Source organism: Diorhabda carinulata, chromosome 6, assembly GCF_026250575.1.
Source record: "Diorhabda carinulata isolate Delta chromosome 6, icDioCari1.1, whole genome shotgun sequence".
Taxonomy (NCBI): Eukaryota; Metazoa; Arthropoda; class Insecta; order Coleoptera; family Chrysomelidae; genus Diorhabda; species Diorhabda carinulata.
In genome coordinates this window covers 14,080,443-14,224,621 of record NC_079465.1, presented here as the reverse complement: position 1 = coordinate 14,224,621, position 144,179 = coordinate 14,080,443, and the positions used below count along the sequence as shown (strand labels likewise).

General features: G+C 32.4%; 1 protein-coding gene across 3 annotated transcripts; it reads left to right on the top strand.

The window, feature by feature from the left end:
- Positions 1–24,641: 24,641 nt before the first annotated feature.
- LOC130895327 (43 kDa receptor-associated protein of the synapse homolog) lies at positions 24,642–111,462 on the top strand. 3 transcript variants are annotated; one of them, XM_057802556.1, is made up of 11 exons: positions 24,642–24,944; positions 37,075–37,303; positions 60,980–61,131; positions 65,381–65,503; positions 71,907–72,090; positions 86,523–86,650; positions 87,888–87,960; positions 92,264–92,362; positions 95,943–96,134; positions 101,919–102,118; positions 107,006–111,462. In XM_057802556.1, the coding sequence occupies exons 1-11, from the start codon at positions 24,904–24,906 to the stop codon at positions 107,190–107,192; spliced, it is 1,608 nt and encodes a 535-aa protein (XP_057658539.1). In that variant the 5' UTR covers positions 24,642–24,903; the 3' UTR covers positions 107,193–111,462. The 3 variants fall into 3 exon arrangements, with proteins under 3 accessions (XP_057658539.1, XP_057658538.1, XP_057658540.1); XM_057802555.1 differs by having other exon boundaries at positions 37,075–37,307; positions 60,984–61,131; XM_057802557.1 differs by lacking the exon at positions 65,381–65,503 and having other exon boundaries at positions 37,075–37,307; positions 60,984–61,131.
- Positions 111,463–144,179: the final 32,717 nt, after the last annotated feature.

The following is a 144,179-nucleotide window of genomic DNA, read 5'->3' as shown; positions in this document are numbered from 1 at the left end:
TTCTTATATATTTGAGTGAATTTGCAACTAACTTGGTAAGCAATCGTCGATTCACTTCCATTGAAGCCCAAGGATGTCGATTGTCACTTTGTGTTGATTGACAATTTTCAAAGTCTATCTTCCTAATTTGAAGTCGAATCTCATCAATTCTTATATATTTGAGTGAGTTTGGAACTGACTTTGTCAGATATCGTCGATTTACATCCATTGAAGCCGATTCAGGTCGATTGTTACTTTGTGTTGATTGAAAATTTTCAAAGTCTATCTTCCTAATTTGTGTTGATTGACAATATTCGAAGTCTATCTTCCTAATTTGAAGTCGAATCTCATCAACTCTCATATATTTGAGTTAGTTCGCAACTAACTTTGTCAGATATCGTCGATTTACGTCCATTGAAGCCGACTGAGGTCGATTGTCACTTTGTTTTGATTGAAAATTTCCAAAGTTTATCTTCCTAATTTGAAGTCGAATCTCATCATTTCTCATATATTTTAGTAAGTTTGCATCTATCTTGTTCAGATATCGTCGATTTACAACCATTGAAGCCAGTTTAGGTCGATTGTCACTTTGTGTTGATTGATAATATTCGAAGTCTATCTTCCTAACTTGTAGTCGAATCTCATGAATTCTTATATATTTGAGTGAGTTTGCAACTAACTTGGTAAGCAATAGTCGATTCACTTCCATTGAAGCCCAAGGAGGTCGATTGTCACTTTGTGTTGATTGACAATATTCGAAGTCTATCTTCCTAATTTGAAGTCGAATCTCATCAACTCTCATATATTTGAGTTAGTTCGCAACTAACTTTGTCAGCAATCGTCGATTTACTTCCATTAAAGCCCATGGAGGTCGATTGTCACTTTGTTTTGATTGAAAATTTCCAAAGTTTATCTTCCTAATTTGAAGTCGAATCTCATCATTTCTCATATATTTTAGTGAGTTTGCATCTATCTTGGTCAGATATCGTCGATTTACAACCATTGAAGCCAGTTTAGGTCGATTGTCACTTTGTGTTGATTGATAATATTCGAAGTCTATCTTCCTAACTTGTAGTCGAATCTCATGAATTTTTATATATTTGAGTGAGTTTGCAACTAACTTGGTAAGCAATCGTCGATTCACTTCCATTGAAGCCCAAGGAGGTCGATTGTCACTTTGTGTTGATTGAAAATTTTCAAAGTCTATCTTCCTAATTTGTAGTCGAATCTCATCATTTCTCATATATTTTAGTTAGTTTGCATCTATCTTGGTCAGATATCGTCGATTTACGTCCATTGAAACCGACTGAGGTCGATTGTCACTTTGTGTTGATTAATAATATTCGAAGTCTATCTTCCTAATTTGTAGTCGAATCTTTTCAATTTTCAGATATTTGAGTGGTTTTGGAACTAACTTTGTCAGATATCGTCGATTTACTTCCATTGAAGCCAATTTAGGTCGATTGTCACTTTGTGTTGATTGAAAATTTTCAAAGTCTATCTACCTAATTTGAAGTCGAATCTCATCATTTCTCATATATTTGAGTAAGTTTGCAACTAACTTGGTAAGCAATCGTCGATTCACTTCCATTGAAGCCCAAGGATATCGATTGTCACTTTGTGTTGATTGATAATTTTCAAAGTCTATCTTTGCAACTAACTTTGTCAGCAATCGTCAATTTACTTCCATTGAAGCCGATTGAGGTCGATTGTCACTTCGTTTTGATTGAAAATTTTCTTTCAAAGTCTATCTTCCTAATTTGAAGTCGTATCTCATCAATTCTTATATATTTGAGTGAGTTTGGAACTGACTTTGTCAGATATCGTCGATTTACATCCATTGAAGCCGATTCAGGTCGATTGTTACTTTGTGTTGATTGAAAATTTTCAAAGTCTATCTTCATATTTTGTAGTCGAATATTTTCAATTCTCATATATTTGAGCGAGTTTGGAACTAAATTTATCAGATACCGTCGAGTTACTTCCATTGACGCCAATTGAGGTCGATTATTACTTTGTGTTGATTGAAAATTCTCAAAGTCTATCTTCCTAATTTGTAGTCGAATCTTTTCAATTCTCATATATTTGAGTGAGTTTGCAAATAACTTTGTCAGATATCGTCGATTTACATCCATTGAAGCCGATTGAGGTCGATTGTCACTTTGTGTTCATTGAAAATTTTCAAAGTCTATCTTCCTAATTTGAATTCGAATCTTATCAATTCTTATATATTTGATTAGATTTGAATCTAACTTGTTCAGATATTGTCGATTACATCCATTGAAGCCCACTGAGGTCGATTGTCACTTTGTGTTGATTGACAATTTTCAAAGTCTATCTTCATAATTTGAAGTTGAATCTCATCATTTCTCATATATTTTAGTGAGTTTGCATCTATCTTGGTCCGATATCGTCGATTTACAACCATTGAAGCCAGTTTAGATCGATTGTCACTTTGTGTTGATTGACAATATTCGAAGTCTATCATCCTAATTTGAAGTCGAATCTCATCAACTCTCATATATTTGAGTTAGTTCGGAAGTAACTTTGTCAGATATCGTCGATTTACTTCCATTGAAGCCGACTGAGGTCGATTGTCACTTTGTATTGATTGAAAATTTTCTTTCAAAGTCTATCTTCCTAATTTGAAGTCGAATCTCATTAATTCTCATACATTTGCAACTAACTTTGTCAGCAATCGTCGATTTACTTCCATTAAAGCCCATGGAGGTCGATTGTCACTTTGTTTTGATTGAAAATTTCCAAAGTTTATCTTCCTAATTTGAAGTCGAATCTCATCATTTCTCATATATTTTAGTGAGTTTGCATCTATCTTGTTCAGATATCGTCGATTTACTTCCATTGAAGCCAATTGAGGTCGATTGTCACTTTGTGTTGATTGAAAATTTTCAAAGTCAATCTTCCTAATTTGTAGTGCAATCTGATCAATTCTCATATATTTGAGTGAGTTTGCAAATAACTTTGTCAGATATTGTCGATTAACATCCATTGAAGCCCACTGAGGTCGATTGTCACTTTGTGTTGATTGACAATTTTCAAAGTCTATCTTCCTAATTTGAAGTCGAATCTCATCAATTCTTATATATTTGAGTGAGTTTGGAACTGACTTTGTCAGATATCGTCGATTTACATCCATTGAAGCCGATTCAGGTCGATTGTTACTTTGTGTTGATTGAAAATTTTCAAAGTCTATCTTCCTAATTTGTAGTCCAATCCTTTCGATTCTCATATATTTGAGTGAGTTTGGAACTAACTTTGTCAGATATCGTCGATTTACTTCCAGTGAAGCCAATTGAGGTCGATTGTCACTTTGTGTTGTTTGAAAATTTTTGAAGTCTATCTTCATATTTTGTAGTCGAATATTTTCAATTCTCATATATTTGAGCGAGTTTGGAACTAAATTTATCAGATACCGTCGATTTACTTCCATTGACGCCAATTGAGGTCGATTATTACTTTGTGTTGATTGAAAATTCTCAAAGTCTATCTTCCTAATTTGTAGTCGAATCTTTTCAATTCTCATATATTTGAGTGAGTTTGGAACTAGCTTTGTCAGATATCGTCGATTTACTTCCATTGAAGCCAATTGAGGTCGATTGTCACTTTGTGTTGATTGAAAATTTTCAAAGTCAATCTTCCTAATTTGTAGTGCAATCTGATCAATTCTCATATATTTGAGTGAGTTTGCAAATAACTTTGTCAGATATCGTCGATTTACATCCATTGAAGCCGATTGAGGTCGATTGTCACTTTGTGTTCATTGAAAATTTTCAAAGTCTATCTTCCTAATTTGAATTCGAATCTTATTAATTCTTATATATTTGATTAGATTTGAATCTAACTTGTTCAGATATTGTCGATTACATCCATTGAAGCCCACTGAGGTCGATTGTCACTTTGTGTTGATTGACAATTTTCAAAGTCTATCTTCATAATTTGAAGTTGAATCTCATCATTTCTCATATATTTTAGTGAGTTTGCATCTATCTTGGTCAGATATCGTCGATTTACAACCATTGAAGCCAGTTTAGATCGATTGTCACTTTGTGTTGATTGACAATATTCGAAGTCTATCTTCCTAATTTGAAGTCGAATCTCATCAACTCTCATATATTTGAGTTAGTTCGCAAGTAACTTTGTCAGATATCGTCGATTTACTCCCATTGAAGCCGACTGAGGTCGATTGTCACTTTGTATTGATTGAAAATTTTCTTCCAAAGTCTATCTTCCTAATTTGAAGTCGAATCTCATTAATTCTCATACATTTGCAACTAACTTTGTCAGCAATCGTCGATTTACTTCCATTAAAGCCCATGGAGGTCGATTGTCACTTTGTTTTGATTGAAAATTTCCAAAGTTTATCTTCCTAATTTGAAGTCGAATCTCATCATTTCTCATATATTTTAGTGAGTTTGCATCTATCTTGTTCAGATATCGTCGATTTACAACCATTGAAGCCAGTTTAGGTCGATTGTCACTTTGTGTTGATTGATAATATTCGAAGTCTATCTTCCTAACTTGTAGTCGAATCTCATGAATTCTTATATATTTGAGTGAATTTGCAACTAACTTGGTAAGCAATCGTCGATTCACTTCCATTGAAGCCCAAGGAGGTCGATTGTCATTTTGTGTTGATTGACAATATTCGAAGTCTATCTTCCTAATTTGAAGTCGAATCTCATCAACTCTCATATATTTGAGTTAGTTCGCAACTAACTTTGTCAGATATCGTCGATTTATGTCCATCGAAGCCGACTGAGGTCGATTGTCACTTTGTTTTGATTGAAAATTTCCAAAGTTTATCTTCCTAATTTGAAGTCGAATCTCATCATTTATCATATATTTTAGTAAGTTTGCATCTATCTTGTTCAGATATCGTCGATTCACTTCCATTGAAGCCCAAGGAGGTCGATTGTCACTTTGTGTTGATTGACAATATTCGAAGTCTATCTTCCTAATTTGAAGTCGAATCTCATCAACTCTCATATATTTGAGTTAGTTCGCAACTAACTTTGTCAGCAATCGTCGATTTACTTCCATTAAAGCCCATGGAGGTCGATTGTCACTTTGTTTTGATTGAAAATTTCCAAAGTTTATCTTCCTAATTTGAAGTCGAATCTCATCATTTCTCATATATTTCAGTGAGTTTGCATCTATCTTGGTCAGATATCGTCGATTTACAACCATTGAAGCCAGTTTAGGTCGATTGTCACTTTGTGTTGATTGATAATATTCGAAGTCTATCTTCCTAACTTGTAGTCGAATCTCATGAATTTTTATATATTTGAGTGAGTTTGCAACTAACTTGGTAAGCAATCGTCGATTCACTTCCATTGAAGCCCAAGGAGGTCGATTGTCACTTTGTGTTGATTGAAAATTTTCAAAGTCTATCTTCCTAATTTGTAGTCGAATCTCATCATTTCTCATATATTTTAGTGAGTTTGCATCTATCTTGGTCAGATATCGTCGATTTACGTCCATTGAAACCGACTGAGGTCGATTGTCACTTTGTGTTGATTGATAATATTCGAAGTCTATCTTCCTAATTTGTAGTCGAATCTTTTCAATTTTCAGATATTTGAGTGGTTTTGGAACTAACTTTGTCAGATATCGTCGATTTACTTCCATTGAAGCCAATTTAGGTCGATTGTCACTTTGTGTTGATTGAAAATTTTCAAAGTCTATCTACCTAATTTGAAGTCGAATCTCATCATTTCTCATATATTTGAGTAAGTTTGCAACTAACTTGGTAAGCAATCGTCGATTCACTTCCATTGAAGCCCAAGGATATCGATTGTCACTTTGTGTTGATTGATAATTTTCAAAGTCTATCTTTGCAACTAACTTTGTCAGCAATCGTCAATTTACTTCCATTGAAGCCGATTGAGGTCGATTGTCACTTCGTTTTGATTGAAAATTTTCTTTCAAAGTCTATCTTCCTAATTTGAAGTCGTATCTCATCAATTCTTATATATTTGAGTGAGTTTGGAACTGACTTTGTCAGATATCGTCGATTTACATCCATTGAAGCCGATTCAGGTCGATTGTTACTTTGTGTTGATTGAAAATTTTCAAAGTCTATCTTCCTAATTTGTAGTCCAATCCTTTCGATTCTCATATATTTGAGTGAGTTTGGAACTAACTTTGTCAGATATCGTCGATTTACTTCCAGTGAAGCCAATTGAGGTCGATTGTCACTTTGTGTTGTTTGAAAATTTTTGAAGTCTATCTTCATATTTTGTAGTCGAATATTTTCAATTCTCATATATTTGAGCGAGTTTGGAACTAAATTTATCAGATACCGTCGATTTACTTCCATTGACGCCAATTGAGGTCGATTATTACTTTGTGTTGATTGAAAATTCTCAAAGTCTATCTTCCTAATTTGTAGTCGAATCTTTTCAATTCTCATATATTTGAGTGAGTTTGGAACTAGCTTTGTCAGATATCGTCGATTTACTTCCATTGAAGCCAATTGAGGTCGATTGTCACTTTGTGTTGATTGAAAATTTTCAAAGTCAATCTTCCTAATTTGTAGTGCAATCTGATCAATTCTCATATATTTGAGTGAGTTTGCAAATAACTTTGTCAGATATCGTCGATTTACATCCATTGAAGCCGATTGAGGTCGATTGTCACTTTGTGTTCATTGAAAATTTTCAAAGTCTATCTTCCTAATTTGAATTCGAATCTTATTAATTCTTATATATTTGATTAGATTTGAATCTAACTTGTTCAGATATTGTCGATTACATCCATTGAAGCCCACTGAGGTCGATTGTCACTTTGTGTTGATTGACAATTTTCAAAGTCTATCTTCATAATTTGAAGTTGAATCTCATCATTTCTCATATATTTTAGTGAGTTTGCATCTATCTTGGTCAGATATCGTCGATTTACAACCATTGAAGCCAGTTTAGATCGATTGTCACTTTGTGTTGATTGACAATATTCGAAGTCTATCTTCCTAATTTGAAGTCGAATCTCATCAACTCTCATATATTTGAGTTAGTTCGCAAGTAACTTTGTCAGATATCGTCGATTTACTCCCATTGAAGCCGACTGAGGTCGATTGTCACTTTGTATTGATTGAAAATTTTCTTCCAAAGTCTATCTTCCTAATTTGAAGTCGAATCTCATTAATTCTCATACATTTGCAACTAACTTTGTCAGCAATCGTCGATTTACTTCCATTAAAGCCCATGGAGGTCGATTGTCACTTTGTTTTGATTGAAAATTTCCAAAGTTTATCTTCCTAATTTGAAGTCGAATCTCATCATTTCTCATATATTTTAGTGAGTTTGCATCTATCTTGTTCAGATATCGTCGATTTACAACCATTGAAGCCAGTTTAGGTCGATTGTCACTTTGTGTTGATTGATAATATTCGAAGTCTATCTTCCTAACTTGTAGTCGAATCTCATGAATTCTTATATATTTGAGTGAATTTGCAACTAACTTGGTAAGCAATCGTCGATTCACTTCCATTGAAGCCCAAGGAGGTCGATTGTCATTTTGTGTTGATTGACAATATTCGAAGTCTATCTTCCTAATTTGAAGTCGAATCTCATCAACTCTCATATATTTGAGTTAGTTCGCAACTAACTTTGTCAGATATCGTCGATTTATGTCCATCGAAGCCGACTGAGGTCGATTGTCACTTTGTTTTGATTGAAAATTTCCAAAGTTTATCTTCCTAATTTGAAGTCGAATCTCATCATTTATCATATATTTTAGTAAGTTTGCATCTATCTTGTTCAGATATCGTCGATTCACTTCCATTGAAGCCCAAGGAGGTCGATTGTCACTTTGTGTTGATTGACAATATTCGAAGTCTATCTTCCTAATTTGAAGTCGAATCTCATCAACTCTCATATATTTGAGTTAGTTCGCAACTAACTTTGTCAGCAATCGTCGATTTACTTCCATTAAAGCCCATGGAGGTCGATTGTCACTTTGTTTTGATTGAAAATTTCCAAAGTTTATCTTCCTAATTTGAAGTCGAATCTCATCATTTCTCATATATTTTAGTGAGTTTGCATCTATCTTGGTCAGATATCGTCGATTTACAACCATTGAAGCCAGTTTAGGTCGATTGTCACTTTGTGTTGATTGATAATATTCGAAGTCTATCTTCCTAACTTGTAGTCGAATCTCATGAATTTTTATATATTTGAGTGAGTTTGCAACTAACTTGGTAAGCAATCGTCGATTCACTTCCATTGAAGCCCAAGGAGGTCGATTGTCACTTTGTGTTGATTGAAAATTTTCAAAGTCTATCTTCCTAATTTGTAGTCGAATCTCATCATTTCTCATATATTTTAGTGAGTTTGCATCTATCTTGGTCAGATATCGTCGATTTACGTCCATTGAAACCGACTGAGGTCGATTGTCACTTTGTGTTGATTGATAATATTCGAAGTCTATCTTCCTAATTTGTAGTCGAATCTTTTCAATTTTCAGATATTTGAGTGGTTTTGGAACTAACTTTGTCAGATATCGTCGATTTACTTCCATTGAAGCCAATTTAGGTCGATTGTCACTTTGTGTTGATTGAAAATTTTCAAAGTCTATCTACCTAATTTGAAGTCGAATCTCATCATTTCTCATATATTTGAGTAAGTTTGCAACTAACTTGGTAAGCAATCGTCGATTCACTTCCATTGAAGCCCAAGGATATCGATTGTCACTTTGTGTTGATTGATAATTTTCAAAGTCTATCTTTGCAACTAACTTTGTCAGCAATCGTCAATTTACTTCCATTGAAGCCGATTGAGGTCGATTGTCACTTCGTTTTGATTGAAAATTTTCTTTCAAAGTCTATCTTCCTAATTTGAAGTCGTATCTCATCAATTCTTATATATTTGAGTGAGTTTGGAACTGACTTTGTCAGATATCGTCGATTTACATCCATTGAAGCCGATTCAGGTCGATTGTTACTTTGTGTTGATTGAAAATTTTCAAAGTCTATCTTCATATTTTGTAGTCGAATATTTTCAATTCTCATATATTTGAGCGAGTTTGGAACTAAATTTATCAGATACCGTCGATTTACTTCCATTGACGCCAATTGAGGTCGATTATTACTTTGTGTTGATTGAAAATTCTCAAAGTCTATCTTCCTAATTTGTAGTCGAATCTTTTCAATTCTCATATATTTGAGTGAGTTTGCAAATAACTTTGTCAGATATCGTCGATTTACATCCATTGAAGCCGATTGAGGTCGATTGTCACTTTGTGTTCATTGAAAATTTTCAAAGTCTATCTTCCTAATTTGAATTCGAATCTTATCAATTCTTATATATTTGATTAGATTTGAATCTAACTTGTTCAGATATTGTCGATTACATCCATTGAAGCCCACTGAGGTCGATTGTCACTTTGTGTTGATTGACAATTTTCAAAGTCTATCTTCATAATTTGAAGTTGAATCTCATCATTTCTCATATATTTTAGTGAGTTTGCATCTATCTTGGTCAGATATCGTCGATTTACAACCATTGAAGCCAGTTTAGATCGATTGTCACTTTGTGTTGATTGACAATATTCGAAGTCTATCTTCCTAATTTGAAGTCGAATCTCATCAACTCTCATATATTTGAGTTAGTTCGGAAGTAACTCTGTCAGATATCGTCGATTTACTTCCATTGAAGCCGACTGAGGTCGATTGTCACTTTGTATTGATTGAAAATTTTCTTTCAAAGTCTATCTTCCTAATTTGAAGTCGAATCTCATTAATTCTCATACATTTGCAACTAACTTTGTCAGCAATCGTCGATTTACTTCCATTAAAGCCCATGGAGGTCGATTGTCACTTTGTTTTGATTGAAAATTTCCAAAGTTTATCTTCCTAATTTGAAGTCGAATCCCATCATTTCTCATATATTTTAGTGAGTTTGCATCTATCTTGTTCAGATATCGTCGATTTACAACCATTGAAGCCAGTTTAGGTCGATTGTCACTTTGTGTTGATTGATAATATTCGAAGTCTATCTTCCTAACTTGTAGTCGAATCTCATGAATTCTTATATATTTGAGTGAATTTGCAACTAACTTGGTAAGCAATCGTCGATTCACTTCCATTGAAGCCCAAGGAGGTCGATTGTCACTTTGTGTTGATTGATAATATTCGAAGTCTATCTTCCTAACTTGTAGTCGAATCTCATGAATTCTTATATATTTGAGTGAATTTGCAACTAACTTGGTAAGCAATCGTCGATTCACTTCCATTGAGGACCATGAAGGTCGATTGTCACTTTGTGTTGATTGATAATATTCGAAGTCTATCTTCCTAATTTGTAGTCGAATCTTTTCAATTTTCAGATATTTGAGTGGTTTTGGAACTAACTTTGTCAGATATCGTCGATTTACTTCCATTGAAGCCAATTTAGGTCGATTGTCACTTTGTGTTGATTGAAAATTTTCAAAGTCTATCTACCTAATTTGAAGTCGAATCTCATCATTTCTCATATATTTGAGTAAGTTTGCAACTTACTTGGTAAGCAATCGTCGATTCACTTCCATTGAAGCCCAAGGATATCGATTGTCACTTTGTGTTGATTGATAATTTTCAAAGTCTATCTTTGCAACTAACTTTGTCAGCAATCGTCAATTTACTTCCATTGAAGCCGATTGAGGTCGATTGTCACTTCGTTTTGATTGAAAATTTTCTTTCAAAGTCTATCTTCCTAATTTGAAGTCGTATCTCATCAATTCTTATATATTTGAGTGAGTTTGGAACTGACTTTGTCAGATATCGTCGATTTACATCCATTGAAGCCGATTCAGGTCGATTGTTACTTTGTGTTGATTGAAAATTTTCAAAGTCTATCTTCATATTTTGTAGTCGAATATTTTCAATTCTCATATATTTGAGCGAGTTTGGAACTAAATTTATCAGATACCGTCGATTTACTTCCATTGACGCCAATTGAGGTCGATTATTACTTTGTGTTGATTGAAAATTCTCAAAGTCTATCTTCCTAATTTGTAGTCGAATCTTTTCAATTCTCATATATTTGAGTGAGTTTGCAAATAACTTTGTCAGATATCGTCGATTTACATCCATTGAAGCCGATTGAGGTCGATTGCCACTTTGTGTTCATTGAAAATTTTCAAAGTCTATCTTCCTAATTTGAATTCGAATCTTATCAATTCTTATATATTTGATTAGATTTGAATCTAACTTGTTCAGATATTGTCGATTACATCCATTGAAGCCCACTGAGGTCGATTGTCACTTTGTGTTGATTGACAATTTTCAAAGTCTATCTTCATAATTTGAAGTTGAATCTCATCATTTCTCATATATTTTAGTGAGTTTGCATCTATCTTGGTCAGATATCGTCGATTTACAACCATTGAAGCCAGTTTAGGTCGATTATCACTTTGTGTTGATTGATAATATTCGGAGTCTATCTTCCTAAATTGTAGTCGAATCTCATGAATTCTTATATATTTGAGTGAGTTTGCAACTTACTTGGTAAGCAATCGTCGATTCACTTCCATTGAAGCCCAAGGAGGTCGATTGTCACTTTGTGTTGATTGATAATTTTCAAAGTCTATCTTCCTAATTTGTAGTCAAATCTCATCAATTCTCATATATTTGAGTGAGTTTGGAACTATTTTGGTCAGCAATCGTCGATTTACTTCCATTTAAGACAATTAAGGTCGATTGTCACTTTGTGTTGATTGATAATATTCAAAGTCTATCTTCCTAATTTGAAGTCGAATATCATCAATTCTTATATATTTGAGTGAGTTCGCAACTTACTTGGTCAGCAATCGTCGATTTACTTCCATTGAAGCCCATTGAGGTCGATTGTCACTTTGTATGGATTGAAAATTTTCTTTCAAAGTCTATCTTCCTAATTTGAAGTCGAATCTCATCAATTCTCATATATTTGCAACTAACTTTGTCAGATATCGTCGATTTACTTCCATTGAAGCCCATTGAGGTCGATTGTCACTTTGTGTTGATTGATGATTTTCAAAGTCTATCTTCCTAATTTGTAGTCGAATCTCATCAATTCTTATATATTTGATTGAGTTTGGAACTAATTTGGTCAGCAATCGTCGATTCACTTCCATTGAGGACCATGAAGGTCGATTGTCACTTTGTGTTGATTGAAAATTTTCAAAGATTATTTTCCTAATAATTTGAAGTCGAATTTTAACATTTCTCATATATTTGAGTGAGTTTGCTACTAACTTTGTCAGATATTGTCGATTAACATCCATTGAAGCCCATTGAGGTCGATTGTCACTTGGTGTTGATTGAAAATTTTCAAAGTCTATCTTCCTAATTTGAAGTCGAATCTGATCAATTCTTTATATTTGAGTGAGTTTGCATCTATCTTGGTCAGATATTGTCGATTTACAACCATTGAAGCCAGTTTAGGTCGATTGTCACTTTGTGTTGTTTGAAAATTTTCAAAGTCTATTTCCTAATTTGAATTCGAATCTCATCAATTCTCATCTATTCGATTGTTTTTGCATCTAACTTGGTTAGATATCGTCGATTACATCCATTGAAGCTCACTGAGGTAGATTGTCACTTTGTGTTGATTGAAAATTTTCAAAGTTTATCTTCCTGATTTGAAGTCGAATCTCATCAATTTTCATATATTTGAGTGAGTTTGCAACTATATTGGTCAGCAATCGTCGATTTACTTCCATTGAAGACAATTAAGGTCGATTGTCACTTTGTGTTGATTGATAATATTCAAAGTCTATCTTCCTAATTTGAAGTCGAATATCATCAATTCTTATATATTTGAGTGAGTTCGCAACTTACTTGGTCAGCAATCGTCGATTTACTTTCATTGAAGCCCATTGAGGTCGATTGTCACTTTGTATTGATTGAAAATTTTCTTTCAAAGTCTATCTTTCTAATTTGAAGTCGAATCTCATCAATTCTCATATATTTGCAACTGACTTTGTCAGATATCGTCGATTTACTTCCATTGAAGCCCATTGAGGTCGATTGTCACTTTGTGTTGATTGATGATTTTCAAAGTCCATCTTCCTAATTTGTAGTCGAATCTCATCTATTATTACATATTTGATTGAGTTTGGAACTAATTTGGTCAGCAATCGTCGATTCACTTCCATTGATGACCATGAAGGTCGATTGTCACTTTGTGTTGATTGATAATATTCAAAGTCTATCTTCCTAATTTGAAGTCGAATATGATCAATTCTTATATATTTGAGTGAGTTTGCAACTAAATTGGTCAGCAATCGTCGATTTACTTCCATTGAAGCCCATTGAGGTCGATTGTCACTTTGTTTTGATTGAAAATTTCCAAAGTTTATCTTCCTAATTTGAAGTCGCATCTCATCATTCGTCATCTATTTTAGTGAGTTTGCATCTATCTTGGTCAGATATCGTCGATTTACAACCATTGAAGCCAGTTTAGGTCGATTGTCACTTTGTGTTGATTGAAAATTTCCAAAGTTTATCTTCCTAATTTGAAGTCGCATCTCATCATTCGTCATCTATTTTAGTGAGTTTGCATCTATCTTGGTCAGCAATCGTCGATTTACTTCCATTGAAGCCCATTGAGGTCGATTGTCACTTTGTTTTGATTGAAAATTTTCAAAGTCTATCTTCCTAATAATTTGAAGTCGAATCTCATCAATTCTCATATATTTGCAACTAACTTTGTCAGATATCGTCGATTTACTTCCATTTAAGCCCATTGAGGTCGATTGTCACTTTGTGTTGATTGATGATTTTCAAAGTCTATCTTCCTAATTTGTAGTCGAATCTCATCAATTCTTATATATTTGATTGAGTTTGGAACTAATTTGGTTAGCAATCGTCGATTCACTTCCATTGAGGACCATGAAGGTCGATTGTCACTTTGTGTTGATTGATAATATTCAAAGTCTATCTTCCTAATTTGAAGTCGAATATCATCAATTCTTATATATTTGAGTGAGTTTGCAACTAAATTGGTCAGCAATCGTCGATTTACTTCCATTGAAGCCCATTGAGGTCGATTGTCACTTTGTTTTGATTGAAAATTTTCAAAGACTATCTTCCTAATAATTTGAAATCGAATTTTAACATTTCTCATATATTTGAGTGAGTTTGCTACTAACTTTGTCAGATATTGTCGATTAACATCCATTGAAGCCCATTGAGGTCGATTGTCACTTGGTGTTGATTGAAAATTTTCAAAGTCTATCTTCCTAATTTGAAGTCGAATCTGATCAATTCTTATATATTTGAGTGAGTTTGCATCTATCTTGGTCAGATATTGTCGATTTACAACCATTGAAGCCAGTTTAGGTCGATTGTCACTTTGTGTTGTTTGAAAATTTTCAAAGTCTATTTCCTAATTTGAATTCGAATCTCATCAATTCTCATCTATTCGATTGTTTTTGCATCTAACTTGGTTAGATATCGTCGATTACATCCATTGAAGCTCACTGAGGTAGATTGTCACTTTGTGTTGATTGAAAAATTTCAAAGTCTATCTTCCCAATTTGAAGTCGAATCTCATCAATTCTCATAAATTTGGGTGAGTTCGCAACTAACTTTCTCACATATCGTCGATTTATTTCCATTGAAGCCCATTGAGGTCGATTGTCACTTTGTGTTGATTGAAAATTTTCAAAGTCTATCTTCCTAATAATTTGAAGTCGAATCTCATCAATTCTCATATATTTGCAACTAACTTTGTCAGATATCGTCGATTTACTTCCATTTAAGCCCATTGAGGTCGATTGTCACTTTGTGTTGATTGATGATTTTCAAAGTCTATCTTCCTAATTTGTAGTCGAATCTCATCAATTCTTATATATTTGATTGAGTTTGGAACTAATTTGGTTAGCAAGCGTCGATTCACTTCCATTGAGGACCATGAAGGTCGATTGTCACTTTGTGTTGATTGATAATATTCAAAGTCTATCTTCCTAATTTGAAGTCGAATATCATCAATTCTTATATATTTGAGTGAGTTTGCAACTAAATTGGTCAGCAATCGTCGATTTACTTCCATTGAAGCCCATTGAGGTCGATTGTCACTTTGTTTTGATTGAAAATTTTCAAAGTCTATCTTCCTAATAATTTGAAGTCGAATCTCATCAATTCTCATATATTTGCAACTAACTTTGTCAGATATCGTCGATTTACTTCCATTTAAGCCCATTGAGGTCGATTGTCACTTTGTGTTGATTGATGATTTTCAAAGTCTATCTTCCTAATTTGTAGTCGAATCTCATCAATTCTTATATATTTGATTGAGTTTGGAACTAATTTGGTTAGCAATCGTCGATTCACTTCCATTGAGGACCATGAAGGTCGATTGTCACTTTGTGTTGATTGATAATATTCAAAGTCTATCTTCCTAATTTGAAGTCGAATATCATCAATTCTTATATATTTGAGTGAGTTCGCAACTTACTTGGTCAGCAATCGTCGATTTACTTCCATTGAAGCCCATTGAGGTCGATTGTCACTTTGTTTTGATTGAAAATTTTCAAAGTCTATCTTCCTAATAATTTGAAGTCGAATCTCATCAATTCTCATATATTTGCAACTAACTTTGTCAGATATCGTCGATTTACTTCCATTTAAGCCCATTGAGGTCGATTGTCACTTTGTGTTGATTGATGATTTTCAAAGTCTATCTTCCTAATTTGTAGTCGAATCTCATCAATTCTTATATATTTGATTGAGTTTGGAACTAATTTGGTTAGCAATCGTCGATTCACTTCCATTGAGGACCATGAAGGTCGATTGTCACTTTGTGTTGATTGATAATATTCAAAGTCTATCTTCCTAATTTGAAGTCGAATATCATCAATTCTTATATATTTGAGTGAGTTTGCAACTAAATTGGTCAGCAATCGTCGATTTACTTCCATTGAAGCCCATTGAGGTCGATTGTCACTTTGTTTTGATTGAAAATTTTCAAAGACTATCTTCCTAATAATTTGAAGTCGAATTTTAACATTTCTCATATATTTGAGTGAGTTTGCATCTATCTTGGTCAGATATTGTCGATTTACAACCATTGAAGCCAGTTTAGGTCGATTGTCACTTTGTGTTGTTTGAAAATTTTCAAAGTCTATTTCCTAATTTGAATTCGAATCTCATCAATTCTCATCTATTCGATTGTTTTTGCATCTAACTTGGTTAGATATCGTCGATTACATCCATTGAAGCTCACTGAAGTAGATTGTCACTTTGTGTTGATTGAAAAATTTCAAAGTCTATCTTCCCAATTTGAAGTCGAATCTCATCAATTCTCATAAATTTGGGTGAGTTCGCAACTAACTTTCTCACATATCGTCGATTTATTTCCATTGAAGCCCATTGAGGTCGATTGTCACTTTGTGTTGATTGATGATTTTCAAAGTCCATCTTCCTAATTTGTAGTCGAATCTCATCAATTCTTATATATTTGATTGAGTTTGGAACTAATTTGGTCAGCAATCGTCGATTCACTTCCATTGAGGACCTTGAAGGTCGATTGTCACTTTGTGTTGATTGATAATATTCAAAGTCTATCTTCCTAATTTGAAGTCGAATATCATCAATTCTTATATATTTGAGTGAGTTTGGGACTAACTTTGTCAAATATCGTCGATTTACTTCCATTGAAGCCCATTGAGGTCGATTGTCACTTTGTTTTGATTGAAAATTTTCAAAGTCTATCTTCCTTATAATTTGAAGTCGAATCTCATCAATTCTCATATATTTGCAACTAACTTTGTCAGATATCGTCGATTTACTTCCATTGAAGCCCATTGAGGTCGATTGTCACTTTGTGTTGATTGATGATTTTCAAAGTCCATCTTCCTAATTTGTAGTCGAATCTCATCAATTCTTATATATTTGATTGAGTTTGGAACTAATTTGGTCAGCAATCGTCGATTCACTTCCATTGAGGACCATGAAGGTCGATTGTCACTTTGTGTTGATTGATAATATTCAAAGTCTATCTTCCTAATTTGAAGTCGAACATCATCAGTTCTTATATATTTGAGTGAGTTTGCCATTAAATTGGTCAGCAATCGTCGATTTACTTCCATTGAAGCCCATTGAGGTCGATTGTCACTTTGTTTTGATTGAAAATTTTCAAAGTCCATCTTCCTAATTTGAAGTCGAATCTGATCAATTCTTATATATTTGAGTGAGTTTGCATCTGTCTTGGTCAGATATTGTTGATTTACAACCATTGAAGCCAGTTTAGGTCGATTGTCACTTTGTGTTGTTTGAAAATTTTCAGTCTATTTCCTAATTTGAATTCGATTCTCATCAATTCTCATCTATTCGATTGTTTTTGCATCTAACTTGATTAGATATCGTCGATTACATCCATTGAAGCTCACTGAGGTAGATTGTCACTTTGTGTTGATTGAAAAATTTCAAAGTCTATCTTCCCAATTTGAAGTCGAATCTCATCAATTCTCATAAATTTGGGTGAGTTCGCAACTAACTTTCTCACATATCGTCGATTTATTACCATTGAAGCCCATTGAGGTCGATTACCACTTTGTGTTGATTGAAAATTTTAAAGTTTATCTTCCTAATTTGTAGTCGAATCTCATCAATTCTCATATATTTGAGTGAGTTTGGAACTAAATTGGTCAGCAATCGTCGATTTACTTCCATTGAAGACAATTAAGGTCGATTGTCACTTTGTGTTGATTGATAATATTCAAAGTCTATCTTCCTAATTTGAAGTCGAATATCATCAATTCTTATATATGGGTGATTCCGTTCTAACTGTGATATTCAATGTCCTGTATTGTTTTTTTGTACTAGTCATTAATTAATAATCAATTAATAAAAATTTTGTGTTAATTGAATAATTCTTAAGATATTTAAACATTATTTTTATACAATATAACTTGCCACTTAAAGAAAACTTATACTACATCACTTGAATGTCAGTACCGTGTCATGTCCATTCCTAGAATTTACCGATAAATTATTAATTTTTTTTGTCGTAACATATGATTTAAACTAATTACCTTATAAATTCTAATGTTTATGATCAAACTGAGGAAAATTGATGCACTTGTTGTTTAATATCTTAAGTTACCATGTCAGTACCGTGTCATGTCCATTCCTAGAATTTACCGATAAATTATTAATTTTTTTTGTCGTAACAAATGATTTAAACTAATTACCTTATAAATTCTAATGTTTATGATCAAACTGAGGAAAATTGATGCACTTGTTGTTTAATATCTTAAGTTACCATGTCAGTACCGTGGATAAATGAGTCAGTACCGTTGAACTCAAAATCCGACATTTGTGTCTTGCTCGTGATACTTTGAAGTTGTAGTAAATTCCTCTTAGAGTTTTATTTTAACAGTAAAATAGATGAATAATATGCATAAAAAAGTTAGAAAAGTTAAATTTTAAAATCTTGAAATTTTGAATACAAAAAATCACAGTTAGAACGGAATCACCCATATTTGAGTGAGTTTGCATCTAACTTTGTCAGACATCGTCTATTACATCCATTGAAGCCCATCGAGGTCGATTGTCACTTTGTGTTATTTGATAATTTTCAAAGTCTATCTTCCTAATTTGAAGTCGAAAGTAGAATGTATTCACCATCATTTTTTCTTACTTCTCTCATATCAGAGATATTTAAAGCAATATTTTTGACAGGGCTTCCCATGGATGTCTTTCTCTTGCGATGTAGTCCATCCAGCTAGTATATTTTTTGAAAAATAGGCCACTAATTTTCGTCTATTGCCTAATCTTTCTTAGGCGAGGATTATCCTCCTGATCTTCTTTGATCCTGGTGGGTGACCATTTTTCGTGGATAGTGATACTACAGCTTACTCAGATTTCGCCTTGATGCAATGGAATTTATTACAATTATTAGTTTTTTTGTTTGAAATTTCGATCATTCGTAAGTTCTCTTTGTTAGTTGTTTTAGCTACATCAACTTTTGATTGAGATATAATTGGAAATTATATGTTCGATCCTAATTTTAAACTAAATTTTTAATTATCTTTGGTTTTAATAACAGAATTGATCTTTTCGTTATTGAGTTTATTCTTTTGATTATTTTCCTTTGATGGAATAATTTGTAAATATATTGTTGTTTTCCAGAAAAATTAATTTTTCAATTGTTATATGTATGTTAGCTACTCTTACCCAATTGTATATTCTCAACCACACTGAAAATGATCTAGTGTGCTTGAAAAAAACTTTTATTTCGCTATTCAGGTGAACGGTGATCTATTGAATAATATCATTAAGAATCCACTGTCAAATTATATTTTCATAAAAACTGCATTGATTGGAAAGGTTTTTTCTGTTTTTAAACGAAATTTCAGGAGACCTAACGTCAACGTAATTTATTAACAAAAACATTTGTCAATAAAAACACAAAATTATTAAATAAATGAAATTTGTGATATTGTTTTTGTTTTATTTTTCATAGAAACTTCCTCTTATGAATTGAATTTTTCACTTGTTTGTTTAACTTCCATCTTTTGATGAAAAATAAGGTGAATTTGGAATGGAATTAGACTTCAAAATACGTTTTTATATATAGATATGTAATCCCAGAACCGTGTTAAAATACAAAGTGAGTTCTATGTATGGAACGGAAACGGCTCGTACGATTTTTATAAATTTTTGTGCGCAAGGTCTTGTGATACGGCTAGTATTATGATGGTATCTACATTGTTGTCAGATCTTTCCTTTCATTTTCCGAGAAAATAATGAACTTTGTTATTTATTCCAGCCCATACATTCAGTTTTTTGGGATATCGGGTGTGGAATTCGCGCATCCAACGAGGATTGTTACATGACTAGTATCTACATTTATGCCGATTCACGTTTCCATTAATACAAAAAGTGGCCTAATCGCTAAACATAACATTACTTAAAAAATTTGAATCATTTCAATAGTAACATTTTTCCATCATTAGGTCTGCAAACTCTTCATGTCTATTAAAATCGTCTGACAACTCTTGAACCAATTTTCATTAGGGATATTTGCGGAATATCAAGTTCCCTGGTTATTTGTCTAGTACTTAAGTGTGCATCGTCTTCTAACAGGACACAAGCAGTTTTTCTCTGTTGGGATTTGGATAAATCTTTCACTAAACCAGTTTCGTTAAACTTCTTCACTAATTTACTGACAGTAGATCTTGTAGCTATAACTAACGAAATTATGGCATTTTGGTATATGGAACATTAAAAGCAAAATTACAAAAAAATAACAAAGTTCATTATTTTTTCCGAAAAAAAAAGATCTAATAACAAATTAGATACCACAATAATACTGGCCGTATCACAATATTTTTGTACACAAAAATTTATAAAAATCGTACAAGCCGTTTCCGAGATAATTAAGCCGTTCTATACATAAAATTTACCTTGTATATTATAATGATATACTTTTGAGGTATCAGAATCTTGAAATAATCATGTCAATCTTTTTCCAATTAAGTATTTACAAGGGTTGTCTGAGAAATTTCCAACCTAACAAGATACTTTTTTTCCCTAATCATTTCTATTTATCAACATAGTTTCCCTTCAAGTTTATACATCCATCGATGCTGTAATCTTCTCAACCCTTCCAAATAATAGTTGCCATCTTTTTTAATAATGATGATGACCAGATTATTCGCTCGAAATCGATAATATTAGATATATAAATAGTGGGGAGCGTAGAATATAGATCCGTTTTGTTACAATCAATATAAGGGAATGGAAACAGAAGAAACTAGCAAAACGGCATAGACTGTTTCAATTTGGATAGAGGTCACAGTATCGTTTTCTTCAGCAATTGTTAAATAGCTATTCATGAATTCATCATGGCTGTTGAAAGGGATTAAGAGAAGCAAGATAGATCTTATTAAAAGAGGGTATCCAACTCAAGTTTCCGAAGGGAAACATGACATAATGATGTTTTCTGGGATCAAACGCAAAAAGCAAATAGTAATGAACAGAAATCAAGTTGTGTAGAAATAAAAAAAGATGAAATCCACGTTAGTGGGATCTGTCAAAAACATGATTATTTATAAAAGTTCCACATGTTCGTTCGATTTCCCTTTCCAGTCCCGAATTTCCCTTTCCATTAGATCTTCTCCGCATACCGTCTCCTTTTGAGTCTTTCTTTCTTCTTGTTCCCGCCATATTCATATCCGTCCTTTTCTTTACCGTTCTTGATTCTGGCATTCTTTCTTAGTGTCCCAGCCACCCTAGTCTTCTAGATCTTCAAGTTTTGCTAATTTTTTGTTGATTATATGGGTTCTCTACTTCCTGGTTTTCTCTTCTTATCCATACGTCCCTCTCCTTTTCTTCTCTTAATATCCTCCTATGTAATTTTCTTTTTCTTATATCTCACTTATTTTCCTCATTTTTTTCAATATCCACGTTCCGCTTACATAAAGTACAGTTGATCTGATGATGATATGGTATAGATATAGCTTGGTTTTTTGGAATATATTTGTGGAGATTAATAGCCTGTCTATTTTCTTCCTCGATTTATCGCCATCGGCGTTGTTGTTTTCTCGTTGATTTCTCTCTGGTTCATGCGTTTTGGGATGCGAATTTTGGTTTATTCGTAGTTGTTTTCCTGCCATTTCCATGAAATTCCTGCACGTTTTTTCTAATCCTTTTTATGTATTGATTAAGATTAATCATCTGTATAAGCTAGCAACTGTGTTGTTTTTGTTTTTAGTGTTCCCGTGGTGTTTATTTCGCTTCTTCCATCCATTTCAGTATTATTTTGAACAACGTAATAGTCCGACACCTAAATGAAACATTTTTTTCATGAACGTAGAAAAAAATATTGTATGCAACTCGTTGCATAAATAACCATTAATGTTGTTGTTTTTTACCTTTCTTAAATATGTTTTTATATGATGAAATTTATGGTTAATATAAAATTCTATGATAATTAAAATATTCTTGTGAGTAATGTTTGCTTATTTAAACCTTACTCATACAAACCAGATAGGGATAATATCTGTAATGCTGCGTACAGCAATCCTAACCTAATAAGGAAAAGTAAGATGTAAGACCTGGTAACAAATGGTCGGCAGAAGTATATGTTAGGCAATCCTTGACAGAAACTATTCAAGGAAACCTGATGAGGAATATATAAGGCAATCCTGACCAGGACCATGTAAAGTGATCCTGATCAGATCCATATTAGGTAATCATGATCAGGACCATATAATGATAAGGACCTTATGAGATAATCCTAATAAGGACCAAGTAAAGTAGTTCGTGATCAGAACCATATTAGGTTCATCCGATCAGAGCACTATAAGGTAATCCTGGCCAGGACCATGTGAAGTAATCCTGACCAGAACCCTAAAAGAGGAGATTCTCATCAGGACCATATAGGGAAATTCTAATCAGGATTACATTCCTCCTGATGAGAACCATATAAGGTGAACCTGATCAGGATCTCAGTGGCCATATGCGTTACATCCTCATCAAGGTCTTTATCAACTTATTCTGACCTATTCCTTATCAGGCTGCGAAATTACCAAAGGGGATATAGATAAAGTTGTGTGACGTTTTCTGTTGAATTTTTAATTTTTTTGGGGTATTTTCGAGTGATCTTTCAGTTCGAAATCCGTATTGGTATTCTCCTAGAAGGATTTCTCCATATTCTTCTATTTTCCGATCTAGATATTTTATCAATATTTTCTATAATACGTCCAAACGAGCAGTAATTCGTAATTCCTTTTTTTGTATATTGGCACCATATCCCACAGTATCCTATGCGTCTGGTATTATATCATTTCCATATAATTTAAATCAATTGGTGGATTTTGTTGAAGCGTCATCTCCACATTTTAAAAGGTTTATTTTTTAAAAATACTCTACTAAAAACACGTGTTTTTACCGCAATGCAAGAACAAGGAATTCGATTTGGCTTTAAGTCCTAAATGCTCTCCTACACAGGACATGCTTCGCATTTATGTTATTCATTGTATAAGCTCCCAGTGTATAGAAATAAGTTTGATGATTGTTTAAATTTTTTTTCTAGATTACATGTTCTCGAATCTCACTTATGAGTAATATTAGTATCGGTTGTCACACAAACCCGAAATAAAGAGAAATGAGAAAAGTGTTTTTTGCTCTTTGGGTCCGTCTAAACTGAATGAACTGCAAAGTATGAAACCTGTAGTTCACATACACTGTGAAAGAATGTAGCGAGTGCTTTTAGGTAATTCAAGAAACAAATTAATCAATGTTAGTTCTGTAAATTGAATCATTAACTTGTAATCTTAGGTATTGAATAATATGTGAAATAATTTACTGTATAGTAAGAGCCATTGATATTGTATGAACAAATAGTTTTTCAGAACCCAAACCAGATTAATTGGAAATACGTTACGGTGATTACTTACTCGTTTATTCTAGGTAAAAGGTAAAAAGATGTTATATTTGGGTACATATACTTTAAGGCTCTATGTAAATCCCGATAAGAAATATTTTATATTGAAGTAATCTAGTTTTATTCTTCTCTAACTGTATGATTTATTTATTCTTGTCCTACTTCACTTCTCACCATTTTTTGAATACTTACGAATTAATTTTCTTCATATTTTTATCAAACTTTATTGTATTGGTTGTACCTACCATTCTTTTGCATTGTTTTATTTTCATTTATTACCTTCAATGATTCATCTATTTGGATTCTTCCACATCTTTCAACTCTTCTTCAATTTCTGTAAATTTTAATTTCACCTCTAGTTTTTTTTACATATCGTCACTCATTTTTCCCTTTGCATACCTAATCTTCCGGTGACTCGGGAAAGAAAAGCAACGACGAAGCGGACTCACTCGCCAGAATGGAATCAGCGATCACACCGATCGGTCCAGAACCCATCCTTGGTGTAGCCAAAAGCGTTGCCATCGCGTCTCTGAACGGTCTATTCGCAGGGCGGACTCGGCAGAGGCTTTTATTATATTATATGGTATTACAATATATTATATTATAATATATGGCAGCTAGCTTATGATCGTCTTCGTAGTGGGATTGTGGCAAAATTAAACACACACAAAGTGTACTGATTCTAGTTTATACAAATATATAAATTCCAATGAAGCTTGTTACCGTAATAAGAACAAAGATTTCTATTTTTATAAAAATAAAAATTGGGCATTAAAATTTACAGTTTACTATTTTTTATATTGAACTAATTTCGTATTCCCCGCCACTTGAGTATATTATTATTGCTTTTTTCTTAAAGTCTGCTCAATTAATGAGGTTTTTCGGTGCGGTCATGCTAAATTCTACTGAACTTTTTTTAAGAAGGTATTCACATCTTTCTGCTTCGTTGTCCTGCCATTGCATGTATTTTTAAATAAACTATAATTCTATTGGTTTTCAAAGAAACATAACGTCACGCCATATTTCTGGAATTTGGTATGAAACATTATCACATCATCACTAATAACTAGTATTTTTAGATAATACACAAAATAATTGACACTAAATCAATACGACAAATTTCTCGGATGAAAACCCTTCAAAGGATCAAATTGGAATTTCATTTGGCCTTTTGTTAGGACCTGTCTAAGCAATTTCATTTCTTAAGCCGGCCCTAGACATCCTATCGTATATAACTCGAACCTGCACGAAAGTTTCCGACCCTCTGCGGAATTTTGCTTCCAATTTGGTCCAGATTCTAAACTAGGGGAGGCTGGTAACGCGAGAAAGGGGTGTGTTTCATGTTGTTGTATTAAATAATTTTAAAGAAAAACAACGGTTTTGGACAAATTTGACTCGTGCGATGATTCAATAATTTTAATTAATGTGTGAACTCATAACGACTGTTAGGTGGAAAAAATAAATTATTGCAATGAATCTCTCCATAACTCGATTAATTTTTTCAACTAAACATTTTTTAAGGACTTGTTGCTGAAATATAATTTTAAAAATGTCTTGGGAATCTCTCAACTCACATCATGATTATCTAAGGTAAATTACTATGATAATTACACTGTGTGTCATCAGTTCATTAATAATATAGTATATTTGACGTGAATATTTGACATAATTAATCAGCAAAAACTGAATCGCATTTTGCAGAAAGCTTGCCTATAATTTATTTTTTTGTTTGGAATAAAAAAAATTTGAAAAGTCTTTTGTTACTAACATTATTGATGAATTGTGTGAATAATACAAAATTTTTGTACTGCATATTGTTTTGTAAGTGAAAATTATTATATTTTTATTAGAATGTTATCTTATCTTGACGTTTCTCTTCTGACTGGAAGTATTATCAAAAGACTTAAATAATAAAAATGAATAAAAATAAATAGAAAATATGATATAAATTCGATAAAATATGAAATAAAATGTCATAATGTGACAGAGAAGACTGAATATTAGATATCAGTTTACCTGTCCTAGATTCTTAATAATATATAAGTGAAAATTGAATTGATTAAATTATAATAAATTTTTCTCAAGTATTTTATGTCTTGTTCACCATTAATTGTTTTTCATTGTTAATTTTTGTTAATAATTTTTTAAAGATTGATGAAAAATTGACGTTTTGACTTAATTTCAGTACTTCATCAAAATATATTGAAACTGACAAATCGCGTATTTATATTAATCAATAGATCATCTACATCATGAACATCAAAGAAGATAAAATCAAAATAGAAATTTGCTCTAATAAGAAAAATCAATTTTTCCTTATTCTTTACATCTCAAATTGTAGCAGTACTTAATCAATCAAATTATTTGTAGTTTTATTAGAATTTACACAATAGAGCTATAAATTTCACTTAAATTTTTAGGTCTTTTTTACCATTTATTGCTTTTTCGTTCTTACGAATGTGAACCATTTCTAAAAATTCTCTTTTTCGTGTATTAGAATTTTTGAATCTTTATAATTGAATTTATGTTTTTTTGATATTTCATGTTTTGTTAATGCAGTTTTATTTTTATTATCGTGATGATGACCTTTTATTCTGTTTTCTAAATACTGAGATGTCTGTCTTATGTAGACTGCGCTGCTTTGTTTTTTTTTGGTGTTTTAGATTTTAATTTAGTGAAATATTTGGATAACGTAATATGTCCTTAATAACTTATACTAATATCATATTTATTAAAATAATTTGATAATAGTTGGAAGTCCTTGTACATATGGTAAGGAAAAATGTTTTATGTCTTGATGTTTTCGTTTTTAATTTATTGTAGTATTTGTTTATCCTTTTTTTGAATATGTTATTTATTATTTTTTCCGAATAATTATTTTTTTTTCAATGCAGTTTTTGCTTTTTAAATAGCTAAGCATCTAAATTCAGGATCTGATAGTTGGATAGATCTATCAGCCAAAATTATTATCACTGATCTTTTTTGTGACATAGATTATCTTCATTTAAAGTCTCTATCATTAAACATTTCGTTAAAAAGCACATAATATTGACGATTTGACTAATGTTAGTCTTTATCAAATTATAGTTATAGTTTCTAAAAATTTTCTTATTCGTATCTTCGATTCTTTTACAAGAATTTTTATATCTTTATAATTGAATTTGTGTTTTATTGATATTTCATCGTTCTTTAAGTTTCATCTTTTTCTCGTAATGATGAGCTTTTATTCTATTTTCTAAATATTGAGATGTCTGTCCTATGTAGACAGCGTCACAATCATTACAAATTATTTGATATATGATATTATTTCTTTTGTTTTTAGGTGTTCAAGCTTTTATTTTGGTGAAATATTTTGATAATTTATTATGTTCTCTATGACTATACTCATATCATATCTAACAAAAGAATTAAATAGTTGTTGTGAAACTTCTTGTACATATGGCGAGGAAAAATGTTTTATATTTTGATGTTTATTCTCTGTTTTTTTTCTTGATTGATTCCAGTATCTGTTTATTCTATTCTTGAATTTTTACCAGATGATTATTTTTTTTAATAAAGTTTTTGATTTTTGAATAGCTTCTAGCATCTTAATTCAGGATCTGATCGATCAGCCAAACTTATCTTTTTAGTGACATAAGATGACGTTAATTGAAGTTCAAATATCTTAACGAAAAGTTAGTTTTGTATACTGTTCTTATATTATTGTAAATGTTATATGAAGTGACATCAAGAGAGTTAAATTTATTGTTTTGTTCGATTTAGATTGTGAATTGAAGTGTTTGATGATAAGAGTTGCATTTTTGATTTATATTCCCAATTTCATTTTCTGGTGCAGCAGTAATGCAATCGTCTACACAACGGAAAAAGAATGGGATATCAATATTAAGTTTGCTTAAGACAATTTCCTCAAGATCATCCATTACTAATTACGAATGGAAGTACTCGAAACGTCAATATTATATGCTTTTAAACGAAATTTTGATTGATAAAGACCTAAAATCTAGATGATTTTCCAACATAGAGGAAGAAAAAGGGAAACTGGGCAGGCGAAGGAAATATTTCAATGAACTGCTGAACCATGAAACAGGAGGGAACGAAAAGACGGGTTTGAAAAAAAGGAGACAGTGAATGAACTAGACTTGGTAGAGGAAACACCATCGAAAGCAGAAGTAGCAGTAATTAATAATATGAAGAATGGCAAAAGAGCCAGTAGGAATGAGATTCCAATAGATGTTATAAAGTATGGTGGTGAACACTGGAAGGAGGTGATCATTTACCCAGTATATAAGAAGGAAGACAGAATGTAAATCTATATATATATATATATATATATATATATATACATAGTCATTATGTTTCCTTAGTACTCTTATAAATCCACGAAGATAAATATTCTTATCTATTTATACAACGATAGATATATACATGTTAGGAATTATGAACCTACCTATCCTTACTGTTTTCAGGATAAAATTTCTTTTGACTCATTCATATATAATTAATAATGAAAGCACTAAGTAATTGATGCTATTCCCCATCTCCTGTAATTGTAGTTGGAACAACCATACACAATAATCTCTGGATTGAATTTCATCACAATCATCAATTTCAATGAAATTGCTGATCGGTTTTTAATTATATCATGCCCATCAATATTTGAATACTCAAGACGTAATTCCTGATAATATTCTTCTTTCATTTTTGCTGACTTCCATATCAATTCTATAAATGATATGTTCTTCCTACTGTGGAGCAATATCTAAAATTGTGATGAATCCAAATGAATAGTTAGTATGTATAATACAAAAGCAGCCTTTTGATAGTTTCATTTTTGATAGGAGATTTCTTGGCAGTTCGCACATAGAGAATTAATAGTAAAAGAGATTTGGCACGCTGTGAACTCCATGTATTATCTTCAACACATGAATTATGTCAAAAACGAATACAAAAATATTTCTTAAATATGTTGTATTTACTTTGTTGCCAACTAAAGAATATCTCGAATATTTCCATTCCTAATGATATATTAAACTTTTTAGCTTTAGGTCCAAAATTTAGTATTTTACCTATTATTACCATCATATTAAAAAGAATCAAAAAATTCATTCGATCATTAATAATGAAATCCAAAAGTTTCTAAAAAACAACCCTAATCTTAATACAATCAAATAAGAGTAACATAACTGTCATAGAAAAATCCCACTCTCTTATTCTCTCTAAAGGTATAATTTTAAACAGTAGTTCCTATATTGAACTCACATCTGACCCCACTTCTTCTATCCAAAGAAAAGGCAACGAATTCATTAAATGACTATTTACTAGCAAACAAATTGATGAGTCTAGTAAGAAAATACTTACAAGCTTTAATGGTAATTCACATAAATTTTACACCCTCCCAAAGGTCCATAAACGCACCTTATCCATGAGACCGATTGAAGCCTCCATTGGAACACCAACGGAACAAATTGCACAATTTGTAACAAATTTTTGAACTAAAGCATATGATTTAAATAATGATTATTTTGTAAACGATTCGTTTGATATTTCTAATCAATTTAATAACATGAAACTTCCAGAAAACCATTTGTTGGCTAGGCTAGATGCCGCTTCACTGTACATTAACGTATATTTAGAAGCTTGCCTAAGATTTATTGAAACATATGGGAACATATCAGTATCTTTTGCACTATAAATAAGAATTAATTTTTAAAATTAATATCATTTCTTTTTAATAACACATATTATTCTTTTGATAATGAATTTTATAAGCAAACTTTTGGTACACCAAGGGGTACCTCGATGTCACCTATTTTGGCATCCTATGTCATGGGCGATGTGCTAGACATAGTTATCCCTGTATTTTCCTTCAAATCCTTTTTCATTAAAAAATATGTTAATGACATTAACGTCCTTATATATTGAATTACATCCCCTCATTTTAAATTTTGAATCCCATGAATTTCAAGAATTAGTAGAATTTAAAGCCACCGCAAATCTCAATTAATTATTTCCCAGACAACTAATATATAAGTATTCGAAAGCTCGGAAAATATATTGAACTTAGTCTACTTTGGTGTTTCATTGCCACGTCACTAAATTATGTATATAAGAAGTATGCTGGACAAACTAAGAGGTCTGTTAATGTCCGGTATGAAGAACATTTAGCTAATTCAAAATATGGGTAAACAGAAAAATGGCTCAGCATGGATATAAATGCTAATGAGTTTTAGTTCACCCTCAGTCTTTGAAGACGATACTATTAAGCCGGTACTACACAATACGTCCAACGCTTAGGTCATCATTCGCATTCCAACGTACGGCTGAACAATGGATGGAAGGCTGGATGCAATGCTTAAACTACAAGATGTATTCAAAGTTTGCGCCAGCATTTACCTCTCAATGTTGGCTAAATATTAGACGGAGGCTGGACGCAGAGCTCCAAACAGCGTGTGAAAATATATGGTGTGTGCGAGTTGCTGATATTAGTGTCAAGTTTCCATGAACTCGATAGTTCACCAGATTATTTCTGAATTTTGTTGTCGTTTGCTGACAATAGTAAAATTTCCAATAACAACAGAAGCGAGAAATGGATATGCGACAATCGTAGTTGAGGCGACTATAATTTCTAGGTGAATTGATATATATATATATATATATATATATATATATATATATATATATATATATATATATATATATATTCCTTCCATTCGCCATGTAAATTTGCTCAAACATACCTCAGGATCTGAAAAAAGAACAATCAGGAAAAAAAAAAAGATTTCGAATTTATTATGTCAAAAATTGGATCAAAAATAGGTAAAAAAACCCACAAGAGGAAAGCAGTCCCACCGGTTAGCAGTCACTCTTAGATTCTTAGTTAGTGATGATTCCTTCACTAGCCTTGCATGTTTGTTAGGCCATCATGAATATGCTGAAAGATGGAATACAATTAGGAAAGAATACTTGAATAATATTCTATTTATTTTACAAAATAGAAATAAACAGAAAAACAAAAGGAGTATGCTGCAAATATACATATAATTATCTAAACAATTGCAAATTAGTACTATTTTGATGTGTTTCCTCATTAAAAATTTCCTGGGTCGGGGATCCAGAGATTGAATAAAACTCAAGAAGATTGTTTATCAATTGAAAACACAAAGCGAAGGAAAAACGTTGTACCCTTGCATCTAATTCCTAGGGCTCAAATTATCAATTTCTTTTTGGAGAAGCAAACAAGCCCAGGGATATAATTTGCGCACTTTTTCGGCCAGTACCTGCCCATAGAATGAAAGTCACTGGCTTTTCCCAAGTGTTTGGTTAGTACTTGGTTATCAGCATTCTGATAAGCTGCCCGCTTCCTCCTTTAACTTGGATTGTGTGGTACTAAGAATGCATTCCTGTTCTTGTCAGTGTACAATGTACATTATTAACTCATTCTTCAATAAAGTAATGCAGGATAATTGACTATACAATAGACTACAAAAGTCGAGAATTTTCATTTTTTACCTGTGGTTTTTCAGCTGAGGAAATGATTTCTGATAAATCATATAAACCAAAGATGATCAGCATATCCACATCTAAAGATTAACGTAAAGGCATGATAATACAGGGTGGGTCACAAAGTTTTGCGAATTTAAAAAAATTATAATAAAAAAAACTAAATATAATCCACATAAAATGTTTTATTTTATTTGAAATATACATCTGGAAAATTCATTTCTTAAAATGAATATCATCCAGGTATGCACCATCGCACTGCAAACATTCCTTGAATCTAGAGAGTGGCTGGGTTATTGGAGTAGATTCTACTTTTCAGGTATCCCCACATAAAAAAATCGACGATATATCAGTTTCCCAGCAAACATCTAGCTTACGATCGCCAGAGAGGCATTAGAAGTATATGTCGCGCCATCTTGTTGAATTCGTGTCGTACGATTATAGGCTTCAAATTGTTGCAGTTAAGGAAAAAAAATCCCTTAACATGGCTAAGTATCGTTCATAATTTATAGTGACAGATTGCCCCGTTGATTTTTAAAGAAATAGAATCCGATAATTCCGTGCGCTGATATGGCCTTCCAAACAGTTACTTTCGGTGAATGCAGAGGCTTTTGATGTTTTGCACGTGGGTTCTATGCAGCCCAGTAACGGCAATTTTGTCTATTGACATGCCCATTTAAGTGAAAATGGCTTCATCGGAGAACAGAATATTGTTGAAACTCTGAAAGCGCTCCACATTATTACAACAAAAGCTCGTCTTAACATTAAGTTGAATTTTATACAGGTGTTATTTCAGTTCTTTCGACAAAATGCGACGCAAAGATGTTCTAGATCGGCTGATCGCTTGCGAGTCGATAGACCAGTATTACGTTGAACTGAAGCTATAACTTGTTGAATTGTGTCTTCTTATTGAGATTCAAACCAGTAGCTTCGAACTTTCCTAAACCCACATCGAAACAATCGCAAAACAATAGCGCACGAATCGTTATTTTTATAATAATGTTTAATGCAGAATGCACGTTGCGCTCCAGTGAGGTGGTCCATCGCGACCAAGTGGCTCGAAATGACGTGATGCCACCCACAGTTTATATCTGCCATATCAATATCATAATTCGAATAGTTTTCGAGATATATGATGAATAAAATCCTCGTTGGACTCCCAGTATATTATGTATATATATCGTAATACTTTTATCTTCACTAAACAAGTTACGTTTACATTTACTGTCATGATTAATTGATAGATCTTAGACTAATTACAAATATTTGTATCAAAATTAGAAATAATGTCTAATTTTATATGAACTCAATTAAAAATATCAATTATAGGTAACAGGTGCTTTAATAATTTATTTTTTCAAAAAATAAGGGTTGATTAATATGCTTTCTCTACTCAATATTATATTAAAATTTGAATGAAAATTTGACCGCACTTCAACTAAGAACTTTTACATTGTTAATTGAAGAATGATAAGTAATTCGAAAGGTTCTACAACGAGAATGATAATTGGAGGCTGAAGATCAAGAGAGGGGAAGTAAGAATTTATACGATGGCAGTATATCGAGAACCACTAGTTTAGACAGTTTCATTATTCACTGTCTCAGTGAAGAGTTAATATTTGAATATAAGTGATATTTCCGAAAAACACCTCGATGTTTTTATATCATGAGTTTCAAACATGGAAAAATTTGTTGTTTACGGTGAGTTTGCTGTGACTGGTGGTACCTAATTGAGATAAATCAGCGTTTTAGCTGATGTACTTTGTTAAAACCCAAAAGATCGGAGATTATTATCAAGAGATTCAGAGCAGCTATAAGAGAACAGTAACCTGTGGATAAGAATCTAATAAAAACATATGAACAACAACTTAACTCCATCAAAAGGAAAATGAAGGGAAGAATATATGGACCAAAGCGAAAGTAGGGTGACGAACAATATATAATCCTCATGAACGCTGAAATATGATGAATTATAAATGAAGAAACTATCACCAGATTAATAAAATCGCAGCGAATGCGACGGCTACGTGACATAAAAAAAAATGAAAAATAATAGTGAATTTCAAAAGTAACAGAATGAAAGCCGTTAGGAAGCCGACTCAGAGGAAAACCAAAAAGTCAATGGGAAAATCATGTGACATATGATTTGTACAAAATGGGAGTTCGTGGATTGTGGAATAATACCCAGGACAGGAAAAAATTGAAAAATTTAGAAAATGCCAAAACATATAATTAACCTAAGTTAAAAAAAGAAAAATGAATAGAAAGTGAATTGACTCACCACAAGAAACAAATCCCAGAGCTGTTGATTGAGGGGTTACTATTCCTATTACAATGTACAGCCGATTAAATCGCTTAAACCAAAAATGTAATCCGGAATATATGTCAATTTCATTGAAATTTCATTTAAATTCATGGGCTATTTCATAAAACTGCTAATAGCGAAAAAATTAAATATAATCTCAATTGCAAAATATTTAATTTTCCATGTAAAAATTTTAGCTAGTTCACCATGTTATATAGTTTTTATTGATAAATGTGGTTTCTTTAAACCAAACATACAATCTATTCAGCTCAGTCACTCTACTCGTGTTTTGATCTCTAGATAAGTGTCTATATTTCTTCAGTCATTGCAGAATCTATTTTGGTTGGGACACCTGTTGTACCTAAACTATTCAATACATCTCAAAAATGTTTTGAGAACACTACAAAAAAATAGGGCGTATAATGTGCTGGTTATTATGCCTAAACCTTGTGCTTTCTTTCTTGTTTTTGGTAAATGTGTTCCATTAAAAGTTCTTGTTATACTACAATGACAGTTACTTTCGAGAAGATGTCTTTTATGGAAGTCTATCATGGAAAAAGGATGTGCGCTTCCCATTAATATTGTAGATAGGTATAAAGTACGTGGGAGAAGTTATGAAACAGAAATCGAGCTTTGGTTGGCTAACAGAAAAGTATGAGTAATAGATTCGGTTCCAAGTAAGGATTTTAGTCCTACCAAACACAATCTACGATTGTTGCATTCATCGTAATGCGAGCAACGGAATATTCTCTCTCTTACGTAATTGTACGTACTTTAATATAATGTGTGACTCCAGAGAGATTCCAGTGTTATCACAGCCATCGTATTTGCATTGTAACTTCATTCTGTTTCCCAAAACCAAATCGTCTTTAGAGGGACGAATTTTAAATCTCTTTTGAACTTCCAGAGTTGTTACAATACCTTGAGTTACAATCATCTCCAACATATCTACATCCTCCTACCTTCCACCCTAATAATCGCAAACTGTTATTGTAAAAAGATCTTATGGGAATTCTGGTAACGATATTTTTAAAAATTATCGTCATATCTTATTAAAATTTTAACAAATTACATATTTGCACTTTCCTTGTAAATAACAAACGAAAAAATAGTCGTAGTAGAGGATATACTTTTATAATATATGGTTGTACGATAATATGAATATTTCGATATCTAAAAAGCCGAAAGTGCAATTACGAGCACCTCATTTTCTTTCCCATATTCTTGCCTCCCATTATTCCATTTAAAATAATTTATTTGTAAGCGAATTCAAAAACTTATCATGATCTGGATATTTATACTCTAAATCTGCAATGGATCCTTATTTTTCGTACATTTGGTTTTTCACTTATTATAGGTTAAGCAACAATAACAATAAATCAACTATTCAAAGTGGAATATATTGGATATTTTCAACACATATAACTTTAACTACCAAATTTCTATCAAACTGCATAAGGTATCGTGTAAATCTTAATAAACTTCCTACTTTAATTGAGTGCAATGGTCTATAACTACGAAGATTAAAAAATTCTTAGCCTACTATAGAACCAAACAAAGTTTCAATGTCAAAATATTTCATTACTCAACATATTCTCCTCTTAATTGGATACATTTATTACAGCGAACGTCTCTACCACAGCTTTTATTACTTCCTCGTTGGAAGAAAATTGTCGAACTTTTAAACTTTTTTTCAGTTGAGCAGAGAGATGATAATCGGACGGAGTCAAATCTGATGGATAAGGGGGGTGTTCTAGTAATTCACACCCTAAATCACGAATTTTTTGAATGGTAACATGAAATTTGAATGCAGGGGGGCGTTGTCCTGCAAAAAAAACACCTTTGGATAGCTTTCCGCGTCTTTTCTCTTTAATTTTTTCCCGTAGAGTGGTCAGTAGTAATAGTAATAGTAATCTCCAGTTATTATTCTACCCTTATTCAAAAAATCAATCATGGTTACTCCATGGCAATCCCAAAAAACTGAAGCAAGAACTTTTCCAGCAGATTTTTGGACACGAATCTTCTAGGTCTTGGAGAACTAGAGTGTCGCCATTCCATCGATTGTTGCTTTGTTTCTGGATCCTAGTCTCATCCATAGTAACAATTCGATTTAAGAAGTCTACATCGTTCTCAAATCCAGCACAGATCGAACGCGATGCTTCTACCCTTGCACGCTTTTGGTCAACATTCAAACATTTGGGGATCCATTTTGCAGCAATTTTTCTCATGTCCAAATTGACGTGAACTATATGATGAACGCGTTCGTATGAAATATTCAATGCTTCAGATATCTGTTTTAGCCCAATTCGACATGTCATGAACTGTATCGATATTTTCGGGGACTGACACAGAAACTGGCCTTCCCGATCGGTCATCATCTTCAGTGGAAAATTTACCTCTTTTGAAGCTTGCAGCTCAATTTTTCACGGTCGCATACGAAGGACATTGATCACCAAGGGTACTAAGCATATCTTCGTAAATCTGCTTACCTCTTAATCCTTTTAAATAGAGGTACTTGATGATGGCTCGATACTCCACTTTTTCGATTTTCACAATTTCGGTGGACATCTTTTTTCTTTTAATTTATTGCGTGATTCTGGTTTACTTTTTTGACGTCAAACTTTACACTGACATTTCTAATAAGTTATTGTTCGTTGCTATGGTAACGCAATCAATACATCCTCGTACATTCAAGTCACCGTTCTTAGGAAAAATGGGGCTTCAACATAATATTTTTAGTCGGATACTACAATTAAATTTTATTGTCTACGAAATAAACAACATAAATGTCGTTTAATATTGAAAAACTAGACTTATCGTTAGTAAAAATGATATACCTGACACAAGAAGATATCATTAAACAGTAGAAAGATATAGTTCTCAAAATAGAGACAATAAGATCCAAAACAATGAGGATCTTGTGTTGGAACATAATATTGAATATCAAACCAAAATAATAGGGAAGAAAAACTCAATAATTATATCTAAGTTTGTAGTGGAAAATATAAGAACAAAAGAGCTGGATCAGAAGGTGGCCTACTTGTGTGCCCGAAATATTGAGAAAACAAAAATAAAATTGAATCAGCCAAAAGTTTCTCTAAGTTAACCAGATCATATTTTCCGTAAAGCATTTAGGATGAGGAGCAGAAGCGCAATAAAGTAAGTGGGGTAATAATACTGGAACCTGTCTTCTATGGGGCCCAAAAGATATAGTATAAATCACGAAAAAATTTATATATAAACTCGCTATATCTACTGGATAATGAAAGAAGCATGGATTAAATAAAGGTGAAATACATCTATATCAGAAAATACATTAAACCTCCAAATATTACAGACCCGCTTTCACGTGTGTTGTGAACCTCAAGCAAGCTTTTTCCTGAGTACGACTAAAAAACGTTCTGATACCGAATTGATCATCTAGCTATAAGAACATTTGAAGATCTGAGCTCCGTGAAGAATAAAAACATGTTAATAAATCCTCATCTATTATAGGTAATCAGGCTGTGGAGACTATCCTCATTGCTGAGAATTAGGATGATCTGGAAAGAATACTTCACAAGTGAAGAATTTAGTATTTATTCTGAATATATCTATATAGAAAAAATTATGTCTAAAGTACAGAAGAGTCGTAAATTGACTCAGTGAGTCTGGTGGTTGGCCTCAAGTATCTCAGCAGAAACATAACCGAAAAACTGAATAGCAGGGTATATGAATTATAAGTAAACTGTAGGAATGTGTGTGATATCACTCATGATATATATTGTAGAAACAAAAGCATCAACAAAAGTTACAGCCGTATACTATTATTCATCTGAATTCTTGAATGAAGTTTGCCTTTTAATAAAATTTTTGAAATATTTTCTTCCAAAAATAGTTGACTGAAGTAGAATGTAACTTATTTTTTTATTTCAGTAACTTCAATATTGGGCACCAGCTTTCGGCTACTAGACTTCTTTCGTCTCCAGATGGCTCTCGTCATCCCCTCGATGGCCTTGAACAAGTATGGCCTTGGACCAATTCTTACTCCAGTCTTCATAGAGATAATTACACAGAAGTAAGAACCCCGCGTCCACCAAGATTCACTTGGGGATGCTTTCAAGCTTGTAGAGCTAAAATTCATCATAGTTTTGCTAAAAGAAAGGTTAGTAGTTCTTTAATAATCACATGAATATACATTTTATCTCCCACGATTCAAATTTTTATGTTTCCAATAAATATTTGATAAATGCTCTGTTAAATTTCTTCAATCCACAAACTTGATTTTAAATTGTAAACTTTCGTATGTTTACGGTTGAACATTCTGAAATTAATACTGCCACAGATGGAACTTTGAATTCTTCGTCTCATCTCTTGCTGCATTTTATGTCGTTTCTTAGTATTCAAATAATCTTTACTCGTCTATTTACTATTTAATCCTAAGCCAGATTATCGTGAGGAGTATGGCGGTTTGATTGAAGGTTTCAACATAAACTTGTTTCTTTATCCCTTTCTATCTTTTATTGCATTTCCATTAGCAATCTTTAATTCATTCATTCTCATGTTATTCGATCTACCTGGAGCAATTACAATCTCTATCCCTCGTTCTTTATTTTCTTTCAGCTCGACCAAAACATCCAGTTTCCTATGTGTATCCGCTGTATCCCTTTTCCTTTCTTTTTTTATTTCTATAATACATAGTATTTCTATTTTACAACTTATCATCTCTTCTACCAGCTATTCTTCATTTCCATTGATAATACTCACATTCCAAGTTTCCATGGTTATATCACTATTTCCCTTGTCCTATCCATTTGTCCATTTATTTATTATTTTGATTTTATAGTTGTCTATATTTTTTACACTTGTGTTCATATTTTTTTCACTCATATCTTTGTATTCTGTTTTATCTACTCCATTGTTATTATTACCCTTTTGTATATTAGTAGGTTCGGAATTTTTTATACGCAGTATTAAACAAATTGATTTTCTTCTTCTTCTTCTTACGTTAGGACTGGGTCCTGTATTTTCATCAAGGGTTTGCCAGCAGTAGTTGGGATGCTGAGGACCAGCTTTCATACCACCTTATAGGTGGTCGTCCAGGAGGTCGAGTTGTGTCTGGTTTCTTTTTCTTTGCAATTTTTGCTAACCGTTCATTTGGCATTCTGTCAACATGGTCTCTCCATTCTCTTCTGCGGCTCCTTGCCCATCTTACTACATCCTGAATATCGCACATGTCCCTTATTTCTTCATTTCTCTTCCGATCGAGTAACGTATATCCTGTTATTGATCTCAGAGTTCGCATTTCTGTTGTTCTTAGGAGCCGTTTAGTGGTTGTGTTCTCCGCTCTAGTGCATATGTCATGACCGGCCTTACGCAAGTTTTATGTATTCTATTTATATATAAATTAATTCTAGTAATAATATTTTCCTTATTAACTGAAAATACAATTTTTTCACATACTACACTAATGCCTACAGATTTATTAATTTCTTTAACTAAAGGTTTTTGATATGTGGCTCAATTTATGATTTGTCCTCATTTTCCTTCTCCCTGTAACTGAAGAATTTTCATTATTTTTCAATTCTATGCTTTTTACGTGGTTAATATTAATATTCTAATAGGTTTGTGATCTGGCAATATTGTTACAAAGGCATGTGGATCTTTTACTATATGTGATGAATTCTATTAAATTTGTAGAAAATTTTTCTTCTTTTAAAGTTCTCAGAATGAGGAAACAAAATTATTTCGAAAAAATTGAAATAATAAGATTTTAACAAATAAACGTAACGATAATTGAACAATCTCTATATTGCAGATGTACTGGTGATTCAGTAGTCCACTTGATCGCATTACGTAAATAAATAATCTTAGAAGTAATTCATCTATAATTTTGAAGCTCGCGTTTATTGAGCAGATCAACTATCTTGTTTGAACCAAATGTTCATATGTCGTTAAATTTTCATTAATTCGGAAAATGCCAATGACTTAGTTTCTGAAAAATTCCCTTCCCTGATTATTTTTTGAGGATATTGACTCCGCTCAGCAGTTCTCATGTATTTTCAGTTCCTCGGCCAATATTTTATGATGAAGGAAATATGCATACGATAAACTGAAAACGTGATTTCATCTGTAGATAATTTTCCATAATAATTTCATAACATTCCAACTGTCTGATATTGTCCTCGGAAAACATTTAATAAATAGTTTATACTTTGAGGCAACATAATATTCCAAGCAGGTTTCTACATCTCATCTTCTATTGTTTTGATAATGATAAATTTCTATTCTAATAAATAGAGTACTTAAAATTGAAATCTAATTGAAAAAAATTGCGTATTTATACACTAAATATTTGGTTACTCAACTAATTACGACAGCTTCTGCGTAACAGCTGCACTAGAGTTTCATAAACACTCGCCGAAGATTCATTATTACTGTCTAAAAATGGAGGGAAAAAAAGGAAGGGTGATAAACTTAAAGGTATGGACTACTAGAAAAAGTGGTGTGATCAAGTGGTTTCTATAAAGAAATAAATTTGGATTTAGCTATCGAAGCTTCAGCTACCTTGCATGCTGATAATAAGATATCAATGCCAAGTCGCTGGTGCCCTGTTCGATACCTTCAACTGCCGGAATCTACATCTGGTTTTCAACAAGCCAGCTGGCCAGTTACCTCATCCTTTACAACTGTAGCTAAGCTGGATGTTGGTTTTTACGTGAATCAACAAAAAATCTTGGATGAATATTTCAAAGTCCAAATTCTTCAAATTTCTGTTTTCTCGCAAATTTTCCTTAATATTTTCGAATTAACCAAAATATTAACAGAATTAATTATTTCCTTTTTTAATTTGTATATTGGTTGAGGAAATTTCACTTTCTATTTGAACACTAACTACAGTTCTTTGGAATTTTGTTAATTGATGGATGACCTATTTTTAAGTAACGGTCCGAAACACATTTGGAAATCACTTCTGTCTCTAAATTTGGAATTACTAAAAGTTCATTGTTCCTTACTTGCTCTAATATAGTTTCTTGAAGATTTATATCACTAACAACACAATTTTCTGTAGAGCGTCCATTTAACAATTCTACAGTACAGTTATCTTTCAACTTAATGTTTCTTTGCAATAATATTTTTCTTCTAATGCCGGACATTCTTTTGGATTTTGGATTATAGGATAATATACAAGTGAGAAAATTCGTGAATTATGGGTTTCAGGATTGGAACATGGGTAGCAAAAATAATTTTGGATTTGGAAAAGGTTACTTCACTTGTAAGCCCAGAAAGAGATAATATGTTAAAATATTATTAAATTTTGGAATTTGTTCTTCTTCATAAATAGTAGTTAAATATTTCATCGTCTTCAAAATTTCTTGACTTGATATAACTGAACTGTGAATTGTATTTAATTTGGAAAATGTTATTGTGTTTGAATATTGTTTTGAATATTATCAATTAATGTAATTAATCAATTAATGTAATTAAACTTTGACAATCCAGATTAATTTGTGAAATTGTACTATAAAATGTTATAAAATTATTTAAAGTTATTATTTTATTTTCTAGTGAAATGTAAAATTTCTTTAAATTAATTAATTAAACTTTCTTTTGATTATTCCATAAGGTCGTAATCGATTTATTATAATGATCAATAAATTTTTTGTGTAATGATATCTGCAAATTAACTTCGTGAATGATTTGTTTTTGGTTTTGCTGTAAAACATTTAAAGCATTATTATATCTTTCTTCATCATCTGAATCTAAAGTTGCAAAAAGCCATTTATCTAATTTTCCTACTGCATTAATTAAACCTCTTTTTAATCTTAAATGAGGATTAATGATTTTTTATCTAAAGTATTGATCAAAATTTTGTTCTACTTATTGATTGTTCAGATAAATTATGATACGAAATAGGATTTGTGGCGTTCGCTTGTCATAGACTATTTCTTAAACTATAATAATATTGCTTTAAGTTTTTAATTTGTTTGTTAATATCTTCTAAGTCTATATAGTATATAAATGTATGTTTCGTAAAAATAAGGTAACTTGTTCCCAAATTAATAGGTAATAGTAAATTATTTACTTTTGTAATTTCTATGTCTTCTGTTTTAATCGTCTTGTAAATAAGTAGTAATATTAGTATCGTTGCCAGTTTCATCTTTCTGTAACAAATTTTTAGTTCTAGTTTTAGGTTTTCTAATGTTATTATGATCAGTTCCCTTGTCTGTTTCTAACAATATACTGGGATCTTTTACAATTTCCGCCTTTTTAAATTTGAGTAGTTTTTTATCTCTGAATTTTGTCTTGATATAAGCTATGTCTTGGTTCGTGTAGGAAGGTGGATCATTTCTGTTTTCATTTCTTTTATTAATTATTTTTTCTTTAACATCAGCATTTCTATCTTCAATTTTATCGTATAATAATTTTGATGTTTCTTTATGATTCTGAATATAGTTGAATATTATTTTTATTAGTTTCTTTTAAGCATCTAAAATTTTCGATTAAACTAGAATGAAATCGTTCCACAGATGAATTAGAATTACTATTTTTAGATGTCGTATAATGTAGTTCAATTTTGTGCAATTTGCAAAAATCTTGAAAGTCATTATTTTTAACTCTGAAGCGCAATCAGCTTTAATTTTATAAGGTAAACCGTAATGAGTGACATAATTTAATATATTATCAACATCTGAAGTTCCATTCACATTGACATTGAATATGCCTGGCCGTAACGAGAGAAGGCGTCAATTATAGTATATGAATGATTAGCTATTTTAAAAGTGTCTATGTGTTGTATATGTTCAAATGGTTTGCTAGCTGTTGGGGTTAAATTTAATTACTGAGGAATTTCTATAATATTTATTCTTTTGACATATTTCGCAATTATTAACAAAATTTTATATATCTTGTAACATTTTAGGCCAATAATATTTTTCAGTTAACGATTTATTTAATTAATTAATTCCTCTATGTCGTTTTTTGTATATATGATAATATTCTTATTTCTGTTTTTGTTCCTCGCCAGTTAAAACGTCCTTGACAACATTTGTATAGTGGACAAATATGAATGCAGCATTTTAAAAATATTTCTGTACTGTAGTAATAAATTTTTCCGGTTTTAAGGGTTCTCTAAAGTATAATGCATAAAGTTGCTTAGGGTCAATGTACTCTTTAACGAACTGAACTATATTATTTTCTAAATCTCTCTTATATAAAATTACAAATATACGTGTATTATCGAAACATTTTTCTCGTTTTGTTGTTATGTTATTTACTTCGACACATGTTATTAGAATTTGATTTTTGTAAGTGTTTAATGATATATTTTAGATTGGTATTTCTAATATCGGGTTTTCTAAAGAAGAATGTGTCGTTTCTAAGTTTGAATCTCTGTTTAGTGGTGGTCGTATTTGAATATCTGATATAATATTTTTTTTATTATTTGTATTTTTGATATTCTTTATTTCCTCATTTTGTATTACTTCCTCATTATCTATTGGTTGGAATTAATTTACTTATATCTATTTCGTGCCAATTACATTTTTGCCGATTATATTTTTCTTTTTCATTTTTGATTTCTGTTAAATAATTAAAATTATGAACTTTATATTGACTAGTTTCTAAAAGTATATTAACTATATTATGTGTTTTACTTATTTTATTTCTATTGATTCTAAACCTCATCTATTCCTATAACATAATAATAAAAAAAATAAAGAAAGGTCTTAGTATAAAAATCCATTTAAAGAATGATAATATTTATTCTTCAAAAATAGTTCATTTATTTTTGATTCATTTAATCCTGTGTACTGTAATTCTACGTTTATGTTCACTTTATCAAATAATTCTATTTCTAATCCTCCTTTTGTATCATTATTCATTTCTCCTACCATTATAATCTTTTCTTCAGAATTCTTTCATTCAATTAATCTTGTTCCACTTTATTTCTTTACAATGGTTTAATTCCGATTCTTTCATTTTTATGAATTTTTGAATTTTTGGTGATGAATTATTAGATGTAAAATTTATTTCAGTTATTTTTTTTTTCTGGATTCCGGTTCGTTAGATTTTATGAAATTTTCAAAGTATGCTAGTGGATCATTAGGAGTAAAATTTATTTCTACTATTTCTGATTCTTTTTCCGAGGCTGTTTTGAAAATTCACGGTCAGATTGTTATTTTTTTCTAGTTGAAATAAATTTTGAAAATCAATTACCTCTTCCGTTTCTTTATTTTTGCAATTATTATTATATAACTCTTCCGATGTGAAATTTGATCTTTCGTTTCTCGATTGGAAATATCTATTATTATTATTATTATTATTATTATTATTATTATTATTATTATTATTATTATTATTATTATTATTATTATTATTATTATTATTATTATTATTATTATTATTATTATTATTATTATTATTATTATTATTATTATTATTTTTTTTTTTTTTTTTCTCGGGGGCGTAGCCAGTGCACGCACTAGGACAAGAGGCCCCCCTGAACCGCCCTATTGCCACCGTGGAACCGTTTAACACATAATCTTCGCCGGTGACGGGCTGTCTTTTCTTCATCTCGTTTTTCTTGTTTCCTACCTCTCCCTTCCTCTGTTGAGACAGAGATTAGGAGTTCGGATGTTCAGTTGTTAGTCGTTTTCCAGGCAGCCGTCCGACTTCTTTTGCTGCAGTACTGATGTGGTGTACGCAGCAACGACACCCCACTGTTGTGTGCCCATGAGCATGAGCCGGATCACGTTTTCTGGTGTGACTGGACCCAGTGTCCTGACTACTGCCACTCTTTCCTCCTCAAATCGCCCACAAGCAAAGAAGGTGTGCTCTGCATCATCTGGAACTCCGCAGTACTTGCAGTTCAGCGTCTCCAGCTTCCCCATTCGGTACAGGTATCGTCTGAAGTAGCCGTGCCCTGTGAGAAACTGTGTCAGGTAGAAATCGACATTACCATGGGCTCGTTCGATCCAGGGAGCGACCTGCCCTATCAGCCTGTGGGTCCACCTCCCATTTCGCTCATTGTCCCAGCGTTCCTGCCATGCTGCCATGGTGCGGATTCTCTCCTCCTTGGCGGCCTGTGTTCTTCCCACCTCGCCGCTCCTCTCGTACACTCGCTTACGTTCGATAGCGAGAAGGTCGATTGGGATTACTCCAGCTACTGCGAGCACTGCTGCCTCTGACACCGTGCAATATGAGGAACATATCCTTAGGGCACCCCTGCGTTGGACGCTGGCCATCCGCTTTCTGTACTTCTTCACCAGGAGTGCATCTGCCCATATCTCTGCTCCGTACAGGAGGATGGAGTGGGTCGTGGCCATCAGCAACTTTCGCCTTTCATACGAGGGTCCTCCCAAGTTACTCATCAACCTACCGAGCGAGTTAGTCCTTTCGGCTGCCTTGTCGGTGACTCTTCTTATATGTTCCCAGTAACACAGCTTCGTGTCCAGGGTAACTCCGAGGTACTTGGCGGTACTTTTTGTTTGTATTTCCTCCTGGTTGACGTGGATGGTCACTAATGTGGGAATCCTCTTTCTCGTTAGAAGGACAATCTCCGTCTTTGGCAGTGCCAGCTCCAAGCCATGTTCGTGCATCCACCCATTAACTCGTCGCATCAACTCGTTCAACTTGATTTCGGCGAGCTCTAAGTTGCGAGCAGTGATGACGGCGGCGATGTCGTCAGCGTACCCCACCAGGAATGACTTCTGCGGCATCTGAATCTTCAAAAGACTGTCGTAAAGGGCGTTCCAGAGATCAGGACCCAATATCGAACCTTGAGCCACACCAGCAGACAGCCGTTTTGTTCTCTGCCCTTCTTCCGTCGTGTACAGTAGGAGTCTGTCCTGAAAGTAGTCATCTAGCAAACGCAAAAGGTACCTCGGTATCTGAAACGTGTTTCGCAGTGTGCTTAGTATGTCCTCCCATCTGGCTGAGTTGAAAGCATTCTTCACGTCTAGGGTAACTAGCCAATGAGGATCTCCTAACACTAGGGTCTGTAGTAAACATCCAGTGATACCCTGTTGGGGTCATATCTCCTTCATTTTGTCCTTTGTCTTCTAAAGACAATGCAGTTTTTTCGTCGTTTGAACTATTATTATTATTATTATTATTATTATTATTATTATTATTATTATTATTATTATTATTATTATTATTATTATTATTATTATTATTATTATTATTATTATTATTATTATTATTATTATTATTATTATTATTATTATTATTATTATTATTATTATTATTATTATTATTATTATTATTATTATTATTATTATTATTATTATTATTATTATTATTATTATTATTATTATTATTATTATTATTATTATTATTATTATTATTATTATTATTATTATTATTATTATTATTATTATTATTATTATTATTATTATTATTATTATTATTATTATTATTATTTTTTTTTTTTTTATAACGACTTGTCACACTTCCTCAGCAATTTGCTGGGAAACATTCACCACCTCTGCGGAGTCCTGCTTTGCAGAGAGGCTCGGACGGTTGGAGTGTCCTTCTAGTCGTCTACGGCCCCTTTTGTCACTTATGGCATCGTTCCTGGAACTTACTTCATGAGTGACGGGCTATCAGTGGTTTCCTTTTACCCTACGTCTCCCTTCCCCTCTCGGGATTAGGAGTTCGGGTTCCTTTCTCTCTGCTGTCTTTGCCTTTCATCTTTTTCCTTGTTGCTGAGAATACTCTTAGCCAAGTTCTGCACCAATTTCCAGTTCTCTGTGCTGTCAAGCATCTTCTCTACAATGTTGTCTGGAGTGAGCTCGCATTCCAGCTGTCTGTAAGTCCTGTCTCTGACCTCTCTCCACTTGTAGCATACGAAGATGGTATGTTCGGCGGTGTCTACGGCGGCACAGTATATACATCTATCCGTGGTGTCTTTTCTGAACCGTTTAGCATAGCATCGAAAGACGCCATGTCCTGTTAGGACCTGTGTCAGGTAGTAGTCTACCTGGCGGTGCTCGCACTTAACCCACGGCTTGATGTCTGGTATTAACCTTTTGGTCCATTGGGCCTTTACTGTCTCACCTTCCCATCTAGTTTGCCATGTTGTGAGGGAACTTTCTCTAGCTTCGTTGCTATTCTGTAGCGATTTGTACTTGGATGTTCTTTCCTGGGCTAAGAGGTCAATGGGCACCGTAGCCGTAATTACTTGGAGTGCTACCCCAGACACAGTTCGGAAGGCGGAGGCTACTCGCAACAGCATGTCTCTTTGTGCTCTATTGACCGTAGTAAAGTGCTTTTTTCTCATAAGCGCTTTTTGCCATATTGGGGCTCCATATAGGACAATATTTTGCATAGCACTACACAACACTGCTCTTTTGCTTTGCCTAGGACCTCCTACGTTTGGCATAATCCGAGCAAGTTTGGACACCCTTTCTGTAGCTTTCTTTGTTACTGTTTCTACATGTTTGCCAAAATTTCTACTTTCGTCAATGGTTATACCTAGGTATCTCAAGTTCTTTGCTGGCTTTATATTGACTCCGTCTACGCTGAAGCTTATTTTCTCCCTCTTTTGTTTACCCTTTAGTAGGATTGCCTCAGTTTTGTGGGGGGCAAGAGCAAGCTTGTTGTCTCTCATCCAGGTATTTATTTTTTCCAGGCACATGTTGGTGTTAGTAACCAATGTCTGTTGGCTTTCTGCTCCGACTATCAGCGCCAGATCGTCAGCAAATCCTATTGTTACAGCATTACGAGTTAGTTCTAAGCTCAGCACGCCGTCATATAGTACATTCCATAGCAGTGGGCCTAGGACGGAACCCTGGGGAACACCTGACGTAATATCCATCTCCCTATTCTTTTCTAATTGCAGCTTTCTGTTTCTTAAATAGTTAGAGACAAGGTTTATTAGATATGTCGATATATTCCTTTTTTGTAGCTCTTTGATAATCAGGCTGTGACATGCAGTGTTGAAAGCATTCTTAACGTCAATTGTGACAAGGGTGCAGAATCTACTTTTGAACTCCGTTACAGTATTCAGTGCAGCTTCTACAGCCTGGATCGTGGATTTCCCTTTTTGAAAGCCATACTGACACATGTGCAACCCTCCTCTGTCTTCAAGCTCATCTTGTAGTCTTCCCCGTATGAACGCTTCTAGTAACTTGCTCAAGGAATTTAACAGACAGAGTGGTCTGTAGGAACTAGGTAACTCAGCTGGCTTTCCTGGTTTTAGTATTAAAACCATCTTTGCAACTTTCCATTCATTTGGAAATTCCTGTTTTTGAAGTAGTTTGTTCATCATGCCTAATAACCAATCTGGGGCACAATCTGCTACTATTTTGATAGCCTTAGGGGGAATTTGGTCAATTCCAGGTGATTTTCCACATTTGATACTTTGGGCTACCTTCCTTAGCTCTTCTGCTGTGAAGGGTGGGGCTGGAGCTTCCTTTTCAGGGTATCTCCACTTATCATTTCCGGGTGGAAACAGTACTGCCACGATTTCGGATTTCTTTTCGATGTCAAGCTCATAGGGTTTTAGAGTATTAAGCTTTTTTGCTACTAGCTTATACGCATCTCCCCATATATTATTATCGAGTTCTTTGCATATGTCGTTCCAGTATTTCTTCTTTGATTCCTTAATTAGGCAGCAGAGTTCCCTTCTATTGGTCTTGTACGCCTCTTTCATTGCTTCAATATCGTCTCGATTTGGGTTGTTTCTTCTCGCCGCACGTTGTTGTACCCTTCTTAATCTGTTGCATAGTGACCGTTTTTCAGCAATGTTTTCATTCCACCAATATGATGTTTCAGTCTTTAGAATTCGATTTTGCGTGCTGTTCTTGCTTGCCATCTGTATCAGCTTGGTTACTGTTTCATGACTCATTTCATCTGGAGTAATGGTAAGCAATTCTATGCAGGCTTTAAAGGCGGTCCAATCAATAAGGGGCCTTATTGAAGTTGTTTTGGTCTTCGCTCTATCTACTTTAATTTCGAATGCGATATATCTGTGCTCTGTCAGTGTTTCGGTATCAAGTATCTCCCAGTTGGTTACTCTTTGAGATACACGATTGGTTGCTATGGTGACATCAATAAAGGACTCGCTATCTCCTCGGATAAATGTGGGCTCATTTCCAGTATTCAGAACCACCAAATCGCGAGCGTTGATCCATTCCACCCAGTATTGACCCTTTTCATCGGTTACAGGTGATCCCCACATTGGGGACTTGGCATTTAGGTCTCCCAGAATAATGGCATCACTGTTGTTCGTTATGTGCTCCATTATACTGTCCACCTCAGTTTTGTAGTCTTCCATGCTGATGTTTGGGGATATATAGCAACATATCAGCTCAAGATCTTTGAGTTTGATAATTACGTGACCATCTCCGACTACGTGGTTTATTACGCTAAGCTTTTTATTCAGAAGTAGGACCCCCACATTATGCCTGCTGTCCTTGATCCAGTTTGCTTCTTTGGTCCTTTTTTTGTTCGGTTCCCCAGTTACCATAATATCAATACCTTGCTGAACTGCGGTGGCATACGCCATGTCTTGGGCTGTATAGGCACGTCCAACGTTGGCTTGAAGTATTTTAATATTGAACACTAAAGTTTTGACCGCGTGCAGTGCTGAGCCTGCGTCTGGTGTCACTAATTGCTTTAGATTTTTCCTTTACAAGCTAAAGGTAGTAAGGGCAAGCAGTCTGGTCAGCTCTGTGACCGTCTTTTTTGCATGTTAGGCAATAGCTTTTGTTAGTACAGTCTTTGGCCTTGTGGTTATCTTTGCCGCATTTAAGGCACATCTTCGAGTTATCGGTTCCATTGCATTCATTGGTGCGGTGGCCAAACTCCAAACATTTGTAACACCTGGTGATTTTGACCCTTGCTCGGACCTGGCACGGTGCCCACCCTATTCTCACAGTATCCATTTTGAGTAATTCGCTGGCCACTCTTCTTTTGACCGCAAGTGTAGCAGTTTGGTTTCCCCTCTGGTTTGGTCTGCAAGAGAGCACTCGGACGTCATCTTCTTTTGCGTTTGCTACGCTTTTCCTGACATCTTGCTCTATCTGTTTTGCGTTCATATCTCCGTCTATGTCCGAGATATGAATAATGTCTTCATCTCTTTTAATTTCTACCTGGGTATCTTTATCCTTGTCCATTATAGCTTGTCTGAGGGCGGTTACTTGATTTTTTTCTCCAAGTATCTCCATAAGGACATCACCCTTAGCGGTTTTCTTAATGCCTTTTACCTTAACACCCATCTCATCTATGTTCACACTACTCTTGATCGAACGGAGTATGTCAGCATATTGCTTTCCTTCAGATTTGATTATAATCTTCTCTGTTGTCGTCGCTGGTCCTCCCTTACTTGACTTAGGTGCTAGTCGGCTTGGATCTCTAGGTATAATAACTTGCACTTTGACCTCAGATCCTCTGAAGATACCTTCTGCGCACTTTCTAAGGTAGATTTTATCAATTTTGCCGAAGGCTACTACTTGAATTTCCGTCACTCCATGGTTTTGAACCTCTGCTTGCAGTTTGCCTAGCAACTGATATAGTTGACCCATGTCGTTTTTCCCTTCTGGGTTGACCTTGTACGGCAGCATGTACATGGTTCTTGACCTTGCTCCATTTTTGCCTTTGCTGAGTATGACCTCGGTGTTCGTCCTCACATATTCAATACACCCTTCCTCAAGTTCTTCGCACATAAGGCTTGTTATTTCCGGAAAGTTGCATTTTAGGTCGCTTTCCGTAGTGGTGGTCAAGGTTACATCAGGGTCTGCTACTATTACCAGGTCTCCTCGAAGCTCTCTAAGCGATCCCAGCTCTGTAACAACGGTGCTTTGGTAGCAGCTTTCTGGCCACTCGAGATGTATTACCTCTTCTAGCCCTGTCCATCCTTTTCTTGCTGTTATTTGCGTCTCAACCCTGGTACGTATTTCATTTGTAAGATCGAGTAACTCTCGTCTTATGTCGGTTTCATCAGCTTGGACTCCTATACTTTGTCTTGCGTAGCTAGGATTATTGTCCTCTGGTTTAGCTAAATTATTAGCAGTTTTGCTCTTACCTGGCGATGATTGCTCAGTATTGTTTCGCACCATCTGCGTGTGTCTGATGTTTAAAACATCCATTCTTCTGTTCAGGGTTGCCATTATGCTTACGAGCTCTCTCGTTATTGCCTTGATTTCAGTTTTTGTCTTTGTACTCACTTTGACTTCATTTTTTAATTCGTCGACTTTTTTATTAAGACTACCCAAGGCGGTCATAGCAGCAGTCATCTCTTGGCTAGTATCATCCGGGATATGCTTTCCATGTGAGTCTCGCTTTCGTTTCTTTTTGTCTGGACTGGTATTTTTTGCCAGTCCATCGTGACTGTTGTCGCTACTTGCTTCGTACGCCGTGTTACTGTGGCTCCCAGTCTTGTCATCTTGACGTGTGCCAGAGTTTGTCTCTAGGCTAGCAAAAACATCATCCGTGGCAGAGGCAGTTGAATCTTTGCGATTCATTGGTGGTGTTCTTGCCAATGAGGATCTCCTAACACTAGGGTCTGTAGTAAACATCCAGTGATACCCTGTTGGGGTCATATCTCCTTCATTTTGTCCTTTGTCTTCTAAAGACAATGCAGTTTTTTCGTCGTTTGAACTATTATTATTATTATTATTATTATTATTATTATTATTATTATTATTATTATTATTATTATTATTATTATTATTATTATTATTATTATTATTATTATTATTATTATTATTATTATTATTATTATTATTATTATTATTATTATTATTATTATTATTATTATTATTATTATTATTATTATTATTATTATTATTATTATTATTATTATTATTATTATTATTATTATTATTATTATTATTATTATTATTATTATTATTATTATTATTATTATTATTATTATTTTTATTATTATTATTATTATCATTATTATTATAATTTTAAAATTATTATTCTTACTATTATTGTTATTATTGTATCGAACCCTAGGCTCATAGAATTGTCCGTAGAGCTTTACCAAATTTTCAAATTCATCGACATAAGCCATAGCATCTTCCAATGAGCCAGGCTTTTTCAGGTGCATGTCATTTCGTATAATACCTGTACATCCTGCTATAAAGGTATTCGAGGCTGTTTTCTCGCAATGTTTAATTTGACATTTTTTATCTATTTCACTTAGATATAAATTATTACTTATCCTTTGTATTGTCTGACTTTATAGTAGTTGTAATCTATTACCGAATGTTATTGAGTTTTCATTTTTAAATGGTCTCGTTCTCGTTAACTCTTGCAATTGTATTAACGCTTCTTTTAATTTCTGCCACGTATTTAACTCGGTCCTATTCCCTACCATCACTTCGGCTCTGCAAACTAATTTTTCTTGAATACTTTTTAATACGTGATTATTAATATAATATTCATTATAAATCGTGTACGTATCAATTAATTGTTCGCATCTATTTATAAACTTGTTTAATATATTTATATTTCCATCATACGGTTTTATGTTTTCTAGTTTTAATTTAAATAGTTCCCAATTTAGGGTTTTTGGATTTGCTGTTAAAACTTTTTCAAATTCTGAAGTCTTTTAAGTTTAGTTTACAAAATGTATTTAGTAAATTATCTAAATCGTTCATAAAAATCAATTAAAATAATTAAATCAAAATTAATAAACTATCTCTTCATTACTCAAAGTTTGATAAGGATAGATAAAAAGAAGGAATAAAAATAAGGACATTGGCACTTACATTTAGTGCTTATGTACTGAAGTACGTAGTCGGAACTTTTTATCGCACTGTGCTTGAAAAATCACGACCGCACTAATCCGAATCTTATATTTTTCGGTACTCGAAAATTTTTTTTAAAAATTTATTTTTCACAAAAATTACAATCATTTTTATGTTATGGAACAAATACAATTATTATCACGAGCGAACTAATTATATTCATTCTTAAATGAACAATATTCAATAAAATAAATGCTGACAAATGTTTATAGAATTTAATCTTATTGCGTTTTATTTTAAAAAATGTTCTGGAATTTTCTTCAAGTAACTGGGGTCACTTTTTGATACAACCTGTAGAATCATCACATTTTTCGACCGTAATATCATAGGTATGTTTCAAATTAATTTAATTTTTCAAAAATTCTTTCTAGCGTCTATTTTAATGAAATTAATAACGGTTTAGCTTGAATCCAATGTTTGTCGTTCTCTAATTAATACAGTCATGAATGTCATTTTCTTTGAATTAATCGCTCTAATATTTGAGTTATTTTGAGCATTTGGTTAGCTTAGTACATTCCCTTCTTTAATTCAATTATAGATTCATTTTCTATTCTAAGGATTTTGAATAAAATGTCAATAAAAATTTATTTTTAAAAAGGAAAATAAAACGGTTTCATTATAACTGTTTACTTGAGGCGAATCACCAAAATACTGATTTGTGGATTCACTAGTAGTAAGTGAAAATAATAGATTTACATTCAATTCTTATCATAAAAAGCGAAAAAACACCGTTCTAGAACAGAGGTCGGCAACCTGCGGCTCGCGAATTACATGTGGCTCTTTGAATGTGAAGTTATGGTTCTTTACTTCCATACGCAATTATTATTGATTTTATAAAAAAAAGATCTCTCAGCGACTAGTAATCAAGTCTATTACGTTTTAGGTTTTAACAGATTGACTATGAAAACAGAAATAAACCCGATAAAATTTTTTTGTTTATTTATTTCCTTAAACTTAAACATGAAGTAATAAAGAAAATGTTGCAGCGGATATATTTTGGTATAACAATGATTTGTAGGAAAAATTCATACCAGGTCTCAGATACTCTTACTCTTTGAATCATAAGATGCTTTTTTTTGTCAGATTTATGTCTTTCTGGTCCAAAAGAAGAACCTCTAGAATTGCTTTTGCTCTCAGGACAAACTAGAGAAGATATAGAGAATGTTGTGCAAAAGTGCTTTGAAGATAATTTGATCAATTTAAACAAAATAGTTTCATTAGCAACTGATGGAGCGAGAAGTATAACAGGAAAAAATAAAGAGGCAACAACGATTCTTCAGAGCAAAATTAACCACGAAATTCCGATGTGTCACTGCCTAATACACTAATAAGCGCTTTGAGCCCAAATATTTCCGGACGAAAAAGTTGAGGTTATGAATTTGGTAATCAAAATTCTCAAAGGTATCATGTCAAAAATACTATACCATCACCAATTTAAAGAATTGTTGAACGAAATGGTAATTCAGTTTTCTGACCTCTTTCTTCATAATAAAGTGTGATAGCTTTACAAAGAAAAGGTGTTGAAACGCTTTGCTTTGTGCTTGAATGAAATAAATATATTTCTGAATGAAAAAGGCATTAATCACTCTGAATTGAAAGTGGTTGCAAAAATTTTTATTTACGGTGGATATCACAACAAAATGAAATGAACTAAATATAAAATTGCAATGAAAAGAAAACCCAGATTATGTTTTGGTAGAAGAATTGATTTGTTATGGGGAACAAAAATTATTCTTTTTGTAGAAAATACTTAAAGCAGTAGATTACTACATTATCAATTTTAAAGCAATATACTATTGACACGAATTAATTGAGCACACATAAAAAAATTAAGATTGAATTGGCTGACAGATTTGAGCAATTCAAAAACAATAAAACCCCTCTAGCATTCACAGTGTATCCTCTCAACTTAAATAGTGATGAAATCTACATTGAGCCGATCGGGATTGAAACTGGATCTGTAGAAATGCAATTTATCGATATAAAGAATAAATCTTTGTGGAGTGGAAAATTTAGGGAGTTGAAAAGCAAGTTAGAAGAGTTTGAGGTCCAGAAATTTATGTACGTAACGCACCAGAAATGGACAACAACAATAAAGAAAAGCCGCGAGTTGAGGCTCTTACATTCGACTCTTGGAATAGTCTTCCAGATTGCTACAGTGAGGTGAATAAGTTGGGATTTGGCGTGCTGACTATTTTGATAAAGACTTAAAGAAAAGTCAATTTTATCTATCTTTAAAAATTATTAAAAAAACTAATTTTGAAACAAAAGAGAACTAAAATCAAGAAGATTTAGGAACATATAACAGGTAAATATCTAATATTATCTAATTTGTTGTGAAAACGCTACAAATATATAAATAAATAGATATTTTTTTCTTGTGAAGTTTTTTTACCGAAAAACTATATTTATTCGAACACTACTTATTATTCACAACAAATAATTTTGAGGCTCTTTGAAAACTTTGAAATTTTGTAAATTGTAATTGTTGGCTCTCGTGACTCAAAAGGTTGCTGACCCCTGTTCTAGAACATTATTAATTATTGAACTGAAGAGTGTTGAGTTACTTTGAAAAAGTTCACGCTACTTATTTTCTCTATTATGTGTTCATTTAAAGAACAGACGAAATAATTTGGTGAAAATTATTATTTACTATAAACACATGATAATAAATAATATTATAATTCTATAGCAAACAGCATTATTAATAATAAATTGGTAAGACTTATCAAAGCGGATACTATACTCAATTCATAGTACATGGAGCAATAAAATAACGACTTTAGGAACAGTAAGTGCAAAACATTTTCTAGTAGTCTATTGTCAAATTAATAACGACGCTTATTAATTAATATTGAAATTATTCCAGTAATTTTATTCGATAAATTGACGTATACGTATTTGTTTTCAAATTTCTTTCCATCAACATTTTGTTGTTTTGTATATTCTGTTTTCTACATTTTAACAGGGGTTGTGAAATTATTCTCCTCGTATAAATAGTCATTCCTCTCTTTCGGAAGAGTGGATAGCTTCAATTATTTCTAGAAACAACAATTCAACATAAAATAAAACCGCATTTGTGAATTTAGTTGCGAAAGCTTCCGATAAGTTTTAAGAACTAAAATCCTTTTGAGAAATACCATAAACGGTTTTTTGTAATAGACTAAACTAAATCACATCAAAAATAAACAACGACTTAAATTTGCCAAATACCATAAGCTTAAATTTCGAAAGAAGAATAATGTATTCCTTAAAAGTCTACATATATTTTTATTGTATATTTTTATGTTTGCAAGAAAAAAAATGATATCGTAGCTCGGTGACCTAAATATCTATGTGAAAGTAAAAATTGAAGGAATAGAAACTAAAAAAATTATTATTATGTAAGGCCAGCTACAGACCGTATTGAAAATAAGGTATGAGTAAAACCAATATTACCTCCTAGAGTAACCCACTAGAAACACTACATTAAAATATCCATTCAGTGAAGGTGAACGTGTTTATTTACCGTAAACATTTTAGTTTCTCAGACTCAGTACTAGGCCCTATTATGTTCCTGTTTATAAACGACATTGCTTATATTTGCAGACGACAGTAGTTTTCCCTTGGAGTAGCCCTGATCTCACGGCACTTCATTGGACCATATCTAGTGACCCAATCATCCTTGAATCATGGTGCGATTCTAATTGACAATTCCTTGAAATGGAAGTTACATATTGCCGCCGTATCTAAAAAAAGTTCCTCCTGTTTTCACTGAAATCAGTTTCCAAAGAACTGAACTTATCTACCTCCTTAACAGTATATTATGCCCATCTACGATGTGCCCTTCCCTTCTGGGGTACGTGTGGTGCGACTCAATTCGAGCGAATCTTCATACTTAAAAAGAGAGCTGTTAGATCTTATACTTACATCAAATATGCTCAATCTGCACAATCAGCGTCTTTTAAAACTTTGATAATTATATTGAATACAACAATTAAAATTGCAAATATAAATTGATGATAATTTGAATAATAAAACGTTACAGAAAACGTGTTTCTATTGGTTACTGCGGTTGTGACGTAGAAAGTAAGTAAATACTGGTTAGGTGGTCGCCACGTGTCCCCTTTCAAACGCTATTCTGTTGTTGTGAGTGGAGGTAATTGGTTGTTTAGTGCGATTTGTGTTTTGTGGGTTTCAAAGACTATTCTAATTGAAATGTTAGCCGAAATAGGATTTATCGAAGCAGGATCGGACGATCTACCTAAGGTAGGTGCATTGCTACGTTATTTGTTAATAATCAATTATTTTCTTCGGCTGAAATACGTGAAGTAAAAGCAGATACGTAAGTACTACTAATTTGACTTTCTTATAGTAACGTCATTATCACATTTGTGAAATCAACCAAAAATAAGTCGAGAATAAAGATTAAAATTTCTCGATATCTCGCTTCATTTTCGAGATATCGATACTTGAAGTTAAAAAAATTTATTTTTGTTTAATATTTGTATCTATCAACCTAACCTAACATAACTTAACCTAACCTAAAGTTTTCGTGGTGCACTTTGAGTGTAAAAAGTTCAAAAATCGTGAATTTTTTACAGCCAAAATTGTATAAAAAATTTTTCTGGGGATTATTTTAGTTTTATTTCATTATTTTTTTTATGGGGGGCTTCGACCCTTGACCCCAGACACCGAACCCTGGTCTGCCCAAAAGCGACAGGCCGCGATGAACGGGTGAGTTTGGTGAGGGGAGATTGGAAGAAGGTTAGCGGGTAAATTCGGAACGATTTTTTACAGTCATTTTTTTATTTGGTTTATTTTGTCGTAAAAAATAGGATAAATGATGTAAAAATAATTGCTAGAGAACTTTTTCAGGATAATTTTGAAATATTACAGTAGTCTGGCTTTTCAATTATAAAACAAACGAAAATAAATAACTTTTGAAATTATTCAGAACGTACTTTTTGCTCGAAAGAGGATATTTTTACATTAAATAACTATTTAAATCTTCAAACTATCATTATATATTTTTTTTTATTTTATTAATAATGAAAAACAACCGACAATTCTTTATGAAAAACATCAAATAATTCATGTATTTATCGTATGTTAAGTTATATTCATCAAAGAGTGATGAAAGTTATCAAAAATCTATTTTTTTTTAATATAATTTTGGAGTATCAGGGTAAATAATATAAAAATTAAATCAAAATTGTTTATTGAATTACAATATTCATATTGAATTTGAAGCGATAAAATATTCATTTGAAACGAAGTATTGAGCAACATCTCTTCAAAAAGCGAATTTTGAACTAACGTTTGATTATAACGTTAAGTATAGATATCAAAAAATTTCATTCTTCATTTTCGATTTATTTTGGTCTAATTAAGCCAAATCCGTTAAATCGCGGCGCCACGGAAATCGTACTCTTCTCCTGTATTATAATAGACAGAATATGTCCTGAGCACAAAGTACACAACCGAGATTATAATGTTTCCCCTCAAGATTAATGAGAAGATGAGAGCATTGTTGAATCAACATGTGATGATTGTGCAACATCTTTAGGTATACAAGAGAAAATTACTTGTATAATTCTATATTTTACTAATGTCAACTTTTTTAGGTGGTTGCAAGCATGTCGTTACGTTTATTATGTGGGTGCACAGACGTAGTGAGGAACCTGCAACTACTGAAGTGGCCTGTTATTGGACTAAATCAAAATTATCGGGAGTAGGCAACAAAATTAACCTTCCTAGGCGCGTGGTTTCTTGTGAAGCGGTTAATCGCTATGTTTCTCTCAGATACATGCATGTAAATAATGTATTATTTTATTTAAATTTATCAGTTTACGCCTTAATAAGCTTCTTTAATATTCTACTAGCAATATTTACTTATCTGGCTACCTATAATACTTGCAGGCAATTTTGAAAAAGTGGAATTATTTAATTGTATGGATGTTAATAGAAGCAAATAATGGTAGAAGATAAGAATAAATTGCAAACACGTGAACAAAAGTGTTTAATGCTTATAATATTTGAATTCCAAAAATTAATTAATTACCTGGTTTACAGGTACTTATATCTAAAGTATCTAAACAACTTTCGCAAATAATCTTTGAATGTTTTTTCAAACACAGTACAATCTCGCATTTTTGACAACGATAAGACCTGAACGATGTTTTCTTATTTTGTTGCTGATAGCATGGCCGACAACTTTGTCGTTTTGGTGCCCTCGACGTTTCTGGTTCAGGTTCTTGAAACTTATATTTTTGTAGCAAGGTTTTCAAGTTCATGGGAAGATTTTCAATTTGGGCTCTCTTCCGAGGTTGCTCGTCTACCAAATTTAGTGCTAATTTTTTCAAGTACTTTCAAGTAAATTCATTTTGGTTAGCCAAAAAAATGGTCTGGAATTCAAACCCGCTATGTTCATAAGATGATAAAAAATCACCATTGGCCATCTTCTGGTTGATCTGCCAACATTTTAGGATGCACAAAGTTTGTCGACAACATCTGCACCGGATCATTGGAAACTTTTGTAGATGAAACGTGCATGCTTGAAAGTAATACTACAGTCTTTCCCTGTTTCGGAACGTATGAAACGAGAGTTTCATCTCTTGTGTAGTCAAAAGCACTGCTAAAGCATTCGCGATCCTTCGGTGATACAAAATCCGGGGGAATTTCCCTTTTATTTTTTCGTATTGTGCCTAGATATGATATCTTTTTTTCTCCAGTTCTTTTACTAGCTTTAAGCTAGTAAACCAATTATCCGCAATAACATTTCGACCGGATCCAATTATGGGTTTACAAAGCCGCATTACTACCGAATCCGCTGAATTGGACTGTTGGAAAGGTCCTTCAGGTTGTAGTCCACAATATATCTCCATATTGGCGGTGTAATATAATTTGGCACCACTAAGACAAAATATTTTTATTCCATACTTGTTTGGTTTTGATGGAATATATTGCCTAAATGAACATCTACCTTGAAAACCTGGCAACATTTCATCGATCGTCACATTTTGGCCTAGATGATGTTTTTGGCAGTTTTCGATGAAAACAGTAAAAAGCTCTGTCACGGGGGCCAATTTATCCACTTAACGCCGCGTTGCTCTGGTTTCTCTGTTGTCAAATCTTAGACACCTTATCAAAAACCTAAAGCGTTTTTCAGACATTGTTATCCGAAAAATGTTTATTCCTAAGCCGTCAGTGGCCCAGAAATCGCCAAGTCGTTGATGAGCTCCTTTGAATACACCCAGCAAATATAATAGCCCTATAAACCCTCTAATTTCAGCTTTGTGTGTAGGTTTGCAAATTATTTCCCTTGCAAATCTCTGACGTACATTATCTATGTGTTGATTAGTATATTTTACTAATAAATCTAAAATGAAGTCCGTGAAAAATAAATTCCAACATTTGAGCTCCGTTTTGGCGTTTGTTGTATCATTTCCAACCACACCCGGTAATCTCATTAGAATATTATGGGGACGCATTTTTGAAATTTTAGGAGGTGTTTTGTTCCATTGTGTACCATCTTTACCTAATTTTTTCAAATTAGCAAAAAAAATTATTTGAACATTAGTGTACTTACCAACAAAATAATTATCAACCTCTTCCGTGGCTTCATCTTCCTCTTCGTTGTCAGTAATTTCATGTTCGGTGTCTGAATCAATGGATCTTGTTTCGACCTGATCCTCTGAATCTGATTAATCAGATTCATCAAAAGCATCGTCGGCGACATTGACACTAGGTTCATTATTTTCCTCAAACATTAGTCGTTGGAGTTCTTCGACATCTTCCGGTTTCAAAAAATCAAACACTTTTTTTGCAAAATAAAGTCTAGCACGTTTCCAGATCCTTCGTCAGGAAACTTTCTGCAAGATTTTGTTTCTACTGCCAAGGAGAAAAATTTAAGTTGCCATATATTAAAATATTTTGTAAAGGATACATCTTGTAATAAATTAATTGTACAGCAGCTTCTGGTGAGCTTTATATCAGAAGGAGGTAGCACTGCAGTTGTTTTCCTGGAATATGCACAAAGCAATATGAGTGAAGAAATGTGTCGAGAAGCTTGTAATGCCACAGTTGTAACAAGTTGTGGCATCAACTTTTGAAGTTGCAAGATGTAAAACCCCAATGGGCTCGTTAGTGGAGCAAATTATGGGCAGTTAAAAAAAAAGGAAACTATAGCAATGCAAAAAGGGAAAACACAAGAAAAAAAATGTTGCCGATCATTGAAACACACATGAAAATTGAATTAAAACCTGTAGGATTACTACTATCACCCCAGTATCCTTACTTAGGAGCATCTCCAGATGATATCAATAATCAATATGTAGTTAAAATAAAATGTCCTTCAAGTGCAAAAACATATAATTTATATATAAAAGATGGGTTGATTACAAATAAGTGTAAATCACAAATAATTTCTGGTGTAATAATATTAAGTCTGTTTACTTACTTTCTACGTCACACAACGTCATACTCAGTCTTGTGACAACAAATGCGTTTTGTTATGTTTTGTTAAGCTATAAAAAAGTATGAAAGTATCCTATTGCCTATTATATAAATAAAAAAAATACATGGAGTTGGACCACCCACAACCGCCACTACACACTAAATTGTTAACAAAGTCCACGATATGATGTTCGAAATAGAATTATAGGACAAATTATTGAAGAGAGTGGTCTCCCGTACCAATAGATTGTGATGAATATGAAAAAATTGGTAACCAGATATTAAAAAATGCAGTTTAGACTTTAGAATATGAAACTAACGACATATGCTCCAGATTTGGCACCAAGCGATTACCGGTTGCTCCCAAAACTCAAAAAACACTTGCGTCGTGAACGTTTTTCTCCAGATATTGGAGTCGTATGTGCGGTAAATAAGTGAATTGTGGAGATTAAACAATCTTTCGATTGAAGCACAAAATAAATGATAGAACATCAATGATAAAAATAATTAAAATTGAATTATAAGTTATTCTCATAGAAATCAAACCACATTTGGACTGATATCAACCTGAATGACATCATTTCTATTTTTTCGCGTTTTGAATTTATCATAATTAATATCAGTACTTTCTGTTAAAGGTAGACCAGGGTCTTCGATTATACAATCAACATAAGCAACAACAAGCAGTTAGAAAATGGAAATCAGCTCTCAAGGCCATTCAAAAACGGGAGGATAAATTCAATTTACTTGGATACCTTTATCTAGCTTACATGGATTGGGGCAAATACAGGTAAATATTAAGTTTCGTTAAACAATATAAAATTTCCTCAGCCACTGATTGAACTGATACGTTAGTATCAAGTAAAGCTCATAACAATTATTGTAGCAGTAGCCACGATTATTTTGAGTCAGATAATTATAGTTCATTATCCGATTTTGTAGTGGATGCGAACGTCTTTGCTTGCTAGATATGATTACGTTCGTTTCTCTATTCTAGAAACATAAATAACAAGAATATTATTTATCGTTGATTCTAAAATGTTATTCAGACAGGCACTTTACTTGGGGACACACAAATTGACAGAAGCTATCTCGTATTTTTTCCTATCTTTCCCATATAAAATATCGAAGTTCCTCTTCGTTGTAAATTATTTCATCTTCATTGTTTGCATACTTGGATTTTATTTCAAAATTATCTAAATTGAGACAGACTTTTCCTGTAAGACTAATTTCCAAAAGTGATGATATCTCTTGGCCCCCACATAGCCCTGACATGAAGCCTCTTGATTTTCTTGTGGGAACACCTCAAACATAAAGTCTACATGAACAATCCGAGGAACATCTGTCAGCTACAGGAAAATATCCATCAGGGAATGGCAGCAATCACCCCAGATGTATTGACAAGAGTTTTCATAAATCTACGTCGCGTTTAAAGGAGTGCCATCTTCGAGAAGGCCGTCATTTAGATGATGCTATTTATAAAAAATAAATTTCATTTAATTACATAATCATCATATCTTTTATTTCAACATTACCTTATGTATTTATTTTTTAGCCTATACTTAATAAATGCACGTTCCATTGCGCCACCCTGAACATTTATTGGAAAAATGGCTTGGAACAGTGCTACACCTTTTTATTCATTTTTGGGAGGAATCAATAGAATGATGGGTATTACAAAACTTTCTTTTTTATGAACTCACTAAGAAAAAGTCAGTGCGACTAATATCTTCTATGGAATTTTCTATTACTATTGGTCCATTCGTTACTATAGTATTTTGAAAAGGGTTGGGAGCATTTGATACTTGAGTTGGATCCATTTTGGCAACATCTTCTAGGTTTTTGCAAAGGAAGCATGTCGATTCATCGAACGATAGGAATACTCTATATGCTGCATCTTCAAATTTTATGACATACGAGGATGGTAATCATCATCATTTGGTGCTACGTAAATTTTACGTCGAAAACACGTTTTGGTGAGATTTTCAAAAAGCCTATTTTTTGGATTTCCTTTTCCATGATGTCATGTAGTATTGATGGACAAACATTAGATATGATTATTCGTTTTCTTTGCTTGGGATGATGAGTCGTCGGATTCTAATTTGGTGTTTTCTAGTGTCTAAAGTTTGATACGTGCCAGTTATATACATATATATTCTATTATTTGACATTTTAGAGGCGAATGAAATCTTTTTGGAATTAATGATAAGTGTTATGGCCACAATATAGTCACCGACTATTAGATTATCATTTACATTTAGTACGATTGCTTGGTCTTCATTTGGAAGCACGTTTAAGACTAGTACTTGAGAATATTGAAGTTGATTGTTGCTTGGAGAAGGATTAGTAGTTCAATGTAGACATAAATAGAAGCCCCAATTGCAGATTGAATAAAACATTGTAGTATTTTTATGACATATACATAGATATACATAGATAAATTTTGGAGACGTTCAAATCGACGAATTATCCGATCCCATACAAATACAAGGGGAAGATGACAGAAGCAGTTAGAAAATTGTTAAAACTATCTGTATATAGAAAAATACATATAGTAAAATCATCATCTAAGTTTGGGTTTTCGGATACGATCTTTTTAACTAAAACATTTTCAAGGATGGCCGAAAGTCGACTGTAAGTTTGTTATTTTAAATAAAACGCCCTGTATAATAATACATTTTTGGCATTAACCTAAAATTTTAGTATTCTTTTGTCTAAAAATTTTTTTCGAAAAATGCATACTTTATGTAAAAAACTTGACCGTTGCAGACCCTTATAAATAATTTTTTTACGATCATACCTTTAAAGATATGAAAATGGTTTCTATGCGGTTGCTTTCAGCAAGGTCAGACGTATTTGAATCTATGCTATTTGTCATTTTATACAGGGTGTGTATAAAAAGTGTTCAAAGTTTAACTTCAAATTTCTTTATTTTTTTAAATAGAACTATCCCATTTGTTCTATTTTAATGCATTTAGGGGTAAAAAATAAGGCTACTAAATGTATACTTTCCTGTACCCAAACCTTACTGTTATCCAGATATTAAATATTTTCTGTACATGAACATGTCTACGTTTGAGTTTTCGGACACGATCTTTTCATCTAAAATATTTCTACTGTAAGTATTTTGCCATGTATAGATAATTTCAACTCGTCGTGGGACACGTTCTACCTATAATAGAACATTAATAACAATCCAATAGTTATGGTATAGTTGGGTTGATTAATTCAGAAGAATAGTGTACTCGTATTAAAGTTATTATTAGAAAATGATTGTGAATATTTACAAACAAATTCTAGAGTCTAGTAAGAATTGTATTTGCAAGGTTTAGAGAATGCTGAGAAGTAAATGTTAAATATAATATTTCAAGGGCAAAATCACATTAATCACATTGATAGGGTAGAGCCTTGAGCAGTATAAAAATTTGTTAGAATGAATAAATAATTCTGGAATATACATCTAATTCAGATTAAATGGATGAGTCAAAACTCACAAGAATAATAATTTTCAAAAATTATTTTTAAAAATTTTATTAACACAAAAATTACAATTACTTTTATGTTATGGAATGAATATAATTAATATCACAAGCGAACTAATTGATATTCAATTTCCAAATGAACAATATTCATTACAATAATTTTATTTTATATTAAAATAAATGCTGACAAATGTTTATGAAATATAATCTTATTACGTTTTATTTTTAAGAATGTTCTAGAATTTTCTTCATATAACTGAATTAAATTATACACTACTTTTACTATTAAATGTTAGGTAAGCGAGTAATTAATCTGTAATATGTGAAGTAGGAATTTAGAAATCAGTAGTTACAATATTCTAACGAAACGGATTCACACAACTTACAATAAACGTAAACTAAAGCAAATCACAATTAAAGGACATATCTATTTTACAAATTAACTTGTTTTGTTTTATTGTGTATATAATTGAATCATCCCGTGGAAAATGACATAATCGTCAAATAATAAACTTTAAGGGACAATCAGTCATAACAAACTGTCATTCAGTGATATCTGTGAAACAAATGATAGAGATGAAAAATATATAGAAGGCGAGAAAAAAATAGAAAGTGGAGAGTGAGAATTTATTAGCAAGAGAAGGCAGGGGTATAGAAGTTTTTCCGGTGAATAAATTGCAAGGACACGAAGATAAAAAGGGAATAAGTGTTGAGTAGAGTGTTTGCTTACCTTAAACAAAAAGAGATTAGCAGTAAGTCATATTTTAAGTTGAGGCCCAAAGGATAACTTTTTTGAGTTGAGGAAAGAGATGATAGTCGGACGAAGCCAAATCTGGTGAATAAGGGGGGGGTTCTAGTAATTCAAACCCTAAATCACGAACTTTTTGCATAGCAACATGAGAATGGTTAGTTTAGGTTAGGGGGGCGTTGTCCTGCAAAATCAAAACACCTTTGGATAGCTTTCCACGTCTTTTGTCTTTAATTTTTACAAATGTCCAAATTGACGTGAACTATATAATGAACGCGTTCGTATGAAATATTCAGTGCTTCAGATATCCTTTTTAGCCCAATTCGAAGGTCTGATAAAATCATGTTATGAACTGCATTGATATTTTCGGGAATCTTAATAAAAAGATAAGACCTACAGAATCTCCCATAGAACTCAGGAAAGAGGAAGGATTCTACGTGCGAAACTGCGACGTAAAGGAGGATGAGGAACTGTCGAAATGACAGGGGGTAATGAATGTCCTTCTTCGCATCCATATACGGATTTATCCGAGGATGGATGCTTAAAAAGACGAGATATCTCACGCGCGTATGTCAGTGTCACACAACCTTTCCAATTAAGAATTCAAGGGTTTTGACCTCCTTGCTAGAGGGTTGATTAATTTGATTGAAAACCTGTATATCAATAATCTATCTTGAAATACACGTAGTATTGCATATTTTTAGAATTCCTATACAGATCGAAATGTAGAGTGGTAAATTTTGAAATTGAGACTGCTCATCATCTTTATATTCTATTGTAATTTATGATATTACTAATATTTATTCCAGAGATGCCTTAGAATATGCACATAGACAACTTTTCATATCTGAAGAGTTAGATAGTCCAAATATGAGAGCAGAGTCTTATCTAAACCTAGCAAAAGCACATCAACGTTTAGGAGGATTGGAAAGGTAATTGGCTTAAATATTAATTTTTATTGTAGAATGGATGCAACTTCGTACAAAAAAGTAACTCAAAGATTGTTATAAACACTTATCATTTATGTAACTCATTTGCTACCAAAATTGCAACACTATCGGTACATAGATTTATAAAAAGAAAGGCATAAATTTCGTTATTTATTTCGACATTAGTTATTATTTTTCAATTTTTGTTCAGGTGTTCATTTAGAAAATATTTGTTGGTTTTCCTCAGTTCGACAACGTGTTTTTATAGTCAATTCAATAGGAGATACCATCGTCATTCCGTTAAAAAAATTACTTCAAATCAAAACAATGCCAATTGGAGCGTCTATCAAATCTTTTATTTGGAAGTATTGAGAAGAAAACCTCAATTTTTACAGACAGGAGACTAGTTTTTTCGCCATAACAATACACCTGCACAAACTAGAGATAAGTATAAAAAAATTTTGGAAGCACTGGTGGAAATGTATGAGTTGTGACGGGGAGTATTCTCAAGGAGATAACAATGTGTCTAGGGAATATTTTTTTAAATAAAGTTAATTTTTGAATTCCGTCTCGTATATCATGAATAGCTATTTCCAATATCGCTGCATCTGTCAGAACTAGAAAAAATTATAGTCTATTTCAGAAATGTATAGAACAATGGGGAATTCCGTCCAGTTCGGCTCAATTCCGGTGTCGGCCATAGGTGTAGGTCTTGAAATATTGTGTAGTGATTCTTAGGTAGTAGTTACGTTTTGCGTTTAACAGGTACCGTTTAACCTTCTATTAGTGCCTCTGCCTAATTCCAACCCTATTTCATATTCGGCTTAATCTTCCGCCGAAAGGGCAATGGTGCCTTACACAAAATTTTTAGACCTATATAAGTTTAGTTTAACGCATCAGTATTTGCTGTTAAGCCGTAAATAGTGTTTACAGTATTATAAGATTAGTAATAAAATGGCGACATTCACACCAACGAAAATATTTACTGTACAAGAAACTGTCGATCGATGTTCCCAAATGACAGGAGTTGGAAAGTCCGGCGTTTTTAAATTATTGCGGGGGAGAAAGATAGCATGGCAAGTGGAGACTCCCAAGAAAAGTCCAGGCAGACCAGTAAAAGTCCTTGATGAAGACACCAAAAGTGTAATTCGAAGAATAACTCTTTTTATTTTAAAAAAGAAATACCCACCTTAGATAAGATTTTAATGGAGTTTGGCCAGGATGACAGTACTCCTTTGATAACTAAAAAACTTTTATGGAATACTTTGAGATATATGGATGTTGCCTGGGAAAAGCATAACCGTAAAGCATTTTTACTGGAAAACGATGAAAGTGTTTGTTGGCGACAAAAATAAAAAAGCAGTACAGAACAGAGCAGAAGAAAATCTTTTATCTTAATGAGACGTGGATTAATGAAGTTTATATAGTACCAAAAATGTGGCAACAAATATAACCAGTGCTCGCCAAGCTTTCATGGAAGGCATGTTAACGGGTATTAAGGTGCTTTCAGGTAAAGGGAAAAAACTGATAATCCTCCATATTGGAAGCAAAGAGGGATTTTTAAAAGAAGGTTTGCTAACCTTTCAGTCATGTCATACGGTAGATTATCACTAGGACATGGATTCGGATGTTTTTGAAGACTAATTTGGTGAAATGATTAAATATCTTCCGGCTGATTCAGTAGTAGTTGTGGATAACGCAAGTTATCATTCTCGACGCATAAAGAAGACTCCAACTTCATCTTGGAGAAAACAAGAAATTATTGACTGGTTAACCACCAAAAGAACTATTAGCTATCTATCAAATTTACGCAAACATCGTTTTATGCAATATACTGTGGAAGATATAGCAGAAAAACATAGTGTAACTATATCCTATAGGGCTTATATGGGCGCAAGTGAAAGGATTGGTAGCAAAACACAACACGACATTCAAAATGAAAGACGTTAAGCTACTGTAAGATGAAGACATTAAGGAGGTGATACCAGAGAATTGGCGAAAAGCAGTCTAGCATGTCATTAAAGAAGAGGAGAAAAGGTGGGATCTTGAATACTTGATCGATCGGACCGTCGACCCGTTAATTCTAACGTTAAGAGGAGATGACAATTCCTCAGATAACGATGAATATTATGATTTTCCATAATTTAATTTCTGTATAATATATTTTTTGTATAATGTTCAATAAAAAATAATTGTACCTAATATTATGTACATAATGCCTAATTTTTATTCTGTTAAAATAAAATTCTTTCCTTTTTATGAGTATCCTACTAGCACGCCTTTGGCACACTATTTTCAGTGTTTGTGAATGGATAACAATAGGCTAAACTCATACATTAACCCCAACCCCGGTGGTACTACCTGCACTTGATAAAAAAAAATTATAATGAAATCAATGCCAAAATATGAAAGTGGCTTGAATATTCGTTGGGTCACTCTGTGGTCCCTTTGCATACCTAATGAGATTCTATTACTCTATACCTTTCTGAAATAAACTATAATTGTAATAACAGTAAAACAAGGGGTCCAGTAAAAAAATTTATCCACGCATATAAGAGTGGGAACATTTTTGTGGTTATCATTTTCATGCTGGGTGTAAATTGGAAGAACAGCATATATGTTAAAAAATTAGAATGTTCCCAATTTCTGCTAAAACATTATTTATTTTTTAAAGAGTATAGCATTATCCGAAAATTGGAAAAAATTGAATATATTTCGTAAATAATAAAAGATGACGAATTGATATCCAAATTATTGGTTACTAATAACCTAGTACTTCCTCTTCGGGCTTTCATAACAATCTGAATACGTCTCGACATTCTGATATTATATGATATTACCTGAAGTGCCTTACTTAGCGTAGCCTATAAATAATGAAATAATGTCATAAGCCCATCTGAAATCATAAGTTGCTTCCCAATTTATTACGCACTTTCTGCACGAAAGCCATAGGCTCAACGCTTGGCATACAAGAATCAATTGGAACAAACTTGATAGGATATGTGTCAACAAACATTTTCCAAATTACTTGTTTATTTATTGCCGTGTCAAAAATACAAAATATTTGATTAATTGATTATAAAATACTAAGGAAGCATTTCTTTATATTATACGAATAAGAAAATTTTGTTTTAAATGAATACAAATGTAAATTGAAATAAATCGAAATTCTACAGTTTGTGTTTAAAGCACAATTTTGAAACTCATGATTCCCAAAAACTTATCTGGTGTCAGAGGAGCAAGAGGCAACCCGCAACTGTGTTGTACGCACAGATATTGAAAACGACAATTTGTAACCTGGGTTTGAAGCATTACGTATCCATGTACTCGATTGGGTGCTGAAATTGTGCAATTGGTAAACGACTATTGAGATCTTTGGCCTAACGTCAAAAATATGAACTGGAGTTAGTAGGTCACTTTGTATTACGCATATAAACAAAAAAATATGTTTACGACATTATAACTCTATTATAATTTAACATAATCAATTGAAAAACAAATTTGCTTGCCCAAAACCATGCAAATTTTGTTGGTAGTGAGAGTATTTTAAATGCTGGATATGTGATGAAGTATGGGCAAGTACCAAATAGTGATTGTAATATTATAAGTATTTTGGCTTATTGTTCACAAACGTCACATATTAAAGATAATCAAAAAGACGATTTAAAGGGTATACAGAGTGAGTTTATGTATGGAACGCCTCAATTATCTCGGAAACGGCTTATAAGATTTTCATACCTGTTTGTGCGCAAGGGTCTTGTGATACAGCTGGTATTATAGTGACATCTACATTGTTGTCAGATCTTTCTTTTTACCGAAAAAATAATTAACTTTGTTATTTCAAATGGATCACCCTATATATTTTGTGTTTTTAGAAATACTTATTATTTTTCATGTAGTATTCTCTATACCTAAATGCCATAATTTCGGAGTTTTAACTACATTTTCAGTTTCTCCACCAAAGTTAAAATAAATATTATACATTTAAATGGCTACGATTGAATAAACTCATTTAATTTGAATATTCTTTTATAATTTGTGTTGTGTCAGTAAGTTAGTAAAAAGTTTAACGAAACTGGTGCGGTTAAATATTTATCCAAATTATGGCGCAGAAAACCTTCAACAACTGAAGACAAATCTTTAAATTTTTGTGTTATGTTAGAAGAAGACTTTCAATCCATCTTCTGGGAAACACGTTATTTAGGTATAGCAGGTATTGCCTCACCACACACGCATAGTGAGGTGGGGCACCATCTTATTGTAGCCAAATATTGTCGTTTTGGAAATATCCGAGGTAACTTAGGGACAATACTATTTTCCAATAAATCTAAATACGTCGGACCATTTAAGATACTCTAAATAAAAAAGGAACCAATTATTTTGTCGCCTATTATTCCAATCCATACATTCAGTTTTACGGGATATTGGATGTGGGATTCACGCATCTAAAGAGGATCGTTACGTGACCAGTATCTACAATCATGCCGATTTCCGTTTCTATTAAAACACAAAGTGGCCTCATCGCAAAACATAACTACTTAAAAATTTGATTGTAACATTTTTCCATCATTAGGTCTGCAAACTCTTCATGTCTATCAAAATCGTCTTCTGACAACTCTTGAACCAATGTTACTTTGTATGGATGATTTATTATCACGTATTATCATCACAGATCACATTAAGTTTCATGGTTATTTGTTTTGTACTCAAGTGTCGATCGTCTTCTAACAGGACACAAACATCTAAAGATTTGTTTTCAGTTGATGCAGTTTTTCTGCAATGTGATTTGGATAAATCTTTAACTGAACCATTTTCGTTAAACTTTTATTATTAAAGGTACTACACGTTTGTTGTTGACTTCTACGCCTATCACCCTATCCTAATATGATTAAAATATCAATCTGTTTTTCTTTAGATAAGTCGTCCATTGTGACTTTAAATAAACTTCAACAATAATAATTTATTGAAATGTCAAATTAGTTATTGTAGAAGTCATAGCCGCCTAAATGTATTAGTTTTACTTCGGCGGAGAAAACACAGATGCAGCCGAAATTATGACATTTAGTTATAGGGAACATTACATAAAAAATAATAAGTATTTCTTGAGGCTTTCGAAAAGAGCAAAATATACAGGGTGATTTAATTGAAATAACAAAGTTCATTATTTTTCCTTAAAAGGAAAGATCTGACAACAATATAAATACTACCATAATACCGGCCGTATACAAGACGTATACAATCCGTTTACGAGATAATTGAGGCGTTCCAGACATTAAATTCACTCTATATATATATATATATATATATATATATATATATATATATATATATATATATATATTAGTTTTTTTTTAAATATTTAAAAGAAAGATAAATTTTGACGTTTGCTTTTTCTTAAGTATTTATCAAAATATGATATTGACACTGACAGTTTGCTTATTTGGTGATCTTTAGATCACCTTCATTATAAATATCAAAATAAGGATAAAATCAACTTAGAACTTTGTTATAGTAAGAAAAATTAATTTTTCCTTGGTCCCTACATCTCAAATATATAGCAGTAACCAATACTGTACTGTACTATACAATAACAGTACACAATAGAGCTATAAATTTTACTTTCATTATTTAGATCTTTTTTATCAATTATAGTTTTTTCGTTCATATGAATAAAAATAAATTCCAAAAATTCCCTTTTTTGATACCGTTTCAAGAATTTTTTGATCTTTATTATTGAATTCATGTTTTTTTTTGATATTTCATGAAACGTTAATGCAGTTTACTTTTTTTATCGTATTGATGACCTCTTAGTCTATTTTCTGAATACTGAGATATTTGCCCTAAGTAAACAGCGTCACAATTAGTACAAGGCACTTAATATATAATATTAGACTTCTTTCAGTCTTCATCAAAATATGATATTGACACTGACTCACTTCTTACATCTCAAATATGTAGCAGTACTTAATGAATCAAATTATTTTTAGTTTTATTAGATTTCACAGAAAACTTCATTACACTTCATTAAATAACACTTCACTTTGAATATCACACTAGGTTTACTTATTATTAGGGTTCACACCAGCAATGAAAATTTAGTGGTCCAAAAGGACCACCTAAGTTATGATTTAGTGGTCCAAAAATATAACGTGGTAGACAAAAGTAAAAAAATTAACATATGCTACACACACTTTTATACATATTTTTATGGCATATATAAACTCATGTATGCAAAAACAGCACAGTAAATATAAAACATAGGTTTTTTTAAAAATATTTTGGGCGACAAATTTGTCGTCGATGTGTATGATTTTGGCGACATTTCTTGATGATTTGGCGACAATTGTCGCTATGTCGCCATGCTGGCGTGAACCCTACTTATTATAATATAATTTTCCAATTTCAGGGCATTAGCTTACGCACGTCATTCTTTGTATAATGAATGCGAACAACACGCGACTACAGGTCATGTGCATCTTACTGTGGGATCCGTCTATTTGGAATTAGCTGGATTCAATAAAGCTCTCGATAGTTTCCAACACGCACACAGAATTGCTCAATCTGTTCACGACCCAGCTTTAGAATTACAAGTAAGTAGTACAACATATTCAAGACAGCAAAATATGAATATACTAATATACTATATTTGTATGAATATACTAAGATTATAAATAAAATCTGAAATGTGAATGAAAACATCATAAATGAACAATTCAAATAATAGTATTCATAATACTCACAACAAATCTACGAAAATATGTGGATAGCTTTGTTAATTTTAATGAAAAAAAAAAAAAAAAAATACTTGCATGAACTGAAATCCAAAATTCAATCTCCCAGTTCCGTCAAAAAATATAAACCTTCAACAGCGGACACTTGTTTTTGTTACACAACAACGAAACACACAAAATTTCATTTTTCTCTCTTTTTCTATTCTAAGTGATGAAGTTTACAAATTCCGTAACATACTAACCTGGCAAGAATAATGATAGGAATTCATCAAGGTGTACAAAATTTGAAATTAATCCGACGTTGAGAAAAATATGTTCAATACCTCTTGTTACGAACCGTTTAATTAGTGCCCTCTATAAGAGTCAAACATAATAACAAATTCATTGGATAATATTGGATATTCGTTTAGAATTTAAATACAATGTTGCCAGTTATTGCAGTAAAATCGTAAAGAATTTATATTTTTTTCTTCAACGTCCTTTATCTTCAATACGGATGGCGTTACGAAAAATTTTCACCGAGCAAACCCCAAACCCTATCAAAATTGTATATGCTAATGTGATTCATTTTGATTCATTTTTGTGCTTTTTTGTGGTATATAACCTCTGGATGCCTACTCTTTTTATTAAAATAATTTTCTTCGCAAATCACAATACCAGGGGGTACAAGTGTGTATTATTGTTAAGTTACAATTCGTATTCGTCTTGTATTTTCATTAGGCAACATTGTAAGAAATTCACTTTACTTTTTTATTCAATTTATATCAATTTTAAACATCGTGCTAGGGTTCTAACATTTCAATTTCTGTTAACTCTTACTTTCGGAATTGACGTTTGGAAGTGATATCGGTAAAATGTCAAAATGAGTGTCAGATGTGTTATATAGAATTCATTCAAAAGATACGCAGGATATGAGTTTTTATAGAGTTTGTGAAGTATTTTGAGGTTCTTTTTAAGAAACATTGGATCCGAAATTTTAAGAACTATACTTTTCATCTGTTTGATTGAATTAATGTTAGTGTTGGGCGGGTGATATAAATGATAATTGATATATCTTCCAGAACTTATAGGTTTCATATATAAATCAAAATCTCATTTTATTCGTTTCTAATGAATTAAGTCGCAAGAAAAGGTAACGATTGTTCAGTATTCTCCCTTTCTAAAGCGAATTATATGTAGGAATCGAAACCATTGCAGTGATATAGCAATTTCTTTTAAAATATCCGAATTTAATAGTCATTCCATCTGACAAAGGTAATGTCACAGTTATTATGGAGAAATAACATTCTTTAAATTTATCCAGAGGACTAATTGATAATGAAATTGTATAAAAACGTTACCAATGATCCAATTCCTAAAACAACTGATAATTGTTATAGTATATATAATGTAGAATTTCGACAAAGCGATTCTACAGAAAATACCTCTTTTAGTATTTAGCTGGTGGTTGCACCCTTCCATTAGTCCAATAAATGGATTTTTTTAATCATATTATGCACATGCCCATGCCAATTAATTTATCAGATATCACCAAACCTAGGTATCTGTATTCCTGTAGTTTACATTTACACTAAGTTTATTATTACACAGTCAATCATAAAATAGAATAAAATTACTATTGATGTTTTCTTCAGCTTCACTTTCATTCTACTGGAATACATTAAAACAGTGGCATAAGCAAACATAATATAATCAGACTTCAGCCCCAGATATTTTAAGTTATGTACATATAAAAGGTATTGTAGTGACAGTTTTTGTGTCACTGGTTTCATCATTTACAACTATATAGTGCTTTCTCCTAGTTGAGTATGTTCTGAAAAGGTTCTGGCATACCTCTATTAGCCCCTTTTTATAAAGCTTTCGTAACTCAACATGAACAGTATCAAAAAGTTAATGAACACTGCCATAACATATTGGTCTTTGTTTATTTTATTTGATACATGTTCTAGTAAATCGACTGTCGATCCTAGGACACTGCTCTGAAATCTAGATTGCCATCAAACTTGAAATTGATTTCAACAAAGTTCACAATCCTTTTTTTAATTATCGTCTCCATTATTTTGGTAAGTAGTAATATGGGTCTATAGTTGCTTACATAATTGGGTCTCTTTTTTATATATTGACACTATTTTCGCTATTTTTAAGCCTTCTGAGTATATTCTACTTCCTTATGTTGTGTTTATTAGATTTAATGATTCTGGCTCAACATTGTCAAAAAGTATAATAATGTTCTATTTTACTACGTTGTCTGTACCAGAAGCTGAGTGATTGTTTAGTTCATTTAATGTGTTCTTGACTTCTTGGAGGTTTGTTGGTGCTAGTGTTACTTCTTTCAAAAAGAAGAAAAAATCCAACCTCAAGCCCATCAAGCTAGACGGGCAAGTAATCGAGGGGAAACATCTAGGACTCACACTGGATAGTAAACTTCTCTGGAACATGAAAAAAAGGTAATCATCAAAACTTCAAAAGCCCTGATGTGTGCAAAAACTGCAAGGAGGAATTGGGGTTGTACCCACAGATCCCACGGTGAATGTACATAGCAATTGTGAGATCAATCATCACATATTGGAGAGTGGTTTGGGATATTAGAACTAGTCTGAATACCACGAGGAACAATCTTTCAAATGTACAAAGACTGGCTTGCTTATGTGCCACTGGGGCAATGAAATATTGCCCAATACCTCCACATAGTACTGGAAAGCGTGGCAGAGACTTCACTTAGAATGTTCAAAGACAGAATGATCAAAGAAAACCCGTTCCTAAATAACCATTCCTGAGACATGGCTCAGGGCGTTGTATCGAAAAAGTTTAGCATTGAGAAAAACTTCACTACAATAATAAACTGTGAAAGCAAGTGGGATCAGAACACCATACAAGAAATGTCATTATATGGTATACGGACGTATCAAAAACAGCAGACGGATTTAGAAGTGCACGGACTCAGAATCAAATACTTTGAAAGCCTGGGTTGCGCACCAAGCATTATGCAAGCAGAAATCTATGAAAAATTTGTTCAGGTCAATTTATAGGGGAACTATGGAGAGGAGATCATCATCCTGTGCGATAGTCAAGCTCTAAGCTCCAATATCATAAAATCCAAACTCGTTTGGGCTTGCCTAGAAAAATTGAACGAGCTAGACAAGAAAAATAAAATTACCCTACAACGGATTCCGGGACACACCGGAGCAAAGGAAAATGGACTAGTTGATAAGCTCACTAAATCGGGGGCAGAGAAGTCCTTCATGGGACTCGAACCCTTTTGTGTTATCATCTACAGAATAATTAAAAGAAGCACTTGAAAAGAAGGTAGATTAAAGCAATTATTGCGACGAACTACAGGAGCTGAGATAGAGAGGCGAAGATTCTTCTGGGAAACTATAACCAAAGAAGATCTCCTGAATGTATTAACCTAAGTAAGAACAATCTACGAATACTAACAGGGGTTCTATCGGGATACTGTCGCCACAAAAAACTCTTGAAGACGCTAGACCTAGATAATGCAACGTGCAGGTTTTATTGCACAGAGGATGAAACCTCTATCGACATTCTCTCGAAGTGGGAAACACTACGGAATTCCAAAGCACTACACCTGGGAGCGTATGAAATAGAAGACGAAGATCTTTGGCAAATAAAGCCATCCCACATTCTAGACTTTTTAAAAGGAGTGGATTGATGGATCAGCTGTAAACACTGGGCCAGTATCGCATTAAAAAAGAGGTGCACAATAGATCATTTGAGTCGCAGTGTTTACGAAACCCCAAACCCATACTTACATATTTGGGTTTAGTGTTAGTTTTCCATAGCTTCTTCTTCTTTGTGTTTACCAACTTTATGTTGTGTCTGTGAGGCCAGAGTTTGTATCATGTTTAAAAAATAGTTATTTAACTCCTCAGCCATTTCAAAGTTATTATTTGTCTCTCTTCCATCATTTTTTTTTCTATTTTTGTAAAGTTGGTGTGCTTTTTAGGAGTTAATTTAAGTATAGTTCATTTAAAAACTTTTATTTCAGTTCTTCTTCTTATTTGAGATATCTGCCACAAATAAGTTCTTTGCTTCCTCCTCTTGCTCGATGTGATCCAATCTGTCTTCAAACCTATTCAGGCGATCTTTCAATTCACTGATTTCTTTTTTCAAATACTTTACTTCATTTATAAGATCATCAATGACATCCTTATGCTCGTCGAAGGTGTTTGACGAAAACTGAACTGACTGCATTATTTCCCCAACTAGCTAGCAGGGACTGCTGGAATAGAGTCAGGTGTTCCTTGACCATGGTTTGCATGACTGTTTTTAATCTTTTCTCGTCTATTTCTTCAGTTTTTTTAGAGTTTTTTCACAAGTAAAACCTCACTTGCTGCACGTGTTTGGCAACAAGTATCGAGATTTCGCTGCTCACGACATCTGCTTGTTTCCCACTACTTGGGTGGAAGCTTAGCTTGCAGATGCAACTTCCTTTCTGCAATAGGTACACATTTTTTCTTTGTTTATATGACCCCATATTCTCATATATAGAATCAGATACTCCCAAACTTTATTAGAATAAAAGATAAAACTCCAACCAATAAATTGCCTAGCATAGTTTATGAAATTGCCTGTTTAAATTGCATATTTGTCTGTCGCAGATATTCTATAAATTATAAGTCTGTCAAAGTTTTGACAACTGGAATAATTACAAAAAACGTCAATTTTTAGAAGCAACATAATCAATGCATTTATAAGAAAACTAGTTTAAATTACCTTGGTGTACTATATGCATATCTCTTAAATTTTGAAAAAACAAATTCTGTAGAAGAAATTCAACGCCATTGGCCTCCAACTAACCTTACCTACCTATGAAATTTAAATTCATAACGACTTAACCTGTAAAATTCAATGTTATTTATGATCGAACTTATAATTTTTAGCTCTATTCGACCTATCCTATGAAAATTTAATGTCATCCATAATCTGACCAATAATTATTCAACTTCATTCACCTAATCTAATCTAACCTATGAAAATTTTATGTCATTCATAACTAAACCAATGGAAATTAACAACGATTTTTATAACAACCATAATGAATAAGCTCAATATTTCTAGGGTCAAATCGAATAATGAATTCAACAAATTCAATTTTTTTCAAAGAAACCGCCTAATTTGAAACGCCAAAATTCTTAACGAATTGGAGTTACGTTGGAATTCCTGGAACCGTTGGTGATATTCATAATGAACTATACACTACCACTACACCAACACTCACAATTACACTGTCTGACACGGACTTCGATAAGAAAATTATCTTTTTCAAAGACTGAAGGTAAACTAAAATCTAATAACTTGATTCACCTGTTTTATATTCCATTTTCCGGCGAAAATTAATTCCAGCAGGATAACCTCTTGGCGGGAGTATTCACATGATACAAAATTATTTAGCAAATATAGTAAATTTATATTTATAACCAATATAAACGCCGGAACTCAAAGAGAAACTCATACAACCGAATTAAATAGCTAGCCGTAATAATAATAAGAATTTTTATAAATATGCAGGATATATCAAAAATTGTGAAAAAATCATCATAATAAAATGGCTCCCAATGTGGGGTGCTGAAATATCATACCAATGTAAAGGACTAAAATTTCGAACAAAAGATTGGGCTTTAAATTATTACAACATAAATTTCTCAACCTTACAAAAATTATTAATGCATAAATGATTGAAATTAAAAATAACAACTTCCATTAATTATAATAATGATTAATAAAAAAACAATATGGAGGAAAAAGTGAATCAGCGATTGTAAACAGGTAGGAGCAGAAGGATCTAAAGAAAGGAGATATGGGATGGATAAGTTTCAAGTGCATAATGAACGAGGGGTGAGCAATTGAGAGCAAGAAGAGGACAAGAAAGCAAGTAGAGGATTGAATCAATTGAAGAATTCAAAGGAATTGGTAGTAATGGAGAAGGGATTGCAGGAAAAAATCGAATCAAGTAGAAGGATAAGGAAGAGGGAAGGTGATGGAATTATGGGAATTTTGATGAGGATTATGAATTAAAATATTAAGATATAATAAATCAGAATTAAAAGATGAAGGCAGGTATTGAAACAGATCTAAATAGTAATAAATAATATAAGGAAAGAGGACGATATCAATAATATTATAATATAAATAAAAAATTCGAAGGTATGGAGGAAAAATTGAGTAACAAGTAAGAGAACAAAATAGAAGGGATGAAAATAGGAAATTGGAAGATTGAGGAACTTACGGAGGATAATGAAAAATTAAGAAATGAAGATGCAGATGTGAAAGAAAAAATGGAAGATGAAAATGAAAATTTAAGAATAGAAATTCAAGAAAGTGGATGTCTGTGGTTCTAGTTAAGTTACTTACACCCCCCTGTGCTAAAAGGAATAAAATAGTGTACAAACAGTTTCACAAAGAATTATAGAAATATGATTTTCTATATAAAATAGAGATACTAATTATTGGATTACCCCTTATATATTTCAATCTTTATTACCAAAAAAATTTCATGAATCATCTATGTTGTACAATGAATAGATACTTCATTAAAAATGGCATGTCCCAATATTCTACCGTCAAGAATTTTGAATTATGATACTCCGTTCCAGATAATTTCTGAGTCGTAGTACTATGATAAATTAAGTGAAATGAAAAGATCGATAGCTTAAATGAAATAAAGAATTTGGATATATTCTTCGAGTGATTGAAAACAACAGAAAATTATTTTTTAATAATGAGATGTGAAATTTATAGATTTATTTATTAAATAAACATATAGGTACTTTGTTCCTGATTTTTACCCTAAGTTATAGTTTATTCGATTTTCATCGCAAATAAAACGTTCAAAGACATCATGTTCTGTTTATTCAAAATTATTAGGTAATTAATATACAATGTGTTCATAAAATAAAGTAACTTGCTAATATGTTGATTACTTTTAGGTTTAGACAAAAATATATCGATTTAATATTTTTTCAAATATAGTAGACCATCCCAGCAATTTTCTGACTACACATGTACAAGGAATACGTTGTGAAATAGTACACACTAAATGTCTACATTTTTTTATATTATTCATATTTAATTGATTGTCCAATTTTGTTAATTCCACAATTATCAAAAAAAAAAAACAATTTTCAGAAATGTTTTACACTAGAAAAGAAAAAAAGTCTGCTTTTCTATTTTTTTATACCTGGCTCAGGCATTTGGCAAGAAGGACTCAAATACAAACTGGATTAACTCTTGCCAATGTGCAAAACTGTTAGATTCCTATTTAAAAGAACAAGACTTCAGAATAAAACAAAAATATGCTTACTCAGACTTAAAGGAAATCAACGCGGATGTACCACAAGGTAGTTCTCTTGGGTCGGTCGTTTAATGCGGAAAGGTCTCATAAAAAACAGACGAGAAGAACTAGTTACAAAATACAAGAAAATTTATTGATTTACTGAGAATACAATCCACTGTCATGATTTGGTTGTTTACTGTAAAGGAAAAAATATTAAAAATCTCTTCTCACAAATTCAAGTGTTTATCCATAAATTAGAACTGTGGTCACAAAAAACTGGTTTTATTTTTTCAACTACAGAGACACGCTTTATTCTTTTTTGAAGACAAAAGAACATACCAAACGTACTGGTATTGAAACTTTGGAGTGAAGACATAATGGAAACATCAATAAAATTTCTCGGTATACTATTTTACCACACCCTAAGCTGGAACCATCATGTTAGAAATCTTCTCCTAGCTTGCAACAAACGATTAAACTAACTGAAAACGCTAATTAACAAAGAAAGGGGTGCAGATCGACAGACATTACTAACATTGTACCGAACACTTATTCGATCAAAACTGGATTATGGATCAATTATATATTTAACAGCTAACAAATCGCTTATGAAAAAACTCGACAGCTTTCACAATTCAGGAGACAGAAAAATCCAATCATACTTCTCTAAGAAATTCCCAAATCTTTTTTCAAATAAACCCAGAACGTCCAAACCTTTCCATACTAGAATTAGATCATATGTAAGCGAAGTTCTTCCTTCCTGAATGCTTTCCTATCGAATCTTCTCAGACTCCACCATAGACAATAAAAAGCACCAAATTCATTACCCAGCTCTTCTCATTCGACAAACACTACACTAACCATACGCTAATTAAAGGACACTTTAATAACATACTCAATGAGTACAGAAACTTTGTACACATTTACAAAGGCGCATCGAAATCTTAAGACGGTACGGGTATCGCAATCATTACACAAACCTCCAAATATATGCTAAAAGCTCCTCCAACCCCATCCACTTTCACTGCTAAATTTTATACAATATATCGAGCTACACACATCGTCGCTTCATCAAACGAATCACCTCATACTCACGGATTCCCTTAACTCAATCCAAACTTTGGAAAAAATGTACACCATAAATTCCTTAGCAATAAAAATCAAGCAATAAATGCAATTTATACAGGGCAACAATAAAACAATAGCATTTTGTTGGATCCCCTTAAACACTGGAATAAAAGGAAACGAAGAGGCAGACCTGGACGCTAGGGAAACTGCAAATAGTGATAATGCGGAGTGCGTGAACTTTTTAACTACTACCGATATTAAATTAATCCTAAAGCGTAAAGTGCTCAATGAATGGGAGAACAAATGGTTATCGTCCACACATAAACTTCGCGAAGTGAAAAACTCAGTAAAACCATGGTCAATACTTCCGAAAAATCGCAGAAAAGTTCTTCTAACGCATCTCCGTCTAGGCCATACGCGACTAACCCATAGCTACTTATTTGATGCGAAAACCTGAACCAAAATGTAGCAACTGCAATTGCACATAATCACAGAATGTTTATCTCTTAACTCAGAGAGATCTTCATCAACTCTACATAAATTTTAGGACCTAAACACAATAGTACTTACCTTAAAAATTAACTTGAACAGACCTTGATCATAAACTTAATTCAACAAATATTTATAGATAAATAAAAAAACTCTGTCAATTTTTAATAAATTACTAATATGTGAACTAATCCTGAAACTGGTATGGACCTACGGGATTCAACTATGGGAATATACCTGCGAAAGTAACACCCAAATAACCCAAAAATTTCAAAATAAAGTGCTAAGAAGTATCGTTCATTCATACATATTGGTGGTAGTGTGGATAATAATAATTGTAGTTATAATATTTGAAGGAGTTTCTACTGATTAAGATCCTAAGTTTACAGACACGTATAGTAATTTAGGATAGAACAAAATTGTTCATTGATCGTGATAATGATCAGATCACAATGATAGGGAGATCTTCCATGTTTTCTGCAAAAAAGAAACATTTTAATTAAGTAACTACCAATTTTTTCTTCATATCCCTAAAAAAATATTCAGAGGTGCATGTAATTTTGCATGTATTTGGAATATATGAACCACTGAACGTTCAGTTTTAACTGCTTTCGCCTTTTATATGATTTGAAACAAAACTGAAGAGTGTACAGATTCATATACAAATTATTCACTTCACTTATTTTGAACTTCAAAGTAGACGTATTTGTCATAATTAATAGTCGATAACATTATTTTTCTGAATGTCTCACTTTAATGTAATCGTAATCCAATGGAAGATTTTGTTGTATTCTTCCTAATATTCTTTGCGGATGAAATAATCAAGAAATAAATGGATACGTGCCGTGGAGGAGCTTTTCCGATTACTCTACAATGCAAAGAAGCTGAAAATTTTGTGCAACAAGAAGAAGAAAATTTTATTTCATTTTTTATAGTTTCACAAATATGAAACAAATCGAAAATTTCCTAAATTATGTTTAATCTTCAAAAAGCTACAATATTAATGTCCAGTTTCGACCTACAAACAACTCGTGATAAAGAAATGATTATGCCTACAAAAGAGTGTCAATTAGAGGCATATTACATCAAGGTATATTTTCAGTTATTTGGTTAAATGAAAGTTTATGTATCTACCACTACGGGGACTCGATAATAATAGGAATGGCATGGCTGCCACATAAGATAGCGCAAACCATTTCTAGTTCATTGTTTTTTATGCAAGCACTACTCTGTTTTTGTTTTGTTTCTGATTATGAAAGTTCAAATGAACAATATGCTGCTGAAAATGTTAAAAACGGTTCACAAGGCTGACGCTATGGAAAAACTCAAGTGTGCGAGTGGTTTAAAAATGCATTTCGTGCTTAGAGAATGTAGAGTGGTAAACTGTTCGTGAAAAATACTCAATTTTTGGCATTTTGCACACAGAGCTATCTTCATTCAACAGTTCATTGATAAAAATGACTTGGTTCGCTACCTCACCCACCTTACTCGCATGACATGGCTCCGTGCGACTTTTTCTTATTTCCATGTATAAAAAATCATGAAAGGACACCGATTCCACAATTCGAAATGAGCTTAAGTTGAGAGGTATTTCTATATCGAAGTTCAAAATTGTTTAAAATAGTGGAAACACCGATGGGACAAAGAAATTATTTGTAATGGGGAATATTTTTTTTAATATAATTTTGTTCTGAGAAAAGTTTGAAATAATATACTCTTTTTTGATACCAGAGTATTTCAAGATATCATTATAAATAAATGAACTTTTTATCAATATAATATCGTCTAAATTCATCTCCTATTTTGCAGATTTGGATATGAACGGTCTATTACTTCGGTAACACCGTAGAAATATAGGATTATTTAATTTTGGTCCTCTATTGTTATTAGCATTTTTATAAATCTGTTCCTCAATTTGGCTAATGCTTGGGTTGTCCAATACAAGAAAAATCACCAGCGTCGCTTTCATCCTATTAGTCGCAATTAATGATTATTTATTTTGATAAAAAATTTAAGGTATAACATACGAGCATATATTGAAAAATTATTAGCCTACTATAGAACCAAAGAAAATTTCAATGTCAAAATATTTTATTACTGAACATATTTTCCTCTTAATTGGATACATTTATTACAGTGAACCTGCAACGACTCTAGACCTTTAAAAAAATGTTTCTTCTTGCTCTGCAAACCAGCTAGTAATTCAAACCCTAAATCACGAATTTTTTCATGGCAACATGATATTTGTGTGCAGAGGCGTTGTCCTGCAAAAACAAAACACCTTTGGATAGCTTTCCGCGTCTTTTCTCTTTAATCTTTTCCTGTAGAGTGGTCACTAATGTCGATTAATAATCTCCAGTTATTGTTCTACCCTTATCCAAAAAATCAATCATGATTACTCCATGGTAATCCTAAAAAACTGAAGCAAGAACTTTTCCAGCAGATTTTTGGACACGAAACTTCTTAGCTCTTGGAGAACCAGAATGTCGCCATTCCATCGATTGTTGCTTTGTTTCTGGATCCATAGTTACAATTCGGTTTAAGAAGTGTACATCGTTTTCAAATCGAGCACAAATCGAACGCGATGCTTCTACCCTTGCACACTTTTGGTCAACATCCAAACATTTGGGGATCCATTTTGCTGCAATTTCTCTCATGTCCAAATTGACGTGAGGTATATGATGAACGCGTTCGTAGGAAATATTCAGTGCTTCAGATATCCGACTGACACAGAAACTGGTCTCCCTAATCGGTCATCATTTTCAATGAAAAATTCCCCTATTTTAAAGCTTACAGTCCAATTTTTCACGGATGCATACGAAGGACATTAAGGGTATAAAGCTTATCTTCGTAAATCTGCTTAACTATTAACCCTTTCAAATACAGGTAGGCACTTGATGATGGCTTGATACTCCAATTTTTCGTTTTTTCTTTTAATTTATTGCGTAACTCCGGTTTACTTTTTTGACGTCAAACTTTACACTGACACTTCTAAGTTATGTTCGTTGCTATGGTAACTTCTTTCCTTTACGCCTAGGCTAACTAGATATCAATATATCCTCGTACCTAACGTCAATCCCACATCAAGATGTTACTGAATCTTGTGAATGAGAAGAAATGTGACCACCTCTACTATCTCTCTATAAACCACCTATTATTAAATTTTTTATATTGTTTGTTCAAGGAGTAATGTAATATAGGAACATCATATGATAGTCATCACAAGTGGGTTAGAAGATTTTTCAAATATTTCAAAGACCTGTCAAGATCGCATAAACTCAACTACATCCATTATACAGTTAATATTAGGTAATTAGGCAGCTATATGATCGAAAAATCTGTTATCTGAAAATATCAAAGATCAACACTAATAAAAGTGTACAACTAAAATTTAACTATTTATTATTTCGAATCTGTCTTCTCACTACTAAAGTTAAGGAAACAATAACTTACACAGTATTTTAAACAAGTTGCAAATCTAAAATTACCCGACATTTTCAGTAAATCAAAAACATGTATTGGGACGATCTTTATTATTATCACAAATAACAATACTCTCTGAGTTAACATTATCCAATTATCTATTAAATCCTCTTCCACATGTGATTCAAACAACTATCTGCCTACAGACTCGGTACTCTTCTTTGTAAATTTTGTTTCTGCTAGACTTTTTGTTTTCTTTCTACTCTCTTTTTCACGTTTTTGATATCTCTTTTTAGCCATATTTACAATCTTATCTTCAAAAGGAGTATATATTTCTATCTTGTATTTCTCTAGCCGAGTCTGCTACTGTATACAACTCGACTTCAATAAATATATTCCGATTTATGGGAATATCCCTGGTAGTTTTGGTGACAGTCCTAACTCCCAACATAAATTTGAGTGAAGCAATGGTCAACTTTATAAATCGTTATTTATAGAGAAAATGTGATAGTATGGTTATAAATTGACGAGAAGCTAATGATTATTTAACTCAAGGAGTATGGCATCACGCAATAAAAATCAATTGACGAAATTATTACAATCAATTTTAGTGTGCGCAACATATCATAAAGTAAAAATGAAATGGAAATTATTTGATAATTGTTCAATTGATGGATACTTACCTTTGTTTTACCAGTGGCAAAGAAAGATAAAAAAACTACATAAAACCAACGTTGCCACATTCCGTGTTTGGTACTGCAGTCTAGAAGTCGATTACATACTGGAGGTACATATTTTGAAAACTAAGGTTTATGTGGTTAAGACATGCACAAACAGAAGTTGTTAAGGCTTGTTATCAGCATTCTATTTCTCAGCCTATCCCAATGATTAGATTTTCACTCTTTCGTGATCTCCTCATCCATCTGTATTTATTCTAACGGTTTCCAAAATTTCATAATCCTTAAATAATTCTTGTACTTTGGTTATTAAGAATTTTGGTGAAATAATATTATAGCTGGTAGTATAGCTTTTTACGTATAGATTCATCTATTTCTTTGCTCTCTTCTCTAAAAATAGGAGGGTGAGGGGTCAGATGGTAATTCAGTGTAAGATTTATTATTGGAAATAATATCATTCGAAAGGTATAAATATTGTGTTTTATCAGTGATAACGGTTGAGTTTCATTTGCCTAATGGTACTATAATCTACAACAGATCTATGTTGCTCTTCAGAAATTTCTTTGATTTAATGAGTTGTCAGAAAAAAATAGAATTATTATGATTTTATAAACATGATTATATTCGTTGCTCTTGTAATAAAGGTAGATCTGAGTCGTTGATAAAATGAGTCAGTCTACATCTGCCAAAATCTTTTTTATAATAATATCTTTTATAATAATAGGTTCTATGTTGAATTTAGGTGTCAAAACGTAGAAATTTAATATATGATTTGGAATACTGATGCTAGTCAAATTCTTTATCCATTTAGGATTTAATTTGAACATTGTTTGTTGAGATTTTTTGTTTTACTTTATTGAAATATTTGTTATGTATGCTACCCGCTGTCTACTAATAAAGTTTGATACTGTGTATTCATTAATAAGTGATTTGCCACAATATCGACGTATAAAATTTTAAATTCTAACCTGTGTATTTGTGCATGTTTCCAATGTGAGATCTGAATAAGAGTTAGTGTTTTAATAGATGTTGATCTATTTTGGACCACAACTTTACCGCGTTTTCTCCTTTTTCTCCCATTTTAACTATTGGGTACGAATTGAATAACTCGGAAGTGGAATTAATATCTTACAACAATATTAATAAAAATTATTGTGCTACTTTATATGTAACTCTAAATATTGTACAGTAACTCTATTTTTCTACCAATATAACATAAGTGATTTAGGCAAAATAAAATATTTTGAGCTTAGTGGAAATATGAATAATGGAATAACCTCTATATTTTCATTGCTTGTTATAGCATTCATGCATAAACTATGATTTATCTGTTCTAGGTATACTTAGGGCTTTCAGAACTGTTCAACAGACTTCAAGACGTTGACAAAAGCGCTAGATATGCCTCTAAAGCTTACGATCTCTCTCGGTCCCTACAATTGGGAGATTTAAATTCAAGACATCACAGGTAAGGATACAAGTTTTACGAAGAAATTGATTATCCTCTGCTCATTGAAATTACGCCTCCTGCTCAAATATAATAATTTAGATCTCTAGTATGGAAGGTTTAACTTTTATGGACCTCTTCACTTATTAGATATTCTAAAAACTTCTCGGTCGTATAGCCGCACCTACTGAAACCCCAATTCCTTTAATTGAATTATGTATAATAATAATAAATCAATTGAATATTCTCTTAGTTCTCCATTGTTATTGGGATATGGTTGATTAGAGAGAATAGGAAAAAATAATGAACAATTTTTATTTGACCTTACTTGATTTAATATGACACTGTAAGTCATCAATAGAGAAGCTATATACAAACGTTTTTCAAACTAAATGGAAACAAATCGAATTTTATTCTCAATCAACTCAATATGTATTAACAGTATGTTCAGGTTACAGCATTTCAAAAAGAACAAGTTTAAGAGTAATTTAAAAGAGAGATATCAAATGAAAATAATAATTTATTATACTTAGAGATCAGCTTGTGATTTAAAAAGTCTTCTAATTTCACCTAAATTATTTAGGCCTTTTTTATCATTTAAAGCTTTTCGTTCTTATGAATGTAAACCATTTCTGAAAATGTTCTTTTTCGTGTATTTGATTCCTTTTCAGTTTTATTTTTTTTATCGTATTGATGACCTTTTAATCTATTTTCTAAATACTGAGATGTCTGCCATATGTAAACAGCGTCATAATCCTCACAAGATACTTAATATATAATATTACTTATTTCGTATTTGGGAGATTAAGATTTTAAGATATTACATTATCCAAATATTTTATTTCTTATGTCTTTCCTTGATAGTCTGTGAATATATGGTAAAGAAAAATGTATTGATGTTTACTTTCTGTTTTTTTTCTTAATTGGTTATAGTGTATTTATCCTTTTTTTGAGTATGTTATTCATCATTTTTTTCGGATAATTATTCTCTTTCAACGTAATTTTGCTTTTTGAATAGCCAACATCTAAATTCAGTATCTGATAGTTGGATAGATCTAACAGTCAAACTTTTCCATATTCAACTTTTTTTTTTCAGAGATAAAATTCTGTCTCTATTCGGTCTTACTTTTCGTAATTATTGCTATGTATTTTTTTAATATTAATTAAAATGAACCGCAATAAAACGTGAATATCAACACATTTTATTGAAATTTATCTTATTATTGTTTGTCAATTCAAACATTTTTTTTTTGTTTAGGGCTGCCCTTCTTCAAATGGCTTCAGCACTTAGAAAGCAAGGAGAATTAGGAGACGCACATGATTATTGTTCGGTGAGTCCATTTGTTTTGACTTTACAATGTTCTAAAACTTTTAGTGTACGTAAAGCACGAGTGTCATGCTAAAAGGTTGTATTCCTACTGAATATTTATATTTTTCCGTAGGTTCTAAAAGATAAGTTTTTATTTTTCAGTAAGTAAGTGAAACAAAATAAGTTAATTTAATTCAACTGGGTAAAATGTATTAAACTATTTCAGAAAATAATAATGTTGCTTACAGTCCTAAGGGCATAAGGTCCTCTGACTATCCATTTATAAATCAATATAAATTAAGAAGTTGCTCCATCATGTGGAAACTACATAATATACCCAAGAACTAATGGCACATATTCCAATAAACCCAGAAATAAAAACTCGAATACATCTTAGTATCCAACTAACTGGGTAAACTAACGAAGCCTACACTTGTTCGTTGTGTGAATTATTATTGTACCTATTCTGGTAAAGTATGCTTCATCGAGGAAAATATGAAATTAGAGATTTTCAATCGGTTTGGAAGTTTTCGTATTCTTAGAATGTCATAGGGGAGCAATTATATCGTTTTGCAATAGAATGCAACGTGATCAGATCATTTTGGGATACCACTGTTGCAGCAATATTTACGATAATGATAGTTTGCTTTAAACTAACGCTGGAGCATAAACTCTTTGCGATGGGGTTTAAATAAAGGTTTAATGAAAGGAGATATTTGGCGATAAAATGCGACACCATCAAAACAGTTTCCGATGCACAGAAAGTGCGTCAAAAGTGTGCTCCAAGGTAAAACCCACTTTTTTGCGATCGGGTTCAACCAAAGGTTGAATGAAAGGAGATATTTTGCGATAGAAAGGAAAACTCCCAAAACAGTAAGTACCGCTCGGTAAAAATATCAATTTTCGAGCAAATCCAACCTTTATTAAGGTAGAATCCAACTGAGGCATAATTAAAACTTTTCGGGCAAATTAAACTTTTTCAAAGTTTGGGATTAGTTTAAATTTTGTTATATAACTAATATTCGCTCACATACCAAAAATTCTGATCCATAGAATATCTTTACATATATATATAACATTTTTCTGCCAACAAATGTAGTCGATGCTCGAGGCAGCGAATCTATTGAGAATTTTCATAACGCCATCATAATTACTTTTCAAAGCTCTGACAGTATCAAAGTGACAAGACCATCTGGTCTGGCTTGAACTTTTTAACATAAATTTTAGTTTTGTTTCACGATTTAACAGTTACCTCCTATGGGTCGAAGCAGAGAAGAAAACGTATATTTTTTGCACTATTCCAAAAAAATTTACAATTTCGGTTGCAACCTTCACGGATTCTTGACTAACTGGATTAAGGGAATGCGCAGCATATGGCACGTAATCCGCGGATTTATTTTATGACTGTCCCCTGCAATTATCTAGAAGTAGTCCATTTGTTTCCAAAAAAGCTTGTAGAATATTAAATAAATATAAGCCAGTATGACTACTAATTTTAATGAAAGATACACATCTTTCATACACTTTTCCCCGAAAACAGTATACAAACGTAATACAATAACAAGTTGGTAATCGTGAGACAGATCTGGGGTTGAATCCATCATAATGGAATAATACTTTGTGACTTTGTTATTTATTTCAGTTATAATTTGTTTAAATATCTGTTTACCCATAATCTCAATTATATCTTCATATACTATTTTTGATAAATATTATATTACAGGGTTTGGTCGCAGCTCTCGTTATTCAATATGTTCACGTATGAATCGGTCGAATTCTGCCAATAGCTCTAGAACACCCATAAAATTACCATTATGTGGAGAACCAAATACTTCCTCCGAACCTCTATGTGTTAAGCCACTTATACTAAAAAATTTTAGCACTGTAATAACCCGTTTTAGGACATTGTGATAATATTCTGTTTCTTTATTTAATTGCTCCTGAAGCTGCTTGTCTAAAACAAACTTATTTTCTTTTTGTGTCAACCACACTAACATTGAATTCTTATGTTCACTAGAATTTTCGTGACTTTCTAAACAAAATCCTATGTGTTTCCAATAAGAAAATCCGGTTGTGTATTGAGAAGGAGTTTTAAAAAAAAGTTTGTAAGTCAAACAAAAAACAGTACCAACCCTTTTTGAATAACATAACCAAGATATTTCCAGTAATTGGCCATTTTTTATTTTTCTAGTAAAATACCTATTTGAAAAAGATCTCTTTTGTTCTTTATATTTCTTCATTGAAGCTGAATATATATTCTTTGGATCCTTATTTTGATAGTCAGTCATTTCATGTGAAAGGACGAAATTAATAAAATCATTATTTAGCAAATCTGGCCACAAGCCCACGTCAACATATGTCTCAAACTCAAACTTAATATTTTCTAAATTTCTTTAAACCTCGGTATCGATGTTACCTTCCTTTTGTTGAACACCAATTTCGTTTTCAGAGGAACCAGAGGGTTGCTGGAAGTCAAGATATTGCACATTTTCATCGTTGGTATTTTTTTCTGGTTTTGGGATTTTTTGCTTCCATTGGCTAGATTCTCTTCGCATAAAATACGTTTTTCAATGGATTATAGCTATTTCATTCGCGTTTATATGTTCTGATTTAAAAAAGTTTCAATTTTTGCGCATTTATTTCTTTCTTTTTCCCGACCAAACTGTGATTTTCTTTTTTCAGCTCCACTTTCATATTTTCTAGCAGACATATTGTAAAATAAGATATTTTTCTGAAAATAAACAAAGAACTGGATAGAACTTTTAATTTTAATACTTACTTGGTAATGAATGTAGCAATTCACAAATTATCATTAAATATCGAACGAGTTCCATTCATTTAGTTTTGAAAAATGAGATAAAAATAAAAAAGTCATGTTTTATAATTCTTTTTACTTACCTACTGTTAATAAGCATTAAAAGCAGGAAGTCTAGTTATGCTGAATACTTTCAATTTTAGTAAATTAAAATATAGGTCCTGTCCTTATAATTTTTAAGTTATCTATCACTTAGTAAACTAAACACATGCACAAAACATTTCTAATAACAAAGTCAATTCGTTAATATAGTCGACGATATCAGAAGTGCGGAAAAATAACAAAATTGCGTCGGGCGGTAAGTGGAGGGAAGTCCCCAGTAATAGACAATAAACGAAATACACCAACCGAAAACAAGCGACAGGGAATTCCCCGTTTAGTTTAATGGATGCACACACGGGTTGATTGATCGTAGTGTTGCCAAACTTATGACCGGATTTTTTTAAATTCTAGATAATTTTTATTATTGACAATATCGTCTATTGGTTTCAGTTCGGTTGGGGGCACTCTGTATTCGCGGAGCCCTGGGCTGCAGCCCAAAAAGCCTTTAAGTAAATCCGCCCCTGTCGGAGAGAGCACTGAAGATGACCAGCGCCCAGGTCGTCACCCTCTGACTGTTTCAACTACGGAAACAGTAATCAAAATCAACCAAATTGTTCTCGAATGAGCATCCGGATGATTGCCGAGGCTGTAAACGTCGATAAAGGAACGATTAGAAAAATTTTACACTAGGAATTACACATGACAAAAGTCTGTGCGAAATTGGTACCAAAAAATCTGACTCCTAACCAAAAGTTCTTGCATTAACGGGTCTGCTCAGATTTCCTTGAAAGGTTAGAAAAAGATCTGCTTTGAAAAGGACCTGATTTGAGTCGATGGAAGCGGTAAAGCAAAAAACGACAGAACTCCTAAAGGCACTCACCAAAGAAGACATCCAGCACTGCTTCGACCAATGGAAAAAACGTGTGGAAATGTGTGTAGTGAGGAGAGGAGAGTATATTCACGGGGAGCATTGGAATGTAGAATAATTTTTTTAATAAAGCCATTTTTCGTAACCATTCTCGTTATTTAATAGCCAGTCCTCGTAGATCTGTCACCTTTCGACTTTATAATATAGTTCGAACTGAATACACTGTTTACATCACCACTACAATAACCAAGTTATTCAGTATTTAGAGACTGAAGGTAAACTGTTTAGTGGTGTAAGCAGTGTATTCAGTATGAATATCACCACCGGTTTCAAAAATTCCAACTAATATAAATCTGATCAGCATATAAACTAAATAATTGATTTCTTGAAATATTTTGCATCAATTGTTCACGATTACAGATATATGAAAGTTGAATCAACTCAACTTTCCATTTAAAGTGAGGCTATTTCAACCTTGTAGAGACATCCCTTATAATCAAGACTGAAAAATCCAGTCTACACTTCCAATTTCTCAATGTATTTTTTTCAAATTGAACGCATTTTATGCATTATATTAAATTATTTCTTTCACGTTTCAAGGAGGCAACGAGATTAGCTTTAGTTTCTGGAGACCAAGCAACATATGCCAGAAGTATAAGAATTATGGGTGACATTTATAGAAAAAAGTCTGATATTAACGTAAGTATTTATTCAACTATTTCAATCTCCTTGTGTTTAAAATTCTTTGCTGGTTCAAATAAACTAATTGTTGATGTGTGGACTGTATTATTTATTAATAATATTAAAACATGTGTTAGTTGGGTTTTAATGGCGATATAACAACAACACATTTCTAATTTATACAAAAATAGAAAAAACTTTATGTTGGGCGGCGTTGCCACGTTTTCGACTTATTTTAACATAATAAAAAATTATTTTAAAGATTAATTTTAACACCTTGAAAATTTGATTATATTCAAATTTTTCTTAGCGGAATGGTTCATTAAGATGAGTTATTAAAATATCCATTTTTATCTTCTAGATGTCTGTGTATATAAATGCCACCTTATTCCAAGCTGAAAGCCGTTCAATAATTGTAAACGAGACAAGAGAAATGCTTTATTGTCAAAAAATTGTTACAATTTGTAGACAGAAGTTTGAAGAAACTAAAAACAAACATAAAAATAACTAAATAAAGATACAAATGAAATAAAATTTAAATATACAGAAGAAAACCACAATTAATAACAAAATTATGAATAATAGTAATAGATAATAATAAGTATGTAAGCCCAGCAAAATTAAACCAGTATGCAGCATGCCCGGAATTAAATATTATCATTAGAATAAAAGTAGTTTATAGAGTAGGTACTTTCCAGTAATTATCCCCTCAAACTATTGCGGAACGCGGGAAACGATGATATCGATTTGATTTATAGTGCCAAGTGATTGTGCTTTATTTTTGCATTGTAAAATATTGAGCCCTTAACTAATTCTGAACGTGGAGTTGGTAAGTAAAGGTTATGCTCTGTATTCCTAAGTGGATAGCTGTGCAATGACCTTTCTGAAACGCTGAGAACTACAGGGCTATTTCCCACTCAATACAATGTGCGATGCCAGCAGTTCAAACTAAAAAATGAAAAAAAAAATGAGCGAAAAAACTTTTCTTATCGAGAAAAGGCATTAGAAATAATTAAGGGCACTAGTACACGTTTATAGTAATATAGTATTTGAGATTGATTTGATATTTCTTATTCTGCAACTGTAAGATTTTTAGGAATTGTATGGTAATGGATTCCTAACTCATTTGTAAATTGATACCAATTTCGTCAGTCTGAGAATTATATAGTAGCACGTCTAAATGTATTCTCATTTCACAGAAAGAGCTCCCACAAACTCTTCTTCTTAGTATGAGAGCTGTGATCCTAACCCTTTTACAATTTCAAGTTTTTTTTCAATATAGTGTCAATTAAGAGGAACACATGTTTCACATTGTTGATTGTTCGCACATATATGATTTCATTATTCGAGGACAAACGTTTCAACGCATATATCTCTCAAGTTTTAGTAACAGCCGATATTCGCTAGTGATATATGAGCCTTTTTTGTAAAACCGCCGTTTTGCTTTATCGGCTCTCGTATTCGGAACTAAATTGGAATTACCTGTTATTGTGACTGTATAGGTAATCTACTAAAATTGAGCTAAAAACGATTAGCTAATGAAGGTTGGATCTTCAATTTTATCGGCGGTGGTGGAACTCAATCAATCCATTTGTCACTTAGCATTCTGGTTTATACATTATATAGGCCAGGTACCATCCGATTTCCCGTAGAATTTTGATAATCAAGGTAGACTTTCTTGAAAAATGGTATGAAGGTGGTATTTATAGCCTTCGAAATTTACACTGTGCTTTTGCCCTGGCGGTGAAAGCCACCCCTTCTTTCAGATGAAAATTTATTTTATCAAAATAATCTCGAACGTCGCATATTTTTTGCCGTTTTTCATAAATAACTTGAAAAGTTTTCATTTTATCAGCAAAATTGTTCAGAACAAAAATGAGGCTGATAAAAAAACAAAGAGATTCGTTTTTTAAGAACCTCTGTAAATTCAATAATAACCGAGCTATTGCTCGTCGAAGGATAGTTATTTTTGGAGAAACCCGAAATTGAAAACCTTTTGTATTCGCGTGGCTTATGCAACCTCTTTGAACTGCACCCTTTTCGAAAGCGAGAGTTGAAAAAATTTAAACTAATATAACGATGAAGTATCTGGAATCCCCTACAAATTTCTTTTTTAAAAATGTTTCTAGCTTGAAAATTAAGTGAATTGTTGAAAAACCAACTGTTTCTTTTGAAAAATTTTCGGAACATTGGAAAAAGAGAAGCATGGAGAGTACAATCGAGCAACAGCTGGCATGAACGAGAAGAGGAAAAAGATGTGATGATGAAATATAATTATTATTCAAAATTGTTTTTTGTGTTATTGTTTAAATAAAAAAATTTATTGATTATAAAAATATTTTTTTTTATTATTTCTGTAAAAAAAAATTTTATGCAATTTTTTGGTCATTGAAGGTGAACTATAAAAGAATCGTTCGAGATTATAATAAGTGTCTTTAAAAAAAGCTTTCAATATTACTACCCAGAGGATGGTCTTTGGAGGGGTTGTATGAGTCCAATTAATAATAAACTTATTTGAGAATATCAAAAGATCTACGAATAATTCCTGAATTTAACTCAAATACATGCTAAAATCGAAGATTTCTAAATTTTTTACGATAAGTAGTTTTAACCCATAAAAAATAAATCGACGTTGGTTAAAAAAATTCCTCAGTTTTACCATTTTTTGCCGCTGGTTCCTGGCGTAATAGTGATGGATCTATTACTCATACATTAGTACTAATCTTGTGCGATAATTTTTTTTATATTGTCTGCGTTGAAAGACTACTGCAATTGTGCCACATGGCAACAATCCTGTACTATCAATCTGATAATCTTACGTCGATCTTAAATTATGAGATTATGAACTTTTGCAACATTTTCGTGTATGGTGATAGTTGTAGGTGCTCTACTAGATTTTTCCAATGTATCCACAAGATCTCCGTGAATTTATGCTGAAGTGAACTCTTCGAAATATAAGTATTTAATCATAGTTACATCCTTCAAATATGATGTGATGATGAATAATTGTTTTGATGGGTAGGTATAGCAAAAGGATCACCCCTAGTATGTTTTGACATACTTATTCGCATTTGCATAAATTCCTAGTTTTGTTAGTTGCATATTTTCCAATCTTCTACAAATAGCTTTATATCCAACATATGTGTGTTGCTCCTTGGAGTTGTTTATTCGGAGAATTTTAATACATAAGTAACATTTGGCCTATAATTCGTAAGCACGGTTCTCCATTTTCAGAAAGGTAATGCTCGGCTATCCACTTAGGAACGCAGAACACGACTTTTACCTATCTACTCCACGTTCAGAATTAGTTGAGGGCGCAATATTTTACAATGTAAAAATGATGCACAATCACTTGCCAATTGAAATCAAATCGATACAATATTTTCCGTATCTACTATTTCTATTCTATTCTAATACTAATAATTAATTCCGGGCATGCTGCATCCTGGCTTAATTTTGCTGGGCTTACATACTAATTATTACCTATTACTATTATCTATAATTTTATTACTCATTGTGGTTTTCTTCTGTATATTGAAATTTTATTTTATTTGTATCTCTATTCAATTATTGTTGTTTTTTTTCTCTTTTATTGTAGAAAGCTTTTCGTCAATATGAAACAGCCATGGGCTCGGCAGCTGCTATGGGAGATAGAGTCATCCAAATGGAATCTATGGATGGTGCAGCAAGGTGTCTCGAAGCTCTAAGACTTCAACATAAGATTTGTAATTGCAGACCGTTAGAATTTAATACTAGGTTATTGGAAGTAGCTAGTTCAGTCGGTGCTAAAGTAAGTCGATATTAAGCATTGATTAAACAACCGCCAATATACTTATAGTCGGAGAGCCATGCTATTAAAAATCAGATTCATGAATGATAATTTGTGAGCGAATAATACTACCCTATATAGAACCAACGACACCCGAGAAATGAACCAATTTTTGCCGCATGCAAAATATAATGAATCTATGGCAATTATTTTGAATTTTGCATTATTTTCTACTCATAAGACATAGGCAAAATTTATTTAGAAATACAGAATGTTTCATAAAAAGTTGATCTCGCCTATAGGATAGATAGGCAACTGGAAAATATTTGGGGTTTGCTCAGTAAAAAAAATTCGTTACGCCACTCGTATCCAAGTTACAAGGCGTTGAAGAAGAAATGATTATACAGTTTTTTTACGATTTTGTATTGAAATTTTATATGGATATGTTTTGGAAGCTGATACAATTATTTTGTTTGTGGTTAATCGTTTTCAGACTGTACAGTTTTCTAAAATGATTCTCATAGTTTAAAAATAGGGTATAGACTCAAGCATCAATGCAAGCAGTGTAGCTAGCGCCATTCAACCAATGTTTCTATAGTAAGTCAAATAACAAAACTTTTTTATAATTTTGCAATAAAAACATAGAGTATCAAGGCACCAAAAATTATTGAAAATATTCAAAGATTGTCATTGAAAAATAATGAACAGCTTAGTATAATTAATATCCGAGTAAAATATATAGTTTACAGTTTGTAAATTTACACCAAATTACATTATAAAGAGTGTTTCAAAAAACGTGATCTTGTTTCTGGTATAGATAGAATACTAAAAATTATGTGGGGTTTGCTAGGTAAAAAATTTTCGTAACGCCATCCGTATTCAATACAAAGAGCGTTGAAGAAAAATTAGCAATATTGTATTGAAATTTCTTACGAATATGTTTTGGAAGCTGATACATCAAATGAATGTGTTTATTTGTCTGACTCTCATAGAGGGCGCTAGTTACACCGCTAGTGTAACTAGTGCCCTAGTATTGAACATAACTTTTTCAATATTAGATTCATCATAACAAAATTTGCAGTGAATTTGAACATCATTTAATTCTACACCAGAAAGGTACTCTTGATAAAACTCGATACTGTATACCGTTTTCGGAATATTTTGATTTGAAAATTAAGAAGTATTAATGAAACACCATCGATAAAACAGATATATTCAAAAAAAATGTGACTGAGGGCTTTCGTTTCTTGCAACATTTCAAAAAAATCCAATCTAATCAGTAATCTTGTTTTTCAAAGTTAAAAAGTATGGGCACTGAGCTATTGAAGGCATTAGTATAAAACAAACAACAATTTCATATTGACTTGTATTGTATGTTTCATACTACGAGTACCCCAATAGCTGAGTACCCATAATTATTTAACTTTGAATTTTATACTGCAATAGCATTTTCTCCGAGTTTGCCATTGAAAACTGTCATTCATTGGTAGTTATGATGTTGAGGCAATGATAATTACATTGCTCAAACCTTGTTATTTGTTGAATTAGATATTGTTAATCAAAATGTACTCAAATTTGGAATACACTGACATGTTATTAACTTTATGCGGGTATTTAGGAAACTCTAGTGCAGCTGTTACGCGTTATACAGAAAACTTTCTACGAAGTAATAATACATTTAGAGCCATTGAACGACGTTGTCGAGAAACTGGGAGTGTGAAATCTAAGAAAATAAATTCTGGTAGGCCAAGAACAACAAGAACCATTAATAAAGAGAATATGATTTGAAATTTAGTTGATCAAAATCCAACAGTTAGAGTAAGGATTGTGGCAAGACAAACAAATACGTCTTCTTCAAGTACTTGGAGGATACTTAAATAACAACAGCTACATCTTTATCATCACAGACAAGTCCATGAGCTCTTGCCATACGATCTACCGTCTAGAGTGGATTTTTCTTCACGCGACAAGGTATGTTTAACTCCCATAATGCACACTACTGGTGTGATCAGAGTCCCCATGTCAAAAAGGAATCACAATACCAACACTCATGTAAAATTAATGTTTGGGCATCAACTTTAGGTAACAAATTAATAGGTTATCACATTCTACCTCGAAAATTAAATGGTGATATGTACCTAAGCAATCCCTTATTCGAGATATTAGAAGATTTAATGTTAAACGATCGAAAAACTCTATTTTTTATGCAGGATCAAGCTCCATCGCACTATTTTCCGATTCGTTGGATTGGTAGAGGTGTAGAAGCTCCAATTCATTAGCCTCCTCGATCATGCGATTTTAATCCCTTGGATTACACAGCACAGGAAGATCTTGTACATATGCGATATTTGTTCTGTGATAAATAATTGAAAAATCCATCGATTATAACAAACTGGCGTTCATTTGTTTTATAGACCTGAAAAAGGCGTTTGACCTAATATAACTGGAAAACGTGGTACACCTTCTATACAACAGGCAAATCTCATATAACATCATAAAAAACATCGAAAACAATTACCAGATAAACAAAATACAGGCCAAAATCAATGGCATAACTACCGAAGAAAATCCTGTAAGCAATGATATTCGACAAGGAGATTCTCTTAGCCACGTATTGTTCAGCATGGTTATGGACGAAGTAATAAAATGGGAAACAAAGACGTCAAGATCCTATGCTATGCTGATGATGCTATTCTGATTACAGAAAACAAAGATGGCCTACAGAGATAACTATTCAAATTCAACACAATAGCAAAAAGGTTAAAAACCTCATAACACCTAACAGATGCAAACGGGTTATAGATGATGCAATTATACAATAAAAGATGAAATTTAAATATCTAATAGAATAGAATAGCATAGAAATATCAGGATACGGTGATATCGAAGCGGAGGTAAGAAACCAAACAGCAAAAGCAGCATGAACCTCAGCTTACCTAAACGATACAATCTTCTGAAACAAATATATCGGAATCGAGACCAAATCCCAAAGCTACAAGGCTGTCATCCGGCCTATATTAACCGCCAAAATGAAAATAGTGCGCAGGATCGCTGAAAAAACACTTTTTGACAGGGAGAGAAGCGAGGACATCAGAAGAACATGTGAGATTGACAACGTAAACGAATAGATATTTGGAAGAAAGGGAGAGTGGAACGAACACATAGATCGAATGAATGACGATAGAATTGTCGAAATAGCTAGAGCCAAGTCGCCCTTAGGACGCGGAAGCGTTGGAAGACCCCGTAAGAGATGGAGCTACAACCTCTTTAATAATTAAACGGCAAAAGATACGAAGAAAAACAAGCATTTTGCTAATATTAAAGAAAGAAGAAGAAGAAGGATTACACAGTTTGGGCGTATCTTAAAGACAAAGTTTATGCTACAGAAGTAAATTCACCTCAAGAATTGAAAGACAGACTTCCAATCGTTTAGAAGATTAATTGATTCTTTAGAAAAAAAGGATAGACTTCATGAAAACGACATTTTGACACCTACTCTAATTGAATTCTATTTTATGTTATAAGCGTTTTTAAATTTTTTATTTTTAATTAAAATACTACAAAAATCTAGAGACTATGTGAGCAAATATTTGAGATTGCAACAATTTTGAAATGAGTACTCTTTATTAAACTATAATTCCAAGGTTTTGAAAAGTGTTCTTCCCGTCATCAGGAACTACATTATAAAATATATGGGTTTTAAAATGAATTTGGAAAATCTTTAGTTATGTAAGTAAATGACCAAAGTAGGTCAAATATCACTACCATAGTTCCGACGATCTAATTCTCGACCGACCGATACCACACATATAATACAAATGAAGATACTTCATGGTAGTCCATGATTATTAAACGGTGAAAACTATTCCCAAGTTAAACGGAAATCATTTACTTATATAACTAACTATTTTGCAAATTCATTTTTGAGCCCATGATTTTCATTGTATATTGTAGTTCCCTGATTATGGAAAGATGGATTGGAATTGTAGTTTACTAAAGAGTTCTCATTTCCATACTTGCTGCAATCTCCAATAGTCTAGCTCTTTCGTTTTAAACGCATTTAATTTTCAAAAGTACCTTATTTATTTCCATAAACTCCTGCTAATTACAATGAGGAATAATTCATGACATTTTAACACAATTGATGACAAAAACCTATTAAACCTTTCTTATAAGCCATTTTAAAATAATTTCAATTTTAAACTAGTGTAACTCATTTGGTCTCGATGGTTGTATTTGTTATTATGAAAAATTTGGAATATATCCAGTGTATGGTTTGAAAAAATCGGTTTATAAGCTATTTTGGAGTAACGTTGCACCCTCAATACTTCTACTCGGCTTATACAAATGACGTTTTATTCCACATATATTTGTAAATCTAAGAAAATTCTTTATGGACAATTTTCTTCCAAAAATTATTGAGAAAAAACTAAGTACTTCTAAATGAAGTCTAAACTTAAAATTTAAATAATGTAAGGAATCGGTGTTATTAAACTATTCGAAAATCGAAAATATAAAAGCATGTGTTGGTATTAAATAAAATGTTGCAGGGAAAGATGAAACTCTTGAAATTTTGAGAACGGTAGTAAGCAAAATGTGAAGGAAAGAGCTCATGGTGAAACAAGGAAATAAAAAACGAATTCTGTCACATATTTTGAACCAAAAATGTCGATATAGATATAGCTGATCAGTGGAAATCAAAGGAATTTTTTCTTATTAAACCAAACATGGTCCGATACTGGCATCTACCTTATCTGAGTAAGAAACCATTGTTCCTGATAAAGCGTCTATACGAAATGAAAATGGAAAAAACTTTTCAGTAGAGAAAAACAATTATAGGTATCAATATTTCAACAAACCAAAGGAAAAATAACTCCCACAAATACACCTAACAAAGGATCAAGAAGTAGTAATGGAAATAACTCAACCAAAGAAAAACAAAATCGAATTGGGTGAATGAAAGTTCCAGCGAGCTAAGAGCAATGTTAAGATTACCATAGAAAAAAAATGACGTGAAAGAAGCAAAAAAGAAATCAGGACAAGAATACAATAGATATTTGGTGAAAGTAAATAGTGAAGCATGATATTCTACAAATGAAAAATTCTTGGCAACTATGGTATTCTGAAATATGATGGAGAAAGTTTCTTTCTTAAATATTTTCATCTGTAGGTAAAAATATAATTTAATAAATGATCGTATCAATGCTTCATTTTACATATATCCGGAAAACATCCAAAAGAACTGACTGTCAAGAAGACGGCTGAACAATAGAGGGATATATCATGTACCCAACATGAAATTTCAAAGGCTTGTATTTAGCCGTGATTGGAGTTTCGAGAGAATATATTCTAGTTATTATTTCATTAAAAAATTTTTTTTTTCAATAAGTTTGATCATATTTTAGTATGTGTAGTTTATCAAGTCTATAAATCTCCGAGCAGTAAATGCTAAGGGTATACTGGTATTTATCTAACGGTATTTGAGTTAGCAACTCATTTGCCTGTCTGTGTTAGGTTTTAAGCCTTTCCATTCATAATAAATTTTATAAGTCTTATAAGTAGAACTAAGCTAGCGATTGAATTGATAACCATATATTATAAATCAGTTATTACATAGAAAATTATCTTGATAACTTTTTTACATATCTAGTTAAAGTCGAAATATTTATTGAGGAGCGGGTACTTGGTCTTGAATCCTCACTTTTCCCATTAACTTCATTTAATAGCGAATGGGAATAAAAGAATTGAAAAAAAATCATTGCTATTAATAAATAAAATAGTAAATAGATGTATAATTATTCACAGCTCCTAGTAAGGAAAATTCGAATACGACTGTCTCGTATTTACCATGCCTTAGGAGATGAGGACCAAAAACTTCATCACGAACGCCTTGCTCTTAGAATTCAAGAGGATTTAGATCTCCAATGTGGTGGATGTGGCTCACCCTATGGTCTAGAAGGTGATTCTCTTGAAGCCCTGCCTTGTGCCCATATCCTACACGCAAGGTGAGTTGTTGAAAAATCGAATTAGGTAGATGAAATTTCTCGTACGAAAAAACGTCAGCTAACGACGTGAAATAAGTAGACATTTTTTAAAGTTTTCATTATAGCTATTTTACAACACTCTAATAAATATTTTGTTTGACGTCAAAAAAGTAAACCAGAGTTACGCAATAAATGAAAAGAAAAAAGATGTTCACCGAAATTGTGAAAATCGAAAAATTGGAGTATCGAGCCATCATCAAGTACCTGTATTTAAAAGGGTTAAGAGGTAAGCAGATTTACGAATATATGCTTAATACCCTTTGTGATCAATGTCCTTTGTATGCGACCGTGAAAAATTGGATTGCAAGCTTCAAAAGAGGTAAATTTTCCATTGAATATGATGACAGATCGGGAAAGTCAGTTTCTGTGTCAGTCCCCGAAAATATCTATTATATCAGTTAATGACATGATTTTATCAGACCGTTGAATCGGGCTAAAACGAATATCTGAAGCACTGAATATTTCATACGAACGCGTTCATGTCAATTTGGACATGAGAAGAATTGCTGCACAGTGGATCCCCAAATGTTTGAATGTTGACCAAAAGCGTGCAAGGGTAGAAGCATCGCGTTCGATCTGTGCTCGATTTGAAAACGATGTAGACTTCTTAAGCCGAATTGTTACTATGGATGAGATTTGGGTACATTTCCAGAAACAGAAACAAAGCAACAATCGATAGAATGGCGACACTCTGGTTCTCCAAAACCTAAAAAGTTTCGTGTCCAAAAATCTGCTGGTATTGCCATGAAGTAATAATGAGTGAGAATAATTTTTTGGGTAAGGGTACAACAATGAATAAGTTTGAAGGGTCGTAAATTTTCTTCCAACGAGGAGGTAATAAAAGCTGTGAAGGTCTGGTTTGCAGAGCACGAAGAAACATCTTTCACTTGAAGATGGTGCAATAACACTTACATGGGGAAAGGTATTACACAACTGGCACACCGTCAAAAAAATCACGATCGACTTTTGTGAATGCAGGTTGTATGAGCTATATTCTCAATATAATATCGCAGAAAATGTTGCTCACTCATAGGCATCAGCTTATTTATAATTCGGTGCGTTCGATTGAGAGGCGTCCGCTGTATAACATAAATTTGAGAAACTCATGTCATTGCATATGTCCCATTTATATGAAACAAAATACCATTTTGCATGATAATGCACATCAATTGCAGAAGACAGTTATGGGAGGAACAATCAATATTTCATAAATACGCACGGCACTCAACAAATTAAGAAATGAAAAATAATGTTCCCTCTCCATATAAAATTAGGTAAATATCTACCGAACTGTCAGTCCACGTGGACTCTGTTTACCAATGAAAACATCGAATCGTAAACATAAATGCATTTCTATTGACCGAAGCCATATGTACACAATTTCTTCGAAATATTCCTGCTAGACATTAGAGTCGCTTGGTGAAATTTATTTAATTCATAAATTTCTTTAAATAAATAGAAATATGGTGTTCTTTAGACCATGGGCGAATGAAGATAATGAAATTGCACAGAATAACATCAGGTGTGATATAATAATAAAGATTTAGATATACAGACACAGCAAGTGTTTAAAAAAGGAAAATATTCAACAATTTGATAATGCAATCATAATAAGAATTGCTGAATTAACTAGAGTAAATAAATTTTTCATTTATCGAAATGGATTGCTGTGGATAATTCACAGAACCGAAAAACATGCAAAGAAAAACTGAAAGCAGTTGCCAAAACTACTCAAGATTTTATATGTAGGACAATTTATAGTTTATATGTTACGACATTAGAAGAAATACAATTAAAGATAACAGGGGTTTTAAATACAAAAAACTGAATAAACGGATGCCAATAACCGAATCGTCAAGGATCGTTCGATGGGGACAGAATATTTGCGTCAGATAAAAGACTACCGAAGTTCTAATAGACACATAATTTATCTAGATTGAAATGGTTTGACAGTCACGATATAGTAAATTTCCGTTTGGTTGAAAATAGTAAAAATTGCTGTGCAGCTGATTATCATGAAGATATGACAGAATAATTATTTGAAAAGTGGTTTAATGAACAGCTTTTACCTAATATTTCACCACAGTCAGTAATCGTTATGGCAACTTAAAATACCAAATAGTAGTAGTAACAAAACTGAAATTTTAGCATTTGTCTGAAAAAAATATTCCTATTCCTGTTGGCGATCGTAAAAAAGGCCCTACAAACAAAGAATTGTTACTGTTATTAAAGGTCTAAAGTTAGAGCAAATTTATTATATTCACAAGCTGTGGAAGAACAGGGTCATAGTCTTGTCGGACTACCTCCTTACTGTTGCATATTTAACCCTATAGACTTAATTTGGGCAAACGTAAAATACGAATTATGAAAATGTAATCAGTCTCCAGAATTGAGTAAAGAGGTTGTAGAACTCATAAAGAAAGTTCTGGAAGCAGATCGCCAAGAGCTTTGGAAAGACTCTGTTGAACATGTTATCAAAGAAGAAGATGAGTATGTGGTATCACTCTCTTTACAACCTTTCATAATTCAATCAAATGATGACTCTAGTTCAGGCGATTTTGACGACCATTATTATTTATAAAGATACTTTGGAATTGAATTTTTTTTCTTCTATTTTATTTGTAACGAATGCATTTTCCTTTATGGTATTTGCTTCGAAATTTCGTTTTCCAGAAAAAAAAACGTTTGAAGTACAAAAAGGGCTTAGTTCACGTCTAGTATCCTGTTTAAACGAAACTCCTTCACGGGCAGATATATTTTACTCATCTATTTACGTTTTATAATTCAATATTCAGTTGTAGCAAGTTAACGGGGTATAAAAATGATGTTTTTCTAAGTTCCTAGTTGGACTACATTTAAGTGCATCTGTCTAAATAACGGCGTATAATACCGTCCAATTTATAATGACTTTCTCGCAAGATCTATATAAATTTATGAAATGAAGTATCTACGCCTTTGATAGGTCAAAAAAATCGGCAACGTCTTATTAATCTGCAATTGATATTTGAATAACTATACCTACCTACGATAGTGCTAATCCAAGAAGTAGATGTGGATTTGGATTAGCCACTGGTCTTAGTCGATGGAAAACTTATGGCACAATTTTATTTAGTAAGTCAAAGCCATATTTTATTCACACAGATGTCCAGCTGAAATGTCATTAAAAATAACCATGGGATAAAATCAAATTGATGAAACTGAAATTACAAGTCAATTTCAAGATAAGCAGCAATAAACTCAGCACTTTCTTCTCAGTCTATTCAGTTGTTTCATTTCAATCGCCTTATAGTTGTTACAAACAGTGTGTTGAGCATGAACACATTTCTTTTTTTCAAAAGTGGCCAAAAGTGACTTTTGAATAAAAAATCCGAGTATTGATATTCTTTGTTCACGAATAATTAACATTTTGGAATTAAACTGGTATAAAATATAAGCAAATTAAAAATTTTTGTTAATTGAACAAATTTAAAATACTTCAAAAAAAGATCACGCAAAACATTCAAAATATGTTTTTCGCATTGATTCTTGTCCTTCACTTGTAATAGCAACAGCCGGATATGCAGCGATAGAGAGATAGATCAAAGTTTATACGATTATGGAGTTTAAGTACGGAAAGTTATATTACTTATACTTTCAAATTTGAATATAGAGAGTAAACTGAGCTATGGATTCAAAAGAGAGTTTATAAATAGCGATATCGAATGATTAGTTTTCCAGATCATAAAATGATCCGATCTAAAACAACAATGGGAAAATAACATATATGGATAGCACTATTTGATATTCATGTTTACCATTTCGTGATAATCTTATTCCGTACTCCATATTAATAACTCAACCTTAGATCACAAAATTTTTCTATTGCGTATACACAATTCAAAATTTCCTCATATTTCTAGAGTTGGTTGGAGAATATGTTAATTTTTTGTGTTTGTCAACACGTCGAGTGCAATAAACACATTGCACGAGTTACATACAATTTTTTTACGTTCATTAAAAAATGTTTTATTTAGGTGTAGAAAAATAATTAACACTATCGGTTAACATAGAGAAAGTTAGGGACTAGTAATTAGGAATAATTTAACTTAAACATTATTTGTACCCATAATATTAAATGTGAATTCTACTTCTTGATTCGTAACTTCTCTAAATTTACTACTACTTGGTATCTGTACATTGTCATTTTCTTCAACATGAGATATTTGTTTTGAATCATTGAGTTTGTTTGCAAGTGATTTCTTTATGTATCCTTCCGCTACTGTCGACGATTTATCGATCAAATTTAAACCTTCTTCAACCCTCTAACGACAAAACTTCGTTCTTTGTCAGTTTTTGAACGTGACACTTTTACAATTAATGCTGCAACTACTCTTCTATGACTTCAATACTCAATTTTTGGTGCTTATTTCTACGACAAGTAATTTTAAAATGTCTTATAAAAGCTAAACAATAATTATCGACTTACTTTTTTCATCAAATGCTAGGAAATCGGAGCTTCTTTTAGAAATTAATAAATGTGCTCCCTATTATTCGTATTCAGCACCCTCTATATAGATAGACTGTTATTTGTAACTAGACGAGAGAGTTTAAAACTATTATACTGTCATTAATAAGTATTCTCAATTATTACTCTTTTTTACAAAATATGCGTCAATATGGCGTATTGTATATTGAAATTAGGAAAAAGTGAGCAAGTAATTGATAATGAAGTACCCTGTACATTAAATTTATTATAATTGGAGTGACTTAAGCTACAAGGTATTTAATACATTTTCCATTTACTACACACCACACCAGATTTCTCAAAGATTTCTTGCATTGTTAAAAAAAAATCCGTATTTTTTTCAGATGTGCCTACGAACTGTTCAAAAGGAATAAGAAGAAGAAAAGGTCTTGCCCAGATTGTGACCGTACTAGCTCTAGACTATACCTGAACTGTAATGATTACAATAACATGACGTACAGTCCAATTCCACTGTCCATTTGTTCTTCCGACAGTCACTGTACATCACATCAAGCCATCAGTTCTGTCTAAAAATTTGTATTTTAAGAACAATCACAGTTTTTCATATTAAAATAAAAGAAACAATCAGAATCTACTCACTTGAAACAACGTACGGTCATTTGAAATAATGAAATGTTGTGTCCAAATAAACGAAAGTGAAAATTTCGATGTCAACTAAAATATATCCGTATAAAAAATATTAAAAATTTTATTAATAAATGGCAAAATAATAAATGTAACTCCAGTTTACTAAATTATTTTAGGAGTTCCTGATTATTGAAGTTTCAATTCAAACAAACAGTGTTGAAATGATATGACTAGTCAACACCAGCACTTCTTTCATTCATTAATTTGATTTGTATATGAAAATAAATAAATAAAATCGATTTAAATCATCATTTGTCTTCAAATGTTCATTTAATCATTACAGTAAACATTTTTATATTGTAGTAATTCCAACCTGTCTTTCGATTTCGACACAATTGACCAAAAAATTAGTAAAATAACTGATATTTAATTTTGATTTTATTTTAAATAGAATACTGTTCATGAGTCCACGAAAAAGATTCAATAACTGTAACAAAAAATTTGATGACTAAATTTTTGTTTTTGATGGAAGGTAAGGTTGCAAAATACCTTTGACCTGGAGTACTTCAGATCTAAAAAAAAACACTAAAAATTATTTCTTATAGTAATAATTCATTAAGAAGCATATTTCTAAACTGATTTTCGAGAATTGATTCACTCGACGCAAACTTTCTTTTATGCTTTCTATAAAATGCAAAAGGGTTGTAACCACAACAGTAAAGTAAGTTTGAAACTCATTATTAAACTGATAATAGCTCATCCAGCATCAATTTATTATTCTAATTAATTTAGGAAGTGTCTGATCAAGTATCGTGGTTTTCATTTTAAAATCTCCTATGTGTTTCGAGTAAATCGCCAAAAACGAATTGGGAACCTATCCATAAAAAACCATGAATGGTTAAAGGAACAATACAAAATACATTTTGCACTAATGTCTACGTAATCTTTTGTCGATATCGACGACAAACACACACAAATAAATAATATTATTTTAATTCATTTTTTGTCCGACTTAAATATAAGAACGTCCTAAGAAGCACGATGAGGTCCTTCGATAATGGACTTATCTTGAAGGTGTTCATATTTAGATTTATTTATCACCAAAGAATGTTTATATAATGTTATATATAATTTATCTTCGCATTATTATTCTCGTTAAAATTCCTCCTTTCCAGATATAGCTGCTCGATTAATATTTATTAGACTTATAGTAGAGGCTAGTTATTTCTTTTACTACCTGAGGGATGCGAATCCGTCATTTGTGGATTAGAATCGTAGGTAGACTATTAATTTCTCCCATTTCTTTTTTGTAGAAAGATATCCCTCATTTTGACGCACTCGATGACTGTTTTTATCTAATACTTTGCGCCGTTTTCTTATGCCTCTCGTCGTAACTAACCCTTTAATAAAAGCTCGTTTTTCTTACCAAGTTTGAATTTTCCAAAATTGCGAAAGTCGCTTTTATTTGTCAGCTATTCAATATTCTCTCGTGTACTGAAACCAATTACTTGTTTCTCAGCACCTCCATCTGCTTCACATTCATTAAACTTCTAATAAATAGGTTAAATCTGATTCCAGTTTGTCACTTGTTTGTTTTCTTGTTTGCTGAGCAAGAGATAGAGATGATGGCGTAGTTATATATGAAGTAACAGCTGACAACATATAACAAATGTGATGACTTCTGCGGAAACGCAGAAGATAATAAAAACTGTATTTCTTTTAATAATTCATTCTTTGTTCTAACGTTGCTTGATAATCGTATATTGTAATTGTAATTTTTGTTTTTAAAAACCCAAATTTGAAGTTTTAATATATAATTGGCGCAGTCAGTAGGATACGCACCGGTTTCGGAAGTAAACAGTTTCGCATTGTGCCGGAAGTGAAATTCGGGACCTTGGAGTTTCTACACCTCAAGAGCGTATTACGAACTTATAAACTTTGAAAGTTATGGCAACAGGAGCAGGGAATCAAGAAAAAGGAGCAGGAAAGCAGAGCGCTCGAATTGCCGAACAATCTGTAAGTGCCTTTTCCTTTTTACCGTTCCAAAACCCTCTGTATAAGGATTTTGGTAAAGATAGTTAAATTTTGTTCATTACGAATAAATTGCTTATTATAAACATTAATTTTAAATTATTTTCATGAGAAATATTGATGAAATAATTAACGGAATTTCAAATATAGGATTAGATAACAAGAATAATATTAACACTCAACGGAATATTAATAAAAAATTCACTAATTCTATCAAATCAATAAATTCAACTTCAAATATGCCTGAGATGAACTGGGATCTTTTAAAGTCTGGAATTGATAACATTAAACCGTACGACGGTAACAGTAACACGTTAAATAAATTTCTAATTAGGTGTGAACACCTTATTAATGATTATCGACAATTTAATGATTCACAATTATTTAAACACATATTCCAATCAGTTCAAGAAAACCTTATAGATAAAGTCGAAATATTAGTAGGTAATCGTGCTGAGTTAACAGATTGGCCGAGATTGAAAGAAGCCCTGATTCTGTGTTTCGCTGATCGTAGAAATATCGATTGTTTAGTACAAGAACTCACTAGAATAAAACCATTTAGGAACGAACCAACTTTGGAAGTCGAATTCAATTATTAAGAAGTAGTATAGCGCAGAAAACATAACTAACGCAGAGAAGTGTGCCAAATAAACCATTATGATAAAACTGCACTTAGTACTTTTATAGCGGGTTGTAGTGGTACCTCAAGAAATAACTTGCATCTTAAAAATCCAGCCTCACTGGAAGATGCAATGGCCTATGTGAATGAATTTGAAAACTTTGAAAAATTATATGGCAATCTAAATGACAATAACCGAGCAACGACGTCCAGATTTAATAGTAATTATCGATAACCTTATTCACAACCAAGATACTATCCTGAAAACCAAACACAACCCTATCATTCCGTTGAGAATAATAAACCAGTTAATCAATTCCCCAGTCAACCTATTAATATCCAACCTAGACAAATGCCCCCCAGACAATATTCGGACCTCCACAAAACGTTTTCAGACCAAACCAAAAACTCATGCACCAACTTCCTAAACCAACACCTATGTCAACGACTTCAAGAAATTCTTCCACATTATCACAAAGACAAAGATGGCCAAACAATAACAATTATAATCGAAATCAACAATTTCGAAATTCTGTACAGAATTCAAATGTTACTGCCGAAGAGCCATTCACAAACGACTACGACCAATCAGACGAACAACATTACTATCAGAATAAGAATACAGAATAATGACCAAAATCAAACGTACTATAACTATGACAAGACAGAAAATGAAAATTTTATCCAAACGAGCCAACAACCAGGAACACCTTAGAAGAAATTAACATTTCAACAGAAAACGCATTACCTTACATAGAAATTAATAATCCCAAATTAAAATTATTTATAGATACCGGTAGTTCACGTTCAATTATTAAACCTGATATTATAGAAAAAACTTATCCAAATTCCGTTAATCGAATTAATGCACAAATTAAGACAGCCTTGGGTAGTCAAGATATTGTATATCAATCAACACTTAGAGCATTTCCTGAATTTCAAAATCCAAACTATTTCAACTCCTTTCTATTATTTGATTTCCACGAATATTTTGATGGTATTATAGGACTAAATGATTTAAGAAATATCAACTTTAATATTGATCTTATAAATAACAAATTAATAGGACCAAATATTGAGATACCTCTCAGATATACACGAAAGGTAAACTGAAATATATTATTCTCAATAGAGCCACAACAAAAAATTCTAAAGAAGTTACCTGTTTTTATTTTTAATAGAGAAATATTGATAAATGAAGGTAAAATAGGACCATTGTATATACCGCAAATTTTGACTGATGCCAGAAACGGATTTGCTCTTGTAGAAATCCAAAACAAAACATATCAAATAATTTCAGTTAATCTTGAAGAACCTTTAGAGGTAGAGTCATTTGAAAAATCAAGTTATGATACTTTTAATATTAATTCGTTTCTCAATTCAAATAATGAATAATAAATCAAAAAAAAATATCGATATATCACAATTAATTAGGACAAACCACATAAACGCGGAAGAAAAAACTGAAATCTTAAAACTTATTAAAAAATTTTCAGAATCTTCTTTAAATCGGGTGATAAATTATCCTTCACGACAAGAAGAAAACAAAAAATTAAAACGACCGACGAAATTCCTATACATTGTCAATCGTACAGATATCCCTATATTCATAAACAAGAAATAAATAACCAGATAGATGAAATGCTGGATAAAGGCATAATACGGTCATCAACTTCACCATGGTCAGCCCCTATTTGGATAGTCAATAAAAAAGAAGACCAATCAGGGAAACAAAAATATCGTCTAGTCATCGATTATCGGAAACGAAAAAACGATCCCAGATCGATAGCCGATACCAAATATTAATTCGATTCTCGACAAACTGGGAAGATCAAACTATTTTTCAACTATTGACCTTTGGGCTGGTTTTCATCGAATCCAAATGGACAAAAATTCCATACCAAAAATAGCTTTTACTGTCGATAACGGCCATTATGAGTTTCTTAGAATGCCGTTTGGGTTAAGAAACTCGCCATCCACATTTCAACGTGTTATGGATGAAATTTTAAAAGATCTCCAAAATAAAGTGTGTATGGTCTATATGTACGACATAATAATATTCAGGACCGGACTTCAAGAACATCTTCAAAATTAAAACGCAACCTGAAAAAAAATATCAGCTGTTAAGAACTTTCCCTTACCAAAAACACAAAAAGAAATAAAATCTTTTCTACGATTATTAAGCTACTACTGTAAATTTATGAAAAATTTTGTTAAAGTCACAAAGCCTATGACTAAATGCCCGAAGAAAAACGAAAAGGTAATACACACAAAAGAATTTATAGATTGTTTTGAAACATGTAAAAATATTTTAATGTCTGAACCAGTTTTAATTTATCCGGATTTCGATAAAGAATTTGAAGTAACAACAGATAGTTCCAACTACGCAATAGGCGCAGTTCTTTCACAGAATAACCACCCTATATGCTATGCATCAAGGACTCTCAGTCCAGCCGAAATATACTATTCAACGATTCTGAAAGAACTCCTAGCAATAGTATGGAGCTGCAAATACTTTCGCCCATACCTTTTAGGCCGGAAATTCACAATATATTCAGACCATAAGCCACTGCAATGGCTCTTCTCCATGAAAGACCAAAATTCTATGCCAGTCAGATGGAGATTGGAATTGGAAAAGTACGATTACGTCATCAAATATAAAAAGGATCGTCGAACTCATTCACAGATGCCCTAAGTAGAAATCCATGCATAGCATTGAATGCTATAGATAATTAATCAATAATAAATAACGTAGGAGATGCGGACGAAATAATAGAAAACTTCTTACAAAATCCTGACGAAATTCCTCCACTCTCTAGTCCTGACCTCGAGGAAATACTGAATAATATAGGACCCACTAACACCGTAAATCAAGAAACAAATATAGTTCGAGACATACAAAAAGAATCAGACAGACCTCAAGATTCAGATTTTTTCTATTCCAATTACCGAGAGAGTATTAAACACATACAAGAACCAAATATTCATAACAACTGGAGAAAGAGAATCGATCAAATGTAAAACTGCCAAAATTTTCCACAATACTAGATTATATGTTACACTACCTTCAAACATTTCTTCCATCCAAATAATAAATATTGTAAAAGAACACATCGCCCCAAACAAATTTTACCTAGAATCTTCACGACTACGATGCAATCGTACTTCAAAAATTCTGCTTTCAACATTATACAAAGTAACACCGTTTAGGAGATTTACAAACTAAAGAAGCACAAGTAGAGAAACTCAAATTTTATCATGAAACTAAAACTTGCCGCCCGGGTATAAAAGAAATGAAAATATCACTTGGTAAAAGATTTTATTGGCCAAAAATGTCCGAAGACATGATACGTGAATAATTGCGAAATTTGTCAAAAAAACAAATACGATCGAAACCCACCAAATACTTCACGTCCTTTTCAACATATTCATATTGACTGTTTTCAAATTTCAGAAAACACTCACTTAACTGTAATAGATACATTTTCTCGATACGGCCAAGCCTACCCTTTATCAGCTGTAAACGGAATATCTATAGTAGAATGCTTATTTAATTTTATAACGCACCATGGATTACCCATAAAAATAGCCCCGTGGAGAGGTTTCATTCCACACTTATTCAACATGTACGATGTTTAAGAGAACAAAATCGAAGTCTCACATCATATACATACTTGGGTATAACAACTCAATTCATAGTGTCACCAAATATACACCATTTGAGGTAATAAAGGGATTAATGATCACATAATAATTTCAGACTATGTACAAGCTCACAAACAAGCAACCACAAGACTTTACGAAAATATAACAGAGACTAATAAAACCACAAAAGAAAAGATTATTAATGATAGAAACGAAAAGCGCACCCATTCCACCTGGCAACCGTAACGTTAACAGTGAAAGTGTCAGTTCCTATGAAAATAACTCTTTTTCGATAGTTATCACAGTCCTAAAATCTATGAAACTATAGATAGAATCGTTTAGAAGTGTTCTTAACTCAGAGACATTACTGTAAATAGAATCTCATACATTCATACTAAAACAGTGAATTTGTTGCACACAGTGCTATCAATTTTACATGTGAAGTGGCCTGTGCCAAAACAGGTCCGCACTCTAGAATCAAAGCGGAAATATTTCTAAAATTAATGATGCAAAATACAAATGTTGGGACTTCTGATTACAGAAGCTCTCAGAATATAAATCCTACAAAAACATACTCATCTATACTTAGTCAACCACAATTTCCTACAAAACATCAAGCAATTGTTTTTCCAGCTGTTGATAACCTGAAAATTCAAGATTACCTGATATCACTTGGAGAACTAATCGGTCCAAAAAATATACTATTCATATCGAGGCTATCAAACAATAGAATATGCATGTACCTCGCAAATGAAGATACTGTAGATCGCTTCATGACCTTTCATAAAGGGCTGATCATTATCAACAACACTTCGATCCAAGCCCGAAAGCTTATAATACCTTCCGAAAGATTGATACTCTCAAATGTATGCCCCGCCATACCAAATTCAGCTCTAATCGATGAACTTAACAAAATAGGTCTCAATACACTCTCACCAATGTCTTTCCTCAAAATCAGCTCCACAATTCCGGAATATAACCACATCTACAGCTTCAGAAGACAAATCTTTATTTCACCATCCACAATCCAAATACCCTGTCTAATGATTACACACGAGAATACCAGCTATAGAATTTACCTATCCCAAGACCGTCTACTATGTTTTACATGTAAAAAACCAGGTCATACTGCAGCAAACTGTAAAAACTCCCAATTACAAACTTATGAACAACCCCAAATAGCTGAACTAAAGAACTACACAAATGATTTTACTGGATTAATAGACATGCTAACAAAACTTTACCCTTTCTTTGAGCTCAGATCTATCAAAAGCAGATGCACTAAACTCAAGAAGAAACTGTTTTCTCACCTACAAATGAACATACCAGAAACGGACCTCTCAGAAACAGAAAGTGAATCATCTCAAACATATATTAACTAACTGAACCAATAATTTACTTTAATATTTTTCTACCCGTATTCTCATGGACTTTACATCTACAATGTCAATACAATACTACAAATGAATATCAATGGCTTTTATAACAACTTACCAATGTTGCAAACCATCCTATCCAAACAGAAATGCGAAGTTATTTGTCTTCAAGAAACCAATTTCAAATACAATAACAACGAACCGCTCAGGCAATTTAACAGCTTCTACAAGAACCGAATAAATGCTGAAATAGCTAGCGGAGGAGTAGCAATATTTGTGGAAAAATCTATCCACGCTGCAGAAATCAAGATCCTTACAAACCTTGAAGCCGTAGCTATCGAACTACACACTAATCCAAAAGTAAATATATGCAATGTATACATCCCTCCAGCATATCAAGTAGATGCTAAAGAATTAGATGAATTATTGGAACAAATTCCTCAACCTAGAATAATAGTCGGAGACTTCAATGCCCATAACACCTTGTGGGGATCAACATCAATAAACCACAGTGGTAGGAGATACTCTTGATGACGCAAATCTCTCCATCTTAAATGATGGGAAGCCAACTAGATTTAACATACAATCAGGACAGGGTTCATGTATTGACCTCACTATCTGTGACCCAACTTTGACTCCAGCTCTTTCCTGGGATCGGCTGGACTATACCTACAACAGTGACCACTATCCAATCGTCATTCATAACAATAGAAAACCAAATCACAATCACGACTTATATCCAAATTGGAACTTAAAAAAAGCAGACTGGGCTCTTTTCAAAACAATTATCTCAGAAAGTTTGACAACTTACACAATTATAACAGATATAGACGAAGCTTTAGAAAACCTTATTAGTATTTTTCAGCGAGCAGCAAACATATCAATCGGAAGAACTACACGTCTGAAACGATGGAATCCTGTGCCGTGGTGGAATAGTGACTGCGAATCAGCAATAGTAAGCAACAAAAAAGTTTTCAATAGATATAAAAGACACAATACATCAGCAAACAAAATCGAATTTTTGAAAACCCGAGCCGAAGCTAGACGTACAATAAAAACTGCTAAACGCAAATCCTGGACAGAATACGTCTCTCGATAAATTCTGAAACACCCATGACGGAGGTAGGGGAAAGAGTGAGAAAAATATCAGGACTTTACAAGCACCATAATATACACATGCTAGAGAAAGACGGACGCACAACCACAGATAACTCCAAAATAGTCTCAATACTAGCTACCACTTACAAAAACCGCTCCATCATACGCAATTCCGATAATACTGTTATTACCCATGAGAGAGAAGAAAAGGATGAGATAATGATACAATTCGATGAAAACGAACCCATCAATTTACCTATTACCACCCAAGAATATGATGAAGCTCTTTCAAGCCTGAAAGAAACGTCACCAGGACCAGATGAAATACCAGTTGTCTTCTTGAAACATCTCCCCTTAATTGCCCACGAATACATTCTTAACCTGTTCAATACCATCTGGCTGCAGCATAACTTTCCTGAAAAATGGCGTGAATCCATAATAATTTCTATACTGAAACCACAAACCATTAGAACCCATCCTGAATCCTATAGACCTATATCACTCACATGTGCTATGTGCAAACTAATGGAAAAAATAATAAACAACAGACTCTAGAAAAAAGAAACTTTATTATACCGGAACAAAGCGGATTTAGACAACAAAGATCAGCCCTGGATAATATAATAGACTTGGAAAGTAAAATCAACGAAGCATTTGCCCTAAAAAACAGCTGTCTAGCTATTTTCTTTGACATTAACCGAGCTTTTGACACTGCAAGGCATGATGACATCATAAAAAAATTATACGAATTCAACATACATGGTCACTGCCTGGATTTTATCAAAAACTTCCTGAGAAATCGAACATTTAAAGTTAAAACCAACGGCACCACCTCCGAAAAAACATATTTTAATAATGGTGTACCCCAAGGATCAATCATAAGTCCAACACTCTTTATCATCGCAATCAACGACATCCTGAAAAACTTAAGGTTACCAGTAAAAGCTCGACTATACGCAGATGACTTAGTTGTTTACTGTAAAGGAAAAAATATTAAAAACTCTTCTCACGAAGTCAGGCTTTTCCATAACTTAGAACTGTGGTCACAAAAAACTGGTTTTAATTTTTCAACTACAAAGACTCGCTATATTCTTTTCTCAAGACAAAAGAACTTACCAAACATACCGGTACTGAAACTTTATAATGAAGACATAAAAATGGAAACAGCAATAAAATTTCTCGGAATACTATTCGACCACACACTAAGCTGGAACTACCATATTAGAAACCTTGCAGATCGACAAACATTACTAACATTGTACCGAACACTTATTCGATCAAAACTGGATTATGGATCAATTGTATATTCAACAGCAAACAAATCGCTACTGAAAAAACTCGACAGCTTTCACAACTCAGCCTTACGTTTGATAACAGGTGCATTCAAAACAACACCAGTGGAAAGTCTGTACTGTGAATCAGGGGAATCATCCTTGGGAGACAGAAGAATATATTTGAGCCTTACATATGCAGCCAAACTAAAATCCAATCCTTCCAATCCGACCCTCCAAAACTGCTTCTCCATGAAATTCCCAAATCTTTTTTCAAATAAACCCAGAACCCCCAAACCTTTCTATGCTAGAATTCGATCATATCTAAGCGAATTAAATTTCTTTATTCCTGAATGCCTTCCTATCGAATCTTCTTAAACTCCACCATGGACAATAGGAAGCACGAAATTCATGACCCATCTCACCTCTTTCGACAATCACCACACCAACCATAAGCTAATCGAAGGACACTTAAATAACATACTCAATGAGTACAAAAACTTTGTACATATTTACACAGACGCATCAATATCTCAAGACGGTACGGGGATCGCAATCATTACACCAACCTCCAAATATATGATAAAAGCTCCTCAAACCCTATCCACTTTCACTGCTGAATTATACGAAACATATCGAGCTACCCACTTCGCCGTTTCATCAAACAAGCCTAATCATGTCATACTCACAGACTCTCTTAGCTCGATCCAAAGTCTTCAAAAAATTCACACCACAAATCCATTAATAATCAAAATCAAGTAACAACTGCAATACATACAAGACAACAACAAAAAAATAGTATTCTGTTGGATCCCCTCACACATTGGAATAAAAGGAAACGAAGAGGCAAACCTGACGGCTAAGGAAGCTGTTATTAGTGGTAGTGCGGAGTGCGTGAACTTTTTAACTACTACTGATATTAAAACAATCTTAAAGCGTAAAGTGTTTAATGAATGGGAGATCAAATGGTCAACATCCACACACAAACTTCGTGAAGTGAAAGACTCAATAAAACCATGGTCAATACTACCGAAAAATCGCAGAGATGAAGTTCTTCTAAAACGTCTGCGTCTAAGCCATACGCGACTGACGCACAGCTACTTATTTGATGCGAAACCTGAACCAAAATGTAGCAACTGCAATTGCAAATTAACTATAAAACACATAATCGCAGAATGTCCATCTCTTAACTCAGAAACATCATCATCAAATCTACCACTCGGAACAATACGTGAAATTTTAGGACCAAAATACAACATTACTTACCTTAAAAAATTACCTTAAACAGATCTCTATCATAAAATTAATTTAACAATTATTCATAGATTAAATACTTAACTTTACTAAATCGCTAATAACCAGTATACGGTTGATGCGAATTTTGTAATAAAAAAAAAGAAAAACGCACCGAAGCCCCCGACTATAAAAAAGAAAAAGTAGCCTATATTCGTACAAAAACAAGAAACAAAAAACTTCCAAAATTCGAAAAATTGAAAATATTAGCTCAGACAAAAAATAAATTGATAACAGATAAAAATATTTACCACAAAGCAAGTGCAAGAAAATCCAAAACTAATAAAAAACAAATATTTCAGGAAGATGGGGCATATGAAAAAAATATTGCTAGCACTTCTGGCAATACAAAAACTGCATAAGAGTAACGCTACGGAAGACATAGACCTAACTACTATGAATAATCCTTTATTACTACCGATACAATTAGGAGACGCACGTCTCATATATAGTCAACATACCTTTATACATTACTTAAATTTAGAACCTATTATTAAGCAATTGTTCAACATTGAAGAACATTTCTTCATTATAAAAAATAATTTAGAAGTGAGAAATGCAACTAATGTCATGTCTTATCTCAAGACATGTTGATAACAGAATTTCTCATCAAAATTACACGTACGAAACTTGATAATTTACAATCTCATATACATAATAAAAGAAGTTTCTTTGACGGGGTCGGTCAACTACAAAAATGGCTGTTTGGTACACTTGATACCGATGACGGTAATAGATATGATAACGCAATAAAAATTCTAGAAACAAACCAACAAAACATGATTACGGAAATAAACTTACAAAGTTCACTTTCCAAGAATCTTATAAAAAATTACAATGTAACAATTAACATCTTATATAAAAATCAAGAAAAATTTGCAAATTCTCTCGAAAAATTTCAAACCAGCGTGCAACAATCAATCAATCAATCACACGAATATTTAACCTTTCAAGCAATCATTTCACAAATATAGACTGTCAAAGTTACAAAAAACGCTAGAATATTTAAGGACAACTAAATTACAAAATTTAAAAACATTCTAACATACTACCAATTTTTAGGCACTCAAGTTTCGTTTGCTAATAATAAATTAATTTTTGCTATACATATACCAATTATCAAAGTCGAAGTCCTTAAATTATATCAACTCTCCCCCATCATTCAAAACAACCAAATATTCTCCCTAAAATATTTCTATCTGGCACGAAACAACTCGAATCACCAATTTATAGAAGAAATCTGTCCACTACGTGAAAATGTATATTTCTGCATCGAAGACCAGCTCCTCGAAAACCAATCGACTAAAAGTTGCCAAAAAATAAATTCAAAATTAGAAGAATCACTTACTGAACAAATCACACAAGACGAGATAATTATTCCAGCAAAAACGGGAAAAGTTTTTTCCAAATGCCACTCAGACAAATACACAGAAATAAAAAAACCTACTCTAATAAAAATACCAAAGTCATGTCAAATAGAAATCAACGTAAAAAAATTCTTCAACGATGTCAAAATACAACGAGGAAAACCACTACTTCTTCCCAAACCGATTACGGAAAAATACGATATGATTGCAGAATACGAAACACTCAAAATGAAAAAAATCAATTTAGAAGATATTCACGAAATAAGCAGAATGACGAATCAACCTATACCACTAAAAATCCGAATATCCAACCACTATTCCAAAATTTCTGGTAGCTTATCTTTACTAGCCATAATTTTATTTATACTGGGATGGATTTTTAAGAAGAAAATCAAGAAAACTCTGCAAAAATGCAGAAAGAAAATTCAATAGAAGAATACCCAGAAGAGTCCAAAATCGATCACCACTCCGTTATGTTCTCATCTAGAGGGGAGGAGTTACATATGAAGTAACAGCTGACAGCATATAACAAATGTGATGACTTCGCGGAAACGCAGAAGATAATAAAAACTGTATTTCTGTTAATAATTCATTCTTTGTTCTAACGTTGCTTAATAAACATATATTCTAATTGTAATTTTTGTTTTTAAAAACCCAAATTCGAAGTTTTAATATATAATTACGTAAAAATCATGTGAACATATCACACCCAACAACGTCATTTTTCAACGTATATTAACATCATCCATCGACGTTCTAATTACATTAGTTTTCTATGAAACAATATCTACTGAGGGTGTGGGGATAACAAATCAGCACAAACTGTGTAGTTTAATTCAATTATTTGCACTCCACTATATGAAAAAATGGTTCTCACACTATAATTACACACATTTTATATAACTGAATCAGTACCCAGTCCTCTCGATTTCCTAATTTTTATTTTCAAATGTTGCATTAAATTACGTTATACTGAATCTGGCATTTGCGGAAGTTAATCAAAATTCTCTTTTTTTATTCTTCCTGTGTAGTTGCTCCCAACTTTCAGAATATATGTTTCATTTCAAATTTTGCCAAAAACTTTCAATTGGTATCGGTTGAGGCACATTAGTAACATTCCTAGACTATTCAACAAACGGAATATTCAACTCTGCAAAAGATTCTACAACGTCCTTTGCATTATGAGCAGTTGCCAAATCTGGCCAAAATACAACATTTCCTTCCGGATTTATTTTTTCCATAAATTGCACCAATCTAGATCTAATACAATCTTTTTCATATATTTTGACGGTCACTCAATTTCCTCAAGTACAAATGTATGCTGAAGAACGACTACGATAAGATATCCTCAACCATACCAACACTTTCGAGTGGAGCGAATAACTTCTGAAATACACTTTTGAATTAACTTTCTCGCGTTTCTGACAATAATAAATCTTATTATTTTGACTCACTCCTGTCAAAAGTAAAATATGATTCGTTTTCGATAGGGATTTTTAGCGAGCAAAAACTCGCTATCACTGAAACTTATAAGTTTTGATTTTCGTTCCATTTGTTGCTTGATTTTCTTTATTTTTGAACTACATTCTGTTCCTTTAGATTATTGCTTAAAACATATTTCATATCGATTTCGAATTTTCTTGAAAATTTTCGGAAAATAATTTCCAATTTTCCGTGAGCCGCTTTAACCAATCCTTCTCTCTTCTTTTTTGGATTTTTTCCTTTCCTATCTCATCTTTCTTTTAACCGAAATACCGTCTCAACACGCCGACAGATATCGTAAATTATTTGTCCGGCTATTCCAATTTTTATAATATGACTAACAAAATTAGAAACAATTTCTTCAGATTTATTTATTTAGTTCATAAAACTTGGCAATTATTTTACGTAACAGAAAATAATTTATATGACGTTTGCTTAAGACAGATCTTCCATTACTAATTATGCTGTAACAGTCGATATGGAAACTCCCATAGCGCAACCATCAATTTGTTTATATATTATATATTATTCAAATATTTCACTAAACTAAAATCTAAAACACATAAAAAGAAACATTATATATCAAGTGCCTTGTACAGTTTGTGACGATATCTACATAGAGCAGATATCTCAATATTTAGAGAATAGACTAAAAAAATAAAACTGCAATAACCAACCACGGAATATCAATAAAACATAAATTCAATGATAAAGATTCAAAAATTCTTGGAATGGTCCATATGTATGAAATAAAATCAATTTTAGTGTTATTTTGTAGTATGTGAATAAAACCTGGAACGTGTCGATTGTTATTCTTAAATCGACAATTTACAGTATAAAAATATTATCCCTCTCCAGCACCCCTTCTGAATATAAGCACCCACTCGGAAATTTTAAATAAGAAAGGGGATAGCGAGACACCTTGTTGGAAAGGGATTTTAGTCCTCTGTTCAGCAATATAAAGTTTTTTTCAATTTGGTGCAATCATAACTGAAAAAATTAATTTTTAAGTTGTAAAATTTTGATAAAATCTCATCACAAAACTTTATGTAGAATGAAGATAATAATGTCGCATAATATTAAGAATGTATTTTTAATGTACTTTACAATTAAATTATATGTTCAAAATGACCACCATTCACTTCTTGACAATGACCGCGGCGATTTTGGAATTTTCGTACAACATTTTGTATGACCTCAGTGGTTATTTTGTTAATTTCTTCTTTTAACTTAACTTTTATATCAGCAATATTGTCTGGCCTATTAAAATATACTTTAGATTTTAAGTAACACTATAAGAAGTAATCGAGAGGAGTCAACTAGGTAAAAACCTCGTTTAGATCATTTCTAACTAAACTGCAAAAATGTGATGGAGCTCTGACTTGTTGCTAGTAAATAGATCGATGTATCTCATTTGGATTATTAACATCAGGAAAAAGTCTAGGTAATAAAGGCACTAAGAAGTTAATAAAAAAATCTAGATAAACCTCACCATTATCTGTGCCCTTAAAAAAATAATGCCAATAATTTTATTGTTAATGATACCAGCCCAAACGTTCATTTTGTTTATGATCTGCAAATCAGCGTTCATTCTGTCCATCATCAATTCACAGAATTCTTGCCTTCTATCAGGATCATCTTCATTTAACTCTCAAAATAGATGATTTACTTACATCATTGTCGGCGGCAAGTTCTGAGTTGTATGCGGATTTTCCTCAATATCTAGAAGTATATCAACTTTTAATCATTAGTAAATTGAACATTTCTGGTTTCCCAATATTTTTAACATGTGTAATTTCACGAAACATTTTTTCAATTTTACTGTCTGTAGATTGCGAAACGTGTTGACCAGGATATTTATTATTGAAAATTTCACAAACCTCATTTTGTGTTCCCTAATCATAATTAAGTCTGTTCTTTGAATCTCGGACAAATAAGCGATAATTAAAGTTAATGCGTGCACATATATTATACTGACGTCTTTGAGTAACTTTAAATACCTAAATGACAACAACCTTCTAGATTCATATCAATTGTTTATTTGTCTTTTTCACTATTATTTTAGTATCTATTTATCTATTTGATATTAAACAGAACACTTACGAAAATACCTGATTATTTCTTAAGTACAAGGATATATTAAAAAATTCTTAGCCTAATATAGAAACAAACAGAATTTTTTGCATGGCAACATGAGATTTGTGTGCAAGGGCGTTGTCCTGCAAAAACAAAACAACTTTAGATAGCTTTCCGCGTCTTTTCTCTTTAATTTTTTCTCGTAGAGTGGTCAGTAATATCGAACAGTAATCTCCAGTTATTGTTCTACCCTTATCCAAAAAATCAATCATCATTACTCCATGGCAATCCAAAAAAACTGAAGCAAGAACTTTTCCAGCAGATTTTTGGACACGAAACTTCTCAGGTCTTGGAGAACCAGAGTGTCACCATTCAAACATTTGGGGATCCATTTTGCATAAATTTTTCTCAGGTCCAAATTGACGTGAACGCGTTCGCATGAAATATTCAGTGCTTCAGATATCCGTTTTAGCCCAATTAGAAGGTCTGATTAAATCATGTCATGAACTGCATAGATATTTTCGGGAACTGATATAGAAACTGGCCTTCCCGATCGGTCATCAACCAACAAATGGAAAATTTACCTCTTTTGAAGCTTGCAGTCCAATTTCTCACGGTCGCATACAAAGGACATTGATTACAAAGGGTATTAAGCATATTTTCGTAAATCTGCTTACCTCTTAATCATTTTAAATACAGATACTTGATGATGGCTCGATACTCCAATTTTTCGATTTTCACAATTTCGGTTTTCACAATTTTCTTTTAATTTATTACGTAGCTCTGGTTTACTTTTTTCACGTCAAACTTTACACTTCTATTGTTCGTTGCTATGTTAACGCAATATTTTGTTTATGCATGGAACTGGTCTAGGCTAACTAGATATTAATACTTCTTCGTATATTTCAATAGACCAGACAATATTGCTGATTTAAAAGTCGGCTAACGGAAGAAATTAACAAAATAACCACTGAGGTCATACAAAATGTATTAGAATTCCAAAATCGCTTCGGTAATTGTCAAAAAGTGAATGATGGTCATTTTGAATATTTAATTTAATTGTAAGGTACATTAAAAATGCAATCTTAATATTATGCGAAATTATTATCTTCATTCTACGTGAAGTTTTGTGATGAGACTTTATCAAAATTTTACAACTTAAAAATTAATTTTTTCAGTTATGATTGCACCAAATTGATAAAAACTTTATATTGCTGAACAGAGGACTAAAATCCCTTTCCAACAAGGTGTTTCACTATCCCCTTTCTTATTTAAAATTTCCGAGTGGGTGCTTATGTTCAGAAGGGGTGCTGGAGAGGGATAATATTTTCATACTGTAAATTGTCGATTCAAGAATAACAATCGACATGTTTCAGGTTTTTTTCACATAGTACAAAATAAAACTAAAATTGATTTTATTTCATACATATACATACATATTGATATTCCGTGGTTGGTTATTGCAGTTTTATTATTTTAGTCTATTTTCTAAATACTGAGATGTCTGCCCTATGTAGATATCGTCACAAACTGTACAAGGCACTTGATATATAATATTTCTTTTTATGTTTTTGGGTGTTTTAGATTTTAGTTTAGTGAAATATTTGAATAATATATAATATATAAACAAATTGATGGATGCGCTATGGGAGTTTCCATATCGACTGTTATAGCATAATTAGAAATGGAAGATCTGTCTTGAGCAAACGTCATATAAATTATTTTCCGTTGGGTAAAATAATTGCCAAGTTTTATGAACCAAATAAATAAATCTGAAGAAATACATGGAACTGGTCTAGGCTAACTGGATATCAATACTTCTTCGTATATTTTAATAGACCAGATAATATTGGTGATTTAAAAGTTAGGTTAACGGAAGAAATTAACAAAATAACCCCTGAGGTCTTATAAAATGTATGAGAATTCCAAAATCACTTCGATAATTGTCAAAAAGTGAATGGTGGTCATTTTGAACATTTAATGCAAATGTAAAGTACATTAAAAATGCATTCTTAATATTATGCGACATTATTATCTTCATCTACGTAAAGTTTTGTGATAGAAATATCAAAATTATACATCTTAAAAATTAATTTTCTCAGTTATGATTGCACCAAATTTAAACATCTTTTTGCTGAACAGAGGACTAAAAACCATTTTCTAACAAGGTGCCACACGACCTCCTTTCTTATTTAAAATATTTGAGGGGGTGCTGAAGGGGGATAATATTTTCATACTGTAAAATGTTGATTTAAGAATAAAAATCGACCTGTTTCAGGTTTTCTTCACATAGTACATAATAATGATAAAATTGAATTTATTCCATATACATGGACGGCATTGTATAGATACTGCTAGTCCACAAAATGGGCTTCTGTATAAAAGATTGAAGTTGCAATTTCTTGCAAATGCTTTACATTTTTCACTACATTATCCGCCCCAAGTACATCTGGCTAACCAAATCGAGAGAAAACATTTTTCATATGCGAAATAACAGGCAGTCAGCACTTTTGTCTATAATAAGAAGCAATTCGAATCAGTTTAGTTAGAAAATGCATCATATACGATTTCTCATATGAAAATATGTCTCCACACACTCGTTCCCAACCTCTTATTAAGTAATGGAAAATGTAACAAAGATTCTTTACATTGTTTTCTCGAAAACTTTTCACATGTCTCACAAGACTTTATAAATGTCTCACTATCTGATGCTTGTCCTGACCAACAAAGATTGTTCTTGCTCGAGCTTTCCTTTTTTTAATACCCAAATGGCCTTAATGCAATATAAGGAGCATCTGATTTCTTGAAGATATTGGAACAATTATTTTATTGCCCAAAAACATTAGGCCAACACAAAACTTTATCATTCCTGGGATCCTGAACAATTCAGTTTTGTTTTCAGGATCTTTCATTCCCTAAATCGCTTTTATATATGTTTGGTCAGCACTGATTTCTTGCTTGGAAAAAAATCTACCCTAGAAACTTAACGCTTTGTTTTCTGAATAGGCTTTTTGACAGATTTAAATGCTGTTTATAAAACTATTCTCAAATTTTCATCATGTCCAGCTTCATAGGAGCCTGTAACAAGATCATTGAAAGAGATTCCTACATAGTCAAGATCACAGAATAATACATAATTTTTCAGATGATATTCTGAAAGGCGTTCATTCAAAAGGCATAACAAGCTACTTAAATTATCACTTTTCCTATTAAGTACAATTAGCCAAAATCCATCACGCATGTCTAATACAGTAAAATATTGTTTACCAGTCAACTTTGCCGATATTTTTTCCACAGACATTGCAATGATTAAATTCCAAATAAAGCCGCAAGTCTTCTTTTTTTTCAGTTATTACAAATGCATCCAACCACTTGGTTGGTTCTTCTACTTTTTCAATTATACTTTTATATTATACTTTATAAATGATTCAAATTTTTAAGTAACCTATCATGTAAAATTTGTAGCATCCTTATAATTGGTTTTATTTCAGGTACAGCTATATCTTTTAGTGAAATATGATATTTGCTGGGCATTTCACCCAATCCCTCAAATACATCTGAAAATTCCTTTTCCATGGCACTTATACTTAACAAAAACTTAAGATTACTATTGCTATCCACCAAATTACGCCTTATGTCTTGTTATGTATTGAAGACCGAGTAATGGTATCAAGCATTAACTATAACAAAATTATGACTAAAATATTATTTCCTTCACATATTAATCTGACTTACCCCAAAGTATCTAATCTAAAGTTTGAGCTACCGTATCACACCAATGGAATGTCAGAGTTTCCGACTTCTATTGCAGAATTAAAGATTTAAGCATATAATTTGGTGTCACACTTATTTCTGAACCCATATCTAGCTTGAACTCTACAAGTTAATTAAGAATAAATATCTGTTTCTTCCATCTTTTTTTATTCCTCGTTCTTTTATGCTTGGACACAGCATTCACAAAAAACTCACCACACTCCTCTTCAATCTCGGTTTTACTAGTATTACCTTCGATCTCCCGCACCACCTCATGAGCTTTTTTCTTAAATTTTATTTCTTCTTTGTCTCATTATTAAACTTATTTAAACACATGCTTGCGAAATAATGTTTTTGTTTTCACCGTGCACAAGTTTTATTAAATGCCGCATACTTTTATTTTACTACACTCTTACTTGCTGTTTTACTCTGTAAAATTTTTGAATGATTCTTAGTTGGTTTAACAGCCTGCATAAATCTTAAACTGATTTTAAGCTCAATAACGGAACTGTCAAAAGTTTTTTTTTGGTAGTTTTATTAAAAATCCCCATCACATACGATTTCTCACCATTTCATTTGATTTTGTTGCTTTCCGTAATTCCGTCACAAAATTGTCAAGATTGACCTTCCTTTTGCATGATACTGTTAAATAAAAATCTCTCGAAAATTCCATTTTTTGGGAATCACAATACTCTTCCAACTTTTTCAAAGCATTGGCTATTAGAATGTATTATATAACTCTAGAGTATCTTCTCCTATCATATTTTAAAACATCGCTATTTTCTTTTCTTCTGACTCTTCCTTCAATTCTGTAACTGTCAAGAATAGGTCAAATGTTTGGGATCATTTTCGCCAATTTCCTTGATACGCTGTTAACAAGCTGTAACAGGTCAGGTGGTCTAAAATACTTATCTATTTTCCTTTTTTTTTCACCAGGAACAACTGCAATGAATAACTGTTCACACCTGATATCATGTATTATAAAGTGGAAGAAAGACACATAATTATTCTATGTGTATGTTCAAAAATTTACAAATAATTATCTAATTAGGAACATATTACTTCAGCCGTTGTCGTAACCTCCACTGCCTGCGATGATCAGCTGATCTGGTCAGTGTTACTATATTAAATATAAATCATGACATAACCACGTTATGCTGATCACATTAAAAGTGATATAATTGAGTGACAACGAAGTTTTTTTACTCTTCCAGATTCATTTTGATCAAACGATATGAAAGGCTTGAGAGATTTATTTGAAAATATTTTAGAACAAAGAAGATACAAAATGGTACGAGAGCTAGCAAAATCAGAAAAAAAAAGAATTTCAGGTAGGCCAGTTTTTATGCTATCTCCCTCACTCTACTGGAAGTTATACGAGCTATCTGGCTGGAGGTAGTGGTTGCGTTCAACAGTGCGCATTCTGCCTGTATAGGTAAAATATCAATTTTTCAAATCATTTTAAGAAGCTCCATTTTCTTTTTATTATTTTTATTAAACCTTTTCAACATGAATCTATAATTGCCATATTTTTTTATTGTTGCCAGACGCGAATTTTGAATCAGAAAAAAAAACTTTTCAAAATATTTTAGTATCGTTTATATGATGTTGTTGAAGTTTTATTTAATTCACCAAACAATAATTCCATTGTTAAACTTTCAGCCAGACCAAATAATTGCACTAAAAGTGTCAATTTTTTGTATATCAACTTCTGCATGTAAATTTTGAGACGTTTTATATGGCAGGGTTTTGCGAACATCCACTGCGCAGTATTTGATATCAAAATTGAACTAAATATGCTGGGAATATCTACCGTTGACGATAAATTAATTTCAGATAGATTGGATATTTTGTCATTAGAGCTGTAAACAATTTTGTAATATCCATCAGTGTCATTAACTTGCTTCGGTAACTTTTTTCCATCATATTTGAGTGTAAACTTTTTTACACTGCTTCAATTTATCTTCTACGAAAGTTATTATTTTTCCATTTCTGTCTTTACACACACATTTTAATTTTTCACTAGCCGTTGGAACACGATTTTGTCAAAAACATTGAAAATAAAAGCAACAAATACGCCAATGTGACTAAACCAACGCCATCATGACTACAAAAAGCTGCTGTCTTCTATCACGCTTGCGCATCTAACTCGTGTCTGTACTCTTCCAACATGCCCAATCACTTTTCGATCGGCGTTTAGCAATCGTATTATTGTTTAGCAAATCAATTTTAGGTTTTTAGATACTTGAATAACATAATATAAAAATTTCCACTAAAATATTTTGATAAAAAAATTTTTAATAAAAATTAGCATCTGACACAATTTAAACAACAAGAAAAATATCTGACAATAATAAATTCATGTTGCAAAAGGTACAATGAAAATAATACCAAAAAAAGAAATTTCTTCAAATTATTTGAAAAACTAATCGCATATCACAAAACTGGACTACCTGAAATTCTTTCTCAAATAGGTGGCTAGCTCTTAGACTAAAAGCATAGATTGATTATTGGAATTTTCTATGCAACCATATTCTATATATTCGGCATTATATTACCATCTTTTCTTTTTTATTCCATCATTATTTTTCCACAGATAAGTGAATAAAACGTTGAAGCACTGATAAAAATTACGGATTTTATCTTTGTATTCAAAAATCTAGCTGTTCTTTTATACCAAAATAAAATATGACATTGGAGAAATTGACTTGAAAATGTTTTTTTCGATCCAACTAAGGGCCGGTTCTACAATTCAAGTATTTACCTATAATAAGATATACCTAGAATAATTTTGATAAATAGCGTTCTACAAATGCCGGGTAACCTTATTCTCGGTATAACATATGAGATAACTTAACCCTCTAAAATTCAGAGGTACTACAGAGTTATTCTTGGTTTCTATTGGTCAGTCGCGAGTGACAGTTTCGACGATTTCGGGCTGTCACCTGCTTATAACTTAATTTTTGCAGACTTCTTTGAATTAATCTGTTATACTTAAACATGGCTGGCAGAAACGTGTTCGATTCTGATGATGAAGACGATATTATGTACTAAAATATAAAGGTAGCAACACCACGAAGTGCCAAATTATTTAAAAAACGGTAAATTTAGGAAAAGAAATTATGTGTATTTACAAATCAACAATCTCTTATGTAGGTCAAATTATTTTGACGAATATGCAGATGTAAAGTTCTTCACTCATTTTCGTATGCAGAAAAGAACATGTAAATGTTATTAAATTTAATTAGTGAGTACATTAAATATCAGACAGAACGGAGCTAGGCAATTTCAATTCAATTCGAATTCATACATACCAATAATATCTTTATGATGATCAACCAGATCTACTAATATATGTTTTTTATCCTTCAAAAAATTCTTCCAACACTTTTTTCCATTTCTATAGGAGCGTTTGCAAATACAAACATATACGTCAAAAAAGGTTAAGGAATACATACTTCGACTACGATTAACGTTTAATGGAACTAAAATGCGAGTTAACAGAATAGTTATACCTCTCTAACCTAACCTAACCTAACCACTATCTTTCACGTTCCACTTAGTCCAGAACGTTATAATCGTAAACCCAAGTGAAATGAATTACGAATCGTTTTGAATATTGAGATAAATATTAACGAATGGCAAAACAGAGACAATAAAGCAAAAGCTTTAAGATGTTATGTTACAATTTGTAAGTCATTGAATTTTTTAGTGGAATGTATAACTAATTGAAATCGAAGTAAAATCAAAATATCTTCTGCGGCGATTGTAAAATATTTAGTGGTGCGTCATATAGATAGTTAGTCATGACGTCATGAGTGACGTTCTCGCCGCGACTAGAACGATCGTAGTCGCCATATGAGACGCCCAAGAGTATTTATGGCACCGTGAATGCTAAGTGGAATGCACCAATTGTACAACGCTGCCACAGATATACCAGGGATAATTTGACGTATAATGTATAGATGTTTAGGAATATCAATTTAGGTGTTCATAAAGTAACCTAACTTCCTAATATTTCAATTTCTATTTACAAAAACAAAATGTTATAATAAATATTAAGAATAAGAACGTTTTTTCAAATAGAGCTGATCATCAGCTAAGTCGATTAGGTAAAGAAATGTAACTTATATTCATACTCATAGACACCCTATGTATATTTTAAATTATTTATAATGTACTAAATGACAAATACAACCATCAATTCTCTTCAAATGAAACTCCTTACAAACAGCAACTGTTCAAATCAAACACAGTGGTTTACCGTGGAAGATTCTAACAAAAATAATGGGTTATTGAAATTACTTATTTACTTATTACTTATTTACTTACATTCATAGACTTGAGAGTACGAGTATTTAAAACATTTGTAGATGTCTAAAAGCTATAGAAAATATGATTCTTCTTTCTGAGACATATTGCGATCGCGGGCCTTATTGGGCCGGAAACGACATAACTGGTATAACCTATCCTCGTTACAATATCTGACATGTTAAATTTCATATGCATGGTATTCTATTTGAAAACGAAAAAATGAGTTTTATAGATTGTATAAATCATAAATTTAGTATGTAAGTAGTTTAAAAACTTTCTGATTAGTATAATCTTTATAGAGGTGAGTGAACGTTATAAATAATCTAGAAATTATATTATTTGAGAAAAAATGTGATGTAGTTACTATTTTATGAATAGTTGGACATATTTGGGTTATTCATTTCAAAATGCGAAAGTCTGCATAGCTGATACCTCAACGTCATATAGAATTACACTCGTTAAAACAAATGAATTGATGAAATAAACAGAATTTATTTCTTCCAATCTCAACCTAGCTGTTGTGCTGTATAATGAAGACACTGTTTACTGCTACGAATACACAATACGCTTAATTACACTGCCTGACGCGTGATATATATTGTAGTTGTATGTATAGGGTGTTTCTATATTCTACCGACTCTACCACAGAGATATCTCAATAAATGATTCATTTTAGTATAAGAATACGAACCCTGAAGGGGCCTACTTGCTGAGATATAGGGTGTTAAAAATTTTAAATCAAAATCAAAATTTGCCATAAATCAACAACGCCTTAAAATTTTTCTTTCAAATGTGGTGACCAATATGCTCCTTAATAAAGTGATATTTTGACATAAACAAACATTGGAAAAATTTAACCAGCGGCGCGCTGTCAGGGTTAGTTGTCACTTTTATCCTTCTATTTTTTACGCCACTGGAGCAGATTCTTTTTTAATTTTGTTTTAAATTGCCTTAAACTTTTATTAAAAAATTTACAACCTATTATGGGGATAAAATGAACGGTGTTGTAGAAATTTGCCTCTAAACAAAAGTCAAAAAATTTAAAGGCATTCTTGATTTATGGCAAATTTTTGATTTTGATTTAAAATTTTGAACACCCTATATATCAGCAACTAGGCCCCCTAAGGGTGCGCATTCCTATATCAAAATGAATCATTTATTGAGATCTCTCTAAGGTAGAGCGCTGTCAGTCGAATAGAGAAACACCCTGTATGTTATAAATTGTTATATTATTGCAGCAAATAATACAGTTTATATTTCAATATTCGTTTTCCACTTATGTCGAAATAAATTCGTTTTAAAAAATTTTATTTCAGAAAACGAAAATATAATTCGCACTTCGGTAACCAAATTATCGTGTCTTAGAGACCAAACAGGAATATCTAGTTAGGGGGCGCTCAATGCTGCTGTGTACAATCATAGGGCAAAGGATAAAACAGTGGTATGCCTATGTATTTTCAGCTGCTGAATCCAAATATGCCCAGCGTTTTTGCGAAAAACTGGTACGTTTTGTTTAAGTCGCAATTGTTTACACAAATTATGAACAAATGGATTTTCGGTGCGGACAATTTTTTTATGCAAATATGGCACATTTTAAAAAGATAAGATCTCTTGACATTTTTCCGTATAATGCATATTTAAAAATTTATAAGTTTTTGACAATCGAAAAATCGACATCCGTCTTACAACCATGTAAGACGGATGGACGAGAACAGACTTCCGAGAATAGTTCTAGAAAACAACCCGCCCAGCTCAAGGCCTCCTGGGAGACCACCTAAAGGGTGGAAAGGGTTGGCAATCCACCTCTCAGGAAAAGATGCAGAGGAAGCTTCAGAATTAACAGATCGACAGTTCTCCAAGAAGTAGAAGAAAAATCGACGATTTTTACTAACTTTCGATGTTAATAACTTTTTACCAACAAAACATTTTTCAAAATTGAAAAAGCGTACATGTTCTTAGAACCTTATTCTACAAATTACCTAATATCTACGATATTAATGCAGGACCGACTTTTGGCACTTATCACAATTGACAATTAAGCGCCTTCTCAACGTTGCAGCACGTGGCGACAGGCCTCGATCACTGCGTGCCGAACGTCAATTGATAATTTATTTGATAAACTTATGACAGTTCTAACCAGTCAACAGAAATTTCTTACAAATACTCACAACAAGTCTCGGTTCATTTCAATGTTGTAAGAAAAGTTCACTGCTGAAAATATATTGGCGAAACCATTAAATACGACAATTTTTACAAGTTTTTGAATTATTATATCTCAGAAGCAGTGGCTTGTAGGAAAAAAAGTACTGATACGTTTTTTATAAATAATTTTATGGTCTACAATTTTCGTCTAAGGTATTTTTATGATAAAACTCACCGTTTTGCTGAAAATTGCAAAAAACTCAATTTTTTGACCTTTGATGTCTAAATTGATTAATAGGCATACCACTGTTTAACCCATTGCTCTATGATTGTACACGGAGGCATTGACCACTTCCGGATTAATCTGGGTTGGAAAATATATGGGATTCAAATAACAAAAATATTCTTTTTTATTAAATAAGTAATTTTGAATGTTTAACTTAGAATATGTCTCCTTTCCTGATTATATTTGGTATATGCTTACGAATTTAATTTTATTTTTGTGTAGAACTTTACTATATAGAAATAATGAAATTAAAAAAATTCTTAAATGATAAATCGCACTGGTAAGACGAGCACACGAGTTCAATTTAAAACTTTAAGCATATGGTGAATCACAATAATAAATGTTCTATAGCTAAAACTTTATGAATTAGTTGGAACGTATGTTCAAATGTAGAGTTGAGAGTCACACTATGATAATGTAAATAGATTAAAATCATGTGATTGATTATGAAAACATTAGAATTATATAAAGTTATATAAATTCAATTACGAACAATCAACCGAATATATTAATCAAAGTATATTTATTGTAAATATTATTTAAATTTTATTAATTGAATAAAATTTTAAACAATGTTTCTATTATTGATTGTTTTATTTTCTAGTCACTTAAGGCTAGAGTTCAGTACTATGAAAATGGACATAAAATGCTGAAATTTTTGGGAAACTTCCAAAGCTTATTTTGAAATTTGAAAGGGAGTCGCACTTTACATATCACCTATCCGTTTAGTTGCATGGCGCTATGAGATCTTTTTTTAATGCTTTTGTTTTCGTTTAATTAATTAAAATGTTTGAAACAAATAATCCACGGCTACATTTTTAACTTTTAGACCAAAAGAAAGAGCTTGTTAAACTTGATAGCACTACGAAGCCCTTTTTTGATTTTCCTTCACATTCGTATTTGTTTATAAATTTAATGTTTCAATACATATAAAAATTAGATTTAGGCAACTCCGATGCAATCCCAGTCTTAGATAGAATAGGGTACATGTATTTTCCAAAAAGTCTTGATTTTTTTGTGCGTGGAAAGATAGTATCTAAATATTTAATTGAAAATTACAACAATTTATAATTTTTAACTACATAATAAAACGATTCTCATTGGTTTTCAGTTGTGACGTTCAAGGTTTAATAAAAACATTGAGTAGTTGTCTGCTTGATAATCACGAGGTTATCGGCAACGTAGCGTGTGCTTTTATAATATAGTTTTTATTTATTAGTTACGTATAAATATAACATTTTTCTCGCCTTTTTACATATTAACGTTAAAAATTCATAGCATAATAAACTTAATTACAATAAAATATCAAAATAAGTAGAATTTGAATTATACTTATAATGAAATGATCTGGCAAACAATAATAATTACATCTCACATGATCGTTAAAATGACCAACACTTTCAAACCACTTTTGTGGTATATTCGAATTTCTCAGCATCATAAAAAACTTGTATCAGGTGTTTCAGTTGTGGTATTTCTACAATCTGGCACAAAACACGATTTATAAATCATTTTTCAGATTAATCAAAGTTTAATAATAACGCTTATTTTAGATTATCAAATTTTTGGAAAAAGTATAATTTTTGTGGAAGATTAAAGTACCATATAAAGTCTGCTATTACAAATATGGTCAGAATTAAATGTAACGATAAAATATTTCACTTCTTAAAACTTTTTCATATCGAACGTACATCTAAGAAAGGGCGGTGTGTTGTATTTGCAAATTCGATAATTGTCGATTATAAAATTGCTGAAAATTTGGTTTAAATTAAAGTATTATGTATTATGAAATGTTGAAAATACTTCTTTTGTTATCTATCTATTCTATTATTATCTTCAATCAATTCTAAATTATTTTGAATAAAAGAACCTAAAATAACTGATGTACGGAAAATAAATAAATGGATATAACCCGTTTATTTCAAGAGAATTTGACAAAATTGAATTTTTTATCAAATGAATGACAAATCAGATAGCTTCAAAACTACGGAGATATCCAACAATTTCATATTTTTCTTTCAAAAAGTTTAACAATGTATTTAATTACTCTAGTGAAAAGTAAAACAGGATATTAATTTTTCCTACGACCACAAGATAATTTTAACAAATTATGTAGCATCTTTATTCGCTTCATACAAGGTGTATCAATAAGAATTGTTAAAAATGGAAATCTCAAGAGCTTCTGAATAAAAACAAATATTCAGGTAATCTTCTTACCGACCAAATAGATATCAACCATTCTTCCCTATTAAACCTATTTACCTAGATAGTTCAGGGTTGATTGTTGTGAATGAATTTCCAGGTAAACTTGTTCAAACTTTTGTTAATATTCGAAGAATTCCGTATTCAGGCACTTTATTTCCAAGAAAATACTTATACTTTTGTCAATATCCTTAAAATTCCATATTAAGGCACGGTAAAAACTAAAAATTTTTCATTCACCTTCACTTAGTCCTCCACAATCCGCTGCAAGATTGGTGCGTTCATCGACTTTTTGTTTAAAACCAAATTTTTGTTTATTTATAACGCATGCGCATGTGCAATGGCTTAAAAGCGTCGCAAAGCCGGCAATCGCTGTCCTCGTCTGACAAATGATGTTACGCGGTAACTCTCTTTCACTCTACCTTAAATATTTATTATCTTTAACAGTCAGTAAACCTTATTTGCGGCCAGATTTAATTAAGCAGCCATATATGATAATTAATAGAAAAAAAATACGCTTTGGATAAAATTCGTCGTCATGGAGATTTTGTTTCTGCCGATAAAATTCCAGTTAACGAAAACAAGATGTACATTTTGTATTATGCCAAAAAGTCTTTAAGGCGACACGTAAAAAAAATGTCCTTCGAATCCTGATCCCAAAAAATCTTTAAGATCACAAAGCGAAAGTCAAACAGTTATGGCTGGTCCTTTTGGCCAGAATGATCCTCTAAGAGCGAATGGAGTATTAAACATGTTGGCAGGTGATGAAATTTCTCTTATTGCTAAAATGGACCCAACAATCTGTGAAGTTGCAAGACGGTACATTTTAAGCAGAAAAGAGAAACACTTATTATTAGTTGCAAAAAGAAAGATGAGGAGATTAGCTAGGCTAATGTATAAGAGAACTAGAAAATAATAAAAAATTATGTTTGTTAGACGTATTATACCCATACAAATTTGTCAAAGCAACAAAAATTATAGTTGAATATGACCCAATCGAGAGGACCTACAAGTCAAATTCACTTGCTTTGCACTTAGGTACTTTACTTAAAAGTGCATTAGACGCAGCACTTTCCCTAGAGAAACAAAAAAGGAGTGGTTCTAAAGAAACTATAGATAGATTGGAAAACTTTAATTGAAACTTATTGGGCATATGAGGTATCCAGTGAACCAAACCAAAACTTATGTATTAACAAATTTAACAAACCTACGTTAATACCTGCAGCCGAAGATATAAAGGTGAGATTTTTTTAGGAAGTTTGTCGGGAAATATTTATGCACACATAAAAAATACTAGATCAATTTAATAGATGGTCAGTTTTGCGATTTACATTCACACACATTTTTATGTAGTTTTAAAATTATTCATTGTTTATCAATCCAATTTTTTTTTAAGTTTGATGAATATTTGAGGATGATCATGGGAGTAGCTAAAATAAGTTTGGTTTAAGACCCTCATTGCATGAAAAAGTATAAAATATTACAAGAAGCGATATATTGTAGTTTATTCTTATTTAATAGACGAGGAGTAGGTGAATTAGAAAGAATGACTCATTCGGCGTTCTTCAAATGTTACGATAATCATTCCTCTAACGAATTTGAAAAAGTTTTAACTAATACGCAAAAAATATTATATAATAAATTAAAAAGAGTAGTAATAAGAGGTAAAAGAGGAAGGGGCGTTCCAGTTCTCTTTGAAGAAAAAGTTTTCAAGTACGTTGAGTTTTTGATATCGATTAGAGATAAATTTAATTAGAATGAGAACATTTATCTCTTTGGGATTTCCAACTCAACAAATCCTATAAATGGTTATTTAACCATAAAAAACATACCAAGGAGGCCGCTTTAGGGGATTCTAAGAAGTCCAAACTCATTACTTCAACTAAATTGCATAAGCATTTAGCTACAATCAGCCAAATATTTAACATGCAAAAAAACAGAACTAGAACAATTAGCGTCATTCATGGGTCATACTGAAAAAACCCATGCTGATTTCTATAGACTACCAAATAGTGTGTACCAAACAGGAAAGGCGAGCAAGATTTTAATGCTTTCGAAAGAAAACGGAATCGAGAAATATAAGGGAAAAAAACTAAGTGAAATTATAATGGTTGATGAACTAGTAGAAAATAGTGACGAAGAAGAAATCAATGAAAGAAGTCCATTGGAAAATGATGAAATCCCTGGGGAAATAGAGGAATCCATAGAAAAGCCAAAGAAAAATAAGTGTGTTTTGATTCCTTGGATAAAAGAAAAAAACCATTACGGAAATTTATTTCAAAAACCACATCCGAAATAAAATTCCTCCAAAGAAAATTGAAGTTCAAATACTTGTTTTGGATAATCCTGATAGGTTTAAAAATAAAACGTGGGAACAAATAAAAGTTTACGTCTGTAACAAGTATAACAGAAAATTGAAAAAATAATCCAATTTTAATTTCAAATTTCTCAATAATTAAATAAATTTGTTCTTTGATTTTTAAGTTTAAATTAAGATAGATTAGGTTTGTTGTGATTCTCAAATTCTTTAAAAAACATTCTTGTTTTTATATATAGATCGTGATCTGCAAATAGATATGTTATTTGCCAGAAAATACTTTTCTTTTACATTTTTATGGATACATTAAAATAGTTTTTTGAGTTTACCTACTTTAAATTTAGAGAACGTTGAAAACATTATTTTTTGATTTATTTCTTATTTATGTCATTAAAGTTTATTTAAAAGCACTAAGAAGTTTTGTTTCAATTTCTCCAAAAACTATTGTATCATTCTAAAATGAAGGATGATTTTTTTAAATGTTTGAGACATGCTCTTAGATATTTTCCCTCTTGATTTCTTTAGATCTCCTGTATTTAACGAAACTATATTATTTTATTGTTAGTTTATCACATTTATATTACTTTTACCACTTCATAGGTATTGGTAAAATCTTCCTTACTGTGAATTGATACTGTAGAAACAATTTCCCTGTTCGTGGACTGAGTATTTTATTTTAATTTATTCTTGGACTCATCCGAAAACCAGGAAAGTACAAATGGAACTTTGAGACGTTGAAGTTGGAAAGTGGCAGTTTTTCATAAGTAATATTTCGTTTAAGAAAACTTTTTTATTATGAATATTTTGCAGGGATGTTAATCCTCACCCATGCGGCATTTTTAACAATTTTTTTACATGGATGTAGAAGAGTTGGTGCAAATGACTTCAAGATTTTATTGGTAATTTCAATCTTATTGGAAACTGTGATATGTCAACAGAACCTATTGCAACTCTGTATTCGATCGCCACCCACCATGGCGTTTTAATACTGGATTAAGTAGTAGCTTAAGAACAAATTCTTCTTCGACCTCACAGAGGAAAAAGTGAAATTTTGCAAAAACCTAGCGTCATACATTTGTGAGTGGATATAATTTTTGTTTGGTTATACATATTTACTAGTGTATCTAGCACATGTGGTCATCTACATAAATTCAATCCAGCTCATAAGTCTCAACAATAATCTGAAAATTTGGAGAATTTTAACTTTACCACCTCCTATCTAGAAAACTAGTCATAGAATTGAGTTGGGCCTATCAACAATTTTAAGAACTAGGTCGAGTACAACAACATATCAAAGTTTCAAAGAAATTCACCAGTCGCCACTATTCATAAAAAAGTGCAGGGTCCTTCTTCGGATCAACTATCAATACAAAAAGAATTAGGGGCACAAAAAATGTTTTCATATGATACGCTAATATGCTAATTTATAGGTATCATTACTCTTTCATGTTATAAACAATCTCATTCTCTTTAATGATGCATTTATTTTTTATTTCTCATAGCGTTTGTCTCAAATTAACAATCGCAGTATTAGATTGAAATATCTTATGAAAAATGCCTATCGCAATCGTTTTATACTATGTGAATACCTAACTGGCAATTATCATTTTGATTGTAGTCATTGACTGGCCGATAGTATATGTGGCAACGCCGCATGGAGTCCATATTGCCTGAAATATTCCATATACGGAGCCTACATTGCTCTAAAGTATACAAAAATATACCAACTGAGCCTTCTGTAACCGCTACATATACCGGATCTCACTACGCCGTCAAGTTATATAGTGGTATACATCAATTATACGCTTTGAATCTTTTCATTTTAAGATGTTATAAACGAAACGTTGAGCAGCGAATGTGTTACAAAACTATAATATAAATAAAAAAAATTCTCAAATTAATGTGAATTCAATAATTTTACATAGATTGCCAAACTTTTTGTCATGTAAAGAATTTTTTCTTTTCACAAAGAGAATTAGATAATAAATGAAATGCATCGTGTGGTTTTAACAATTTATTAATAAAACTAATTGTAAAACTTTAGTTAGCATAGCAATTCTAAGCTTGGGATACACAGTTCTTTTAAATTTTGATTTAAGTATTTTAATCTTATATTCGTTCTTGTTCTGCGATCTACACTGCTCGTTGACTCATCTAAACTGATTGCAGATGAATAATTTTCTTTGTTACTGTTTTTTCGATTTCTCTTGTGAGATTCAACATACGTCTCATCACTATAACAGTGAGATCTTTTCCTGGATCTTTCACTGTACAATATAAAGTTTTTACACATATTTGTATTAGGAAACTACTTACAAATATTTTATAGCATTTCTGCATATTTTTTTACTCACGTTGAATTTTCACTGGTTGATAGATTCTCAGTTGGCACTGCATCTTTGGATATGGATATAGATATTTGTATCTCCACTAACATCAAGTGCTCGGGCTTTTGCACGTAGCAACTTTTTTTAAAACGATTCGAGCATATTCTAAGTATTCAAAATAAATATTTGATCAATGTTAAATTCACCAACAAAAAATATATGATAAACTTGTAAACACTTACCGTGTTGGAGGTTAAGTTGTCTTTCTCCACAAACTTTTTTCCATTCGTTAAGTAATTTAATATCTGTTGTAGGAATTCTATGGAAACTAATATCTTTACCTCTATAATTCGTAATGTTATTTGTGCAAGAAAGTATAAAACAAGAAGGCATTTTAATTTCAATAAGTTCTCTATACACTCAATGTAAATAAATATAAATTAGTCAGCTGGTGACAGCCAATATGGTGAAAAGTGGGTCTGCGCAGTAGAGGTCGTAAATTGGTCTTCGGTAAGAACACACCTTGTAGTCTTTACATCATGATAATACCTTTTCATCATGGCAGTGATTAATGAATCATCAATTAATTACTGCTGTTAGATACTTTCTTCATTTCTCTATATTATTTTGTTTTGATACTAAAAAGCGGTTTCTATAATTTGTGTGAAGCACTACTAAATATACTCAATTTAGAAGGTAACTTCGGACATTGTGTAGTTGTAGTAGATTTTCGCCTAATTCGTCGGTTTGAATTAGACAACACTGACGAAAGAAGAAGAAAAAACTCAGTTTCTTAAAACTAAATCACCATCCGCAGAATGGGATTTTCCACTTACAGAACTCGATATTCGTTCGATAATTCAATATTATTTAACGAGAAGAGAAAGGATGGTCAGACAATGGAGAAATATCTTGCAGTAACAAATTGGGTCAAAAATTTTTTCTTGAAATGCAATTCTTACCGTTAGATCACCTTAAAATATTAAGCTGCGGTGAATTGCACGACCATCAGTGATTATTTTTCAGAGAAGAAGTTAGTTGAAGGTGTACCAGATGAAAATATCGTAAATTACGATGAAACCAATTTCAGTGACCATCCCGGAGAGCCTAAGGTCGTCTGCAAACATGATAGAGTGATTGATTCCTCAAAAACCAGCATTAGTGTAATGATGGCTCAATCTGCTTGTGGTGAAATTCTACCTCCGTTTGTGGTCTATGAAGCAAAGCACAGATATGAAGAATGGTCCTTCTGGTCTCGCTATATTATAAGCAAAAGCAGTTCGTTTGAATCAACGACGTTTTTAGAATGGTTTCGTCTTATTTTTTTTGCTTTATTTCAGGTAAAATGAAGGCAGCAAAATTTTAATAGGTGATAACCTTTCAAGTCATATCACCTTGGATGTCATACTAGATTGTCAAAAATATAATATAAAATTTATATTGTGGCTTCCGAATTCCACATATTTATGTCAATTACTTGACGAGGCGTATATTGTACAAATGAAAGAATACTGGTGGTCCATTGTCACACAGTGTAAAATGAAAAAGAATGGACCATTTCAAAAATTAGACTTCCCACGACTTCTACAACAAACATTGGAAACAATGAAGGCTACTGCTGAAACAAATATTCTATCCTATCTTAAAGTCTTAAAAAACTACCCAGTAGAGGAGACAATATAGCCCCATCCGATACCCCAACGACGAGGTCAGAGGGTCGTCCTAAAGCCAGAATAAAGCGCATAAAGGTAACACCCGGACAAGGAGTTCTATTTCCACGTCCATTGTGGTGGTGTTGGTAGTTGCCTACTACCAAAAATCAACTGGGCGTTGATTTTTGTTTGTATCAGTTGTTTACTGATAACAGTCCACATCAGTGGGGATTTCAGTATAATTGGAGAAAGCCTCCTCTCCGGTTTGCCTGTTTTTGTTCTTCTATTCTTTTTCATTCTTCTTGAATTTCTTTCCATTCTTCGTTGTTGTCCTCTTCTGCAGCTTTTCTTTCCGCTTTCTTTCTTTTTCTCCTATTTCTCGCTTGCGTGAATTCCCTTGTATTGGGCTGTCATCCATTCGACTGTCTTCTCTGTCGTTTTCTTCCATCGCTATTGTCGGGCTTCCGTATCTCTTTTTCCATCTTCTATCTTCGATGCTGGGTTAGTCATCTTTCTCGTTTGTTTTTTCTAGGGCTTTCTCCATGGATTCTATTTTTTTTCATTAGTATGTCTACTCTGTCATTCGTCTGTTGAATCCTTATACTTTGTTGCCCGATTCTAAAGATTAGCGCTATAATTTGCGATTGCAGTTCCTTATTTTTCTTTACCTTTGTTTCATTTTCCTCTTCCATTCTCCTATATTTCTTTCCCATTCTCTCATTTTCTTCTTCCAGTTTCCTTATTTTGGCTTCATAGTTTTTCTTCATTCTGTTTGCTGATATACCTCTATCGTAGGGTTTTTCCTTACTTTTTGAGTTATCCAGGCTGCATGCTTGTAACTCTAATCGGTTTCGTATTCTCTTTTTTTTTTATCTGAAATAAATCTGCAAAATCACAGTTAAATATCAAGTCGTATTAAGATGTACGGTAGATGTCAGGGAGGTCATTGCACGCTGTTGCTGGGGGCCTAAGGGGCGGATAAGGGAGTTTTCTCTTGTGTTTTGAACCGAGGGGCCGTATATTGTTGACTCAGGGGATGAAAAAGGTTTCTTTAGCAGCGGAATTAGTTGATTCGATGGTACGAATCACATAACGGGCTTGAAGGTCATTTAAGCGGCTTGGAATGGGGGTTACGTCGATATTGACATAAATGGTGTTGCTAGGGTTGAATCTACACTTGTATTGGCAGTACCTGAGAATGGACTGCTCGCAGGTCAGAAGTTTTTGAGAAGATATTCGGGTAAGATGGTGAAGACGTTTGCTCTAAATTCGATAATAAGGCGGATGTATGTTTTATACGTATGAAGTAGGGTGAGGGTCCTGAATTTCTTCCGAGCGCCTTGATAAGACTCGTTTCCGTACTGTTTAGTGTGTCATTCAGATCCGCCATCCAACTGAAAGTATGAGTGAATTTCTTACCCAGATAGACGGCTTCTCTGCGGATCTGTGGGGTTGATGTTTGCGCACGTAATTCGGATGTGTGAAGACGATGGATTGAGTTTTTTGGGAATTGAGAGTTACCCTCCATTTCCTGCACCAATCCGAAAATTGGTTCAGAAGATTTTGGGATTTAGTATTGAGGAAGCGTATGTTTTGGGCGGAAGCGATGAGTGCGGTGTCGTCCGCATACAATTGGACCTTTACTGTGGAGTCAAGAGGGACTGGAGTGTCATACTTAT

Excerpts from the sequence above, each read along its gene's own strand:
- LOC130895327 (XM_057802556.1), top strand. The coding sequence starts at position 24,904 with ATGTCTTGGGAATCTCTCAACTCACATCATGATTATCTAAG. Across the intron at positions 24,945-37,074 it reads TCACATCATGATTATCTAAG|TAACTTCAATATTGGGCACC; the intron begins GTAAATTACTAT and ends TTTTTATTTCAG. Across the intron at positions 92,363-95,942 it reads GAAAAAAGTCTGATATTAAC|AAAGCTTTTCGTCAATATGA; the intron begins GTAAGTATTTAT and ends CTTTTATTGTAG.